At 42.3% G+C, this 134,919-nt stretch overlaps 3 protein-coding genes across 5 annotated transcripts; all 3 read left to right on the top strand.

The window, feature by feature from the left end:
• Positions 1-27,291: 27,291 nt before the first annotated feature.
• Positions 27,292-27,861, top strand: LOC118623298 (60S ribosomal protein L17-like). Its single transcript, XM_036250802.1, has one exon. It carries the CDS (start codon positions 27,292-27,294, stop codon positions 27,859-27,861), a length of 570 nt encoding a protein of 189 aa, XP_036106695.1.
• A 29,516-nt stretch (positions 27,862-57,377) lies between these two features.
• TXNRD1 (thioredoxin reductase 1) lies at positions 57,378-132,986 on the top strand. 3 transcript variants are annotated; one of them, XM_036250743.1, is made up of 15 exons: positions 57,378-57,433; positions 79,468-79,577; positions 98,721-98,843; positions 101,019-101,091; positions 102,887-103,006; positions 108,079-108,221; positions 108,635-108,750; positions 110,356-110,581; positions 112,845-112,937; positions 113,535-113,611; positions 115,003-115,159; positions 118,889-118,996; positions 119,149-119,244; positions 121,465-121,599; positions 131,167-132,986. In XM_036250743.1, exons 1-15 carry the CDS (start codon positions 57,394-57,396, stop codon positions 131,227-131,229), a joined length of 1,680 nt encoding a protein of 559 aa, XP_036106636.1. In that variant the 5' UTR covers positions 57,378-57,393; the 3' UTR covers positions 131,230-132,986. The 3 variants fall into 3 exon arrangements, with proteins under 3 accessions (XP_036106636.1, XP_036106638.1, XP_036106637.1); XM_036250745.1 differs by lacking the exon at positions 57,378-57,433 and adding an exon at positions 77,885-77,998; XM_036250744.1 differs by lacking the exon at positions 57,378-57,433 and adding an exon at positions 77,896-78,082.
• EID3 (EP300 interacting inhibitor of differentiation 3) lies at positions 89,343-90,684 on the top strand. Its single transcript, XM_036250746.1, has one exon. It carries the CDS (start codon positions 89,415-89,417, stop codon positions 90,540-90,542), a length of 1,128 nt encoding a protein of 375 aa, XP_036106639.1. The 5' UTR covers positions 89,343-89,414; the 3' UTR covers positions 90,543-90,684.
• Positions 132,987-134,919: the final 1,933 nt, after the last annotated feature.

Raw genomic sequence — 134,919 nt, 5'->3', positions numbered from 1 at the left:
GCGTCAACCTGGAGATAGCGCCAGATCCCACAGGTTAAGGGTTCAGTCCTACAAGACTGCCCCCCTCCCTTCGAAACAGTCCAAGTCCAGTTTGCCACCTGTGCTTCTGACAATGAGCTGTAAATCAGTTTTTCACTACTCCCTCCTTGGGTTCAATTTGCTAGAGCGGCTCACAGAGCTCAGAGAAATGTTTACTTACATGTACTCATGTGTTATAAAGGATATTATAATGGAAACGGATGAACAGCCAGATGGAAGAGATACATAGGGCAAGATATATGGGAAGGGGTGCAGAGCTTCCATGACCTCTCCAAGGGTGCCACTCTCCCCAAACCTCCAAGTGTTCGGCTCTCTGAACCCTGTCCTTTGGGGTTGTTATGAAGGCTTCATTACATAGCATGCTTGATGAAATCATTGGCCACTGGAGATTGAATTCAGTCTCCAGCTCATCCCCTGTCTCTGGAGGGTGTGGGGTCCGGAACTGAGAGTTCCAACCTGCTAATCACCTGGCTGGTTCCCTGGCAACCAGGGGCTTTCCTTAGGAGATTCCTCACAGTCACCTCATTGTGGCTGAAACTCAAGCGTGGTTGAAAGGGGTTTATTATGAATATCTAAACACTCTGAGCCTCTTATTACTTAGGAAGTTCTAAGGGTTTTAGGAAGACCAAATATGTATTTCTTATTATAAATCACAATAGCACAAAAACCAACTGGTTCTTTGCCACACACAGCTCGACTCTGGCCAAGAGAATTCTCCCCACCCCCTCCCAGCTGACTTCACTGTGCCTGGAGTGGTGTGTAGCCTGGCATGCTAATTCCGTCACACAGCCTTAGGTTGTATTGTAATCATCTGCTTAGCTCTCTGTCTTCTGATCTTGACCATGCATTCTTGGAAGGCTAGAGGATTTTTTGGTATCTCTAGTGTGCTCAGAAAGCTTTACCTAGCACACTCTGGACTACTTCACCTCACAACAACTGTAGAAAACTTCATTTCTCTACCTACCCTCATCAGTCATTACATGCTTAGACACAGTACGGCTCCATCCGTCTCCAGTTTACTTTCTCAGTGAAATCAGGCTATGTTTCTGGCTCCGAGTCTTATTTGTCTTGGGCCGGTTTCCTAAGTGACATAGGATCAAACAGGCCAACTCAAATTCTAAAGGCCTCCAAGGACACAGAGGGACAGTGCAGGGACCAGTAGAAGGAATTCAACAGGTGGCCCTTTATTTACTTACTAAGGAAGGATGGAGCCAACACCAGACCTCAGCCTTTGGAGTTGGCTATGTGCTTGCCTCTGAGACCACAACACCGAAACCCTTCAAGCTTTCTGCCAATAAACATTTGTAAACATACATTTTGGAGGAAAAATTGATTTGGTAGTTCAACGTTCTTCTGCCCTTTTGATCTTTGAGTCAGTCTGTGCTTATCTTTTTATTTATTGGTCTATTATAGAACTCTTAGTAAATCATGCTTGGAATTCATGCTTATCCTGTGTTCCGAGTTATCTTTAGGGAGGGTTCGAGGCTAGTAGCTCTCCCTAGCAGGTGAGGGGCCCAGGGCAAGTTACACTCTGTCCCTTCCTCCCAGCTCAAAATGTTTAGGACAGATGAAGTGATACTAAAATTAATGCCAAGAAGAGCCTCAAGTGGAAAATTAGACACACAACAAGGTGTCTGAGGAGAAATTTAGGGCTGACTCTGTGTAGGTTTATTTTTTACTTTTTCTTTTGCCCACTAGGTAAGCTATTGCCATACCCAGGAAGTCACTACACAGAAGCTGGGTCAGAAATAGCACTAAATAGAACCTTTCCGAGTCCTGAGGCATAAACTAAACTGATAAAGTATCGACTGAGAAGAAAGTTGAAGGTGAGAAGTGTCCTGCCCATTTCACGGCATGTCTCTGGGTCAGATCCTGTGAATTCTGACCATAGAGGGAGCACCTTTGATCTGGGGGAACAGAGAAAGCCAAAACTCATTCTCTAGGGGCAAAGTAACACTCGCTGGTCAAAACAGAATGAAGAATCAAGGTGGACTGGGGCCCACTCAAGATGATGAGCTGTGGATACACTAAAGGAGGTTGATCGAAACCATTGGGACAGATATCAAAACTTGATAAAAGCGCCTTGGCCAGTTGTTCAGTGGTTAGAGCGTCAGCAGGAGGACTGAAGGGTCGAGGGTTCAATTCCTGGTCAAGGACCCGGATAGGGCTGTGCGGGAGGCAACCGGTCAATGTGTCTCTCTCACATAGATTTTTCTCTCTCTCTCTCCCTCTCTCCCTCCCTTCCACTCTATCTAAAAATCAATGGAAAAATATCCTTAGGTGAGGATTAACAAAACAAAACAAAAAATGGACAAAACCTGGGGTGGGGAGCTAAAGGATGAGAGGATCAGGTTTAAGCAACACCTGAGAATTCATCAGTTTTCAGCCCCGGGTCTCACAGGCTACGAGGGCTATGAAAATATCTGGGACCTTGGAAAAAAGTGTTGCTCTGAAATACAGAGACAAAATCTCAAAATGTAAGTTAATAAACGTTAAGTAAATATGTATGGAACATTACATTATGTCAACTTCATTAATTGTTCAGTCTAATAGTCATAAAAATCTCCTTATATCGGAAAATAATTTGTAGATTTACATAGGGGTTAGGAGCATAAACGGTGTACAGATTCTGGCTCTTGCGCTTCTACGTGATTTCCAGCAAGTTCTCTGAACTTCAGTGTCCTCATCCTCTGTAATCCCATGTAGAAAATGGGGATCATTATGCCACTAATCTCATAGATTATACAAGAGGATTAAATGAGTAGAACACTTAGAACAGTGTTTGGCACATTCTAAGAACTAGATGTGTATTCATTGTTGTTATTATTGCTTTCATGCTTGGAAAGAATTCCAAATTGTGAACCGATTTCTAAGAAATCATAGTCCTGTTAAATGAGTCACTCGCACTTAAGTCATTTCAAAAGTGAGAGTATAAAAACTCTCTCCACAGCCCTGGCTGGTGTGGCTCAGTTGGTTGAGCATCACCTGTGCACTGAAAGGTGACTCGTTGGATTCTGTCAGGGCACATGCTCGGGTTTCAGGCTCAGTCGCTAGTAGGTGGTGTGCAGGAGGCAGCTGATCAACGTCTCACGTCTATGTTTCTGTTTCTCTCCCCCCTCCTCTCTCTAAAAATCAATTAAAAATAAATAAAAACCTATTTTGAAAAAGGTCTTTGCAAAGAATTTCCTAAAATATTTTATCAATAACATATTTAAGCAAATACAAATATAAAGAAAACAGTAGAATGAACCCCATGTACCCTTCACTCCGCCTCAACCATGATCACCTCACTGCTACTCCTGTTTTCTCTGTCTCTCTACCCATTCCTCGGCCCCCCAACCCAGGATTGGTTTGAAAAAAGAAAACCCAGACATCCTTTTATTTCATTTTTAGATATTTCATTTATTTCTAAAAGATGAGGACTCTTTAAAAACATAACCACAAAAATACAATGAAAATAATACAATTTTAATACCATTAAATATCTACACAGTGTTCAAAACTTTTTGCTTATTTATAGAACTGATTTTTTTCATGGTTTGTTTAAATCAGGATCCAAATAAAATCCACTCATTGTAGATGAATGATATCTCTCTCTCTTTTTTTTTAATCCTCACCTGAGGACATTTTTCCATTTTTTGTTCAGATAGAGTGGGGAGGGAGAGAGAGAAAGAAACATCGACGTGAAAGGGACACATCGAGTGGCTGCCACCCACACAACCCAACCAGGGCCGGGGACAAACTGCAACCGAGGTCCGTGCCCTTATGGGAACCGAAACTGGGTCTCTCCAGACCGCAGGACAATGCTCTAACCGCTGAGCCAAACCGGCCAGGGCTGAATGATATCTCTTAAATGCCTTTTAATCTATAGGTTTTCACTCCATCTCTCTTTTTTTAAATCCTCACCTGAGGATGTGTTGACTGACTTTAGAGACAGGAGGAAGAGAGGGGAAGGGGGGGGAGAGAAACATCGATCAGTTGCCAGACCAGGGATGAACCCTGCAACCTAGGTAAGTGTCCCAACTGGGAACCAAACCTGAAACCATTCAGTGTACAGGATAACACTCCAACCAACTGAGCTATACCGGCCGGGGCTCTCTTGCTCTTTTCATTTACAACTTTTCTTTTGTTTGTTCTGTAGACTTTATAGCAGGCTGGATTTTGCTACTTTGCACTTCATACTGTCATTTTACATATCCTTCTTTCGTATTTCCTGTGAGTTGGCAATCAGATGTAATTATTTGATTAGATTCAGATGCAGTTTTTATTTTATTTTTTTATCCTCACCCGAGGACATTTTTCCATTTTTTGTTCAGATAGAGTGGGAGGGAGAGAGGGGAAGAGAGAGAGAGACAGAAACATTGACGTGAAAGGGACACATTGAGTGGTTGCCACCGGCACGACCAACCAGGGCCGGGGATAAACTGCAACCAAGGTACATGCCCTTAGCGGGAACCGAACCCGGGTCTCTCTGTACCGCAGGCCGACCCTCCAACCGCTGAGCCAAACCAGCCAGGGCCAGATGCAGTTTTTAAATTTTATTTTTAATTACAGTTAACATATAATATTGGTTTCAGGGGTATAACATAATTATTCAACATTTATATCCCTTACAAAGTGATCACCACAGTAAGTCTAGTAACCATCAGTCACTGTACATAGTTATTACAAGACAGGAGTGGGCAAAAGTAGGTTTGCAGTTGTAATGCAAATAAATAATACAATAATTAATAAATAATACAGGGATACATTGTGTTTTGCATACTCACAACTGTAAACCTGCTTTTGCCCACCGCACCCGTTTATTCTCCACACTGCATGTTATATCTCCGAGACTTACTTTATAAATGGAAGTCTGTACTTCTTAGTCCCCTTACCCTTTCAACCCATCCCCCACCCCGCTCCCCTCTGATCTGCTTGATTAGATTCAGATGCAGTTTTTTTTTTTTGGAAGCTTCCTTCAGAGGTTACCTCCATCATGGGGCACACAGCGTCTGATGTGTTTCTTTGTGAAATATTTGCAACCATAGATGATCATTGCCTAGATTCATTAACTCACTAAAAGTTGTTAAATGATCATAGTCTAAGTTTACTATTTCTTCTTTTAATAGTTGAAATACTATTTTTTTAAAAAGTGCCCTCTTTCATTATTTGGTTATCCTGAAATACAGTTTGTATAGAAAAGGCAAGATCAAACTTATTTCCTTTCATTTACTAGTTTTCAAAATAATGAGTAGGTTCTCCAGTATCCTCCAGTGGTGCCCAAAGAATGTTGTTATTTCGGTCTTAGTTCTTCACAATGTGATTATGCTGACAATTGGATACACAGTTAACTTCTTTTTTCTTTTGCTTTCACTACTAAATATTGCTTTTTGTCTTTTTATTTTTTATAATGACATAAAATAATACATGGTTCCTTCAATCTACAGAACAAGTAGATCCTTCTATATTCAAAGGAACTTACTTAAAAAAATTTTTTTTTTCTTTTCTTTATTGATTTTAGTGACAAAGGAAGGGAGAGAGAGAGAGAGATAGAAACATCGATGAGAGAGAGCTTTGACTGGCCACTTCTAGCTTGTCCCCCACTGGGGATTTGGCCCACAATCTGGGCATGTGCCCTGATGGGGTATAGAACCAGCGACCCCTTGGTGCATGGATTGATGCTCAACCACTGAGCCACGCCAGCAAGGCCAAAGTAGCCTAGCTTTCATGTCTGTTCTTTCCAATCAGTTTCTCCCCTTCCCCTATTCTTTTTAATGTTATATTCTTCCACTCTACTTTACTCTGCTAAATAAGTAAATATACATATATATTTGTATCTCCCTCTTTTAATATAAACTTTCAAATAGTATACTCACTTTTTTCCATCTTGTTCAAATAACATTTACAGCCAACACCCATAAAGTACATTTAATGTGTTGTGTGGCCGGGTGCTATTTTAACGTTTGCTATAATAGGTAGGCTGGCCTACAACCACTCAGAAAAAGCCAACCGGTGTTTCTCTTCCCACCGGGACCAAATCCGTCTGTAAGCGGGCGCGTGTGAGGTCCACAGGGGATTGCATCCAGCTGCCGACCGTGGGAAGCGCCCGGACGGGCGAGGATCTGCGGGTCTTGCCAGAAGCAGCTCCTGGCACAGGAGGGAGGAACAGGGCAGAGTTAAATCTTCCACATCATACCTTTGACGTGGGCTTAGCATTTGAGGACTCCATCTCTCAGAAGGTCAAGTGGAGGATCTCGCGAGGTGAACCACACTGATGTTTGGCTCTAACCTCAATGGCGCTTTAGAAAGAATGAACACTTCCCGTTCTGTTGTTTTGTTTTTGCTCACAGACTTAAAAGAGCCCCGCGCAGAGGGAGGTAGACGGCCAAGGCCAAAGGTCGGTGATCCAGGCCGGAGAGGGTGGGTGGACACGGAGACCCGGCAGGTGGAGTGGAGAGCCAGGAGGTGGGTGGGGCTGGGGCCTGGGGGCGGGCCTGGGAGGATCGGCCCCTGGAAATAGAGGGGGGAGATTTGTGATTTAAAAAAAGAAAAAAGATTTTTAAAAAAATCCTCACCCGAGGATATTTTTGCATTTCTTTTCAGATAGAGTAGCGGGGGTGGGAGTGGGTGACATCCACGTCAGAGAGACACATTGCCTCCCACACAACCCCAACCAGGGCTGGGGTAGACCTGCAACCAGTTACATGCCCTTGACCAGAATCCTACCTGCGACTCTTTGGTCCGCCGGCCAACGCTCTAACCTCTGAACCAAACCAGCCAGGGCAAGAAAAAAAAATTTTTAATTGATTTTTAGAGAGAGAGGAGAGCAGAGGGAGAGAGAAACATCAATGGGGCCTGCAACCCAGGAATGTGTCCTGGCCGGGAATCGAACCAAGCAACCTTCTGGTTCACTGGAGATGCCCAACCAACAGAGCTCCCCAGCCAGGGCTGCTGGATGATTCTTACCGCTAAGCCAATGCCCTCCCCACCTTCCTCGCTGCCCCAGAACCTGGTACACCAGAAGTTCCAGAAGGAGGCTAGGGGCGAGTAGAGGAAGGGAAGAGGAAGGACAAGAGGAGGTGCACGTGCTAGAATAGTCTGGAATACATCCCCTCAAAGCGCACACAGTCTCAGGCAGCTCTTTCTACCAAACCTCTGCCCTCTCTTGCTCCTAAGTCTGATTTATTTGCTCAGACTGCCTTTAGTGCGTATTTCCCCGCATTAAAAGTGGCCCCAGTTCTGGGATGGAAAGGAGAACATAGGAATTTATTCTCTAGGAGTTTAGTCTCTGATGTGGCTCTCTCCTCGTGTGTTTTAGGCAGGAAGAGGGCAGAACATAAGTGATGGTGAATAGAAGCACACTGGTTAGGGCGCATCCCGTATAGAATTCCATGTAGCCACGAGAGAGGCCGAGTTCGAGCTCCATGTACTGCTATGGGAGGATGTACATAATATATTGATGACTTCAAAATAAGTTGCAAAATGATACATATGTTTGTAAATGTTTTGGCAAAGTTCACAGTAATCTGTTATCAGAAGTTTCTCTGGGAAGTGAGATTGGAGAGGAATTGTATCAGTGACAATGCTTTCTGTTGCAAGTAAGAAAAACCCCAACCCAGAGGTTCACACAATAGGAAATTGATTACCTTATTTATTTTTTTTTAATTATTTTGTTTTTAGATAGAGCAGGAGGGAGAGAGTGGGGAAGAGAGAGAGAGAAACATCAATGTGAGAGAGACACATCGACGGGTTGCCACCCACATGACCCCAACCAGGGCCAGGGACAAACTGCAATCAAGGTACGTGCCCCTAGCGGGAACTGAACCAGGACTCTCTGGTCCACAGGCCGACGCTCTAACCGTTGAACCAAACCAGGCAGGACAGAAATTGATTATACTATATAACAAGAAGTCCATGGGGAGAGGGAGTCTAGGGTTAACTCAGCAACTCAGTACATCATTGGGGACCCAGGTTCTTTCCGTCTTTCCACTCTGCCATTCTCAGAGAGAGGGCTTTGTGGTCAGGCAGCCCTCTCAGGGGGGATCATTTTAGGAGAAATATCCCAACTTAATCACCCTAGCAGAGAAGACCAAAGTCACCTAGCCAAAGTCACCTGTCAGAAAGGAATCTTAGTGTCTTAGCCACTCACTGTCACTAGCATCTGTAGCCCCTGTGATTCATGGCCTCAGACACTGTAACAGCCACCAGTCAGCTATGCTTCCTGCAGCTGAGCTCCGAGGGGACATTCTCGTGACACACAAGCATTCTCTCTTTAAGAACAAATGCACCAGCTGACTTCCCCTATGTGTCACATGTCTTTGTCTAAACCACTGTGATTGACTTAAAGATAGGCCAGTCAGGACCACGCCTGCAGGTTCAGCTAGTGTCCACCTCCCCAGAAGCATGTGGCTATGGGGGGAGGGAGGAGACTATAAAAAGTCCAAGTTCTGTGAGGAATTAAAACGTGGGGAATGGATGTCAGGTAAATAACCTGACTTTGTAGCCTGCAACAGGGAGGGAGGGAGAGCTTTATAATTTGTATATTTCTGTATAGTTTGGATTTTATGAGCATGTATTACTTGTTTAATAGCTATTGTTGTAGTTAGGCCAGTTAAGAGAATGGGACTTGGCATCAAAAAGTAGTTTTTACTCCATCTCTATGATTTATAATCCGTACCTTTGGACAAGTAACTTAACATTTTCAAGTCTTCATTTATTTTTTTATATGTTTTCATTGATTTGAGAGGGAGAGGGAGAGGGAGAGAGAGATAGAAACTTCGATGGATCCACTGCCTTCTGCAAGCCCCTTACTGGGGATCAAGCCTGCAACCCAGGCATGTGCCCTGACTGAGACTCTAACCAGTGACCTCTTGGTGCATGGGACAAGTCAGTCAACTGTGCCACACGGGCTGGACCAAGTCTTCATTATTAAAAAGTTGAAAGTGATACTCAAAAAAAAAAAAAAAAAAGTATAGAAAACATTAAAGGGATGTGAGTTTCTCTTATGTCCTGGGGAACAAATTATCCTCTATCTATAAAGACTCAGAAACATATGTGTTATATTATACTACTTTAAGTTTAGTTATTGTGTTCATATTTCAAAGAACTGGAAAAATACAGTTCTTCCATAAGCACAATGAAATGAAAAAGAAAGTCACAATGACTTCTTTGTAACAAATTAAGTAAAACATTCTTGTATTGCCTCTGAACTATTTCTTGTTTGGAATAATAGAACCATATACTTCCCAGAAAGTTATGAGGTTTGTTTATGAATTTATGTGGTTATTTTGAAAATGATCAGTCTACCTGGCCAGTGTTGCTCAGTGGTTAAGTGTCGAACCATGCACCAGGAAGTTGCTGGTTCAATTCCCAGCCAGGCACATGCCCAGGTTGTGAGCCCAGTCTCCAGTGGGGGGCATGCAGGAGGTGGCTGACCAATGTTCTCTCTCATCGATGTTTCTATCTCTCTCCCTCTCCCTTCCTCTCTCTCTAAAATCAAAAAAGAAAAAAATATTTAGCCCTGGCCAGTTTGGCTTAGCGGTTGGAGCGTCGGCCTGCGGTCCAGAGAGACCCAGGTTCAGTTCCCGCTGGGGGCACGTACCTCGGTTGCAGTTTGTCCCCGGCCCTGGTTGGTCGTGCGGGTGGCAGCCACTTGATGTGTCCCTTTCACGTCGATGTTTCTCTCTCTCTCTCTTCCTCTCTCTCCCTCCCACTCTATCTGAGCAAAAAATGGAAAAATGTCCTTGGGTGAGGATTAAAAAATATATATTTAAAAAGAAAAAATGATCAGTCGAGTCCTATTTATTTATACAATTATATATAATCTTGGTTCTTAACTATTTAAAATGGAGTCGAAGCCCATTATCTTAATATCACTTTAAGATGCGTGCTAAGAAAACTAGAAAGTTGGGGAACTATGATAAATTAGAGGATTTAGTTTGGGTATTTCTAAGAAATATTGGAAGTTGCAGAGATGAAGTGGCCTTTAGAGTCTGGGATATAAAGTAAGAATTCAGATCTACCCCCACACCATGGGGAGATCTTAAATGTGTCATTTATCTTTGCTGTCTTTTTTTTTTTTTAATCCTCACCCGAGGACATTTCTTCCATATTTTGTTCAGATAGAGTGGAAGGGAGAGAGAGAGAGAGAAACATTGATGTGAAAGGGACACATCGAGTGGTTGCCACCCGCACGACCCAACCAGGGCCGGGGACAAACTGCAACCGAGGTACGTGCCCTTAGCGGAACTGAACCCCGGTCTCTCCAGACCGCAGGCCGACGCTCTAACCGCTGAGCAAAACCGGCCAGGGCTATCTTTGCTGTCTTTAAGTTTCCTTGTTACGAAGCAAACAATAATTAGGTTGTTTGAAGATTATACCATATCAGTTATCTTTTGCCACATAAAAAATACTCTAAAATGTAATGGTTTAAAACAACAATCCTTTACCCTAGTCAGTTTGGCTCAGCGGTCAGAGCATTGGCCCGAGGACCAAAGAGTCGTGGGTTCGATTCTAGTCAAGGGCACATACCTGGGTTGCGGTTTGTCCCCGGCCCTGGTCGGGTTGTGCAGGAGGCAGCGAGTTGATGTGTACTTTCTTGTTGATGTTTCTCTCTCTCTCTCCCTCATTCTCTCTCCCTCCTTCCCACTGTATTTGAAGATAAACAGAAAAAATACCCTCAGCTGAGGATTAAAAAAACAACAACAATCCTTTAATTTGCTCAAAATTTCTTTGGGATCGTATTTTGGCTGAGCACAGCAAGATGGATTTTCTGAGGGTTTTGTCTAGGGTCACTCACCTGGTGACAGTCAGCTTGTAGATTGGCTGAGAGCTGATTAATCTAGGGGTCCTCAGCTGGGATACTCATCTGTTCCTTACCCTCCACTAGGCTAGCTCAGGCTTCCCCACATGGCACTCTCTGGAGGAAGGGAAGGCAAGCCCAGTGTTCAAGCACTTCTAAGTTCTCTGCTTATATCATGTCTTCTAATGTCCCATTGGTCAGAGCAAGTCACATGGCCTCACCAAACACCAGAGTGGGAGGGGTCTACACAAGAGGTGGGACCTAGGAAAGCCTGATTGAGGGGGGCCATTGTTGTAACAATCTACTCGGGGGACATCACAAAAATCAATCAGCAAATGTGAAGACTCGTACTGGAAAATTTAAAATACCAAATGAGTTACAGTCATCAAGCTTTGAGGTTAAGTAAAGCCAGTGTTATTGCTCAGAGTGCGTTTAAAACCGCAAGATACTTGAGAAAAAGAGTCATTTGTGAAGTCAAAGTGAAGTTTATCACCATAGCAAAATTTGCATTATTTGAACACATGGATGGCTAGAAAACACGCCCCCTCAGGGAGAGATGTGGAGTCCCACTGGGAGCCCAGCCTCATCTTGGCCACCCATCTTGGGAGGTTCTCTGCTCCCTATCCCTTTTTTTCTTTTCATTGCACCCAGAATTGATTACCTTCATACACTCAACACTGTCTTTACATTTTAATTATCTATATATCTGTTTGTTGTCCTTCTCCCCTGACACAGCACACAGAGATCCATGATGATCAGAATCACGTCTGTTTCACTTTCCAGTCTCCACCCAGCATCTAGCACAGGGCCTGGCACATAATAGGAGCCTAATAAATATTTGTTAGGCAGCACATGAAATGAAAAGCTACACTTATGCAACAAGTACCTCCTGACGTGGTTTCCCAGCACCAGGCATCTTCTGTTCTAAGAATACAGTGAACTTTCCTGTCCCCTAACGGATGATTCATTGTGTCAATAATTTGCCAGGGGAGGGCAGTAGTTCCTTGCTTTGAACTCTTGTTTCCATAAACATATTCTACTAATCGGTTCTTCCCTGAACTGTGGCAAAACCACATCCCCTGGATTCTACCTGAGCTCTACCTCTGGAATCCCATCCTTCCTTCTACTACTGCCTTGGGGGGTCATTGTCACGTCTTGCTAGGACTCCCACCTTAGCCTCCTAACTGGGCTCCTTGCCAGCAGACTTGCCCAGTCTCCTTCCCCTCAGCTGTCAGAGATATCATCATAAAAAATATTTGAAAAGTTAATGCGGGGCTTCAAGACTTCACCTGCTCCCCAAAACCTAAGGATAAGATTAAAGTCCAAAGCTTTTGGCATGAAGTTCAAGGCATTTCACAATCTGCCCCGAGGTCCCGCTCTGCTTCTCTCTCATCTCCAGCCCCCTTCCTTGCATGCAGACTCTGTCCCGGCTGCAGAGAACGTGCCTGTGTTGAGTGAAGTGTGCCTACCCTGCCAGAACGCCATCATTCGGTGCCAGCTATCCCCTTTACCTGGGCTGTCTTCACCTCTCCGCCTGACCCGGCAGCCCCGCCTGCTCATGGCTCAGACCCCCCGAAATTACCTTCTCAGCAAGCCGGGCCAGCCTTCGAGGTTCCTCTCTGTCACAGTCCTCATCTGGTGTATTGCAAGTCTACAGTCCCAGCTCCTGCTGCTGCTGTGTCCAGCAAGAAGATTTGTCCGAAGAGATGAATGAAGGAAAGAAGAAAGGAAGACATTAAAAATGAAAAATAATAATAAAATAAAGTGTGTCCCACCATTGGTGCCTTATTCCTGACTTCTTACTTCCTGCTGCCTCTCTGTTCCACTAAGTTATTCTGGAAGGTTTATTTTCTTTTTAAATATGTTTTTTGTTTTGTTTTGTTTTGTTTAATCCTCACCCGAGGACATTTTTCCATTTTTTGTTTAGGTAGAGTGGGAGGGAGAGAGAGGAACAGAGAGAGAGAGAGAAACATCGATGTGAAAGGGACACATCGAGTGGCTGCCACCCGCACGACCGACCAGGGCCGGGGACAAACTGCAACCGAGGTACGTGCCCTTAGCGGGAACTGAACCCGGGTCTCTCTGGACCGCAGGCCGATGCTCTAACCGCTGAGCCAAACCGGCCAGGGCTTTAAATATGTTTTTATTGACGTTTTAGGGAGAGAGGAAGGGAGAGAGAGAGAGAAACATCAATGTGAGAGAGACCCATCGACTGGCTGCCTCCTGCACGCCCCCTACTGGGGATCGAGCCCACAACCTGGGCATTCGCCCTGGCCAGGAATCAGACTGGGACCTCTCAGTCCATGGGATGATGCTCAATCCACCAGCCACACCGGCTGGGCTCTGAAAGGTGTTTTGTAGGGAATAACTGTTGTGTTTGTCGGCCCAACATCCCTTCCTTCTTCTGGAAACAGCATTCTTCTTCCCTGTGGGAAAACCTGCTCTGTGTAGTTTGGGTGGGTTTGATCATATCCACTTCCCAAAGGATTTCACTCCCTTGGACATAATGAGTGGTTCAGGATTGGACACGTGACCCATCTGAGACCATTCAAAATCCTCCTTGAGACTTTTCTGCCAAAGAGATTGGGAAGGTGCTCTCCTTCCTGGGGATGCTAAACTGGTAAAATGAAAGTCTAGGCTGCCAGTCATCAGTATAATCCCCATTAGAAAAGACCTGGCTAAGAAAAAGGGAGTGTGCCTTAATGACATTTGAGCTCCTGGATTAAGCTGTGCCTGAAGCCAACATACTTTAGGTGAGCCGATACATTGTCTTTTCATTTATTCTAGTTATTTGGGGAGGTTTGCCAGTTACACGTGAAAGAGTCTTCCACAAATGTACTTGAAAAACAAAAAATGCTTTGTTATTATCTCAGCTTTACCCACAAAAAGGTGTGGTTAGATATGAAACGTAAGACCCTGCTCTCACAGCATGGGGTAGGTAATACAACTCGAAGCAAAATCTCTGGGTGAGAAAACCATGGGTCTCTAGCCCTTCCTGAGTCAGTTTCTCAGAAAGCAGCTTCATTCTTGTCTACAGATGTGGCAAGAAAATGACCAGAAATCAGGCAAACCCATTTCCAAATCTAAATACCAAAACGTACATTCCTTTGCCCAGGATAGGTTTTTCTGGCTTAGTTCTTTTTTAGATTATTATTACCTGTATTATTATGGATGCTATCTGTGTAGCCCCTGTAAAAGTGCTGGATGAAGAAACCTGGTGCTCATTTTCCAAGTACTAAAGCCAAGGTCAAGTCTAACTTTTTGTTTTTATTTTTGCTCCCAATGGTTTCAATGAACCATCGAGTCCATCTTTATTAATACTCAGAAAAACCTAAAATGAACACTTTCTCATAGACCCACTGTTAAAGCCCATCTCAAGCACAAAAGTTGTTTCTTGGTTACTGAATAGAAATAATACGGAACTTGAGAAAGGCCTCACACATTTTGGGGGTGTTTAAGGAAGAGAAAAAGAGATAAGTTTAAGAAAAGATGGCACTTTAAGATTTCTCTAGATCTAGAACTTCAAAATACCTTTTTTTTAAGTGGAGAGAATTCCTCTATTTAGAGGTTTTTATAGGAAAGAAAATGTATGGGCCACTTTTGGAAAGAGAAACTGTATAAGACGAAGGATCGACAAGAACTAACTAGTACCAAAAACTCTGCTTTTAAGCCATTGTTGGCAGTTCAAGAAAGGCCAGTGAACCCCTGGGGCAAAGTTGAAAAAGGAGAACAGGCAAAATGTCTGCAAGAATAAAATCAGAAGAACCCTCTCATTTTAGGACAACTTAACTGAAGGGGTCCATGGGAAGCTGTCATTGGAAAGGTATGTCCAAGAGGCCTGGCGGAAGAACAAGCTTTATGCTGCCTCCTTATTGACCTCTTCTCGTTTTTCTTATATATATATTTTTTCCCTTTATTGATTTTAGAGAGAGAGGAAGGGAGAGAGACAGAGAGACAGAAACATCGATGAGAGAGGACACTGATTGGTCACCTCCTGCATGCCCCTCACTGGGGATTTGGCCCACAACCTGGGCATGTGCCCTGACAGGGAATCGAACCAGCAACCTCTCGGTGCATGGTTGAACTCTTTTCTTTTGCTCGGTAGCACCTTGAGATCATTGCCAAGTCCAAGTAAATAGAATATTTCTTTTTTCTTTCATTTACTTACTCATTTGAGAAGTGTTTACTGAGCAGCTATTATGGGCCGGGCACTGATGAGCAGTCTGTGTGCCTCAAGAGGGAGCAGAAGGAGCCAGATTGTAGGACTCCTATGCCCACTCTTCACTTCTCACCAGCTCTAGCCTGGACAATTCAACAGATATTTACAGCAAAGGCATATTTTGTGCCAGATACTGGGCTACCATAGAACCAGTCATTCCCCCTTATAGTAATAGTGACAGTTAGAAAAGCTTTGGTTCCTAAAGAAACCTCATGGAACTCCAAATGCCAATGTTGCAGAAAAGGCTAAAATAAAGCAAGAGCATTAAAGTGAAGTTATGCGGAGGAGCCAAAATCTGCATCACAACAAAGGGTTCGAGCAGGCCAGCTGTGGGCACCAAGCGTCCCCTTTCTGCAGAGCTGAATGGACATACCTCTGTTTTTAGATCAGAAACCACCCCCTATGCACTGAACGCCTTGGAACCACAAGGCCAAAATGCAGCATAGGCCGGGCCTCTTACACCCTGCCGATCACACAGGATATTCTTGCTATGTAACTAACCCAACGGGCGGGCGGAGCCCCCTAGGGGGTCTCATTGAGACAGGGTGCAAATCATCAACCTCACAGTTATCAACAAGAATGTTGACAAGCTGATACAAACTGCCTTGGGTCCCTGATTACAAAGCAACAGCTATTAGTGCAAACATTTCCCATCTTGGCCGAGGTCCGGTGCTGTGCAGATTCATCCCTCACAGGAGTTAACCCCTGAGCCCCTCCAGACTATTCATCATACTGCAACCAGTGAGTTTAAATCAATCAATAAATCAATAAAACAAAACTTAGTGTGAAGAAACAAAAAATAATAAGTGTTGTGAACATGTGAAGAAATCCTTGTGCACTGTTGAGAAGGTAAAATGGTGCAGTTACTATGGAAAACAGTAGGAAAGTTCCTCAAAAAATTAAGACTAGATCTGCCTTATGATCGGCAATGCCTCTTCTGAGATACATCTGAAAGATTATTCGCAATAGCCAAGAGGTGGAAGAAAGCCAAATGTCCATTGACAACTAAAGGGATAAACCAAATATGCTATATCCTATATGCTATATGCTATACGCTATACACACAAAATGAAATATCCTTCAGCTTTAAAAAGAAAGGAAATAGAGAACGAAAACACAGACCTGCCCCTAGATTTTTCTGAGTCTATACATTCCTTTTTTTGCTTAACCCAGTTTGAGTTTCGATGGCTTGTATCCAAAAGATTCCTGACCAACGCAGAACTGTAAGTGCATTGCAGCCCTATTAGGTAATTTTTTCTTGTTGTATTTTTAATTGAGGTAAATGTGAAAACACACAGATCAATACAATTGTCCAGTTCAATTGGCCTATGAGGTCATGTTTTACTTGGAACATTTTGAGTTGCAAATCACAGAAACCTATTTGAAGGGAAGAAAGGACTAGAGGACATTTTTAGAACAGTACAGACACGTCTCGTGGAACTTGAGGTCTCTGCTGCTGTATAGCAAACCACCACAAACTCAGCAGATTGTAACAACACGGTTTATTATCTCCCAGCTTCAGACTAAAAATCAGGTATCAGCCAGGCTGAGTTCCCACCTGGAAGATCTATGGGAAAATCTGCTTCCCAACTCGTTTGTGTTGTTGGCAAAGTCAGGTCCTTGCTGTGGTAGGTCTGAGGTCCCATTTCCTTTCCACTGTGTGACTTCTGGAGGTCATCTACAGCTTCTGGCCACGTGGCGCCGTTGGCAGTTCAGAACTGTAGTTCTCAGTGGGAAGGGACGTGCTTTGCCTCCCGGGGAACATTTGGCAATGTCTAGAGTGATTTGGGGTTGTTATCACTGGGGGCCAGGGATGCTGCTGAACATCCTACAATGCAAGGGACAGCCCCCACAACAAAGCATTGCCCAGGCTCAAATGTCAATAGGGCCACGGTGGAGAAACCTTGATGTACACTAACAAAGGAGATGCTAAGGAAACAGAGAGCTCCAACCAGGAGAAGGGGGCCTATATGTTTGCAAAACCCACAGATTCCACAGCAAGTACAGCGCCTGGCCCAAAATAGGTTTTCTATCATTTTTATCTTCTTCGTTTTTGTTCTGCCCTTGACTTACCTTCCCTGTCTACTCTTTACTCCAATGTTTTCACACACATCATCTTAGATATTAGTTTTTCTGTCCAGCCAGTGTGGCTCAGTGGATTGAGCATCGTCCCATGGACTGAGAGGTCCTGGTTCGATTCCCGGTCAGGGCACAAGCCCAGGTTTCAGGCTTGATCCCTAGTGGGGGGCATGCAGAAGGCAGCTATTCAATGTTTCTCTCTCACATCGTTGTTTCCATCTCTCTCTCCCTTCCTCCCACTCTAAAATATCAATAAAAACATATTAAACAAACAAACAAACAAACAAAAAGAAATTAGCCTACCTCCACCTGGTCCATGAAGACAAGTTACCACCTCTCTTGGAATCCCATGTGCCCCATGATGTCTTAAATACTGAGGGGCTGCTTTCTTTCCTGACTCCAAGACACACTCACCTGCCATTCCGAACACATCACAAATACAAGAAGGCATGTGACATAAATGGACAGTGTGTCTGTTGAATTGGCACCCTGCAGCCCTACACACCCACATGACCACATATATTCTTTTTTGGCCCAACTTCCCCTCCAGATATCAACAATAATACCAAATTCACGCACAGCTGCTTTCTTTCTCCTATTTCTGTCTCCTCTCACCATGGCTTTACCCTGGCTACAACATTTTTTGTTTCTTCTTAAAAAAAGAAAGATTTGCATTCATATGTTTCAAAATTCAAAAGGTACCAGAAGATATATGCAGTGAAAGTTATCCGATCTCTGTTTCCAGTTCCCTAATCCTTCACCAGACACACTTACTGTCGCTCATTTGTTTGAAAATCCTTGCGGAGATACTGTTTACAAGCAAGCACATATATAGATGCTTCCTTGTTTTCTTCTTTAAGATAAAAGGCACAAATGTTAGTACAGATGATAGCATACTATGCACACGGCTTTGCATCTTACTCCGGCTTATTTAAAAATTATTTGGAGATATGGCTTTTAGGAGGTAATTAAGGTAATTAAGATTACGTGAAGCCATAGAAGTAGGGTCCTAATATAATAGGGTTGGTGGATTTAGAAGAGAAAGTGACCTCGAGAGTATTATGCTAAGCGAAATAAGCCAGTCAGAGAAAGACAAATACCACATGATCTCACTTATCTGTGGAATATAATGAACAAAATAAGCTGATGAAGAAAATAGACCCAGAGACATAAAAAGGAGTACAGTTCAGACTACAAACCTCAGAGGAGGGGGGGCAGGGAGCATGGATAAGATAAACCAAAGAACTTATATGCATGTATGTGTAACCAATAGACATAGACAACAATGTTGGGGATGGGGTGAGGGGGCAGGATGAGGAGAAGGGTGTCTAGGGAAGAAAAAGGAGAAACATCTGTAACAAAATATAAATCAATAAAAGTTAAAAATAATAAAATAAAATCCAGGTGTCAAAAAAAAAGAAGAGGAAGTGAGAGAGATCTTTCTCTCTTTGGGTACACATGGAGGAAAGACCACAGGAGGACCCGGCAGGAAGAGAGTCGTCTGCAGGCCAGGAGCAGGGTCTTCGCCAGAACCAACCCTGCTGACACCCTGATCTCAGACTTCCAGCCTCCAGAACTGTGAGAAAATAAATTCTGTCCTGAAACCACCCAGTCTGTGGCCTTTCTGTGGCAGCCCCAGCAGATTAATAACGCCTCCTATATCCTGTTCTAAGTGTCTTACATGAAGTAACTTATTTTGTCCTCATAAACATCCTAGGAAGTCAGTACTATTATTATTACCCCCATTCTTCAGATGAAAAAAATCAAAGTACAGGGATACTAAGCAATTCGCCTAAAATCAGCACAGTGGATCCGGGCTGGCTCAGGCTGAAGTGAGGCAGGTTGGCACCAGTCCCTGCTTACCACTCGCTGAGCCCTGACTGTATGTACTTTGCTGGCCCCCTAAAACTCTATGACTTGGGGGGAATCTGTAACAAAAATTAACCAATCAATCAAAAACAAAACAAAGAAAGAAAGAAACAAACAAAAACTCTATGACTTGGGTATGACAGTTACTCCCATTTTCCAGTTGAGGAAACTGAGATTCAGAGACGTTAAGAAATTGGCCAAGTCGACCTAGCTAGAAAGGGTGAGGCTGGCTTCAAACAGTTTAACACCAGAGCTGCTCTTAGACACAAAGTAAATTCCAGAGGAATTTTTTTGCATTCTGTCTTCTCCCCATGGCCACCATAGAGACATGGGTATGATTGAAGAAACTTCTTTGCTACCTTTAACTTTACAGCGAAGCACTCCACTCTTACCCGTAAACTCCTTTGCAACATATTTCATAGTCCTAGTGTTTCTGCAAATAGTTGTTATTGGAAAAATAATGCAAATGGGGATCCGATAACTTCAAATGATCCAGCAGAATGGGGAGACAATATCACAGAAAAAAGAGGAGCCCTCTCCTCAGTTTCCCAGTGTTGAATGTTTGCTCAAATGTCACTGTTTCGGTGAGGCCTGCTCTAACAATGTACTTAAAATGTACCCTTCATCACCCGTACATGCCCTGAACTGCTCTCAGACCTCCCTCGTGTTGCTCAGTTCTTTTCCTTTAGCGCTCTTATCACCTTCTAACTTATTGTATGTTTTACCTGTTTATTATTATGGGTTATTTTCTTTACTATCTTCCTTGCTAGAATTTGTTTCTAGAGGGCAGGGACTTCCTTTTTTAAAATCATTTCCCCCCACTGTTGTGTCCTCCAGCATTAGTAAGCCTGGTACCAAATAGGTGCTCAGTAAATATTTCTTGAATGTTTTTCTTCAAGGACTTATTTGTTTTATTGTAAGTTAAAAATTTTGCCCTGGCCGGTTTGGCTCAGTGGTTAGAGTGTCGGCCTGCGGTCCAGAGACACCCGGGTTCGGTTCCCGCTAAGGGCACGTACCTCGGTTGCAGTTTGTCCCCGGCCCTGGTTGGGTCGTGCGGGTGGCAGCCACTTGATGTGTCCCTTTCACGTCAATGTTTCTCTCTCTCTCTCTCTCTCTCTCTCTCTCTCTCTCTCTCTCTCCCTCCCTCCCACTCTATTTGAACAAAAAATGGAAAAAGGTCCTCCGGTGAGGATAAAAAAAAAAAGAAGAAGGAATTGAATGTATTAAATGATGAGTTATTCAGAAATGTGATCATGTGTGAACAATCAGTATGCACAATTAATAACCTTGTGTTCAGGTTGTTTCTTCCCGCAGCCTTGAGCACGCGAAGCACCATATCGCGCTGCCATTTCAGTCACCATGGTGATGTGCCACAGGGGGCTGGTCTGGGTTTCCTTGAACTTCATGGTCCGGGTTCCTCCATCAGAAAGAACGGTTGTTTCCAGAAGGAAGGGAGGAGGTGCGAGGCGGTCACCTGTGCCCAGATGTCCTCTGCACACATCATTCCCGTTTCAGCAGTGTCACGACGGGCACCCTCCAGCAGAGTCGGTCCTTTCCTCCCTCCCTGTGTCCTGAGTCAGTGTTAGAGGAATCTCAGCACTTTTCCTTTTTAATTTTTAAAAATTGTGGTAAAACACACATAAAGCTTACCATTTTAACCATTTTTAAGGGTACAGTTCAGTGGCATTAAGTACCTTCACATTGATGTGCAACCACCACCACCATCTGGTTACACAGAACTCTTCATCGTCCCAAACTGAAAGTCTGTGCCCTTGAACAGTAGCTCTCTAGTTCTCCCTCCCCAGTGCCCCTGCGAACCACTATTCTACTCTGTCTCTGTGAATGTGGCTGCTTTGGATACTTCATATAAGTGGAATCACACTATTTGTGTGACTTATTTCATTTAGCATAATGTCTTCAAGGTTCATCCATGTTATAACATGTCTCAGAATTTTCTTCCTGTTCAAGGCTGAAAGATAATCTATTGTATGTAGGTACCACATTTGTCTATTCATTCGTCCGTTCCTGCACACTTGGGTCGCCACCACCATTTAGCTATTGCAAACAATGCTGCTGTGAACACAGGTGTAGAGACTCAGCGTTTATCAGTAGTTCACCTGCAGCAATTGAAGACTTCATCATAGACTTCAGATCCTAGGCTGAAAAAGTTGCAGCCCTGTCAGAAGAAAAGTGCATTGAATGTGCAGGCAGCAGACGCGGCCATGATTACCTACATGACCGTGGGTGAGTCTCTTCATCTCTCTGAACCTTGTAGCGGTCTGGGAGACTCAAATGAAATAATAATAATGGAATGGCTGAAAAGACAGATAAAGAGGGGATCAGAAATAACAACGGAGTAGTTGCTTAACTCCTTTTTCCTGCTCCTGGCACGAGGGAAGCCCAGAACATCTAAGTGCTCAATAAATAGCTGAGAAATAAATTTTATAACCCCTTGGTATACTTGATTCATTATTTAAGCCTCCTTTGTGAGAACATCAATAACTTGTGATAATTCCTAGGTTCCCTCTTTCTCCTTTTGTTACTCTGTATGTCAAGATTCCCTCAGACAGTATTTTTAGACAGCACACACTATGCTTTAAAATACAGAATCTCGTTGCAAGAGCACCTTTCCCTGGGGCACCTGGGTCCAGAAGCTCAGAACTGAAAGCTCTGTTCGCAAACTGTTTGGCCTTTGACCACTTTTTTTGGTTAATCCTTACCCAAGGATATTTTTCCATTGATTTTTATTTATTTATTTATTTCTTATCCTCATCCGAGAACATTTTTTCCCATTTTTTGTTCAGATAGAGTGGGAGGGAGAGAGAGAACCATCGATGTGAAAGGGACACATTGAGTGGCTGCCACCTGCACGACCAACCAGGGCCGGGGACAAACTGCAACAGGTACGCGCCCTTGGCGGGAACCGAACCTGGGTCTCTCTGGACCGCAGGCCAACACTCTAACTGCTGAGCCAAACCGGCCAGGGCTTCATTGACTTTTAGATAGAGTGGAAGGGAGACAGAGATAGAGAGAGAAACATCCATATGAGAGAGACACATGGTTGCCTCCTGCATGACACCGACGGGGGTGGGGGGTGGGGGAGGACTGGGGATCAAACTTGCAACCCAGGCATGTGCCCTTGACAGGGAATAGAACCCAACCACACTCTAACCGCTGAGCCAAACTGATCAGGGCTTTTTAATCATCCTTAATCCTCAATATTTATTCAGGCTAATCTGATACCCCCCCCACACACACACTCCTGTGTCCTCCAGAAGTTGACTGATTTGTGGTATCATTGACACTAATTCCTCATTTGCATGATACAGGAAAAGGGCTCAATTCCCACCTTAAAGCTGTGCCCTCATTGTAAATGCAAAGATTCTTTCTGGAAGGAAAACCTAACTAGTTGTCTCTAGGCAGGGAGACTCGGTGCTTGGGGTAAGGTGGGTAAGAGCCTTAGTTTTTAGTGTAAACTCTTTTGTATTTTACGGGGGAAAACAATTATATGTTGTGCATGTTTTACTCTAAAAATATAAACACTATTCTTGAAGCAAGAATAAGTACTAACCATGTGTTCAGCCAACTGTGAATCACTGGGGAAAATAAAGACTAAAATGGCAGAGGAAACAGTTCTTGAATCAGAAGACACAGCCACCCCAGTATAGACCCGATGAAGCTGCTTTAAAGGAATAGTGTGTAGGATCTGTCACCAACGTGGGAGCCAGAAAAATGGGAGCAAATTCTAGTTTGGCCACTATTTTTGCAGAGGAACCTATTTTAACAACTTTAATTCTCAGTTTCCTCATTTGCAAAACGGGAATAATAATGTCCATCTGTTATTACTAATGTTAGAGCATTTGGAGTTTTTCTCAGAGGACCTTGAAGAACACAGCTCCCAAGCGGAGGCCGAAATCATCCATTAGTTGTGTGTATTATGTGCCAATGATGTTGAGTGTTTACTTTTATTTTGTCTTTTTTTCTTAATCCTCAACTGAGGATATTTTTCCATTGATTTTTAGATAGAGTGGAAGGGAGGGAGGGAGGGAGAGAGAGAGGGAGAGAAACATCAGTGTTAGAGAGGCACATCGATTGGTTGCCTCCCACATTGACTCCAACCAGGGTTGGGGATTGAACCTGCAACCCGGGTATGTGCCCTTGACCAGGAATCGAACCCGAGACACTTTGGGCTGCAGGCTGATGCTCCAACCACTGAGCCAAACCAGCCAGGGCCTTTTATTTAGTCTTCATAGCTATCATGTCGTGTAGATACTTAAATAGTTCTTGTTTTATAGAGAAGGTGGAAGCTCAGAGAAGTTCAGCAACTTGCTCAAAATCACACAGGTAATGAGTGCCAGAAGCAGGATTCGAATTCAGGTGCCTGATGACGATGCTTGGTTCTCTGCTCTACTCACCTGGGATGTCAGTTGCCAGGAGGGGCGCTGTGGGAGCTTTCTGAGGCAGGAGGCAATCCTGACTGACGGCCTCAGCAGGTGCATCTCCCAGCCCCCTGCCATCCATAGCAAAACTGTTCATTTTATTTTCATCTTGCCTGACATACTTAGTTCATTGTGTTGGATGAACAGATCACAGATAGTTCCCACAAACAGGTGACCCAGTGTTATAATCACCTTTATTTTTTTATTTTATTTTTTATCCTCACCCAAGGACATTTTTCCATTTTTTGTTCAGATAGAGTGGGAGGGAGAGAGAGAGAGAGAAACATTCACGCGAAAGGGACACGTGTGGGTCGCCACCCACACGACCCAACCAGGGCCGGGGACAAACTGCAACCGAGGCACGTGCCGTCAGCGAGAACCGAACCGGGTCTCTCCAGACAGCAGGCTGACGCTCTAACCGCCGAGCCAAACCAGCTAGGGCTATAATCACCTTTAAAACGGAACATGGAGTTTGTGTGTGACTCAAGCAAAAAAAATTCTAATAATGAAGAAATTAGAATTAGAGACATTGCTTTAAAATCAGACTCCTAGGGTAAATTCAAACAAGCAGAAAACTCAAATAACTGGAATGTTTTTTTCAGTGTATAATTGATGATTGGTGTTATGTGATAGGCTGTTCACATTCATCCTTTTAGGCACTGAGCCAGATGCTGGGGACACAAAGGGGAATTAAACACAGACCTGCCTTTATAAGGGGGGAGCATGTCGTTGGTGTCAAAGGGTAGCTTGGGGGACTTGACTTCTTTGCTCCTTCCAGCCTCCCAGCCCCCTTCAGCCTTCGACAGGAGCGGTCAGCGTTTTCTCAAGCTTAGGATGAGGCCGTGCAAACCCAGCTTCAGGAGCATTTCCTACACCATCTCTGCCCCTTGGAGCGCCGGTAAGAGACCTTCTGGAGCTGCGCTGAGGGGGTCCCAACAGGGCAGCCCGAGTGCAATGATTAGGGAAGGATTAGGTCCAGTGAGCCCAGCCCTGAAAGATGAGCAGAGGTAAATCAGCCAAACAAGGGTGGTGGCGGGGAGCTGAGCCAGCTGCCTAATCTCAGGGCCCCAAGGTGACCCGGCTTCGCCGTGCAGTTTGCTCTGCGGAGAGCAGTGAGGGACGCAGGTTACTCAAGGGCCTCCTCCGAGGTGTGCTGAGGAATTTGTCTCCTCTTCCAAATCCCTGTACATTTCAGTGGTGGCAGGAAGTTTCGTTTTATTTTTTTTCTGAAGTCCTAGCTCCCATCACAGTGACTGGTTGGCCTGTCGCTGGTGTCAAATGTGTGTGCTGTATGGAGGCAGGTTTTTGGCAGCCACAAGGGGCCAAGACGCCACAGACCTCTCTGGCTGCCACAGAGAAGCAGGGTGAGGGGCACAAGACCGAAGGTGGAGACCTAGAGCCTAGAGCCACAACTGGGGTGGGGGTGGGGGATTTGAGGATCAGACTGTGTTACCCTGGGCAACTAATTAGTTACCCTGGGCAACTAATTTACCGAGGGTCAGGATTTTCATCTGTAAAATAGAAACAATAACAATAATAATAGTCCCTAACACAGGGCTCGTGGGTAGATAACATGAAATGATGTGAATAAATCTCTAAGGATGCCTGGCTCATTTTAAGTGCCTCAAAAACTGTTGGTATATGTTGGATGACTCAGGTAAGCACATGACTCTCAGCTACTTTTGCCTAGGTATTAAAAAAATAGAAAAGCCGTCATTTTAGTTAAATGTGTGCTTTAAATAGAGAAAAAGAAAAGACAACCCCAGCTGGAATTTTGCTGACAAAATAGTGATTTTAGCACAAGTTGAACAGCATGTTCTTAAAATATTCTTTGAAGCTATCATTCCAACCGAACAAAGAAAATGTGGACCTGGCTCACAGAGGGAAGGAAATTTTCTTGGCCTTTAAAAGGTCCTGGCTTAGTTATATTAGTTACTATGATAGATTGCAAACACTTGGATGAAGGTTGTTATTAAGATTCACTTTGGCTTTGAGCAGCGTCAGTTTTTTAAAAGGCTCTGGTTCAGTTTTTGTTTTCAGTATTTAAGCAAATGAACACCCAGTGTTTTCCAAGAGCATTTGACTCTGGTTTGCTCCCAAGAAAAGCAGGAAATGAGCTTGCCCACAGACCCCAGAGAAAAACAAAGGGCCTGCACCACTACCACACATCTGGTGACCAGACAAGTTCACTAAATCTCAGCTGGGATGGGAGTTCCTCAAGAGCAGGAAACTTGTGTGGGTACCCTGTAACCCTAGAACAAACCAGAGCTGGGTTGGATGCTTAACATATGTTGCTTCATTGAAAGAAGAAGGAAAAAAGCACTGCATTGGTAGAGAACAGTGACCCCACCTGATGTGGCACAATGTGGTCTTGGTGTTAAAATCATTCTAGGGTGGTATTTTCATTCATTATCACTGGGAGTACAGATAGGGACCACTATTCTGGAAAAGCCATTTGGCAATGTATAAGGATAGGCTGAAAGCTCTAAACACAATGATGTTCACTGCAACCTTATTCACAGCATTTTAAAATAAGAAAAAAAAACTAAATGTCTAACAAGGAGGACCAGGTAAGCGTAGTACTGTAGCTCTACTGGAAGGACTATCACATTGATGGTTTTTATTTATTTATTTATTTATTTTTTAATCCTCACCTGAGGACATTTTTCCATTTTTTGTTCAGATCGAGTGGGGGAGAGAGGGGGGGGGAAGGGGGAGAGAGAGAGAAACATCGACGTGAAAGGGCCACATTGAGTGGCTTCCACCCGCACGACCAACCAGGGCCGGGGACAAACTGCAACCAAGGTACATGCCCTTAGCGGGAACCGAACCCGGGTCTCTCTGGACCGCAGGCCGACGCTCTAACCGCTGAGCCAAACTAGCCAGGGCACATTGATGGTTTTTAAAGATAATGTTTCCTCCCTTCTTTCTTTCTTTCCTTCAATATTGAATTCCTACAATGTCCCAGGCACTGTTCTAGGCTTTTGGGACATATCAAAGTGAAGGGGGGGAGCAAAGGTGCTATTCTGGAGGGGTTCATGTTCTGGGAAGAGGGAGAGGGAGCAGGAGACAGAGAATACAGAGCAAGTTAGAAGGCTGTCAGTGCTCTATAAGGTAAGAGGTGGGTGTTCAGGTGAGGATGGGATAGCAGGCTTCTGTTTAAAATAGGATGGTCTTGCAGTGGGTGTGGCTCAGTGGACCTCCCATGGTCTGAGAGGTCCCTGTTTGATTCCCTGTCAGGGCACATGCGCTGGTTGCAGGCTGGATCCCCAGTAGGGGGCGTGCAGGAGGCAGCTCATGGATGTTTCTCTCTCACATAGATGTTTCTATCTCTCCCTTCCTCTCTAAAATCAACAACAGAAAAAGAAAACAAATAAAATAAAATAGGATGATCTGTGTAAGTCTCACTCATTGTCAAAGCCTGAGATGAGGGTGGAGCCAAGCAGTTATCTGGCTGGAAAGATGCTAGTAGAGCACCTCCCCACCATCCCAAAGCAGAGCGCATTCCTACGGAATGTTTTGTAAGCCATTATCATTGATTGATAAGGAAAAAATTGGGAGCATTCCTAGACCCCCTCCCAAAATAACCTAAAAGAACACTAACATAAGAGTAAAAGCAGGAATGCACACAACAAGTGGAGATAAAGCACAGATACTCACCAACAGTGCAAAGCTGTGGAGATTTGATGCTGAGTGTGGTTCTCAGGGAAGGAGCTTGGCAGGGCCACTTTCGGATACTCGGGGTGTGCACTGCCTCTATAATGCTCACAGTAAAACAAACACCAAACATTATTTTTCCTTCTTTTTCATAAAAGTGAACCCTCACCCCCTTTCCTGAAAGCGGCCAGAGGTGACCTCTGAAAATGGTTCGCTATTCACTTGACCCAGAAAACTCCACAAAATCATGCAAACCAAGAGGTTCAAATCTTTGTGTTTACTTTAAGAACACTTGGGAAACTTCCCAGGCCATCAAAAGTATGCACATTCGAAAAGCCACCAAATATCTGAAGGATGTCACTTTACAGAAGCAATGTGTGCCTTTCCGTCGTTACAATGGTGGGGTTGGCAGGTGTGCCCAGGCGAAACAGTGGAGCTGGGCACAGGGTCGATGGCCCCAAAAGAGTGCTGAGTTTTTGCTGCACATGCTTAAAAATGCAGAGAGCAATGCTGAACTTAAGGGCTTAGATGTAGAGTCTCTGGTCATGGAGCACATCCAGATAAACAAAGCTCCCAAGATGCGCCGTAGAATTTACAGAGCTCATGGGCAGATTAACCCATACATGAGCTCTCCCTGCCACATTGAGATGATCCTCACTGAGAAAGAGCAGGTTGTTCCTAAACCAGGAGAGGAGGTTGCACAGAAAAAGATATCCCAGAAGAAACTGAAGAAACAAAAAAATGCATGGCCTGGGAGTAGATTCAGCATAAAATAGAGAGTAATAAAAGTAAAAAATAAAATAAAATAAAAAAGTGAGAACCCTCTTTGGATTTCTTCAGTTAGTGAAGACATGCATTAAGGTAGATCTTTGGTAAAAGCGAAGTGGCTGAAAAATGAACTTTCGAAAAGTGGGGGATACCTGTGTTAAATGAAAACCTGAGTGTAAACTATTCTTGGAAAAACTGGAAAAAACAGTAAACACAGCAACAGTAGTTTGCAGGATAAAATTTTAGATGATGCTTTTAATTTTCTTCTTTCCACCATGCATTTTCTTACTTATCTTAGTGAGAATGTTTTAATGTTTAAAAAACACACAAGCTTCAAGGAAAAGAGGTAGACACACTGCTCGCCAGCCCTGCCCCATCGCCAGCTGGTGGCAAGAGCATACAGTGGAGTAAAGACAGCCTCTTTAATAAATGGTGTTGGGAAAATTGGACAGCTACATGCAAAAAAATGAAACTAGACCATCAACTTACACCATACACAAGAATAAACTCAAAATGGATAAAAGACTTAAATGTGACTCATGAATCCGTAAAAATCCTAGAAGAAACTGTAGGCAACAAAATTGCAGACATATACAGCAGACTTTTCACTAATACATCACCTAAGGCAGCAGAAACAAAGGAAAAAATGAACACATGGGACTACATCAAACTCCAAAGCTTCTGCACAGCAAAAGAAACTACCATCAAAATGGAAAGGCAACCCACTCTATGGGACAGCATAACTGCCAACGATACATCAGATAAGGGGTTAATTTTCAAAATATATAGAGTGCTCATACAATTCAACAAAAGGAAGACAAAGAACCCAGTTAAAAAATGTGCAGAGGAACTAAATAGACACCTGTCCAAACAGGACATACAAATGGCCAAGAGACATATGAAGACATGCTCAACATCACTAATCATCAGAGAGATGCAAATTAAAACAACAATGAGGTATCACCTCACACTTGTCAGAATGGCCACCATCAACAAATCATCAAACAAGTGTTGGTGAGGGTGTGGAGAAAAGGGGACTCTAGTACACTGCTGGTGGGAATGCAGACTGGTGCAGCCACTATGGAAAACAATATGGTGTTTCCTCAAAAAAATTAAAAATTGAACTGCCATTTGACCCAGTGATCCCACTTCTAGGAATATACCCTAAGAAGCCTGAAACACCAATCAGAAAGAATATATGTACCCCCATGTTCATAGCAGCACTATTTACAATAGCTAAGATCTGGAAACAGCCCAAGTGTCCACCAGTAGACGAATGGATAAAAAAGCAGTGGTACATATACACAATGGAGTACTATGCAGCTGTGAGAAAGAAAGATCTCTTATCCTTTGAGATGACATGGAGGGATCTGGAAAGTATTATCCTAAGCAAAACAAGCCAAACAGAGAAAGACAAATATCACATGATGTCACTTATTTGTGGAACATAATGAACATAACAGTCTGAGGAATAGGGTAGACCCAGAGATGTGGAAGTGGGGTACAGACTGACAATCCCCAGAACTTATTTGCATGTATGCATGAACAATGGACATGGACAACAAAGCTGAGGGCAGGGCAGGGAGGGAAAGAGAGGGGGTAATCAATGAGGGGAAATGGAAAAACATCTGTAACAAAAATAAATAAATTAATTAAACACACACACACACACACACAAACACAAGCTTCAAGGAAAAGAGGCAGACCCACCGCTCGCCAGCCCCGCCCCATCGCCGGCCCCACCCCATCGCCCCGCCCCGCCCCACCGTCGGCGGCCAGCAGGGGGCGCGCGGCCTCTGCTCAGAGTCCTCCAGCCCGGAGTCCTCAGGCCTGGGGCCTCGCACACCATGGGATGCGGGAAGAGCTCGGAGGTGAGGGCGGCCGCGCAGCCTGAGCCGGAGGCCAAAGGCCAGAGAGGCCCGGGCGGCGGCTCGTCAGGTACGACCGAGGGGCAGGCGCGGCGCTAGGCTCGGGTCCCGGCGGGCCTCGGGCGCCCTCCTGCCCGCCGCGCCGACCCGCCGGGGTGGGCAGCGCCCGGAGCCCTCGGCCTCGCTGCTCCTGGCCGTCGGGCGGCCGACGTGCGCCTGCCCCGGGGGCCCCGCTGGCGGAGAGAAGCGACCTGCCTCAGTTTACCCCAAGAAACGGAGGCCGGCGCTGCCGTCGGGCGGCCCGGGGGCGCTCGGAGAGGGAGGAGGTGGCAGGAGGAGCGTCGGAAACAAAGCCGGGGGGTCCCTAGTCCGTCAGCCCACCGGCTGCGCAACCTCGTCGCAGGCACCATGTTTCAAAGGAACATTCGAGGGAGGGACCACACCTGAGTCCGCGGGGAGCTCACCTTCTCCTCTCGAAAAGCCAGGACTCCGAGCCGAGGGCCACAGAACCCCAAGTGTCAGGAGCTCCAGTGCCCGAGGGGACCTGAGCCTGCCGAGCGGGAGCGCTGACCGGGTAGGCCTGGGTGTGCCCGCTGCCTGCACACACCCTCCTGCGCCCCGATGTTATCAGACACCCTTGCGCCACCCCCTTGAAGCTTAGGCCTGTTTCCTACACCACCATCCCGCTTGATCCTGTCAGTTAACCTCGAAATGAGAAGGGGACTTATGTTTTCTCCACTTTGCAGAGGGCAGTAACGGCCAACAGTTACTCAACACTGTTTTAAGCACTTTACACGGATAACATTTCATCTTACCAGCAACACCATGAGAGGTTCATCATAACCCCATTTTACAGCTGGAGAAACAGGCACAAAGAGGTTATGAAACCTGTCCCAAGTCCCACAATTAGGAAGTGGCAGAGCTGGGATGTGAGCTGAGCCAGTCTGACTCCAAAGCCCAGATCATAACCATTAACTGTCCTCAACACCCCCCGCCTGATTTTATAGGTGTGAGAAGTGAAACCCACACACGTAACTTGCCCGAACTGTGGAACTGTTCAGTGCTGTAGACCTGTCTCCCAGAGGCTTACAGTTCAGCCACAAGGCAGCATATGGTGAAGGGCTAAGAGAAGTAGGGGAAACAGCCAAGTGGGGAGAGCAGCTCCCTTGGAAGAGTTAGGATTTGCAGGGGTGTCTGAAGGGGAAGCAGACACCCCTTGCTGTGGGAGCAGTTTATGAAACCCTCCTGGAGAGAGAGGGTCTATCCTGCTGGAGTTGAGGACTTGAGTTGGGAGGAGGGGAGAACAGGAGAGAGGTCTGGATGGGAGCAGTTTCGCTCTCGGTCAAGCAGCTGATTTGTGGCCATCACCTATGCTTCTTCTGTGAAACACAGCCCCAGGCCTAAAGTGCTGCTGGCCCATGGTACTGATGGCGGTGAAACGGCAGCTGTTAGACCAGTGGAGTCAGATTGGACCTCAGTTCAGTAACCTCTGTACTTGGGTTCTGGCTAAGAAACAATTCAGAGTCAAGACTCCAACTATAAGAGAAAGTTTATTTAGAAAGTCACAGAGGTAGAAGAAGTGAGCTGTAGAAGAAATGGGCTCAGGAAACAAGTTACAGAAGCAAACGAAAGGCCCTTGAAGCTTAGGAGAGAGAGACAGGCAGGGAAAACACTCTTGGAGGAAGGGAGCACCCTGGGTCCTCCAGCTTGAGGGTATTTATCTGGAGGTCTGAGAGGAGGATCCCAATAGGATATTCATCAGCTTTCCAGGTGTGTCCTTTCTGGGCCCTAGTCTCTACTGATAGGTTGGTGCCAGGACAGGGGGTGGTTGGCCAGTGTAGCTGGTCCTTATTTCAGCCAGGGCATCATCGCTTGTCTGGTTTTGCTGCTTTTCTGGAGCTGAAACACAACTGTGGCCTAGATGTGTTTGATGCGGGTCAGAACCTCATTGTCCTGGGGGCTTGATGCTTAAGAACCATTCTCCAGCCTCTTTGTTCACTCCCTCTATAAGGGGGTCTAACCACATGACTAACAACATACCAAGGGAGAACAGGTCAGAGGAGGGTCTGGACCTCATGACCAGTGGTATGAAAGGTCAGGGGGTCTAAACCTGGGGAACAGGATCTACTAGGGGAAGAAAGGTTACCCTGGCAATGAGGTCTTTGTTTTGCTTGTTGCTAGGCACCCAGGGCTTTCCACCCGGTGACCTTCTGGATCTGGCCTGTTGTCCTTGCTCTGTCTAACTGCATACCACAATACCAAACCTGATTTAATATGTGATCTGATTGCAGTTTCAACCTCGTCCAGAAACATAATCAACCAGTCTGGTATTTTCTAGCCAAGCACCAATAAAATAATCTGTCATGTGGGTCCTATCCCCTACCCAACCCCTAGAAAGAGGCAATCTGCCTGATAAAAACCTTATCTCATTCGTTTCTCCTCCCAAAAATTTGTCCTGGACCAAAAACAATTCTACTCTTTCCATAAAAACTCCCTTGCCCCACCCTGCTTCCTGTAAAACCTTCCCAAAAACACTCTCTGCCTTTCCCTAAGGGAAGGTAACCTTGCCCTGAAATAATCTCCTCTTTTAACTTCATAGTCCTCCCCCTTTCTGCCTATAAAAACCTTCCATTTTGTACAACTCCTTGAAGTGACTTTCTAGCCGCTAGATAGGATGTTGCCTAATTCATGAATCACTTAATTAAAGCCAATTATATCTTCAAATTTACCCAGTTGAATTTTGTCTTTTAACACTTCTCATCTTTTTCAGCAGAGATTGAGTTGATGTGTATAAAATTTGCCTTTCATGTACCATCTTCAGGGTTTTTCCAATGTCCATATACTACCATTTACTTACTATTTTCTTTACATCCACCTCTTAACATACTTTTTATTTTTAATTAAAAACAAATTTTAATTACAGGTTATGTTAAGGTTTGGCTGGTGACCTGGGCTTGTGAAAGAATTTACAACAGAGAGAAGAGGGGGAAAATGAGAGGAAGTTTATTTTACTTTCCCCATAGTAGGAATAAGACCCTTGCATTGACTGGCAATACAAAGGCAGGGAAGAAAGAGATGGTTCTTTTATTGGGAGCTTTAGGGAGCAAAGGGCAATTAGGACTGGGAAGGGGATTGTGTTGAAGTGAGCAGATGCCAGGGGTTGTCTTGAATACAGTTTGTTTGCTTTCCAGGAGACAGTCTGGCAGATGCATTGTCTTTATCAGCATCTTCTCTAGCCTATAAAATATGCTTTGGAGCAAAGGAAGTTACAGAGAGTGTGAAAAGGGGGAGTCTCATCTGAAGGGGTTACAAAGAGTTCAAAAAAGGGGAGGGGAAGGGGAACTTTCTATTTATCAGAGACTCTTCAGTGTGAATGATCCCAGAGTTGTTAAAACGGGGGGGGGGGGGGGGGGGGGGGGGGGGGCAGCCCTTGTCTGTTTACTGTTTGAGTAGAAAGGAGGTTTGAATTTAGAGATGCCAGCAATCCCTACGTTTAATTACCACGTGCTCCTCATAAATTGTGGGAAAATCATAACAAAAAAAAAAGAAAGGCCTGTTTTCTGCCCTTACAGTTTCATTCAATATTATTTTATATTCATTTCAGTTGTACAGCCTAGTAGTTAGCCAATCATATACTTTACAAAATGTTCCTCTTGATATTTCTAGTACCCATCTGGCACCATACATAGTTATTACTTTTAATTGAAGTATACTCTATGTACCGAAAGATGCAATTATCATAATAAGCTTGCTAAAATTTAACAAACTGAACATCCGTATATAGCCAGCACCCAGCTAAAGAAACAACATTTTCAGTATCCTGGAAGCCCCCACCCCCACCCACCCCACATCTCTTACTCCCTACTCCCCTACCAAGGGTCACCACTACTATAATTTCTAATAGCGTAAAAGTTTCACCTGTTGTACATTTACTTTCTGAAATTTTAGCATTGTTTTACGTATTAACCTATGAAAGAACTGCTTTGTTCTAAGCATTTTTCTCTACACATACATAGGTCCCATTGAAATTTAAAATGTTCTTTCATAGGTGCCCCGTTAGCGCAGCAGGTAGCACGTCAGTCTCATAAAATGTTCTTTCATGCATCATCTATAAACATTCTAGAACCTATCTTCCTTGAGTACCACCAGTGATCCACACATCAAATTTAGTGAAAGTCTGTACCACGTGAGCTCTAAGTTCCCTCCCAATGTAAAATTATGGTCTTGACTGAATGACTCTTCAACCAAGCACTCATTACTTATTAGGCACTGGAGATTCAGGAGCAAACAAGGCACGGACTGACAGTCCAGTAGAGAGGGACGGTGTGGAAGATCATCAAGGTGGATGGTGGATGGGTACAGGATAGGAAGAACGACAGATGGAGCTAGCTTCTGAGTGCTTCGAGTTTAATTTGTATTTCTTTCATGACACAGATGCCATTCTATTTTAATTCACTTGGAAACACTTATTTTCCTTGCTGGATTTTTTGAGGATCAGGAATGTGTCTTGTTCATTATTGTATCTCCACAGCCTTTGGCACACTGCCTTACAGATCACTGGGACTCAGTAAATGTATCCATTCGGTTCACGTGGCAAGGCAAACGGCAATGTCTTATACCTGAGGAATTTTCCAAAAGCGGATGTTATTGATGACGACGGGCTTCTCCAGTGAGGCGAGGAGGCAGGGTGGTCCTGAGATAACTGACAAGAGAATGAATTACACAAAGGATGGAGATGTGTAGGTTAAAAAGCTCATTCTCGTGGTCTCCACTCCTGACCCGGTAATTCAGTTGTAAGGTACTGGGCCAGAAATTGCCACTTTTGGTACTCTAGGTGATTCTGTGGCAACCAACGTCTGAGAAATCGGCAGTTAGGTGCTTGGGTCAGAGTCAAACCACCTTTTCCTGGGCAGACTCCTGTCCTCAGCAGTGGGGTGAGGCCCGGGTGGAGGTAAGCCACTGCAGATCACTGAGGCTGTTCAGGTGAGTCAGGTGTAATAAAAAAAAAATTGAGAGTGGTGGTGTAGAACCAAAGATTATCCTGACTGGCACGCTAGGAATTTGCAATCAGAAGTTACTATTACAAGATTTACTAGATGATTCAAGAGAAAACTTGCCTTTAGCCCTTATTAGCCAGGTAATTTAAATAAAAGTCTTTGCCCAGTTGTTGGATCGTCACACTTGAAGGTTCACTTTTTTTGTATTAATGTATACCGAGTATTTAAACTTTTTAAATTATTTAGTCTTTTTAAAAAAAATAATCTTTCTTTATTGATTTTAGAGAGAGAGAACGAAACATCGATGAGAGAGAACATCGACTGGCCGCCTCTTGCATGCCCCTCACTGGGGATCAGGCCCACAACCTGGGCATGTGCCCTGACCGGGAATTGAATTGGGGACCTCTTGGTGCATGGGTCAACGCTCAACCACTGAGCCATACCGGCCAGGATATTTAGTCTTTTTAAAAATGTGTCTTGGCCCTGGCTGTTTTGGCTCAGTAGTTAGAGTGTAGGCTGAGAACCCAAGGGTTGTGGATTTAGTGCCTAGTCAAGGGTATGTACCTGGGTTGCAGGTTTGATCCATGACCAGCCACCAGCCCTGGTCAGGGTCTCAGGAGGATTGCCTCCCACATGATGTTTCTCTACCACATGATGTTTCTCTCTCTCTCTCACCCTCCCTCCCTTCTACTCTATCTAAAAATTAATGGAAAAATATCCTCAGGTGAGGATTAACAACAACAAAAAAAAGTGTATTTTGGATTTACAGTTGGATCAAGTCTGTGAAAGAAGGGATTATTCTGTATGCCTTTTTGTTAGCATTCATACAACATCACAAAGTATTTCAGGAATGTTCCTTATATCCTGGTTCTTAGCTCTGAGCTTTACTTTGCTGGTAGAAATTACTCTATGTGTGTATAGATCACTATTTGATGTTAAAAACAAACTACGTTCCCTGGCCGGTTTAGAGCGTGACCTGCGGTCCAGAGAGAGACCCGGGTTTGGTTCCCGCTAAGGGCCTGTACCGCGGTTGCAGTTTGTCCCCAGCCCCGGTTGGTCATGTGGGTGGCAGCCACTTGATGTGTCCCTTTCAATGTCGATGTTTCTCTCTCTCTCTCTCTCTTCCTCTCTCTCTTCCTCTCTCTCCCTCCCACTCTATCTGAACAAAAATTGGAAAAATGTCCTTGGGTTAGGATTAAAAAACAAAAACAAAACAACTACGTACTTGTTACCTATCAGATTAAGCCAGTGATTTTCAACCTTTTTCATCTCATGACACATACAAACTGACCTGGCCCCGAGGCTGAGGCGACTAGATTCCATTCTCATGTAGGTCCCTTGGCTAAAGGGACTAAATGACTCCATTGTTATCATCAATGGACCTTCCTAGATATTTTTCCAATAATAGGTTAATTACCCCTAGAAGTAAAGGAATTTTGCCTAAGATTATAGTTGCCCCACGTGTTGGGAGGCGTTTGCAGGCACTTGTGAGCCCAGTGAATAATGCTAATTCTGACTTCTGTAATCACTGTCACACCCACGATTGTACCAGTCCCCTGGGGGGGGAGGGGGAGGGGGCTTCTGTCTTTAAAATCAGACTAGCAAGAAGAATCGCTGCTGAGGATGTATCGGAGTACAATTTAGCTGTGCATCTCTGGTTATCTCGCTGACATGTTACAATAAAACTACTAAAATTCTGCAACACACCAAAAATATGTATTTTTGGCCGATCTGACAAAAAAATAAGTATAATTTTGATTCATTCATACCGCATAGCTACTATCTTGGCTGTCGTCATTTTTTTTTTTTTTTATCCTCACCCGAGGATATTTTTCCATTTTTTGTACAGATAGAGTGGGAGGGAGAGAAAGGAAGGGAGAGAGAGACAGAAACATCGACGTGAAGGGACACATCCAGTGGCTGCCACCCGCACGACCAACCAGGGCTGGGGACAAACTGCAACCGAAGTACGTGCCCTTAGCGGGAACCGAACCCGGGTCTCTCCGGACCGCAGGCCGACGCTCTAACCGCTGAGCCAAACCGGCCAGGGCTGTCGTCATGTTTTTATTTGACAATCTAAGGGAAAAGAGGTCAGGCCCCTGACTAAATAGCCAGGTACTGCATGTTTTAAAGATTCTTGTGGCACACCAGTGTGCCTGCCGCAGCTCACTGGTTGAAAATTGCTGGATTAAGCAATAGTGTAGTGGTTTTCAGCTTTCAACTTTCAGGTGTGCTGAGAATGCCATATAAGTGTGTTACCAACTTTGGATCAATATGTAAAAGTTATTATTTTGCCACAATCGAGTGCGTGTGCCTGTGTGTAAGTAAGATGTGTATATCCATGCTCAAAGACACACTTCAAATGTCAGCATCTGTTAGATGAGAAACTGAGCTGAGCTGGTGGTGAGACATGGTATGGACTGAGAAATAATTTGCTATGAAGAGAACTATGAGGCCATAGTTGAGGGTTGAAAACTCATGTATCTATAGGGACAGCCAGGGAAGCAGACAGCTGGTAAACAATAGGGAGAGGTGGAGACTGGGGTGAGGAGAGACTGCTCTGAGAGGGGCAGCCTCTGCTTAGGTCCCCTCCCGCTGGGTGGGAAGATGAGTCTAGTGTTGCCAGACCTTCTAATTTTTCAAGAGAAACTAGAAATCCATATTTATTATTTTTGTGACTTCTTTCAGTTTGTGAATGTAAGCAATAATTCAATTAAATAAAATAAATAGTAAGGGCCAAATAAGATGATTGTAGGTAGTTATGGCCTGTGAATGTGTAGCATAATATTAAGCTGGCACACATTAAAAGGAAAAAAAAAAGACGGTGCCTTTTCAGTGTATAGGAGAAGTGGCTAGCCAAGGCAGAAAACAGTTTTTCTTTGCCAGCAACACAATGCAGAGAAATGAAATGACTGAATGAACAGGGTAATGACTGCTGTCAAAGTATGGTTTTCAAAAAGTTGAAAGTAAGACTTCTGTACAAAAATAAAATGAACATGTATAAAAATGTATTAAATGAAGGACTCAATAGGGAAGTACAGCTGATTTACTCAAGGAATAGAGCCTTACACAATCAGTCAAAGAAATGCTGAATTGAGTTTGCTAATCGTTACAAAGCTGGTTAATATCCTACAGGACAATAAAACTGTAACCTTTGATGTTATTGGACATAAATGTACACGTTAACATGAAACTTCAGTGTCTGGACTCTGATAAAATAGAGATAGCAAAGTCAAGCACAGGTACATTCTCTTAATGTTAAATTGATGTTAAACAATGCTCCTCTTCCTTTATTTCCAAGTTCTGTATACCTTTTCTTAAAATGGTGGCTATTATACCATAGTTATGATTACCTTGGAATTATTACTCACTTCTTTAGTGATATTTTAAGCTGCTTATTACCCTAAAATGCACTGCCCAAATTTGACTGCGTTTTCAAGTATGTGCAGCAGCCTGCAAAAGGCTTAAAGCCACTGTGAGCACATTGAGGGCTTGCTACCTTTTCCATCCAGCTAATGATTGTTTCACTTAGTGCTTTATCACAAAGGTTTATTTGGAAGTGGGCACAGTGTCCTTGGTCATCACACTTGTTTTAGGTTTAAGGAAGTAATCTTACCTATTGAAGAAAGAGCTAGGTGTTTTTTTTTTTTTAATGTATGCAATAAGATCAAGGAAGAATGGGGAGTAGAAGGAACTAAACTCAGTAAACAGCTCCCACCCCCAAGTCAAGTTTCAGAAACATAATATTGGGTTAAACAATCCTTGTGTTGCGAGAGCAGGAAGCGCAGTTTCCTTGTACCCTTTTGCCAAAGTTTCTATGGTATCTTTCTGGACGTAATTTGATCAGCCGGCTGGTAATACAGTCCTCAGGATTGGTCAGGCTGATCCAGCTGGGCGAGGGTGGTTTCCAGGCATAAACAGAATGGAAGGAAAGCTGAACTGACATTTGGCCCTCAGTCAAGCACAGGGAACAAGCAGTAAAAGCTGTCTGGTGTCACTGAGACACAGCTGAAGGTAGGGACTGGACAGGAAGGAGGAGGGAAGCGTGAGCCAGTGTGTGTCTGGCAGCTAATTTTAGCAGAGGAGCAGGCTTGCTAAGGAGTATTAATTGTATTTATTAAAACAATAACAACAAAACAGATCTAAAGGGTGTGGGAAGAGTAGTGTGGGGGGCAGGGGTAGATTTAAAGGGATTGTATGTAAGATTTTTTTTCTTTTTGCATAGACACAGAGTAATAATCATTCATACTAGATGAGATCAATGCCACAACTCCTGGTGAACTTTCTTTTAAGAATAAAGGACCTTTGACAAATTTAGGCCTCTTTTTAAGCCCTTTTTTTTTTGTATTTGTTGCATTTTTTTCTCATGTAGCTACATGTACTCATTCAACACTTACTAACCATCTTCTAGGTGTTAGGCATTGTAAGTGTTGGGGATAAAGTAAACATGCCCTTCTGAGTTGTTTTCTAGAGTAATGTATAACTTCTGGGTCTTTTTATGAAAAAGGGTAGTATTTATTGAATGCTCATTATGATCCAGGCACTGTGCTGAGTACTTTACATGTATTAACTCACTTAATCATTGCAACAACCAAGTGAGGAAACTGAGGCACAGAGAAGTAAAGGGCAAATAACTAGTAAGCAGTGGTGTCAGAACTCTCACCCAGAAAGCTGATGCTCTTAACCACTATGCATACCGCTTCACTTAATAGCTTGATTAGCCATTTCCAAACTAATGAGAATCGGTATCCTTCCATCACCTCATGAGACTTGAAAGTATAAAGCATTGTGTTCCCATGAAAACAGTTGAATTAAAGGATTTTTGAGGATTGCCTGTGCCTGGAAACAAGGGGAAAAGGAGCATATTTAAGACAGTTTAACCTTGTATTTAGGGACAAGTAGACTAAAAAAGGCATAGAAATCCTCAGTGTAGCTAAAAATGCCCAGCTTAGATGGTGAATGCTGAATGCTGAATGCTGTGGGCTACTGACCCTGCTTATAAAACAGAGCAGAGTCCTTTTAGTACTTCATGTCTACAAGTTGAGTCATGTCCCTGGAACATTCCTTGAACTGGAAGAGCCTGATATAAAGCAACTTAGATTCTAAGGTCGATCCCCAATAAAGGACCATCATTATAAAGAGTGCTTACTATGTTTGAGGGCTACTTGTTCAGATTATGGCTTTATAAGTAACTTGGCAGGGAGTGGAAAGATAATTAGGGTCAAGAGAGGAGAATTCTAGTTCCTGTTGTGCCATCAACTAGCTTTGTGATTTTTTTGTTTGTTAATCTTCACCTGAGGATTTTTTTCCCATCAAATTTTAAGGAGAGTAGAAGGGAGGAAGGGACAGAGAAGGAGAGGGAGAGAGACACTTATGTGAGAGAGACACATCAGTTGGTTGCCTCCCGCATGAAACCTGCAACCCAGGTACATGCCCTTGACTGGAGTCAAACCCAAGACCCTTTAGTCCAAAGGCCGACCCTCTAACCGCTGAGCCAAACAGGCTCAGGCTAGCTGTGTGACCTTAAACAAGTTCCATACACTTTTGGGCCTTGGTTTCCTCATTTGCGAAATAAAGTAAATGGAATAACATTAAGTCCTTGACAGCTTTGAAATTCTGTGGATCAGTCTCCCAAAAAAATTCAACATCAAGTCCCTAAATGCATAGAAAATGTAATAATCCCAAAGAAAAATAGCTAGCATTTTATAGGATTCCACAATATACAGGATAATTTTACATGTACTAAGACATGTGTTTTTCCAGTCTTGGCTTCTGGGACAAATGCCTGAATAACTACCAAGATTTTAACTCATTCGCTTAATTTTATACAGGCAAGTCAGCAACACCTGGATAACAAGAAAGAACTTGCTTTAAAGTAATAAGTATATTGAGATCCAAAATAATGCCTTCATTGCATTTGAGAAAGATTTGAGTAGAGGAATTTGCATAAATCCAGTACATTTCTGGAACCAGTTCACTGAAAGGAATGATCCTTAAATTCATACCTCTCTTCTGTGTATAAGATCTCCAGTGCAGTGTTGTTTTTATTTTACAGCACTACAAAGGAGATCAGTGTATCTTTTGGGATATATTTTTTTTTTTTATCCTCATCCGAGGACATTTTTCCATTTTTTGTACAGACAGAGTGGGAGGGAGAGAGAGGAAGAGAGAGAGAGAGAGGGAAACATCGATGTGAAAGGGACACATCGAGTGGCTGCCACCCGCACGACCGACCAGGGCCGGGGACAAACTGCAACCGAGGTACGTGCCCTCAGCGGGAACCGAACCCGGGTCTCTCCGGACCGCAGGCGGACGCTCTAACCACTGAGCAAAACTGGCCAGGGCTTTTGGGATATTTTTTTTAATTTTGTTTTTTAAATTAACATACAGGTAAAATGGACATTTTTGGTGTTTCATGAATTTTAACACATTTATACATAACGAGTATACATAACAGTTTCATTATTCCAAAAACCTGATATAAAACAGCTTGTCATCTCTCTCTCTCTTCTTAAGATTTTGTATTTTTTTAGAGAAAGAGGAAGGGAGAGGGAGAGAGAAACATCGCTGTGAGAGTGAAACTTCGAAGTGACCTTTCGTTGCACAGGATGACACCCCACCAACTGAGCCACGTTGGCCAGGGCCTTCATGCTGTCTCTTTGTGGTCACCACTCCTAACTTCCGGTAACCACTCATGTGTTCTCTACCCATATAGTTTTGTCCTTTCAGAAATGCCATGTAAATGGAATCACACAATCTCTAACTTTTTGGAATTGGTTTCTTTCATATAGCACAATGCTTTTGAGAGTCATCCAATTTGTTGAGTGTATTTGTAGTTTATTCCATTTTATTATATTTATTACATTGTGTGAATATACCATAATTTATTTACCTTTCACTTATTGAAGGATATTGGGATTGCTTCCATTTTTTGCTGATTATTAATAGAGGTACTATAAACATTTTTGTACGGGTTTTAAAAAATTGAGATATAACCCTGGCAAGTGTGGCTAAGTTGGTTGGAGAGTCGTCCCATATACCAAAATGTAGTGGGTTCCATTTCCCATCAGGACACACACCAAATTGTGGGTTCCATCCCAGTTGGGATATGTACAGAAGGCAGCAGATCGATGTTCTCTTTCACATCGATGTTTCTTTCTTTCTCTTTCTCTCCCTTCCCCTCTCTCTAAAATTAACAAGTGTGTCCTTGGGTGAGGATTAAAAATAATAATAATGCGCCTGGTTGATGTTCAATCGATGTTCTCTCTCAGCTGCCTCCTGTACGCCCCCCACCTCCACCCCCCCGGGATCAAGCCCACAACCTGGGCATATGCCCTGACTGGAAATCAAACAGGCAACCTTTTGGTGCATGGGATGATGCTCAACCAACTGAGCCACACTGGCCAGGGCTAGTTAACTCTTGTGTTATTTAGTAGATATGTGTGTTTAGATCAGTTTAGTCATTTTCCACATATTCCTTTTATATTTTAATGACTATAATTCAAGTTTTTGTTTTTTTTTTTATCCTCACCCAAGGACATTTTTCCATTTTTTGTTCAGATAGAGTGGGAGGGAGAGAGAGGAAGAGAGAGAGAGAGAAACATCGACGTGAAGGGACACATCGAGTGGCTGCCACCCGCACGACCAACCAGGGCCGGGGACAAACTGCAACCTAGGTACATGCCCTTAGCGGGAACCGAACCCGGGTCTCTCAGGACTGCAGGTCGACGCTCCAACCGCTGAGCCAAACCGGCCAGGGCTCAGGTTTTTTTTAAAATTTATTATTTAGCCCTGGCCAGTTTGGCTCAGCGGTTAAAGCGTCGGCCTGCGGTCCGGAGAGACCCGGGTTCGGTTCCCGCTAAGGGCACGTACTTCGGTTGCAGTTTGTCCCCGGCCCTGGTTGGTCGTGCGGGTGGCAGCCACTCGATGTGTCCCTTCACGTCGATGTTTCTCTCTCTCTCTCTCTTCCTCTCTCTCCCTCCCACTCTATCCGTACAAAAAATGGAAAAATATCCTCGGGTGAGGATAAAAAAAATAAAATAAAATAAAATAAAAAATAAAATAAAATTTATTATTTAATTCTCACCTGAAGATATGCTTATTGATTTTAGAGAGAGGAAGGGAGTGAGAGAGAGAAGAGAAACATTGATGTGGATATGGGAAACACCACCAATGGGTTGCCTTTTGTAGTGACTTCAACTTGAGAACAAACCCACAGCCTAGGTATGTATCTTGACCAGGAATCAAACCTATGACCTTTCAGCATACAGGATGATGCTCCAACCAACTGAGCCACTTCAGCCAGGGCAGACTGTAATTCAGGTTTTATAGTGGGTATATTATACAATCAAAAGTAGCACCTACATTTTCTTCATGTATATGCCAGAAAAGACATATTTGCAGAAATTTTACATATATCTAGACCAACTCTTATATCACAGATGAAGAAATTGAAGTCCAGAGAGCATTATTATTATTATTATTGTTATTATTATTGGTTAATCCTCACCCAAGGATATTTTTCCATTGATTTTTTTTTTTAGAGAAAGTGGAAGAGAGGGAGGGAGAGAGAGAAAGAGAAACATCAGTATGAGAGGGACACACTGATTGGCTGCTCCCTGCATGACCCCTACTGGGGCTGGATATCGAACCTGCAATCCAGATAGTATCCTTGACCATAATCCAACCCAAGGCCCTTTGTTCCATGGGCCGATGCTCTAACTGCTGAGCCAAACCAGCTAGGGCCCAGAGGGCATTATTAAGCCAAGGATGTATTTCTAATAAATAAGAAAAACCTGATTTCTTAAGTCATTTTTAGAAGGTGATATAATAGGAAAACATTAAAATTGTATTCTTTCATATAAAATTTGTTATATTTTTATACTTGTTTTTAAAAAGTTCTGTAGTATTGCCTTTAAAATGATTTTCTGCCCTGGCCGGATTGGCTCAGCAGTTAGAGCGTCGGCCTGCAGTCCCGAGAGACCCTGGTTCGGTTCCCGCTAAGGGCGCGTACCTCGGTTGCAGTTTGTTGCTGGCCCTGGTTGGGTTGTGCGGGTGGCAGCCACTTGGTGTGTCCCTTTCACGTCGATGTTTCTCTCTCTTCCTCTCTCTTCCTCCCACTCTATCTGAACAACAACAACAACAACAACAAAATGGAAAAATGTCCTCGGGTGAGGATAAAAAAAAATAAAATGATTTTCTTATCTTAGTAACAGCATCGATATAAAATTTAACTGCTAGGCAAAAGGAAATCGGATTTTTTTCTTTATCCATTTGGGGCTTCAGTAATCCTTCCAAGGTCCCTGTGGTAGACCCTAACCGTGACAGAATACTCTTTGGGTTGAGTGGTTCAGTAAACTAAGACTAACCCACCCTGCCCCATCCCCACGCAAATAGTTTCCAGGGACAGTACACTTGAACTCTGGCATGATTTCTCCTGTTATAAATCATTCTGTAAACCAGTTCTTGGGGGAGGAGATGGATCCTTTCAAATGTGTATTCTTAGGCTCATATAGCCATTGAATCCTGTAGATGGCAAAAAGTCATATTAGAATATAGCTGTGGAGTAAGGCAAGTAGGGAATTCCTTCTAAACTATGACCTGCAACACAATCCAGGTTTAATTTTAACGTAATAAGACTCCTTTAAAGGAGACAAAAGATGAAGAGCTATAACCATGCCGTTGTAGGCCTTTTTGTAGCAACTTGTTTTGAACATCATAAGTACTTCATATGACAAGTTCTTTGTAAGAACTAAAAACCCCTTTTAAGGCTAAAAAACCACCCTAGTGTTTTATTTCAATTTGGTAAATAAATAGTACTAAAAACCAAGATGTATTCATTATGTTCAGCGTTAGAGTCATGATCACGTCCTTTAAGGAGCCTTTAGTCTTCCTTGTGTTTCTACAAATACTTCTGTTTTATTTTCTAGCATGTCTCATACCCTGCAGACTTTAAAAAGTACATATAATTATCTTGTCTTCTTCACCTTATAATTCACATCATGCTTCCCCATTTAAGCTTCCCCACTCTTAGTTTTTTTATGGAATAACTTCTCATTTGATGGAGTCTTGTTAGGCACAAGTATAGTAGTGTTCTGTGTGTTTTGTGCATTGAATAAAATACTATTAAAATTATTAATTTCTTAAAAGAAATCTGATATGGCAATGTGTTTGCAAAACTCTTTGCACCTGAGCTGAAAAGAAATGTTGTTAAGAGCTATAGGATCTGCAGAAATTCTTGATTTCTTCAGACATCTTGCAGTCCAGATGCTTTTAGCCCAAGGCAGCAGAGTAAAAACATGCACGTGACAAACCTACAAACCCGAAGGTGACGAAAACAGGCAGAGTGGAGTGTTGTAAAATGTTTAGCATCACATGTGAAGTGATCATGTAGCTTATTAAAGGCAAGGACTCAAGTTCCAGCAAGTAGCAGTTTCAGTGTGTGTTTAGCTTTACCATTTTGCTTTCCCTTGTTTCTCTGCTTTGAAGTTCACAAGTTACTTCTCTCATCCTTTGAGAACCTTGACCTGGTCCTCTCAAAAGTCTGATCAATCAGCTGTAATAATGATCTGTTGGCTTTTTGTTAGTTCTCATGACCACAATATAGAAACACAGGCCTTTGTAGCCTCATACAATGTGGAAGGATCAAGAACGCTGATGAATGTATTCCTTAGTAGGAGTCAAGCTACATCATCATCTTTTTTTTTCTTTTTGTTACATTTTGTTTTAAGTGGCATGGAATTAGAACTCATAACAGCAACAATAACAATAACAAAACTATTTTTTTTTCTTTTTAAGAGAGGCCTAGACTGAAAAACTGCTCTGTTCCAGTTAGTTTTGGGGCTTTGAAAGAGAAGCCAACTTGTGTTCACTTCATTTAGTTTTAAGAGAATTTGGGGGCAAAGGGAATACTAGTTAAAAATTTTTGCTCCTATGGAAACCCTATTTTTCACATATTCTTTCTTTAGAACTTTTCAAAATGTCAAGGGTGGTGGTTTTCAAACTTTTGTTCTCAGAACCCCTTGACTCTTAAACATTATTAAGAACCCCAAGAGTGAAAAAGGCAAAGAACATCTTGAAAATGGTTTTGACCTTAGGGACCTTCAGAGGTGTGCCTACTACATTTTGAGGGCCACTGGTCTAGGAAACTAAGATGTTTCTATTGCATCAGAGACATCTTTGGGATTCTGCCTGGACAAAGGAAATCTAGAAATCAGCCCAATAGGTTCCTTATTAGCTACAGATGGAAGTATCCAGATTTGGCTGATTTACAACTTCCTGAGTTTTTCAAACACAAATCAGCCTCCATGCAGGAACATGACTGACGGTGATGGAATAAAGAAGAATAAACCAAACTTTCTTCACAAATCTGAATAGAAATATACTATAATGGGCTCAGTACAAAAGTTTTGAAAGCTGCAACCTCAGCAATTTAACAATTCACCCAGTCAACAGAAAAGTTGAAAGAATAATATGATGAATAACCATAATCTCTTCACAAGATTCACATTTTGCTACATTTGTTTTATTTTCCTCTCTCTCTCTCTTTCTCTCCATCCTTTTCCCTCTCCCAATCCCCCACCATTCACACACATTTTACTGAATCATTTGAAATAAATTGCAGACATCATGACTTTTACCCATAAATATTTCAGCATGTTTTCCAAGAACAAGTATTCTACAGAAACCCAATGGACAATGTTGATACAATAGTATTATCCAATACAAGTCCATATTAAAATGTACTCAGTTGTTGTCTTCTTAATTTTTTTGGCTCCAAGATCTAAGTTAGGATCATATGTTGCAATTTATGGCCAGTTATAATGTTTTGCAGTGAAAAAAGTTTGAGAAATACAAGAAAGGAGAAACTCTGATGATTTTGATTAGTTGGGCAATCTCTCATTTATCTATCTATCTATCTATCTATCTATCTATCTATCTATCTATCTATCCATCTATCTGTTCCTTTGTTTATTATCTTTTTTTGGTAAACAGTCTCTTCCTAGTCAGATTGCAGCTCTTTTTATTTTTATTTTTGGTACATGCCCTTAGCCGGAACCGAACCGGGGCTCTCTGGTCCACAGGCCGATGTTCCAACTGCTGAGCCAAACTGGCCAGGGCTGCAGCTCTTTTTAATCACAGATTTTGCTTTCCTTGTAATGGGCCTCAGTACTGTATTCTGCCTATTGGCAAATACCTGAGCCTAATAGGTGGGTGGTGCCCTAAGCGTAGAGTTATTTAAGGAATTGTCACCTGCTTTTAGAGTTAGTCATCAGGTGAAGTCAAAGGAGTCAGTAAGGCATAATGAAATCAGGAGACTTGTGTGGCAGCCCTGACTCCAACACCAATTAATTACCTATCTGGACCTCAGTTTTCTCACCAGTAGAATGAATAGTTTGGCCTGGTAGCTACAAGTATCTTTTCCATGCTGATGTTCTGTGATTCTCTTTCCATGAGATGTCGCGACAAAGAATCCCGATTTCCACATTGCCTCTAAAACTCAAAGGCAAGGGAAGTAAAAGCAAAAACAAACGAATGGGACTATATCAACTAAAAAACTTCTGCACAGCAAAAGAAACCATCAACAAAACAAAAAGGCAACCAACTGAGTAGAAGAAGATATTTGCAAACTACTCTGATAAGGAGTTAATATCCAAAATCTATAAAGAACTCAGACGACTCAACAACAACAAAACAAACAATCCAATTAAAAATTGGGTAGAAGACCTGAACATACAAATGAATGGTCAGCAGTTATATGAAAAAAATGCCCAACTTCACTAGCTATTAGGGAAATGTAAGTCAAAACCACAATGAGATACCACCTCATGCCTGTTAGAATGACTGTTATCGACAAGACTAGTGTTAACGTGTTGGAGAGGTTGTGGAGAAAAGGATCACTCACACACTGCTGGTGGAAGTGTAAATTGGTATAGCCACTATACAAACAGTATGGAGGTTTCACAAAAAAATTACGAATAGAGTTACCATATTACCCAGCAACCCCTCTTTTGGGTATCTACCCCTCCTCCAAATGGAAAGTATCCTTTGATAGATGATTGGGTAAAGAAGATGTGGTACATATATACAATGGAATACTACTCAGCCATAAGAAAAGATGAAATTCTGCCATTTGTGACAATATGGATGAATCTCGAGAATATCATGCTAGCCCGGCTGGAGTGGCTCAGTGGTTGAGCATCAACCCATGCTCCAGGAGGTCCCTGGTTCGATTCCTGGTCAGGGCACATGCCCAGGTTGTGGGCCCCATCCTCACTGGGGGGCATGCAGGAGGTGGCCAATCGATGTTCTCTCTCATCGATGTTTCTATCTCTGTCTGTCTCCCTTCCTCTCTCTCTAAAAATCAATAATGAAAAAAAAAAAGAATATCATGCTAAGCGAAATAACTCAGATGAAAAAAGTCAAGAACCATATGATTTCACTCATATGTGGGATATAAAACTGAAAGCAACAAATGAGCAAACAAGAAACAAACAGCCCTGCTGATATGCTCAGTGAATTGAGCGTCATTCCATGGACTGAGAGGTCCCAGTTTGATTTCCAGTCAGGGCACATGCCAGTAGGGGTGTGTGCAGGAGGCAGCTGATTGATGTTTCTCTCTTACATCGATGTTTCTCTCTCTCTCTTCTTTCCTCTCTCTAAAAAAATCAATAAAAACTTACTTAAAACAAACAAACAAAAACTCATAGACACAAACAATAGTATGATGGTTACCAGAGGGAAAAGGATGATAGATAAATAAAATGTGGTAAAAAGATATGATGGAATATTATTTGGCAATAAAAATAAATAAAGCACTGGATATATGCTGTAGCATTGGTGAACTTTGAAAATATTATACTAAGTGAAAGAAGCCAGTGACAAAAGACTACATATTGCATGATTCCAGAAAATAGACTAGTGGTTGCCTTGATGTGGGAGAGGTGGGGATTGCTGGGGGGAAATGGGGAGTGACTTCTAATGAGTACAGGGTTTCTTTGGGGCGTAATGAAAATGTTCTGTAGTTGGTTATGATGACAATGCACAACTCTGTGAATATACTAAACCCATTGGATTGTATACTTTCAATTGCTAAATTCTATAGTATGTGAATTATACGTCAATAAAGCTGTGTAAGAAAAGTATATGTTCTAGAGAATTATCACCTATATTTGAATCCTAGCTCCATTACTTACTGTAAGCTGTATAGCCTTGGGGGAATTTACTAAACTTCTCTGATTCTGTTTCGTTATTTGTAAAACAGGTATGATGGTAGCAGTACCTATCTAATGATATCCTTGTAAGGATTAAATGAGATGATGCATACAAATATAAATTCCCTCTCTTGTTCTGGGTAAATATGAATATCAACTGTGAAGATAATGAGGAGACTGAAGAAGAATGGGTAGCACTTAGATGAGCAGAAATAAGAGGAAATAACTTACGAAGCAAGTCATAAGGGTAGGATTGAGCTTGGTTTGTTTGTGGGCCCTGAAGTAGATAGCTAGTTTAAAACGTTTACAAGCCCGAGGTAGCAATTTCTCTGTGGCTTTGGCTGGTGGAGATGCCCAGGATGACAGTGCTGTCATGTGGGGATGGCATGCTACCAGGCTGGATCATGTTTGTTCTGGTGCCTGATTAGACTGCAGCAAAATCTTGGGGAGAAAACAGAGAATTGGAAGAAAGTATGTTTTTGAAAGCTTGCTGTGTCTGTGGTCTGAAGGGCCCACAGATTTGTCTGCTTATCCGGGAGTTAGCTGGATAGTAAGTCTTGGTTTGGGTTGTGTACACCTGTGTCTGCGAGCAGGATTGTGTGAGAAGGGGGCCTGACGGCTGAGCATCGCCCTTTCTGCATTTAAACCATGGAGGGGAGTGGTGGAGGGGTAAAATGTGGCCCTGATGTTCAGAACCTCTTACTTATTCTCCTGCTTCCAAGGATGTTCAGATTCTTGCTTTCATTCGTGTGTGACAAAATGAGTTGGAAATAGTGAGTGAGTTGCTCAGCCTCCGGTCAGATGACAGAACTAAATGTATAATCCATGTTAGAGTCCCTCAGATTGCTTATTTTGGCCCTTGGAGCTAAACTTGCAAGGCTTTTAGAGTGAGCCTAATATTAGAAAATGCATCATCCTGTTTTCCTCATGATAATTACCATCTTTGCTTCCATTACTTCTAGCTAAGGATCATCTCTCTAGGCAAACTTTGCCAGGAAACGCAGCCACCGGTGTGAGTGGCCCCACAGGACCCACCGGCACAGCCATCACAGACCCCAGAGCCCGTCTGCAGGACTATATAGACAGCCACCCTGTGGTCATCTTCAGCAAGTCCACATGCAAACGCTGTGCTGAGGTAAGGCTTTAACCCCAAGGGGTGGTAACACGTTTTTGAATTATAGAAATCGCACAGACTTTGGAGCTCAGGTGTAAACAACTGGATTTCACCTTGTACAGGGTGTGTGCAGGTGTAACTTGCTTCAGAGTACTTGGGGAGTGTCGATTTGGGAACAAAATATTGCTTGAGTCATCATTTTCTGAGCTTGTGCAAAGTACTAGATGTTTTCAAGCAGTCAGGGTACGTTAGGGTGGGGGAGTTACCAAGCCAAGTGATTGGCTGCTCATTTTTGTTGTTGTTCATCCTCACCCGAGAATATTTTTTCCACTGATTTTTAGAGAGTAGAAGGGAGGGTGGGGGAGAGAGAAAGAGAGTGAGAAACATCGATATATCTCTCTCACAACAATTGGTTGCCTCCTGAATGGGCCCCAGCTGGGGCCGGGGATGGAACTTGCCACCCAGGTATGTGCCCTTGACCCGGAATTGAATACTCAACCCTTTGGTGCCTGACCATCCACTGAGCCACATCTGCCAGTGCAAGATTTGCTGCTCTTTTAGGCCTGTCAAAAGGGACTATTTCTCAAGGAGCTGAAATTTTGATAAATATCTCTTCATGCTCTGGTTTATTATGGAGAATCTGATTTCAGAAAGAATAAACTGTGCTTCCTACTTGGTCCTGAACCTTAGAGTATCAGAAAGAAAAGCTCAGTGATTACTCTGATTTAACCTTAGAATGAAGGTGAGAGCTGAAAGACAGACCTGTTCTGGTGCTTTATAGGAAGGTTGAGGGAGTTTAAATGTCACTGAAGTTTAGCTTTAAATAATACTCAGGGTAGCTCTAGGATTAGACACAATGGACTCATAAATAGCGTAACTGGCCATCCAGGTTCACCTGTACAGTAATTTATTAAGTTCAGTTTCCTCTCAGTTTGTTTGTCTCTTGACTTACTTTCTAGCATTCAGGGAGGTTTAATTCAGAAGCTTTTTTATTCTGGAAGCCTTACGTAGAGACAGGCTTTTTGATTCTCTGTGGTGTGTGTGTGTGTGTGTGTGTGTGTGTTATTTTTCCAAAAAGGAAAAAGGGAAGGTGGGCAAGCGGTGGAAACAGTTAAAGGTAGGCAGAATATGTCCTCTCGTTTCTCATTGAACATACTTGTGTCATCGCCACCCGAGGCTTCATCCCTCCTGACGTCATCGTGAAGCCTTCTGTGTAGGACATCGTGTTAGGGGTAGAGTTGCAAAGTGATAAGAGACCCAGCTGCCATCACTAGGGGATTTTGTCAAACTGAGAAGGCAGAACAGAGGCGTAAAAAGAAAAAGGACCTAAGATAACCCATGCTAAATCCTAAATGATAGATAACTTAGAAGAGGGCCAGGTACTAGAAATCTGGGGTATAATTCCTGGCCTCTGGGGCCTAATTATCAAGCTCTGGTGATCTTGTCCACTCTTGAGACTCCTCTCCCTTGCTTGTTAATCCTTAAATGAGGGGCTTAGACTAGCTGATTACTGAGATTTCTTTTAGCTCAAAAACTATGTGGTGGTTCAATTTTTCCAAAAATGGTTAAGAGCTGGGACTCTGAAATCTGAGTTTAGATCTATGGCTCATATTAGCCATATGATCTTGATTAAGTTATTTATCTGCTGTGCCTCAGTTTCCTCACCTGTAAAATGTGCATAGTAATAGTATCTATCTCATAAGTCTGTTGAGGAGATTAAATTTTTTAGTATTTCTAAAAGCCATACAACATACCTGGCACATAGTAAATGCTATATATAAGTGTTTGTGAAATAAAAAGAACTCCTTGTGCTGCGGCTGCTGGATCCCCAGGCAGTTCCTCTTAAAGGGCCCGTGCATGGACTTACTCGGACTTCCTCCCTCTAAGCTCGGAGGGGAGGCAGCTTGAGGGGTACCAGAGACATACAGGGAAGAACTGCGGTTTCCAAAGGCTTTACCATAGAATTGGCCTGTCTTGGATCCTGCTCCAGAGTTTCCTAAAATCTCTCAAACAAGCAGCATCTGGTCTCAGTGAACCCCATACCTCTTGTCAAATGGCCCCAGGCCCGGCACTACAAGCAACCAGCCTGGGTTCACAGCTTGGCTTTTCCTAGGCACCTCCAAGCCCAGCACAAGAAGCGACCATTGGCAGATTACTTTGTACCTTATTCTGGGTGACTCTGGATAGAACACAGGCAGTGGTTGACCTTGCCCCAAAGCCAGCACACCCAGTAGACAGATTCAGAAAACATCGAAGCACCACCACCCAACCACCTCCACAAGTGACACACTCAATGAGTGGGCTCAGTGAGTACCAGAGCCCTGCTGAAGTAAGTCTTGCTCTGTGGGCCCCTACACAGCTGATCCTTCAAGGTAGTTAGAGGCCAGTGGTCAGTGGGCACAGTCATTCCTTACAGCTGATCAGCCTGAGTAAATCCCTCCCATTGATGTGCCAATAGCAATAAAGACTCAGTTACAATAGAAGAGTGGACAGTCCACACAAGGAGTACACCTCAAGGGCACAGGTGGGGTGATCAGGGAGGCTGTGCCACTGGACCCTACAGGATACCTACAACAATAGGCCACCCTACAAAGTCGAGACATAGCAACTCTACCTAATACATAGAAACAATCACAAGGCAGTAGCCAAAATGAGGAGACAAAGAAACATGTCCCAACTGAAAGAAAAGAACAAAACTCCAGGAAAATGGAGATATGCAATCAACCAGAGTTCAAAACACTGGTTATAAGGTTGCTCAAGGAACTTGGTGAGACATTCAAGGAACTTAGTGAGACCTTCGAGGAACTTAAGGAGACCTCCAAGGAACTTAGTGAGAACATCAACAACATAAAAAAGGACCAGTCAGAAATGAAGGATGCATTAACTGAAATAAAGAATAATTTACAGGGAATCAATAGTAGAGTAGGTAAAACCAAGAAGTTAATCATTGATTTGGAATATAAGAAACAAAAACACCCAATCAGAACAGCAAAAAAAAAAAAAAAAGAATTCAAAAAATTAAGGATAGTGTAAGGAGCCTCTGGGACAACTTCAAGCATGCCAATATTCACATCATAGGGGTGCCAGAAGGAGAAGAGAGCAAACAAGAAATTGAAAACCTATTTGAAATAATAATGACAGAAAACTTCCCTAACTTGGTGAAGGAAACAGACATACAAGTCCAGGAAGCACAAGTCCAGGCAGTGGTTGACCTTGCCCCAGAGCCAGCACACCCAGTAGACAGATTCAGAAAACACTGAAACACCACCACCCAACCACCTCCACAAGTGACACACTCAATGAGAGTCCCAAACAAGATGAACCCAAAGAGGTCCACATCAAGACACATCATCATCAAAATGCCAAAGGTTAAAGACAAAGAGAGAATCTTAAAAGCAGCAGGAGAAAAGCAGTTCATTATCTACAAAGGAGCTCCCATAAGACTGTCAGCTGATTTCTCAAAACAAACTTTGCAGGCCAGAATGGAGTGGCAAGAGATATTCAAAGTGATGAAAAGCAATGACCTACCACCAAGATTATTCTGCAAAGCTATCATTTACAATCAATGGACATATCAAGAGTTTCCCAGACAAGAAAAAGCTAAAGGAGTTCATCACCACCAAACCAGTCTTATATGAAATGTTGATGGGTCTTCTTGAAGGAGAAGAAGATAAAAAAAATGAACAATAAATGGCAATTAATACATATCTATCAACAATTGAATCTACAAACAAAATGAGCAAGCAGAACAGAAACAGACTCATAGATACTGAGAATTTTTTGTTGCTTGCCAGATAAGTGGGCGCTGGGGGACTAGGTGAAAAAGATGAAGGAATTAAGAAGTACAAATTGGTTGTTGGACTGATGAACCTCAAAGGGAAGGGGGGAGGGAGGGCAGGATAAGATAAACCAACGAACTTCTATGCATATATGCATAATCAATGAATACTGACAAAAGTGTGGGGAAGGCAGGAGGGGGGTAGGATTGGAGAGGAGGGAGTCAATGGGGAAAAAAAGGGGGGACATCTATAATACATTCAACAATAAAGATGAGTTAAAAAAAGAACCCCTTGTTTTTCCTGTTGTTTTTTTTTTTTTTTTTTTATCAGAACCTAAAATCTTGGATGATGACCTTCCTTCCATCAATACAGAGGCGTGGGTAGAGGGCAATCAACAAATATCAACCTCTATTCCAAGTACAATTAGTCCTATTAAAGAGGGGTTACTTTTTCTATGCTAGCCTCTCCCTTCAGAGCTCCATGCTTGTGGTGGATGGTAGAAGGAACACGTGGAGTTACAAGAGCTCAGTTCTCATTTTATAAATCTCAGTTTTCTCAACAACAAAATAAGGATGAAAATGCCATCTTATCTATTGCTTGTTAAACATATAGCTTTATTATGAGGCTCAAATGATTTCAAATCTATGTGAAAGCACTTGGGAGCGTTTGGTACACACTTATGTTAATAATAGCTACCATTTTTGTGTCTACTATGTGCCACACATGTTTTAGTCACTTTAGTTATATTTGAAACACTTTTAAAGAATTCGACAATTCCAGCCTGGCTGGTGTGGCTCAGTGGTTGAGCATTGACCCATGTACTAAGAGGTTGCTGGTTTGATTCCCAGTCAGGACACATGCCCAGATTATGGGCCTAATCCCCAGTGGGGGGCATGCAGGAGGCGGCCAATGGTTGTTCTTTCTCATCGATGTTTCTATCTCTCTCTCCCTCTTCCTTCCTCTTTTAAATCAATAAAGAAAAAAATGTAAAGAAAGAAAAAAAGAATTGGACAATTCCAATTTTGACCCTCCTCTAGTTCAATGAAGGGTTTACTAGTGTGATCAGGACTGCTACTAGTGATAAGCAGTTAGGTTTCCTGTTTCCTGCAGATCTCTTCTATGGGTAATAACTCTTATCCCTACTATCTTATCCCTGAACTTTACTAACTTCTTCATTGTCTAGCTCTCATTGTCTTTGAAAAGGCAAAGCCTTTTTCTTTTTTTGTTTTACTTAATTAAATGTACTCTGGGAATGATAAGCTTTTCCTAAAAAAATCTGTGTCAGATATTTGCATACTTACTTCACTAAAAGAATAGTTATTCTGGCAACTTTATTTACTGTCATTATCTGAAAAATTCCTGGATATGCCGAGTCTTCTGAATGAACATTGTCAGGTGTTACCTTGATAAATAGCACTTCCTTAGTTTTTCCAAATATATAATATAAAAACTATTTTCAGATTTTTGCCAATTGATATGGAAATTAATTTTCAATATTTTTGGCTATGAAGGAGGGTTAAGTGTCTCTTCTGGTAAAATTTTGATTTTTCTTCTTTGGGGATACAACTTATATACTTGACTATTCACATTCATTAAAAAAAATTACCATTAAGTAGAATTTTCCCAGGTTATTTCCTTCAGGTTTGATTTTATCATCTCATTTAACAATTGTGATGTGAGTAAATGAGAACAGAGCAAGTTAATTTATAATCGCTCTGATTAATTTGCATTTCTCTCTGGGATCAGTAATATAATTTGCATTAATTCAAGTTGGGAAATGCCCACAAAAAAATTAACTTCTACATAAGGTTAGTTTCCTGCTTGTTGCATAACACATTACCATGTGTGCTTTGAATGCATCCTACTGCAAAGAGGAGGTTTTAAAGTACAAAGATAAACCCTCCTTGCTCTTCCAGAAAACGCGGTATTTGTTTTTTACAGATATTTCTGTGGGAAGGAGGATATGCAGTTGGAATTAGCAGGTGATGTCTCATTGTACCTTAACTATTGCTTGATATGCAAGTCCACTTCCACTTCTCAAAGTATTTCACGGGCAGTTTCCATCCTCTCCTTTTCTCAGTAAGGACACTCTAGAAGCTGGCACTTCTGATATTCCAGACAGATTTTGAATCTTGGTCTGGGGAACAGTGCTCAAGTTCAATCAGAGTTAAAATAACCTACAGAAAAGTTTCTTGAAATGGGGTCATATTTCCTCTGGAATCTAAAGAGTATATTTTCTACAGTCACATATTATATTTTGAGAATCACTTTTATGAGCTGCTTTTAGGGCTTACTCTCTAAGTCTGGAAAACTTGTTTGTTTTTGTAACAAACTGCAAATGGTTTATGTCTAAGCCTAAGTGGCTAAGAAATCTAATGAGCTCATGATTTCATATATTTATGAACTTATTTTTAGTCTTAGAAAATGAGCATTGTAATATGAGTGATTCTTTTTTTCTTTTATTCAGTACATGCCCTTAGCGGGAACCAAACCCGGGACTCTCTGGTCTGCAGCCAACGCTCCAACCGCTGAGCCAAACCTGCCAGGGCAGAGCATTGTAATATGAATTGACTTTTATGCAGGGGGTTTCCCAGCTATAGCTTTCCTGTCCTATCCTCAAAGTCTTTCTTTACTTCCCCATCACTGTTCAAAAGGAGTCCTACTCTTTTCCGTGTACCTGGCTGGGGGGGGGGGGGGGAGGCCGAATTCAGACTAGGGCGTGGATGCTGTCCAAAGCCGTGCAAGAGGAAGAGCCTGAGGTTGTGTGAATGAACTCGTCTTCTCATTTTATCAAAATGTTGTGCTTGGTCCTGTACCGACTCAAGAAGCCTTCCAGTGTGGGAAGCCTACTGTTTTAGTAGTTAAATTAGAACGGGACAAGAATACATTCCTTTGATGATTTCTGTGAACTACAGGCTACTCTGGCCTTTTTCATTTTACTGTATAAGCTGAAGAAATGTGGTTCTAAGCTTTCTTATTATGTGTAAACATTACTTTAAAGTATCTCTTATCAGTAATGTAAATGTTATTTTAGTGATATAAAGTTGGCAAAACTAACTCTTATCCTTCAGGTAATCTTGTTTTTTTAATTTTTACCAGTTTAATTTGTATAATCTTGAGCATAACTGACTTGTCATTTGAAGGTTACTGGGCCAAACCATAAATAATAGTTTGTGTTTTTTTCTCAGGGTTACAACATGTTTTGGAAACATTAAGCATTCCAGTAGCTTTTTAAACATGGTTAATATTAAACCCATTTTATAGTGCGGTTGACTGAGTCAATAAATATGTAAAATATATTTTATGAAGCCATACAGGTGAATTAATGGAAAGAGAATAGAATCAAGAGACTTCAAATACCCTTTTAAATAGCATTACTGTCAGCAGGAAGATTCTTGTGGTTTATGTAAAAATGAACTGGAAAGTTCCCAAAGGAAAAGGCCAGTTGAGGAGGAAAGTAACAAAACTGGATAAGAGAATCTTCTGTTGGTTATTACTTTTTTTTTTTTTTTTTTAACATTCTCTCTTTGTTTTTCAAATTCTTCCAGGTAAAGAAGTTATTTAAATCAATGTGTGTCCCTTATTTTTTGCTCCAACTTGATCAGGCAGGTAAGATTCTGTTTAATATGTAAATTATACCTACTGACTGTATACTTTATGCAATGTACTCTGGATTTTATTTTTCTATCTTGAGGATTTTATTGTTTAGTGAGCTCTTACCGCTTGATTTCTCTCTTTTTACCACTTAGATGGGGTATTTCCCTGGGACAAATCATATTTACCTTTAGTGTTTTTACCTAGTTTATAGCCTCGGTAGGAGTTTCCTGTTGTTGAAATCATTCTTCCTATTAACTTTGGGTCTAGTTACAGACATAGTATTTGCTAGTTTTATGGTAACTTTATTATTTTTGCAAATTTATCCTCTTTCTGGCAAACCATACCAAATAGTATTTGAATTAAATACAAATTGGGGTGCAGTCAGAAATCGTGGCAAGGACATATAAAGACCAATAGGCAGAGAGATCCACAAAAGGAGCCATTACGAAGTAGTTGCACGTGGCTGGAAATCCCAGGGAAAGAAAGGTTGGGGGCGTGAAACAGAAAGCCTCTTCCTAGAACACGGTACTCGTGTGTTTTGATCATGGGTCAGAAAATCCCAAAGACTTATCAAACGGTATTAAGAATCTGATCAAGTGGCCGGCATCAATTTTCTGTAGGAAAAGTGGGCCCCTCCATATCAAGAAGCATAGGTCATCTTCATGCCTGGTAGCTTGGGGAAGCAGAGTCTTGGGCATTTATAGTCTCAGCCCAGTCTCCAAAGGAATAAAACAACAAAAAGAGACTCAGTTAGAGAGAGTCATGGTAATTGGGATTGAAAGCTCATTTCTAGGGTCAGGAGGAAGGGCAGACAACTATAATTTGATGTTTCTAAAGACAGATTTTCTAACACAGAGAGAATCAGATAACTGCCATGTATTGAATGCCTGCTGTTCCATAGGGGCTATGCTGGGTTTATATACATGGCATTAATCCTCACAAGAACTCTGCAAAAAAATATTACCCATATTTTACAGATAAGGAAACTGAGTCCCAGAGAAGTCAAATAACTCCCCTAAAGTCATATAAGTCGTGGATCTGTGATTTGGACATACGCCTGTCTAATTCAAAGTCTGTATTTTTTCCATAATGCCATGTTGTCTGTCTTATCTAGCCTTTTAAAAAAATGTAAGTTTTCTGGGAGAGTTAAGTCACTTGCATCTTGGTATGAATTAGAAAAAAGCCACAAGATGCCTAAACTAACAAGATAAAGCAAATGAACATGTCTATTAAGGATGGGGAAAATAAGGGAGGTAACATTGGAAGAGGATGGGCAGGAAGGAGGTACCAAGGGCTTCCAGAGCATGAATCCTGAAGCAGGTTTGTTGGCAAAGGTGCCAAAAGGTTAATTGGAGGTCAGTAAAGGCCAATGTCAACTACTTTTAAATGTTAAATTCTGGCAACAGTAACCAGGCAGGAAACCCCCTTCTTTTACTGTGGAAGTGGCCACAGTTCTTTAGATCACAGCTGGGAGCTCCCACTCACCGCTGGCTGGAGTCCTGCCTAAGAAAACCTGAAGTATGTGAGTTGGGATAGGATTGATTAGAGCCAGCTCCTGTAGTTGAAGCCTCTTTTGTAGATGGGAGCCGCTTGCTGCATGAGGAGCTGATGATCCTCTGTGTCCTCACTCTCTGCTTCACCACACATGAGAAACTATCATCCTTCTCACGCTCACTTACAGTCTGGAACTTGGGCAGCTTGCAGGGACAGATTAGGATTTGTAAAGTAAGGCAGCCATTCTCAAAATGTGGTCTGCAGACTCCTGGAGGTGCCTAAGACCCTTTAATTGATAGTGTAAAAGCAACGTGGATAAAACTGCTGATGTCTTAGCATGAATCTAAGTGGAGGCATCAAACTATACTCGTTTATATTATAGTCTTCACTCCCACACAATCACAGTAAAAGGAAATGTCAATTTTATGTAAGACTATTCTCATTAAAGTAGTACAAATTAACTTTATGAAACTTCAACCCTTTGAATATACATTTTTTTTTTTTTTTTTATCCTCACCAGAGGACATTTTTTCATTTTTTGTTCAGGTAGAGTGGGAGGGAGGGAGAGGAACAGAGAGAGAGGAGAGAAACATCGATGTGAAGGGACACATCGAGTGGCTGCCACCCGCACGACCAACCAGGGCCGGGGACAAACTGCAACCGAGGTACGTGCCCTTAGCGGGAACCGAACCCGGGTCCCTCCGGACCGCAGGCCGACGCTCTAACCACTGAGCCAAACCGGCCAGGGCTGAATATACATTTTTTAAAATCTTTACCCAAGGTTATATAGAGTGGGTGGGAGGAAGGACGAGGTGGGGGGAGAGAGAGAGAGAGAGAGAGAGAGAGAGAGAGAGAGAGAGAAAGAGAAACATCGATGTTAGAGGCACATTGATTGGTTGCCTCTCACATGACCCCGTCTGGGGTCAGGGATCAAACCTGCAAACCAGGTATGTGCCCTTTGTCAGGAATTGAACCTGAAACTCTTTGGTCTGCAGGCTGAAGCTCTAACCGCTAAGCAAAACCGGCCAGGGCTGAGTATACATATTTTTAATATCTGTGTGATAAAGGAAGTATGCGTAAAGTGTTTTTGCTGTATGAAGTGTGATGGTGTTTCAAGGAAAAGCACTTGTGCAATTAATAGTTTCAATTGCAAACTGAACAGGCTGTTTTTTCATGGAACACATAATACTTACAGAAATGACTGAGTCAAATTCTAGTTATTCAGACTTGGGTATTTGGCAGACATTTTCTCCAAAAGATACGAAATGAATCTATCACTTCAAGGGAAACAACTGACAGTATTTGCTGCCAATGATAAAGCTTGCAGGTAAAAATTAGAATTTTGAAAGTTATATCTGCCATACAACTGAATTTGATAGCTTACTTAAAAGACCTTTCTGATAAGGTTGGTGGTAATATTTATGAATATAATTTTTTTATATTGTATACTGAAATATGTCAATACTTGGAAGATCTGCATAACTCAGTGAATGGATATTTTCTGAATGATCAATGTATGATCTTACAAAGTCATTCATTGGTAAAAGAGCCATTGGATTTTAATATGATAGAGTGTGAAAAGCTCATCCACATGGTTTCAGAGTCCACGTTGCAGCTAACCCTTAATCAACTACTAGTTGTTGAGTTTTGGTGTCGTATCAAAGAAGAATATCCACAGTCATCTGAAAAATCTATGAAATGTTTCTTCTTTTCTCCAACTATTTGTCTTTGTGCCTCAGGGCTTTCTTCATCTACTTCTACCAAAACGACATATATCACAATAAATTAATTGAAGAAGCAAAGATGAGAATCTAGCTGTCTTTTATTAAATCAGACACCAGCCCTGGCCGGTTTGGCTCAGCGGTTAGAGCATCGGCCTGCGGTCGGGAGAGACCCGGGTTCGGTTCCCGCTAAGGGCACGTACTTCGGTTGCCGTTTGTCCCCGGCCCTGGTCGGTCGTGCGGTGGCAGCCACTCGATGTGTCCCTTTCACATCGATGTTTCTCTCTCTCTGTCTCTTCCTCTCTCTCCCTCTATCTGTACAAAAAAATGGAAAAATGTCCTCGGGTGAGGATAAAAAAAAATAAAAAATAAAAAAATAAATCAGACACCAAAAAAAAAAAAACTTATAAAAATGTAAAGTAATGCCAACCTTCTCACTATATATATATATGTTTTTATCCTCAACCGAGGACATTTTTCCATTTTTTGTTCAGATAGAGTGGGAGGGAGGGAGAGAGAGAAATATCAATGTGAAAGGGACACATCGAGCAGCTGTCACCTTCACGACCAACCAGGGCCGAGGACAAACTGCAACTAAGGTACAGGCCCTTAGCGGGAACTGAACCTGGGTCTCTCTGGACCACAGGCCGATGCTCTAACCTCTGAGCCAAACCGGCCAGGGCTCACGATATATTTTTGAAAATATAGTTATTTTTAATTAAATTATGTTATGTTGACATGTAATGGGTTTATTATTGTTAATTTTAAGAAAGTTAATAAATGTTTTTAGTCCTGGCCGGTTTGGCTCAGCGGTTAGAGCATCGGCCTGCGGTCCAGAGAGACCCGGGTTTGGTTCCCGCTAAGGGCACATACCTCGGTTGCAGTTTGTCCCTGGCCCTGGTTGGTCGTACAGGTGGCGGCCACTCGATGTGTTCCTTTCACATCAATGTTTCTCTCTCTCTCTCTGTTCCTCTCTCTCCCTCCCACTCTACCTGAACAACAAATGGAAAAATGTCCTCGGGTGAGGATAAAACATAAATAAATAAATAAATAAATAAATAAATAAATAAATAAATATTTTTAAATGTTTCAGTTTTAATTTCTAATATGATTAATATTAATAGCTATAACCCATATAAACCATATTCTTTGGGGGTCTTCAATAATTAAAGGGTTACTAACACCAAAAGTTTGACATCTCATGTTCTAGGGTGGGTAGGAGGTGTGTGTTATTCATCCAAGCATTTGGGATTCTGTGAGATTAATTGTCCCAGCATAGGAGGAACAGTGTCCAACATGTGCAGGGCCTCACACAGGAGAGATGTATGATCTGGTCCAGGTCCTCTAGAAGCTTTTAATTTGGGGACTGGAATTGCTGATGTGGTCTCTAAATGCTGGTTTCATGAATGAACAGCTTCTCATCTGTTTCATCTTGGCTCCATGAAGAACCCTCCACAGGTATGATTTTCACACCAGCCTTGGCTACCTAATCTCCCTCAGTGCCTAGATCGTAGTAGATTCTCAAAGAGCCAGATGGCCGTTGGTAGGGGTATGTGGTACAGAATCAGGAGGATGCATTTCTTCATCCAGCATGTTTACTGAGTGCTTGCTGTGTTCTGGGCTCTACTGAGCACTGGAAATAGAGTAGGGAACTAGAAACATGTGCTTCCTACTCTTAAGGAATTAGACTTGCTTTCTTTTTACCCCAGGGAATCCCCTTTATTTTCCTTTTGAGTTGGGGGGTGCTGTGGCAGTCAGTGCAGCGTTAGGGCCTAACTAGATGGGTAATGGAGTGACCATGCAGTCATCCCTGTGTTTGCAATCGTATCACCTCTCAAAGAAAACCAAGAAGGGAAACTGTGCTACCTGGACCCTCCCCCATCACCCTGACATTTTCCTCTTTCTTCTTTTGGGCTGTATTTTGGACCAGTCTATAGAAATTAAGGTTGTTATTTGAGAACAACTGTCAAGATCAACTCAGATCTACTGAGTTTGCTATTGGAGAGAGGAGCTCAGCACCTGGAAGACAAGCGGCATTAGCATGTGTGTGTGGGCAGTGGCAATAGTCATAAATGCTGTCTTCCCTGTGCCTGAGGCTCATGCATGTTCTCATACTCAATCTTCAAAGTACCATCAGTGAGGTAGGTAGTGATACACCTTCTTATGATGAGGAAGCAAAGTATAGCAAAGTATTAATATGGAGAATAGTTGGCTTGCTAGTAAATTCATTGGTAATTTTTGGTCCCTCCCTGTGCTTCTTCCGACTACTGCCTCAGAACCTTTCATGCCTCACCCCACCTATCTTATGGATGATGTTCATGGTATTGATACTATGACAGGTGTTCCTGGATGTGACGGCGGCTGTTGTCACCGGAGGTTGTGCAACCTGCTACCATGCCAGCTGCACTGTAACTATCCCTGTGGATGAACTGCTACTCACAGGGCTTGTTGATATATGAAGCCTTGTATCTTGGCCTCAGGTATCTGCCCAGTGGCTTTGATCCGAGTACCAGACATCAGTGTAATCATCTTAATTTGGTTTGGCAGCTGCTGCCATTTTTCAGCTGTCAATATGGAAAACAGTATAAAGTTTGAGAGGACTTGTGTGACAGTTTGCCAAAGTGTATATCTGGATGCCATATGTCATTAGCTTGGGTTCTGATGTGTATCTTCTTTGTTCCCTGGCTGCTTATAGATATCATGGCTTTAATGCCTTCAGCAAGAGAAGAGAATCTAATATTTGAATCCCCTCTTTTATGCCAGCGTTTCACATCTCTCACTTAATCTTTACAGTGACCTTGTGATTTGCTGGATTTAATTCTGTTTTACAAGTAAGGAAGCAGATGCTCAGCATTTTTGTAACTTGCTCAGTGTGGCTGTGTCAAGCTCAGGCCTGTCTGGTTGTCAGTACCCTTCCCTTAAACAAATAAAAGCCCCTTACATGCAGAGGTATCCCAGGCTAGCTCAGATTCTACCACTTTGATATTGATGCTTATTCATTCAAGAGATGTGTCTATGGCACCTCTTTATATGCCAAGCCCTGGCAAAAGGAAAAAGACGAATAAGGCACAGTCTCATTCCTTAAGGGCATTCTGCTTGTTTGCATCTGCCTCCTTCTCATTTCAGTGAGATCAGGTATCTGGAAAGGCTGTCCAATCACAGAGTAGCTGTGATAGGACACTGGATAGGTGTTTTCCTGGTGGAAAACACAAGGAATTCATGGCTGTAACAAAACACATTAGGAAACGTCACTGCTTGTTCACGTAGTGAATCTGGTAAGGAGTGTGTGGCAGAGAGAATGACGAGAGAGAAAAGTGGGCAAGTAAAGAGGCTTTTCCTACAGGAAGTGGAAATCCATGGGAGGTCATTCTGTTTATTTTATGAATTAGGCTTAAAATATTCCTTAAGCATTTTGGTTTTGTCTGTAAAACTGTAGTGTTTAGAAAATTTGGAGACTGCAGTACAATAAAATACAAAAATCACATATAGTTACATTCAGAGATAACCACTGTTAATATTTTTGCATATCTTGTATATAGCCTGCATTCTGATTTATTAATAAAGATTTTGCATGTTATTAAAGTTCTTAATAATTTACTCAGTTGCTATAAAATATTCCATATATTTACTTGGCCAATTCACTATGGTTGAACAAATAATGTGTTGCCAATTTTTTGCTATTATAGAATAGCAGGTTAGAAATATTTTTCTTTATACATTAAGTTTTTGCTGTATTTACAATTTTTTCTTAGAATAGATTACTGGAATGAATTTCTGGGTTAGAGTATGAACATGTCTCAAGTTCTAGGGCCTTTTAAGTGATGTGTACTAATTGATTATCCTACTCAGTGAAGTTTTAAGAAATAATAATTCGTTTTCAAAAATTATTGTTTGCCAATTTGAGGGATAAAAAAAACCCTTTATTTTAATTTGTATGTTTTATTACTAATGAGGCAAGAGTTTTTCTATATATTTTATTACCTGAATTGTATTTTATTTATTGTATTTCATTATCTGAATTGTCTGTTCATGTTCCTCACTGGATAATAATGATGGCAGGAAGCACTGATAATGGTAATTGCTATGAGCCACTGCTCTAAGCACTTCAGATGCTAATTTAATCATATGTTTTGTGAGAGTATATTCACAGATGAGGAAATGAGGGACAAGGTTAGATAGCTTGCTCAATGTCATACAACCAATAAGTGACAGAGCTGGAACTTGAAACTAGGGCATCTGGCTCCTAGGGCCAGGCCTTTCTTTAACTCATCTTTATTGCTGAATATATTACAGATGTCCCCACTTTTCCATCCATTTACCCCTTCCTCCCCAACTCTGTCCCCCCCACCCCCGCCTTCTCCACACTGTTGTCGGTGTCCATTGGTTATACATATATGCATAGAAGTTCTTTGGTTTATCTCATCCTGCCCTCCCTCTCCGCTTCCCTTTGAGGTTCATCGGTCTAACAACCAATTTGTATTTCTTTTTTTTTTTTTTTATCCTCACGCGAGGACATTTTTCCATTTTTTGTTCAGGTAGAGTGGGAGGGAGAGAGAGGAACAGAGAGAGAGAGAAACATCGATGTGAAAGGAACACATCGAGTGGCTGCCACCCGCACAACCGACCAGGGCCGGGGACAAACTGCAACCGAGGTACGTGCCCTTAGCGGGAACCGAACCCGGGTCTCTCAGGACCACAGGCCGACGCTCCAACCGCTGAACCAAACCGGCCAGGGCCCAATTTGTATTTCTTAATTCCTTCATCTTTTTCACCCATCCCTCCAACCCCTGCCCATCTGGCACACAACAAAAAGTTCTCTGTATCTATGAGTCTGTTTCTGTTCTACTTGCTCATTTTGTTTGTAGATTCAATTGTTGATAGATATGTATTAATTGCCATTTTATTGTTTTTTGTTTTTTGTTTTGCAATTATTTTTTTATCCTCACCTGAGGACCTTTTTCCATTTTTTTTTGTTCAGATAGAGTGGGAGGGAGGGAGGGGGAGAGAGAGAGAGAGAGAGAGAGAGAGAGAGAGAGAGAGAGAAACATCGATGTGAAAGGGACACATCGAGTGGCTGCCACCCACACGACCCAACCAGGGCTGGGGAAAAACTGCAGCCGAGATACATGTCCTTAGCAGGAACTGAACCCGGGTCTCTTGGGACCACAGGGCAACACTCTAACCACTGAGCCAAACCGGCCAGGGCAATTCATATTTTTTTATCTTCTCCTTCAAGAAGACCCTTCAACATTTCATATAATACTCGTTTGGTAGTGATGAATTCTTTTAGCTTTTTCTTGTCTGGGAAACTCTTGATATGTCCATTGATTGTAAATGATAGCTTTGCAGGATAATCTTGGTGGTAGGTCATTGCTTTTCATCACTTTGAATATCTCTTGCCACTCCATTCTGGCCTGCAAAGTTTGTTTTGAGAAATCAGCTGACAGTCTTATGGGAGTTACTTTGTAGGTAATGAACTGCTTTTCTCCTGCTGCTTTTAAGATTCTCTCTTTGTCTTTAACCTTTGGCATTTTGATGATGATGTGTCTTGGTGTGGGCCTCTTTGGGTTCATCTTGTTTGGGACTTCCTGTGTTTCCTGGACTTGTATGTCTGTTTCCTTCACCAAGTTAGGGAAGTTTTCTGTCATTATTATTTCAAATAGGTTTTCAATTTCTTGTTTGCTCTCTTCTCCTTCTGGTACCCCTATGATACAAATGTTGTCACGCTTGAAGTTGTCCCAGCAGCTCCTTACACTATCCTCAATGTTTTAAATTCTTTTTTGCTGTTCTGATTGGGTGTTTTTTGCTTCTTATATTCCAAATCGATGGTTAACTTCTTGGTTTTACCTACTCTACTATTGATTCCCTGTAAATTATTCTTTATTTCAGTTAGTGCAAACTTCATATCTGACTGGTCCTTTTTTATGTTGTTGATATACTCACTAAGTTCCTTGGAAGTCTCCTTAAGTTCCTTGAAGGTCTCACTAAGTTCCTTGAAGGTCTCACTAAGTTCCTTGAATGTCTCACTAAGTTCTTTGAGCATTCTTATAACCAGTGTTTTGAACTCTGCATCTGATTGATTGCATATCTCCATTTTATTTAGATCATTTCCTGGACTTTTTTTCTTTTCTTTCATTTGGGACATCTTTATTTGTCTCTTCATTTTGACTAATTCCCTGTGGTTATTTCTATGTATTAAGTGGAGTTGCTATGTCTCCTAGGCTTTGTAGGGTGGCCTGTTGTTGTAGATATCCTGTAGGGTCCAGTGGCACAGCCTCCCTGATCACTCCAGCTGGGCTCTTGAGGTGCACCCCTCATGTGGACTGTCCACTCTTCTGTTGTAATTGAGTCTTGATTGCTGTTGACACATCAATGGGAGGGATTTACTGAGGCTGATCAGCTGCAAGGACTGTCTGTGCCCACTGACCACTGGCCTCTCACTCCCTTGGAGGTTTACCTGTGTAGGGTCCCAACACACACAGCAAGACTGACTTCATCAGGGGTCTAGTACCTACTGAGTCTACTCATTGAGTGTGTCACTTATAGAGGTGGTTGGGTGGTGGTGTTTCAATGTGGTCTGAAGCTGTCCACTGGGTGTGTTGGCTCTGGGCACGGTCAGCCACTGCCTGTGTTTTACCCGGGGCCACCCACCATAACTTACAAAGTGATCTGCTGATGGCTGCTTCTTGTGGTGGGCTTGGAGGTGCCCAGGAAAAGCCAAGTTATAAACCAAGACTGGCTGCTTCTAGTGCCAGGCCTGGGGCCACTTAATGAGAAGTAAGACCGGATGCTGCTTGTTTGAGAGATTTTAGGAAACTCTGAAGGAGGATCCAAGATAGGCCAATACATGTACTATGGTAAAGCCTTTGGAAACAGCTTGGGTGGGCCTGAAAACTGGGTGGGGCAGGGCCTCAGGGAATCACCAGGGAGGAGCAAACAGTGTGAGCCAGGTTGCTGGAGTCCCAATACGGCGGCTGTCTAGCCGCCGCCCCAAGGAAGGGCTCACCAAAGGAACAAAGGCCTCCACCAGCACCTCTGTCTGATAGAAAGCAGCCTCTCCAGCCCTCATCCTGAGGCCAGACATCTCAGTTCTTCCCTGTATGTCTCTGGTGCCTTTCAAGCTGCCTCCCCTTAGAATTTAGAGGGAGCAAGTTCAAGTAAGTCCATGCGCAGGCCCTTTAAGAGGAGCTGCCTGGGGCTCCAGAAGCCTCAGCCTCCCTCAGCCTCAGTTCCCACTGGTTTTACAGCCAGAAGTTATGGGGACTTTTCTTCCTGGCTCTCGAACCCTGAGCTGGGCACTTGGTATGGGACGGGGACCCCCTCACTCCTCAGGGAGGACCTCCCCAGCTGAGGTGTCCCTCTTGATTTTTATCCGCCACACGTGGGTGTGGGACCAGCCCATCTGCGCTTCTGCCCCTCCTACCAGTCTCGGTGTGGCTGCTTCTTTAATTTTGTAATTGTAGGACTTCCATTCTGCTGGATGTCAGGTGGTTCTGAATGATGGCTGTGCTGTAGTTTAGTTGTATTTTTTTTTATGTGGTTGTGGGAGGAGGCGAGACCGCATTTACCTATGCCGCCCTCTTGACTGGAAGTCTAGGCCAGGCCCTTAATGCTAAATTGTTCTCTGATCTAACCTGTGCTTATGATCTTGTTGGTTAATGTGCTCCCCTCTAAGTTCTATACACAGACATACACAAACCCCACCAGGTTGCTTTTTATACCTGTATTAGTGCTATTTATGGAAATAACCACTGCACCGATTGGTCCCCTAATGTGTGCTCTGCTCTTATATAAATAGATCAAGAGGATGGAGACCAGTGGTTAGGTAGCATTTACATAAGGATCTATACATATCTCCCACTATAGGTAAATGTCTGTTTTAGAACGAATGCATGGAGGACAGGGAAGTTGATTATTCATTTAAGAAAACAACTCACACATTTTATAAAGGTATTTCTCTTAAATAGAAAGTAGAAAGTATGTTTTTGTACCATGCAGACCTGTGTTCAAATCCATACCAGGTAAGATACGGTTACCCCTTCTCTTCAAGTTGTTAGGATTAAATAAGATGATGTTTGTAACTCATGTAACATAGTGTTTAATTAATGTTCGTTTCTCACTGTACTTAGATATAAAAAGGATAGGTTTAGATTAAGCTTTTTATAAGGCAAAATAAATCTCTGTTTAATTGCTAGGTAAAAATTCTGGTAAATTGTTGATTCTTTTCATTATTTCAACAAATATTGGAAGACCTGTTCTTATACATAGACAATGAGAGTCTTGCCTTCATTAGTTGTGGTCACCACAACTAGAGAGCCCTTTGCTCCTCTGGGCCCCTGTTTCCTCATCTATATAGTGGGAATCTAATGAGGATGTAAAGTGCCTGGTACTGTTCCTGATACATTGCCAGTGCTCAGTAGTAGCTACTAACTCATGTAATATTATGCTGCCATTAAAAATGATTCACATATAATTTTTAACAGCATGGGGACATTTTCTATAATAATGTTTAATTAAAAAGACAAAGAGCTTATCAAATAAAAATAAAAACACAATATCTCAGCCCTGGCCGGTTTGGCTCAGCGGTTGGCGCGTCGGCCTGCGGTACAGAGAGACCCGGGTTCGGTTCCCGCTAAGGGCACGTACCTCGGTTGCGGTTTGTCCCCGGCCCTGGTTGGTCGTGCGGGTGACAACCACTCGATGTGTCCCTTCACGTCGATGTTTCTCTCTCTCTCTCTTCCTCTCTTTCCCTCCCGCTCTGTCTGAACAAAAAATGCAAAAATGTCCTCGGGTGAGGATAAAAAATAATAATAATAAAAAAAATAAAATAAAAAGCATAGGAAAAGGACTATAAAGAAATACATGAATATGAATAATCACTCAGATATTTATGCATCTGTCTTGCTAGTACAGTAAGTCCTGAGGAAATACAGGTGAATAAGATCTGGTTCTTCCTTAGAGGAAAGTTTTAATGCAGAGACAGAGGATGACAACCCGTGTAGGATGAAGTAGAGGAAGAAGTCAAGCATGCTGCTTTGATTTCCACCATGGAGAAAGGAGGAGGGTGGTATCATTCACTGAGAGAGGAGGCAGGATTTAGACTGGGGAAGATGATGAATGTGGTTTGGACATGTTCTGATTGTCCAGTGTGGCTCTATATTGGGTATGTAGGTCTGGATGAGTGGGAAGGTTCAATCTATAGGTGGGGTTTGAAGCTGTGGGAATGAATGAGCATTTAGGGCAAGTCTGTGAAGTGCAGCAAGCGTGTTAGATTTTGGTTGCACCCAGATGGTGAGATTCTGAATGGCTCTTTTTCTTCCTTTACTTTATTTCTTTATTTATAATTTCCTATAATGTAGACATAAGTCTTTCCTATAACATAATATAAAGTGTTTTCATTAGGATTAGGTTTGACCACTCATGACAGCAAACCCAAAGTAACAGTGGCTTAAACTGGATGTAAACTTATTTCTCTCTCACGTAAAAGAAGTCCAGAGAGAGGTAGTCTGTCCAGGGCTTTCACTATCCTCTTAAGTGTTAGAGCCAATGTTGAGTCCTCCTGTTTTCATGATCCACAGTCCTCAATATTTGTCTTTCACCTTATGTTGCAAGATGGGTACCCAAACTCCAGCCATCGTTGGGAAGGATTGAAGGGGAGCATGTCCTTTCCATTTCAAACATTCTCTGGAAGTGCACACGACAGTTGGCTTGCATCCTACTGGGCAGAATTTAGTTATTTAGACATATAAATGCTGAAAGGAATCTGGAAAATGAAATCTTTATTTTGGGAAGTCATATGCACACTAAAAATAAGAGTTTAGTTAATGATGCTAATAACATCTTGGTTTGCCTGTGGAATAGCTGAGGTTGGTTCATCTAAAGGGATTGGTACAATAATTTCCATATAAACCATACATTTATTCCCTATAAATTATAAATAAGACCCCATACTATGGTCATTATATAATGGTAGTGAGGTAGAAAATAGTTTGTCTACTTAGTAAGGCCAATGACTAAACACTGAACTAGAGGCCTAATAAACCCCCTTAATGGTTAACATTGAACCCTATCAAGGAGAGTAGGAAATAGTCCAGCCTCCTTCGTTGCAAGACAGTTTCAAAAGAGTTCTTGATACTATTGAAAGAGTAAATAAGCACTTTAATCTGTAGATAAAGGAGTTCAAAAATATTTTGGTGGGGAACTACAATGTTCCGATCTCTGTCTTTAGGGTGGAAAATTTGGTCTTAATATATCTAAGGTTATAAATAAGACATATGTCACTCTTAGTTCAAATGAGGGTCTGGATTGTTAGTCGCCAGCCAGAAAGATCCAAAGCTACTTCACCTCAGCTCTATGAGATGACTATAGCCCCCCTCCAATGACTGGTAGTCATCAACTTCCTTGGGATTCTGGAATTTTGGCTCTTGGAGAAATTAGAGGGATGTTCCTCTCTCTCTCTCTTTTTTTTTTTGGTACGTGCCCCTAGCGGGAACCAAACCTGGGACTCTCGGGTCCACAGGCCGACACTTCAACCGCTGAGCCAAACTGGCCAGGGCAGGGATGTTCCTTTCAATACAACTACTCTCAAATAGGGTTTAATAATTTAGAGGTTAATAATAATAAGCTATGTGCCACTTCTTTCATCTGGTTACTACTATTAATTAATACTCACACATCCTCTTGGTTGGTCATGAGTGACTGATCTCATTTTATAAGATGAAACATCTGAGAGTTTACTGCAATAGAGCCTGTACCTCCTGAAGCTCTGCTGGCCAAAGGTTTTCTACATTACAAATGTTTTCTTTCCTCTAGAACTGAAATCTTGAGTGAGTGCCTACTATGGGAAACGCACGGTGCCAGGTACTGGGGATACAAAGACCAGCCCCTCAGGTGAAAACTAGTGTGGTGGAGAAAGAAAAGTATGAGGACGTAAATCCCAGACTAGCTGTCACACCTTGTTTACTCACCTGTAAACGGAGATGGTAATACATGTCCCAAAGGCTTATTGAGATGATTCATGAGAAAGTGTAAAGTTCCTGGCACACAGGTGCTCAGTAAGTGGCAGTTCTAAGGTTGGCAGATGTGGAAACAGACAGCATTACTGCAGCTTGATGCAAGAAATAAAAGAGTGACTAGTTATATGTTTGCTCATCCACTTCACAGAAATCATGGTCCCCCAGCAGGATATTAAAGTTTTCAGGGTGGATGTTTCATGGATGAAGTCTGCCCTGGTTCTTGTCAAAAAGTTAATGCTTCTTTTCTGTCCTTAAAACATGTTGTTTTTACTTCTTTTTAGCCTGAACCTCACTACATATACTTTTGAATTGTAAGACAAACTGTGGATTTAGAGGTAGACACGCCTAGATTTATGTTGCAAATCTCACCTTTGTGACCTTTGGCAAGATTCTTCACTTCCTGGAATTTCAGTTTGTAATTTTATCACATGAGTATAATATTTGGATGATTTTATAGCCAGATCCCTAGCTGACATATGAACCCCAAACTGAATCTAACATATCGTCCCTTACGCTGCTGTATCCCATGCGGTAACACACAGTATCTTTCCTATTGCTGTGTCTTTGTACATATTTCTCCCTGGAAAAAAGTCTGTTCAAGTGGTAGAACAGCACTGTGGTGAGAGCCAAGGGCTGGGTGTCAGTCTCAGCTCTGTCAATCATTAGCTAGGTGAACATGGGCAGGATAATTATCCTCTCTATCCCCCAGCTTTTTTTTTTTTCAGCTGTAAAATAGGAAAAATAATAGTATCTCACTAAATATTGTTGTGAGGATTAAATGAGTCATGGAAAGACCCAGATTTATGCCTGGCACATAAAAAGCAGTGAAAAATTCTTAGGCATTACTTCTGTTCCCATTACTACTACCTTCATTATTTCTCAAGATATGGGTCTCTTATAGATATCACTTGCTTTTTGAAGACCTAACCCAATTTTCCCACACCTTTATTTGCTTCCCCTCTGTGAAATTGATGGGCCACCACATCTGAGCACCTACTATGTTCCAGGCATGCTCATAGGCATATTACAGATATTATTTTACTCAGACCACCCAGTATATTCTCATTTATTATCCCAGCTACCCGCTGGGATAGAGCAAGTTCTTAAAAATCAAATTCACCTTTACAGGAGGACTGAGAACTTCTGACAGTTGCCATATAAAGTCTTGTTTGCCCTTTCCTCTTTGGAAAAAGATGGGATCCACAAATTAACTAATAATATTCCATTTTGTAGATGGAATCTTTTAACAAATAATTATTGAGCAATTACTATATGTGGGCCCTGTATTAAGTTCTGGGAACACCATAGTGAGCATAAATAATCCTGGTCCCTGCCCACATGTGGCTATTTATATTTAAATTAAGTAAACAAATAACATAAAAACTTCAGGTCTGCACTTGCACTAGCCATATTTTAAGTGCTCAATAGTCACGTGGTTGATGGCTATTGGGTTAGATAGTGTTGACATAGAACATTTCTATTATCACAGAAAGTTCTGTTGAACTGTGCTGTTCTAGAAATGGAGGCTGACATTGATCAAATAGTCATAAATAGACACAATTGCAATTGTGGCATGTATTAAGCAGAAAGAATACATGGTAACTGGGGAGCATTCCATAAGAGGATTTGACCTATGTAACGGCTTCCTCAAGGAAGGCAGTTTGAATTAAGATTTGATGAGGAGAGTTAGCAAAGCCCTGTGGTTTGGTAATTTTAAGAGATTTAAAAAGGGCTAAGGGCTGGGGCATAGAGATACAAAGAGGTTTGGATGAGATAAAGGGGTAGAAGGTCCACAGAGGGGCTTGTAGAAAGAGGATGAGGAAGCTGAGAGGCTAAGTAACCTGATACCTTGATTCTCTAATCAGTGACAGAATCTAGATTTGACTTCAAAGTCTGTGTTGCATATTAGATGTACATTCAAAGGACTTTTCTTCTGTAATGATCTTCTCTTCCTCCTTTCCTCTTTGGAAATTGCCAAATTTCCCTTTACTGGATTATTCCTTCAGCATAAAAACATGCTATAATAATTTCCTTCTTAGACAAAACAAAAACAACAAAAAAACCTTCCTCGATCCTACATCCTTCTTCAGCTATTTTCCCACTTACCTGTGTTTATAGTAAAACTTCTTGAAAGAGTTGGCTGTGCGTACTACAGTCGGCCCTCCTTTATTGCAGTTAGTTAGTTCCGGACTCTACCGCGATAAATGAGTTTCCCTCGCTGTAGACCAAGAGACAGACCAGACTCAGACTCCGAACTGGGTTCAAATTGGAGAGCTCTATTAGCCGCGCGGGACTGTCCCATCCTACTCAGAGGAGAGAGCAGCCCCGAGCTCAGGGGGTGGGTTGCTTATATAGTTGTCTTAGCCCCTGTTAAGGAATTTGGGTTAAGGGTATGCGAGCAAGCAAGCACGCACAGAAGCAGATATTTGCAGTTAGCTGTCGTGCCTGAGGGAACAATCAGTTTCTGTGTACACAGAGCAATGGTTATCTATACAATGCAGTGGTTACCTATTAGCAGATAGTTCTTGCCATTCCCTCAAACACCAGGGGGCAAGGTCATGTGTTTGTCCTTTACACCCTAAAGTAGGATTCTTTATTTATATACAGTCGTCCTCGATGCTTCGCGCTTACTTTCTACTTTCGCGGCTTCACTCTATCGCAGTTTTTTCAAATACTGTATAGAAAAAAACCCGGGATAGAGTGAAGCCGCGAAAGTCGAAGCACGAAGTGGCGAGGAACGACTGTACCTCTACCTTCTTATTTTTTGTTTCCTGTTGAATCTCATCTAATTAGGCTTTCATCCCCCCTACTATTTTCATAACATCAGCAATGGCTTCCATGGCTCAGTCCTTATCTTGCAGGGTTTCTTGGCAGCACTGAATAGAGTTGATCTTCCTCCTTTTTGGAGCACTTCTTCATTGGCTTATGAGATTCCATGTTCTCTTGTTTTCTGTTTTGTTTGTTTTTCCTACCTCCCTTCAGCTCCTTCTCAGGCTCCTTTGCTGGACTTTTTTCCTTTGCACTTTACCAGTGCTCAGTCCTGGACTGTCTTTATTTTTTAAAATATATTAATTCCCTGGTTAATTTAATCTAGTCCCATGATGGGATGGTTAATTTTATATGTCATTGTGGTACCAAGTTTTTGGTCAAACACTAGTCTAGATATTGCTATGAAGGTTTTAGTGATGTGATTAACATTGAAATCAGTAGACTTGAAATAAAGCAGATTCCCTTCCATAACGTGAATGGGCTTGATCCAATCAGTTGTAGAACTTATGGATGAAAAAGGGGCCACACTGGAATACTATGGTGCTGTAAGAAAGAAAGATCTCTTATCATTTGAGATGACATGGAGGGACCTGGAGAGTATAATGCTAAGCGGAACAAGCCACACAGAGAAAGACAAATATCACATGATCTCACTTATTTGTGGAATATAGTGAACTAAACAAACTGATGAATGAAATTGACCCAGAGACATAGAGGTAGGGTACAGACTGACAAGTCTCAGAAGAGGGAGTGTTGGGGTGGAAGAGATAAACCACAGAACTTATATGCATGTGTGCATGAACAATGGACATAGACAACAAAGCTGGGGATGGGGTGGGAGGGATTGGGAAGAGGGTGTCAATGGGGGAAAAAGGAGAAACATCTGTGACAAAAACAAATTAATAAAAAAATAATTAAAAAAAAAAAAAGAAATGAAAAACGGGCCACACACTCAACCTGACAAGCTCAGGAAAGGCCTGCATGGCAGACTTTACAAACTCAGAGACTGAAAAGAACCACATAGGATGGTCTGAACATAAAAATTCCCTACAAAAGGTGAGTCATGGCGGGTAGTCATGTCCTAGACCAGTAGCTTCCTTGACAAAAGTCCATTTATTTATTTTTATCCTCACCTGAGGACATTTTTTTGCATTTATCTTCAGACAGAGCTGGAGGGAGAGTGGGAGGAAGAGAGAGAGAGAAACATCAATGTGAGAGAGACACATCGAGTGGCTGCCACCCACATGACCAAACTGCAACCGAGGCACGTTCCCTTAGTGGGAACCGAACCCGGGTCTCTCTGGTCTGTTGGTCGACGCTCTAACCACTGAGCAAAACTGGCCAGGGCAATGAAAGTCCATTAAAAAAAAAAAATGAAGCTGCCTATTATCATTTTGCATCTAAGGTACTCTGAATACCTTTGGAATGTCAGGTAATCTTTACTTTTCCAGACCCCTCAGGGCACAATTTCCCACCAGAGCATGAGACCACAGAACCCCGCATTGTTATGTGGTTGCCCAACATTTATTTTATTTTATTTTTTGTTAAGCCTCAGCTGAGGATATTTTTCCACTGATTTTTTTAGATGGAATGGAAGGGAGGGAGGGAGAGAGAAAAAAACAACAACATCTGATTGGTTTCCTCCCACATGACCCTGTCTGGGCAGGGAAGAACCTGCAACCCAGGTATGTGCTCTTGACCTGAAATCGAACCTGAGACCGACACTCTAACCACTGAGCAAAACAGGGCAGGGCTCATTTATCTATTTATTCAGCAAATATTCATTGCTAGCTACTAGTGCAATATGACTAAGAGCAGGGAAGTATGAGAGATGTCAGCGTAAGGAACATTTAAACCTGTAAAGAATTTTTGTGAGTTTATTGGAGCCAAACTGTTGACACTTGCCAGGAAGGAAAATCTCAAGGGACTGAGAAAATGCTCCGAATGGCAGTTTTGCACCTTATTTTATACATTACATTCAAAAGAGAAGGCCTTGGCCGGCTTGGCTCAGCAGTTGGAGTGTGGGGCAGGGGAGAGAAGACATAAGTGGGTTACATGAAATTCATTGATGATTAAGGAGGTAGGAGAAAGCAAAGAGGCACGGAAGTACCTCTGGGATTGGATAAAAAGTAAAATGATAATCGTGTATGTTTTAAGGAAACATAGGTGGGTACAGGATATAGTTAATACTCAACAATTAACATGATATAAATAACAATGAGAGGATTTGTAGTCTCTGTTCTGGTGCATTGGTTGTACCCTGAGGGGTCTGGAAAAAGGGAAATTACCCTGACATTCCAAAAGTATGTTATAGTAGATGCAAAAGACAATGGTAAAGATTGACTTTTGTCAGGGAAGATCTAGCCTAGGACATGAGTACCTGCCATAAACAGCTTTTAGTTAAAAAGTTTTCATTTTAGCCTTGGCCGGTTTGCCTCAGTGGTTAGAGCGTTGGCCCATGGACCAGAGAGTCCCGGGTTTGGTTCCCGCTAAGGGCATGAACCTCGGTTGCGGTTTGTCCCAGACCCCCGTTGGGGTCGTGCAGATGACAACCAGTCGATGTGTTCTCTCCTCAGTGTTTCTCTCTCATCGATGTTTCTCTCTCTCTCTTTCTCCTTCTCTCCCTCCCACACTATCTGAAGATAAATGCAAAAATGTCCTTGGGTGAGGATAAAAAAAATGTTTTAATTTTAGACCATCTTTTGTGGTTATTTTAGGTCTCTGAGTTTGCAAGGCTGCCACTCAGGCCTTCCCTGAGCTTGTCAGGTGAACATGTGGCTCTTCTTAGTCCACAGAGGGCATGGCTCCTTGGGCAGCTGCAGGTGGTTTGGCATGGCTGGCGTTGCATGCTTTCAGTTTTCCTTAAAACATACATGACAAACCAAAACCTGAGTGGGAGAAGGAGGAAGAACTATAAGGGGAAGTTTTGTGTTGGTGAGAATTTGTCATTTCTATTCAGAATTAGTCAGGGTGGACAAATAACTTCCTTTAGGGAATTGCCAGGCTGACTAATCTATTACCTGAGGGCATTGGGTCCCCAATTTTGCTGTTCATTAGAATACCAGAGAATTAAAAAATACTCAGATGCCCAGGTTGCACCCCATACCCATTACATTATAATATCTGGGGGTGGGAACCAGGCACCAGCATTTTTAAAGAACCAGCGGTGATTACACGGGCAGCAAAGTTCTGGAGTCACTTATGGCATAGTACAGTTTTGTTCATTTAAAACCCACTCTTATTTTGGACTCTGGTTCTAAACATTCCTTAAACAGTTTTTGCACTTTTCTTGTGCTGGGGGCGCTATGCGCAGGAAGAGGATGTGGCGTCACCCAACTAGGGGATCCTAGTTAGCTATGGGCGTGTTGGTTGCCAGGGCTGCACGAGGAGTGGATTTTTGCTTTGTCATTCTGACTCTGGCTCTCCGCCCACCCGCTCCGCTCAGAGAAGGGAGTGGCTTCTTGTAGCCACTAGGAACCAGCAGCCCGTTCCCCTGTTTGCTTCAGTCCCGCATTGCATCGGAGCGGAAGGTGTGGGACACCTGAAGAAGGGCCTGAACCCCTAGAGCTCCTGTTCATGTAAGCCCTGGGTTGACTGACAGCCACAAAGCTCCGAGCGTTCAGGCTGTGAGCACGCTGGAGACGTGAACATCCGCCTGCTGGGTGCGTGATGAATGCAGGGAAGGGGAGATGTTTAAGGCATGTCTGAGTAGGGGTGAGGCTTTTCTGAGCCAAGTGAGCTTTTAGGTGGCCTTCGTTGTTTCGCTCGGGTCAGTGACAGCTTAGCCTGTGGTAGGTGTCACTGGCCCCCTGGTGGTTTCCTTCCTCCAGTTCTTCTTTGTAGAGACAGTTTGCTTGCAGAATATATGAGAAAATGGGTTTTTGTATCGTTTCTTAATGCACGAGTCTTGAAATGTAGATAATCATGTGATGAATGGATTGATAGATCCTCAACAGCATTAGGAGAGTGTTACAATTTCAGGATATCTTTCAAGGATTTTCATATTTGAATCCTCAAAAATCCTGAGAGGTTGCAAATTATACATATTTACATGTTTAAGGCTCAGAATCATTTGACTTGCCCCAGGCTATTAAACCAGACAGTTAAGAGTGGAACCGGTGCTTTTATCTGACTATATCAGCCAATACAGGGTAATATATAAAAGGGTTCACTACACTGCCTGAGTGTGAATCCTGGATCTGCTGTTGACCAGCTGCGTGACCTTGGGCAAGTTAGCTTTTCTGTGCCTCAGTTCCTCTGTGTGTGAAATGGACCTGATAGGCCTCACTTCAAAAAGGTAGTTGTGAAGACTGTGTTCATATATGCAAAGCACTACAGAAGTGTTAGCTATCATTATTGTTATCAAACAACTATACTTTAGACTGTTGGTGTGGTTTTTGTCTCATGAATGGGCTGAAGTCAGTGTAACGGGAGTCTTTTTAATTCTATCACTGACTCATTCTCTGAGTTCACCTGTAAAATTGGACCATTAGGTCCCATCTGTCATATAGGGTGTTGCTGTATTGTTTCAAGGTTCTTAAACCAGCCTAAGTGGACAGAGTTTTCATAATTCTGCCCTGTGGAATCAAATTTCAAAGAAACGTTGTAAGTTGGATTTTGACATTCTGTTTAGATGCAGTTTAAAGGAAGATTAAGTTGGGAGGTGTTTTATAAAAGCTGAGATAAATTGTGCCATCATCTTCCTTTTTAAGGCTTTCCTGAATTCCGGACTTACTGGGAAAGTAGGACGTGTAAGTTTAGGGAGACTTGCCACGATTCGAGTCTGACCATAAGGCTGGAGTCTGTAGCTGGCCTCAGGCTGTGTGCCAGCGTCCCTGCAGGTGTACTATGTCCAGGATCGAGCCCCTCGCCGGCCTGGGTCGTTGTCTGGGCTGGGGCAGGTGGCGCTGTTGCACAGGGAGGCGGCGGTGCCGGTCGCCTGGGGGCTCGGACGAGGGGACGCGGAAGCCCCGCCCCCGCCGCGCACTTCCCGCCGCGACCCGGGCAGAAAGCCTGACCCGCTCCCCTCTCTGCTTGTGTGCCACAGAGGACGGGCCCGGCCTCGAGGGAGCGCTGGCCGAGCTGACCGCCGAGACCGACGTACCCGTTGTGTTTGTGAAACGGAGAAAGCTAGGCGGCCATGGTCCAACTCTGAAGGTAGGTAGGAGGCACCAACGTTTCTGCCGCCCGCCTGAGCTGGGAATGAGCCCATCGTGGTCGCAGACTCCTTTCAGAGCTGGGTGGCTGTGAACGAACCTCCAAAAGGAGCTCATCCTTAGAAATGACAAAGAAACACACACGGGCGAGCCCACGTGTTCATCGAAGTTGATGAAACGTTGAGTTAACCTCTGAACTGGTAAAGGGAATATGTAACTTTTTTCATCTTTTAAAATGCGTTTTTAAAGGTGTCTTTTTTCTCCTATTGTCCCTTCTTTCCCTCCCAGTAAATCCAAATGACTTAAAAACTTTTAGAGGAAGTGTAAACTTGTTTGTTTGAGGAAGTATTGAGAAAAGGGGATCAGGAAATGCTTATCTTTTTTGGTCTCAATCTTCCTACATGTGTACTTCTCTGGGAGGGAAACCCAGAAACCCCAGGTGCAGGGGAGAGCAACCCGGAAGCTCCGTAAGTGGGTTTATTTCTCTTTTGATGTCCCTTTTCCAGCCCAGAGTTAACAGTTGGGTGGAGGGAAAAGAAATCTTTCCTTTGGCTGGTGGCAGGCATGGTGGCACTCCTGCCTCAGCACCATCCCCTGGCAAAATGCCTGGAGGCTGGCTGCGTGATTAGGGGGATCTGTAACATGGAAGATCTGCAGCAGGTGTGGTTGGTTACCAGGTCAGCAAGTCTATAATCCAGTCACTTGATGCATCTGGTTTAATTTCTGCTAATTATCTTTGTCCTTGTCTGTTTGTACCTAAGTAATTTTTAAGAAATGGAACATTGCCTTCTGAGAAAGTAAACCTGAGGTCCCTGTGTGCCTTTAGGAAGGATATTAACAATTAATTTGCATTTTTACTTATTACCTTTTCTTCTAAAATAATTTTATTTATGTTTTTGAGAATGGGTATAGGAAATGGAGATAGACTTCAAACACAAATAGCAAATTCATGGGGAAAAAATACAGAAAAAGGCTTTTGGCTTGATTTAAAATATATTGTGTTACTCAGACCTTTGGTTTGCAGGGAAAATGAGACAAAAGTCTATTACTATTCCTGTCTGATTGTTCTCTTTGTTCCACCTGTGTCATAAAATTGCCCTTAAAAAGTTATATAGGCGTTTGATCTTTATATAAATTGTACAGATGATCCTGGTTTTAACATCAATAGGAAGTAAAAAAAAGAATCACTGTTTTTATAAGCTTTGGCCCATTTTATTGATATGATCTGTCTGATGTTTTCAATTCCATATGATCATAGGTCATTTCAGACATTTAGGGAATGCAATGACATGAATGAAAAGCATAGCACCAAGTCACCAATTAATCATTCAGCACATCTCTTTTAAGTAAACTTACCACTTAACTTTGAATCATTTGATTTATTTTTTTGTTTTTTAAATGAGTACTGAGTAATGGAGGAAGGGACACAACAAGGTAAGGGCCACTGGTTTGAAATGTTTGTGAATTTCTAGTCAATTATTGCTTACATTGTGGGTTTTGAAAATCCTTAAGGAGCATTGGGTTTGAGTGGAGAAAGACATTTATTTAGTGGAGAATTGAGTGCTTATAGGATTAGTGTTAAAGTCCTAAAGTCCACACTTTAAAAAAGGTTAAGATTTCATACTCTACAACATAAATAATGGATAGTGTTTACAAATGTCTGCTTCTCCTTTCTCCTCTTGATAGTTTCTTCATCTCCTTTACCCCCCAATAAATAACAGCAGCAACAGCAGAACTCGCCTTGCTTTCAATGTACTTACTATAGAAGACAAGGGAGTGAGACTCCTATTGGAAAGAACTCTTAAGCTTAGATGAGGAAGAAGGTTTTTTTTTTTGTTAGAGCAAACTTTCTTTTTTATTTTATTTAATTAATTAATTTATTTTTGGTATGTGCCCCTAGCGGGAACCGAACCCAGGACTCTCTGGTCCACAGGCCGATGCTCCAACTGCTGAGCCAAACCGGCCAGGGCAGGAAGAAGGTTTTAAAGAAGTTTAAAAAACTAGTCTGCGGACCACCTGCACAGAATTTTCTGGAGTGCTTATTAAACATGCATGTCTGGGCTTTACCTGAGGTCTTGCTAAATAAGCCCTCTGGACGGGGCTAGGATTTGCCTTTATTTTATTTTTTTAAATAAGTCCTTTCAGGTAATTCTTATGATAAATACCAAATTTGGGACTTAATTTTATTGTATAAGGTAGTTTGGTCAGGATAAGTTGCTAAATAATTAGAAGTGGGGAAAACGGAGGACTACTCTTTAATACTCAGAATATAATAGAAGATGGCAAATGGTAATTCAGTAGGTGAGTAACAGTTTATACCTGAATAGAAAAATAGGGAAATACGCGTCTGTGGCTAGGACTTGTGTGTCCATTTGTAAAACTAGAACTAGAGAGCTATTAAATTCTGAGAACTATAAATAGTGCCTATTGCTCAAAGACATCTGGCTTTCATGAACATTTTAGTTCTTAAGGGCAAGAATGCAAGTATTCTTTATAGGGAACTTTCTATGTAATTCAGTATCTCCAAGATTCCAGAGCATTGAAACCACTGGTATAAAATGCCTGTTGGTGATCTTGAGAGGAAAAGCAAAGTGAATGAAAAAGTGCTTATTGGAATACTAAGTGCTGGACATACTTAACACTTTAGTAGTTTGAGGTAGTAGTTTTGGGAAATAAGACTAAAACTGGCAACATGGGACTTAATTTCTTCAAAGCAGTAATAGGATAGATGACTGACACAAATCAGTGCATGATTACCAATCCAGGTGAATTACGGAAACAGTTGTGGGAGGAGCTCAGATGTGATCATGTAGTGGTCGGTCCGGTAGCCCCATCTTCCAGCCATGAAGAGGGGTAGACACTGAAACAAAGGCAGGTCTCTCTTTCAAGCCGAACTTCTAGAGTTAGCAGAATTAAGACTCTCAGCTGAATAGACACCAGGAGATGAGTGGTAATTTAGTACTGTCCAACCATTCCCTTCCTCTTAATATTTTACCAAAATTGGCAGAAAACTTTATTTCCTTTGATCCTTTCCTCTGACACAACGCCATCTGGGGGGATGAGCAGTGTGCCTGCCTTTGGCCTAGTTAAGATTGAAGCCTGAGAATTCAAGGACTGTTTTGAAGATGAGAGAAGTGAACAGGCTCTGGTTTACTTAAGAATAAGGAAAGAGGTAAGGACTAACAAGATTTTTTAGGGGCATAGATTGTTAAGACTGCAAATAAATTTATCTGGTCCTGATTATATAGTAAAATTTTTACTAATTGTGAATCCATGTTAAGACCCAGTGCCGCCTCCTCCCACTTCACACAACACAAACCTTTCTTTTTGCTGTGTGGCTGTTCCTTTATGGTATGTGTCACTATTCTGGTGTTCCAGGGTTCAGATTTCCTCTTCGCCTTTCCTGTCTGTTCGGTACTGGGGCCTGACTGCTTCCTAAGTATGTGCCTACTACCTCTATTCTAATAACTTTGGCCAGGCTATTTGGGGTACTCATTTCCTCTTGCCCAAAGCATTTCACCAGTCTCTAACTTGCCTTCCACTCTGATCCCCCTGTGTCCAGTCAGAGTCATCTTTCTGATTGCTTCTTTGATGCCCCCAGATCTGCATCTGTGATAACATGCACATTCCGTTCTTAGGTGTTTTGTGTCCTCAAGGCCCTGGGCCCCACCTGCTTTTCTGGTTATTTTCTGCTGTGCTCCCTCACCTACAGAAAGCTCCTGGGAAACTGTTACAGCTATGGTTCCCCAAATGTCCCTTTTTTGTTCTCTTCTTTATTTGTTCTGTATTTTATTTTATTTTTAATGTTCTTATTGATGTGTTTTAGAGAGAAAAGGAGAGAGAGAAACATCAGTCAGCTATCTCCTGCACCCCCCCCCCCCCCATCAACCCTGCAACCCGGCATGGACTAGGAAACAAACCAGGACCTCTCAGTCCATGGGACGATGCTCAATCCACTGAGCCACACTGGCCGGGCTGTTCTTTATTTCAATTCCTGACTTCCTTCTCAAACCCACTTTTCCAACCGCCTGTTTTGTAGGTGCAAGGCCAGATTTGCCTATTCTTTCCCCCCATGTGCTCCCACAGCACTCCCACAAATCCTTCTCATTGAAAAAGGAGGAACCTACCAATGACTTTTTTTTTTTACCTCCATATCAAAAGTAGAGAGTTAGTCTTATTCTCTGTGCCTGTGCTCCCAGGTCTATATTAGATAGAGCACAGCAAATATTTAAGACATACTTATTAATGATAGTAGCTACCATTTTATTGAATGTCTGCCATGTGCTTGACTCTAAATGCTGTAATACCTAGTTGGTTAAATCCTCACATTAGTCCTATGAATGAGGTGGATGGTCATCTAGTTTTACATATGAGAAAATGGAGGCCCAGATTTCACAGCTAGTTAAGTGGCAGAGCCAGGAATGGAACCCAGGCCTATCTATAAAGTTCACTTTGGTGTACTCACACTTCTGGCACTTGGTTTTGTGTTATTGCTATTGGGATACATGCCTGATCTCCCTGGTGTGATGGTGTGCTCATGTTTCAGGGCTGAGCTCATGCAAATCTTGGTATTCCTAGCATAGCTCTGGCAAATTGGAATTCATTCATTAGGCGCTTGCTGAGTGGAACAGCATTCCTCTGTGCCTACTAAATTGCAGCTTCCTTTAGGATGAAAATGATTTATTTTTATACCTTCTCTGTGTTTTAACACCTAGTGTGCATTCAGTAAATATTTGTTGAATGAATGGATGATGGTAGGGCTAGAGGAGACTCACCTAAGTGAGATGTTTAGCTACAGGGTGTCTGATTTTGTGAAGGTGGACCCTCTTTATGAGAGACTAAGCCGTAAGAGGTTCAGGAGAGAGTCTAGGAAACATATAAAGCAGTTCAGGATTTTAAAGAGCTGTGTGATAGCAGTGTTGTCCACGTTCATCAGTCTATGCAGGTGTGTCCAGGTCAATTGAGAAGAAAGTCACAGTAAGTCTATTTATTTAGCTACTATTTATTGAGCACCTGTGGTTTTGACATTGAGCTAGGCACTGTTATCTCCAACAAGTCTTTAGGGCAGTGTATGTACTTTAAAATTGTCAACAAAAATTTGTATATGACTTTTTACCGAGAGTCACAACCACTTTGTGACAGAGAAGACATTCACTAGACTCATTTTACAGATGAGGAAATGCAAACTCTGGAGAAAATAAGTGGAAACTAATAAAGCACTAGCTTTGATTTGAACCCAGGCCTACAGAGCAGAATTCTACATACCCATTGCTTTCCTACCGTAGTCTGTCAAAACAGTGTTCTTGGTCATTGCTGACTACTGAGATGTCCCAAGAGAATTGATAATTGCTCTTATAACCTGAAAGGTTCTGTTGTCCTAATGTCACACCCTTGTTTACATTAGTTGTTGAGGCTTGGCAAGTCAGTTGGCACTGGGTTTTTTGAAATAGTTAAGTGTATGCCTGTTACCATAGAGTAAGGGTGGAAGTTAAAAAATTTTTTTTTTCTTTTTTGATATTAGAGAGAGAGGAAGTTCGAGGGAGGGAGAAAGAGAGAGAGAGAGAAAGAGAAACATCAATGAGAGAGAACAGCGATTGGTTGCCTCCTGCATGCCCCTCCTGAGGATCAGGCCCACAACCTGGGCATGTGCCCAGACTGGGAGTTGAACCAGTGACCTCTTGGTGCATGGGTTGATACTCAACCACTAAGCCACACTGGCCAGGCAAGGGTGGAGGTACTCTGAAATATTTCAGTGAATAGCTCCAAATTATTTTGTGGGACTTGACTGTCATTTTATCTTTTATTTCACTGATACTAAAGCAGTATTATATGAATATAGAATAGTTATTCAAAGCTTCTTTTTCATACTGTGTTTTTAAAAGAATCTACTGAAATCCAAGGAGCCATTCATGAGAAAAATATACATAAATAATTTTGCGTATAGTCTCTTTGTGGACCTGCTTCCGAAGATCTAGTAGAAAGGTTTACCTGTCAAAGTACTGTACGCATTTCCATTAGTTGAAGCCTTAGGTTAAAACTTTATTATATGTAAATTTCTTTTCACTGGTATTTATTATAGTGGGATATTCTTTGTATTCCTTCTTATAGATTTAACCTTTAAAATATTTTTCTGGTCCTAAAATGGCATCAAGGAGTAAAACTACTGGTTTGTGTATATATATTTTTCTATTTGATGTCTAATGTTTACTAAACATTTCCTATCTTTGGGATAATTTAAGATTTATTAAGTACCTACAGTTGAAATACTGTCAAATATGTCACATAATTTTCATTCAAAACATGCAGTAACTTTATGATGTAAGTACTAGTAGTCCCTTCTTACAGATGAAGAAACTGGAATCTGAGAGGTTAAGCAAACTGCCTTAGATAACACTAATAGCTAATAGATCAGGATTGGAACCCAGGTTTGCCTCCTTCACTCACTGTTCATGGTCTTTTTAGAAATTCATTTAAAAAACACATAGATATCTGCCTTGGTCATAGCAAAGTTTACCTTTAATACTAAAGAACCAAACAAAGCAAAAATATATACTCGGAAACATAACTTTAAAGAAAATGAAGAAGAAAAAGAAACTATACCTAGCATCCTGCAACTCTGACAATCAAGCTAGGACTTTTACCACATCTTTTCAGTGCTCAATATTAGATACCATGGCAAGATGAGGGGAGAAAAACTGCTCTGAAAGAAGGGAGGTAGGGAGGTAGGGAGATAGCTAGATGAAGGATAGGTCTTATTTGTTAGAGTGCAGGACTCAAACTCTTAAACATCTGTTTGTATAGATTAATACTGAAATAAAATCCCACTGGAAAAGATAGTGGACCCTATGTGAGTTTTTTTATTTGGCCAGAGAGAGACCTATAATCTATGACATATATCTTATCATGTTTGTATTGAGTGCTGGGGGTTGTGGGACAGAGTTTAAGAATGTTTGGAGTGAATGAATCAGAACTACTAGCAAAGGGACTGAAGAATAAGGCAGGAAGATAAACTGAAGAAAGGAAGAAAAGAAATGGAGGACCATATTGAGCCCTTGGCAGCAAGTCCTGGGAGGAGAGGAGCTAAATTATATTGGAGGCCAAGCTGTGCCATTGGTTGTCTGAATTAATACCAGTACATTTTTGCTTTCTGTTACAAATCACAGAGAAGTTTACCAGTATAATGAAATAGTGTGTTGCTGTTCCTTCTTTTTAAGTGGCATTTATATAATTATTACCAGTAATTTGACCTTAGGTTAGAAAGTCACTGTTTAGTGATTTAAGGGTTCACAAGTATAGAATTTCCCACTTTGTGTGAAATTTTTACTTTGAGGCTACATCTGAACCTTGTGCTCTAAAGGCAGATTAAGAAGGTAGAATATAATGTAATTATGGCTTTTTGATGATGATTTAAGTTACAAGTTACTAACGTTTCTTAGGCACAGGGATCTGGCATAGAATGAATTCAGCACTGGAAATCACAACTTAATAATATGATGCTGGTCTTAAAGTGTTCTGTTGCTTCAAGTAAATTGTGTGGGCTGTTTATCTCCTGAGAAATCCCTATAAATAGTATTAGTAATACTTTATAAGTAGGTTAGGAAAAATAATTTACTTTTCTAAAGCATTTTGAGATTCTTAGATGAAAGGCTCTGTATGAAGCAAATTGGTATCAGCCTGTTTTCCCTTCTCTGAGCCAGAAGAAAATAGGCACCTTAGGATGGGAAGGTTGGCTTATCTTTTGGAGTTCTTTTATTGAATTGGAAGTGGGTATCAGAAACTCCCAAGACTATGGTTAACTATAAAAGCAAACATTTTTGGATTTGGGACTTGGAATTAGCTGTATATTTTCATCTAAGATTTAAAACAGGTTTAAATATTAGTTTGTAATTGGTCAGACTTGGCGAAATATGGCCCTTTGTTGATCCTGGGTCCCAACTTTATTTTTCTCTTCCTTTTTTTTTTTTATTTTAGAGAAGGGATAAGGCTGACTTTCTGAAAAGCAGTCAACTTTTATTTTCAATTTGTAGAATCTATCTCTCAAACTAATCTTTGAAATTAAATCTCTTGCTGCTAAGTAACTTGCAATAGGTCCCAGAACAACATTTTTCATCTACATTCATTTATACATTCAAATGTGCATACTCAAAATACATCAATGTGAAAACAGCTTTGCTTGGAAGATTTAATACCAGATTCTTGCTTTAGAGAAGCTAACACCATAGGACAGACTAACCATAATGCATGGTGTTTTTGAAAAAATGCATGCTTCTTCCTGAATTACCTTTACTTAAAGAAATAATGGTGAATGCTAGTAATACAAATCTTTTGGAGTAATAATGCTGTTCATACATTTGCAAGAAACTTTCTGCTAATGTCAAAAGAAAAATGAACAATTACAACATGTATCCCAGTTTGGGAATCTGAACAGTCTTTATAGTCTTCCACTTCCCAATTGTATTAAAAGCTCCCACTTCCCAAACAGTAAAGGTAAATTCTGCAATGGAAAGAAAGAGGAAGGGAAGGAAGGAAGGAAGGAAGGAAGGAAGGAAGGAAGGAAGGAAGGAAGGAAGGAAGGTTGGTTTAGATGTAAAGGAAGGAAGGTAGGGCTAATTTACTTCCTGGTGCCTTGAAACCAGAGCTGATAGGTGAAGTGTGGTGTGTTCTCTCTCTCCCTTCTTTCTCTCTCCTCCACTCCCTCTTGCCTTTGAAAGGAGCACCTGTTGCAGTGATCAAAAGCTTTTGATCTTGTGGGTTGAGGGCATATTATCTTCAAAAACAAAATTATTCTTTTCCAATGTTATGTATACTTTGCTGCTTGTGTGACAGCTGGGCCGAGCCCTTTCTCCAGCTGTACTAGAATTCCCAGTGAACTAGTAGGTGAATTTTCCAATTTAGTCACACGATATACAGCATTTGCTTGCATATCCTTATGACAGATTGTGTTTAAAATCTTCATAGCTTTGCTCACCTTTTAGGGTTCAGATTTTCTCTCCATTCAGTCTTTCAAATATCTCTTGCAGAGACTGCACCTCATTTATTCTTCCACCCTTAGATGTGAACCAAACCAAGGTGGCAGGTTGCTTGAGTAATAACCCCCCTCTCTATCTTCCAGCTTCCTCTAGCCCTAAATTGAGGTAGGTTGGAGGGGGTTGGGCTTTGGAGGGCTTAAGAGGGATACAAAGGTAATTGACTCAATTTACATTTGTATAATAAAGAATTGGGTTACAAACAACCATCTTGCAAAATGAACCCTGACAGTTCAGCCTATTTGTAATATTTATAATAGAGGTTCTACAGTCATGCACCTTGGCCTTAAGGGCAGTTTATAACCTAGCCAGATTTAGTTCAATAAATAAATAAATAAATAAATAAACAAACCCCTTTTCATCTTAGTAACAATGAAAAACGAAGGTCAACCTAACTGAAGTATGTGACAGCAAATGTTTTAAAGTGCAGGACCTTAAATTTCCCCCCACTTTTGTCCTAGATCTTCCAGCTGTTACTTGGAAAGCTAGATGGCAGTGTCAGTAAACGCTAGACAGTACGGGTGTTCTTTCCGTGTGCAGTTGGGACCCATTGTTGCGTGCGTTCTGTGTGCACGTGCGCCCACGGCTCTTTTGTAAAGCGCTGCGCCTGGGCTCCACTGGCCGGGGCTGTCTGGAGGCGGGACTGTCTGGAGGCGGGGCAGGCTGGGGGCGGGGCGTCCTGGCTCTGCCACCACTGCGCATGGGCAGACATCTTCCTCCGCTCTGACTGACCCCTTTAATTGCCGCGTTGTCCGTCCGAAACGCCGCCAAAGCTGTGAGCGGAGCACCGCCTGAGCTCCCCCGTCACCGACATGTCTGAGGAAAAGGATTCCCTGAGGGGAGGCGAAGAGAAAGGACAGGAGCCGGGGGTGCGTACCTTCACCTTCACCAGGGGCGTGCACTCTGTGAAGCAGGCCGACCAGGAGGGACCCGTGAAGCTGGAAGTGGTGGGGGCCGACGAGCGCTCGGACAGCTGCCCTGCGGGCCTCGGCTGCGGGGAGGCCCCCAGGGCCGCGACCCTCCTCGGGCTGGTGGCCGACGAGGGGGCATGCCGGAGCATCCGCAGGCAGTACCGGCAGCTCATCCACAGCGTCCAGCAGAACCGGGAGGACATCGTGAACACGGCGAGCGACTCGCTGACCGAGGCTCTCGAGGAAGCCAATGTCCTGTTCGACGCCGTGAGTCGGACGCGAGAAGCGGCTCTGGATGCCCAGTTTCTTGTTTTGGCTTCTGATTTGGGTAAAGAAAAAGCAAAGCAGCTAAACTCTGATATGAGCTTTTTTAATCAAGTAGCATTTTGTGACTTTCTGTTTGTATTTGTGGGTCTGAACTGGATGGAAGCTGGTGAACATGAGTTGAGTGGTTGTGATGACAACATAGCTCTTTCCTTCTGGGAGACAGTACACAAGGAAGCAACCTCCTGGACAGTGCAAGCTGAAACCTTCCACTTCATTTTTGGATCCTTCAAGTCAGAGTCTTCTGCGCGAAAGCGGCGATCTGGACGCCGTAAGAAAGCTCACAAACTGGAAGAAACGGGGGCTATGCCTACAAAGCTGAGGAAGCTGGACCTGGGTAGCAATCAAGAAGCGACAGAAAAAGAAGTAGAAAGAATCTTGGGATTGTTGCAGACGTACTTTCGAAAGTATCCAGACACTCCTGTTTCCTATTTTGAGTTTGTGATTGATCCAAATTCTTTTTCTCGTACTGTGGAGAATATATTTTATGTTTCTTTCATTATAAGGGATGGTTTTGCAAGAATAAGTCTTGACCAAGACAGGCTGCCAATATTAGAGCCAATTAATATTAACCAAGTGGGTGAGGGAAATGATTCCAGTGCCCATGGCAGGAAACAAGGAGTTATATCTTTGAGTTTACAGGACTGGAAAAATATTGTGGCGACTTTTGAAATTTCAGAGGCTATGATCACAAACTCCTACTAAATATATTTGTTCTTGGTATAAGGTGTAATTTGTTGCTTTTCTAAAATATCTCAAAATACAGTGTAAAATCCAAACAGAAGCACATATTGTATCTCTTACAAAGTGGGAAAATATTTTCAAGAACATCAGAAATTGTCTTGTTGTGCAGTGTATTTTTCTTGATAGTTTATAAAGTTACCTGTTATTTAAAAAAATCACTGACGTTTTCATGGAAAATTTTTTTGAATACCCTTTAAGACTTTATTAATAAAAATCAGTTCCAAATTTCATAAATTAAAAGGTATTTGATGATTTATTTATTTTTTATCCTCACCCAAGGACATTTTTTGCATTTATCTTCAGATATAACAGCAGAGAGAGAGAAACATCCACGTGAAAGAGACATATCGAGTGGTTGCCACCCACACGACCCCAACCCTGCTGGGAACAAACTGCAACCAAGGTACATGCCCTTAGCGGGAACAGAACCCAGGACTCTGGTTTGTGGGCTGACGCTCTAACCACACTGATCCAAACCGGCCAGGGTGGGTATTTGAGAATTTAAAAAATTCAGTTATGATGCTCTGATATTGTGTTCCTCTGTTACAGGGAACCAGGTTGGGGAAGAGTGGGTGAAAAAAATGGTAAAGAAAGATCATCTTTAGGGCAGTGGATATACACTGTAAAACAAAACAAAGTAACACAGGTCCTTGCTTCGTTGCTAGGAGTGCTCAGTAAGATTAATTAGTGGGTATCCATGTGCTAAATAATTCTGTGATTAGACTCAAAAGAAATAGAGTACTGTAGTAGGTGAGGCATCAACTAAGTGCTGAAAGGTGAGTAGGAATTGTCACAGATAGGAAGGGTATACTAGGCACAGGACATGGAAGCTAAATATATGGAATTGTGAGAAGTTATGGCACCAGAGAACCGTAAGATCTTTTTGAAAACAATTTGAGGTGAATTTTAAACTGGGAAAAAATTGAATTACCATGTCTGTTTCTATCCTTAGATGTAGAAGATGTTTTTGTCAGATTATTTGAAACAAAATCTTTTTAACATCTAGTTCTAGTCTTTATCTACTTAGTTAATTTCTTCTCTGGCCCCTAGTTTCTCTTTGTAATTTCTACTAGTACACAGTTTGTCCTTCAGAAATCAGTGATGTTTCATTATGTAATAGCCTTGAACATTTGTTCCCAATTCAGTTTTGCATTTTTTAATAGGGCTTTAAATGCCTGGAAAACTGTTTCTATTTAAACTGAAATAATTGATTAATTTATTCATAAAGCCATAAATGCTGTTTTCTTTTTATTACTTTCAATTGTTTTAAAAATATAAATTAATGCCTTATTTGGAAGTTACAAAAATTTAGGTCTTTAAATAAATAATTTTTAAGGTGCTGTGAGCATGTCTATAACCTTCTTTTTTTGATCCTTATAAGAATTTAATCTTTGGTATTGGTGGATTTTGCCATTAAACATTATTTGGCAAGTGGATGAGTATTTTGCATAGCAATGATACATTTTCCTACTAAGTCTAGTGTGGTATGGGGAGGGGAAATCCAAAGACTAAATGAATGACATCAAGATTGAGAGGAGAGCCCTGGCCAGTTTGGCTCAGCGGTTAGAGCGTCGGCCTGCGGTCTGGAGAGACCTGGGTTCAGTTCCCGCTAAGGGCATGTACTTCGGTTGCAGTTTATCCCCGGCCCTGGTTGGTCGTGCGGGTGGCAGCCACTCGATGTGTCCCTTCATGTCGATGTTTCTCTCTCTCTCTCCCTTCCTCTTTCTCCCTCCCACTCTATCTGTACAAAAAATGGAAAAGTATCCTCGGGTGAGGATTAAAAAAAAAAAAAAGATTGAGAGGAGAGATCCTATATGAGTGGGGGAAGGTTCTTTACTAATAATAGTGAAGGGTTTTTTGTTGTTGTTGTTAGCAGAAATAGAAATTTCTCTTGAAACTTGGCCATTTATTTTCCTAGAAAACGAACTCTTTGGTAGTGGAGATTCTGCATGTCACGATTCTTGGCCTTCCCCACAGTTCATAATATAGACAGGTTCTCACAAAAATTTGAAGGAATGCTGTGACTCTTCCCGGTGTCTACCACCCTTTTAAAAAGTTAGCAGTTGGGAAAGCATCTTTTGGTCTTGCTGATCCTAACTTTAGTGTGTTTCTACCAACTGAGTTCCTTGGTTTCCAGAGATTTGCTGTTTGAGGAAAAGATACTCTTAAAATGATAAAATAATCTTGCCTCAGTTCTTTTTTTTTTTTTTCAATCCTCACCTGAGGACATTTTTCCATTTTTTGTTCAGATAGAGTGGGAGGGAGAGAGAGGAAGAGAGAGAGAGAGAAATATCGACGTGAAAGGGACACATCGAGTGGCTGCCACCCACACAACCAACCAGGGCCGTGGACAAACTGCAACCAAGGCACGCGCCCTTATCAGGAACCGAACCCGGGTCTCTCCGAACCGCAGGCCGACACTCTAACCGCTGAGCCAAACTGGCCAGGGCTTGCCTCAGTTCTTTATTTGCTACCAGATTGCTCTGTTAAATGCTTAGTATCTTTACGAAGAGTATTTGAGACTTAGTGATGACTAAAAGCATTAACAGAGAAAGTGAAGGTTTGGGTCTTCTCTACAGTTATAGCTGTTAAAATATGAATCATATTGATCACTTATTTTTGTTTTTATTGGTTGTCACAATACCTGGGTTGCCTCATTACTTTGAAATTAAAATGACTACTTGCTTAACTTGAAGAAAAAGGTGAATTGACCAATAGATAATTTAATTATAGAGATTAGGTATCAACCAAGCCACCAATATAGTTAGATTAGCTTAAATTTCAGAGGTTCAGTAAAATCAACTGAACTTGAGGATATTATGGGAAAAAATTTTTTTTACTAGAATTTTATTATGTAACAATCACTTTCAAGGAACCTGGATCAGATCCTGACCCTCTAACATTCTAGTAGAGACTTTGGGCAAATTATTGAAACTGTAAATCTTAGGTTTTGGGAATAGTACCCATCTCAAGTTTACAGTAAGGATAAAACTAGAGCATGTGTCTGACAAGTACTTTAAAATATGAATAACGGTATGGTGTAGTGAGAAAAGCAAGAGATTTGTAATCATACAGACTTGGGTTCCATTCTTGACTCATAGGCAAGGTTCTTAATCTCTAAGGGCTTCTATATTGTCATTTCTGAAATGGGAAAGACTTCTGCTTGGAAGACTTGTGAGGATTAAATGGGAATCTATCTATCTGGCTCATTGTGTACATTCATACTAGTGCCTCACTCTCTAGATCAGGGTTAGAAAATCCATGCTGCCACCTCCTTCCGTGGTGCTATCTCTGTCATGGTTTGTTTATTTCTCTTAAGTCTAGCCATGACTTTCTTTGTTCTGGGAAATCCATTGCCAAGCTAATTGGAACTGGTGCTTTGTGAATTCACTCAACAACTACTTGAGTGCCCACTGTGTCAGGCACTGCTTTAGGGGAAAAAGTGTATAGAATATGACCCAACTCTCATGGAATTTATATTTTAGTGGGTGTATTAGTTTCCAATGGAAACAAATGGGCATGGCTGTTTTCCAACAAAACTTTATGGATACTGATATTTGAGTTTCATTTAATTTTCATTTATCATGAAATATCACTCTTAAGTTTTTTATCTTATCATTAAAAATGTTAATAACTGTTTTTAGCTCAGGGGCTGTACAAAGAAAAAAAAATGGCATATTAGATTTGCCCCACGGGCTGTAGTTTGCCAACTTGTGTCATAAGTCTAGGGCCCAGTCTCTTCTAGAAGGTCTGTAGCATTTAAACCACTATTTAGTGTTATTTCTTCCTGGCCTACAATCCTCTAAAACACAAAGAGGCTTGAGGTGCAGTGGATGCTGTAGCATGTCAGCAACACAGCAGTCAGATTTCAAAGGAAACAAGCAAGCACCTGGTGGGTTATAGAATCTCTGCAAACAAGGAACCCAGGCAGGAGAATTTGAGGAACTGGCCTAAGATCACACATAACTGCAGAGTCAGGTTCAGATGTGAACTACTAAATCCAGGCTCTGATCCCACTTTGCTGTACCCTTTATACTTCAGTATTTTTCCACACTTTTATAACCCAGCCTCTCAGCATACATAGGAGAGTAGGAACTAGCACCCAGGTCTTTTGTTCTAAAAATATTTTTGACTGTCATGTCCATGCAAAGTTGGCACTGGTAATGCAGAGACGAGAGACAAGATGCCTGTCCTTGCAGAGTTAATGGGGCTGTGATGCCAGTGGGATCCCAGGGGAGGACCCAACTTAGACACTGTCCGGTAAAGGCTTTCAGCAACTGTGCTAATGTGTATTATCTCATTTAAACTCTGCAGTCTGGTGAGCTACAGGAGTATGTTAACTTCACTCTACAAAGGAAAAGACAGGAGACTCCTAAGAACTAGGCAATTAGTCCAAGTCACCTAGTGTAGAGAGCAGTACAGCAAGTGTTTTATTTAACCCAAGTCAGTTCAACACCAGAACTCCTGTATAATGGTAAGAAAACCCAGTATAAATCTGTGTCTAAAGAGAGAAATTATGTTGGGGGGGAGAGTGCAGATAAAGATTGCTTATTCTTGCCCTGGCCAGTTTGGCTCAGCGGTTAGAGCGTCGGCCTGCGGTCTGGAGAGACCCGGGTTCGGTTCCCGCTAAGGGCACGCACTTCGGTTACAGTTTGTCCCCAGCCCTGGTTGGTCGTGCGGGTGGCAGCCACTCGATGTGTCCCTTCACGTCGATGTTTCTCTCTCTCTCTCCCTCCCACTCTATCTGTACAAAAAATGGAAAAATATCCTCGGGTGAGGATAAAAAAAAAAAAGATTGCTTATTCTAATTTTCAAGAAATCCAGTAGTACACTTGAATTGCTTTTGGTATTTTTTTTGCACACACGTATTGCTTGCAGTATTTTTGCACACTTGAATTGTTTTGGCCTTTTTAAGGGGAATCTGTAGTAGTTTTTACTGGGATGAGGGAAAGCACTGCTGAGAGGCAGGTGGAAGAGAGGAAGAGTAGCCAGTGTGTAAGCCGGGCAAACACCTGCAGGTGAGGTGTTGCCTATTTACACTGTGTCCTATAGCAGTGGTTCTCAGTGTGGTCTGGATTCCTCTAGGGCAGCGGTTCTCAACCGGGGGTTGCCTAAGACATAACAGTAGCAAAATTACAGTTATGAAATAGCATCGAAAATACTTTTATGGTTGGGGGTCAGCACAACATGAGGAGCTGTATTACAGGGTCGTGGCATTAGGAGGGTTGAGAACCACTGCTCTAGGGGCTTCTGAGGCCCCTTCAGGAAGTCCTTGAGGTCAAAAATATCTTCAGAATACTAAGATGCTGTTTGCCCTTTTTACTCTAATTCTCTTGCAAGTCTACCGTGAAGTTTTTCAGAGGCTACATACATGACAAATGATGTTGCCACAGAGTGAACACAGAAAAGATACAAGCTGCCTTTTATTAAGACAAACATTAAAGAGAATTACAAAGATATAAAATAATGCCACTCTTCTTGCTAATTAAAAATGTTTTAAGTAAATTGACAACTTTAATATTTTAATAACTTAAATATTTTTCTTAGTTTTAATAATGCTAAATATTATAAATAAACCCCATTAACCATAGCTCTTTGGGGTCCTAAATAATTTAAGGTTGTAAAGGGATCCTGAGACTAAAAAGTTTGAGAACTCTTTGGTATCAGCTACTCTGATCAGCAGCCACTATTTCTAGCAGTAGTAATTAGAGAAAGTGGGAAGCATTTTTCTGTCTCCTTATCCCACCTATATGCTCCTCTCTTATATTGCCTGGGGGAGCTGTCTTCTGTCTATCTTATTTATATTTCAGATGGGAAACCACTTGCCTGGAGCTGAAGGACAGCAATTTCACTTTAAGTTAGATTAAAATGTAAAGACATCAAGTTTAGTTCTGGGATCAGCCGAATGTTTCAGTTGCCTTTGTCTTACTTACTGAGTTTACACAGTTAAAAATGTTCAGGCTCGCCCTGGTTGGTTTGGCTCAGCGGTTAGAGCATCGACCTGCGGACCAGAGAGTCCCGGGATCGGTTCCAGCAAAGGGCACGTACCTCGGTTGCAGTTTGTCCCCGGCCCCAGTTGGGGTCATGTGAGTGGTGACTGTCTCTCTCACACTGATGTTTCTTTCTCTCTTTTCCTCCCTCTCTCCCTCCCGCTCTATCTGAAGATAAATGCAAAAATGTCCTGGGGTAAGGATTAAAAAAAAATGTTCAGGGTCACTCAGAACTTTCTGTGTAAAGTCTGTTTACTAGTTGATATAATTTGACTTTTACCTTGGACCATAAGAACCCAGGTCTGATACAGAATTTCAGTACAGAACAGATTATAAACATTGTTGGAGAGATTAAGTGGCATGGCAGTGTTTTTTTCCTTTTTTTCTAGTAGATAAGTTGGGGGAGGTGGTCACCAGAATGGGTGGTTTTCTTTTAGGCAGCCAATGATTGTGTTCTGGCACCATCTGTGTTAAGCAGATAAAATGAGGCTGAGATGAAAAATGGTTAATTTCCAGAAGAACATCTAGCTGCGTTTATTAATTCATTCAGACCAGCAAGTCAGCTTTATGCTCTTTGATACCAACTAGTAACAGTTGTTATCTGAAGATTACATTGATCCTTTGATCTGAATGGCTGTTATTATCAAATTGTTTTTCCCCCCACAGTGCCTTGTGTAGAAGGAGGAGCCTCTGCCATAATGCCAGTTGATGAATACTGGCTGTGTTTACCAGCCTCTCATGTTAGACCTTTTGTACAGATGGTCAGGGTGATGCCATCTTGCCCCCACTGTTGCTGGTTTCCAGGGGTTCTGCCTTCCGTCCCTGGGCCATCTTATGTACCTGCCATGCTGCCAAGGGGCAGCCACAGTGCCGCGATTCCTCCTCCTCTCCCTCCTCCTCCTCTTCCACAACCACCACTGCGAACTTCCTCCACTACACCCCCTTCCACATCCCAAGCATCCTGTTCCACTGACCCCAAGTCCTGCCTTTCACCCCCTACATCTGATAGTAAGCAGGAGAAAAATATACAGTCTAGGCTGGTAAGTTTGGTGGCTTTTTTGTATTAAGGTTAAAACTTGATTTCTAAAAATCATTTTTTGATGCTTGTTAATTTTTTCAGTCATTATCTCATGTTAGCACAGATTTTTGTTTTAATAAAAGATAATATTAAATATATCACCAAAACAGTGTTCAAAGCTAATATGAAATGGTAAGTAATATGTATATTTAGGGGAATGAAATATTTTAAAATGAAAAGTCTAACAGTTGTATTACAAAGCCTGTTACATGCCAAGTACATGGAAACTAAATACTAAATATATTATGGGAAGCTTTGTGTATAGGTAGGTTAAATGAGCTTTATAAAGTCATGTGTATTTATTTATTTATCTCCTCCCTCCTTTTTTGTTTATTTAAAATGCCCTGCAAAAGCAGGGACTTTTACATTTAACTTTTTTTTTTTAATCCTCACCCGAGGATATGCTTCCACTGATTTTAGAGGGCAGGAGTGGGGCGGGCGAGAGAAACATTAATCGGTTGCTGCCTGTGTGCGCCCCAACCTTTTAGTGTGTGGACGATGCTCCAGCCAACTGAGCCACCCTGCCAGGGCTTACATTTAACTTTTAATGTAGGGGTGTGTCAATTAATGATTTAGTTCTGAATTTTTAGATTTTATGCTTTACCTAAACAATGTAGAAAAGTTTTAAGTATTTGGCTAATCTGTTTCAGTTTCTATTTATGAGGCCACTAGTGTCATCTAAGACCTTAGCCCACTCATTATTCTACTGTTGACTAGAAAGTAAAGATGATGGACAGATTATATTGATGATTCTATTAAAAGCATAGAGTACAAATGTTTTAAAAACCTAATTTAAAAATTCTAGGATAAAAGGGCTGATCACACTTAATTTAGGCCCTAAATTGATTTTGTTGGGCCTTCAGAACCTTACTTATGTGACACTTCAAAGTGGCTATCTATGATGTGAGAGGTTGAATGTTTCCATTTGTATGCTGTAATATAAATCAAACAACATTTTTTCCTTTGAAAATGCTTTTGCTTTTCTTTGAAGAGCGGTTTTCTCACAAAACTTTGCAGACATTGCTACTTTTAAGTTAAATTATTTTCCCTTTCATTGTTTTTCTTCTTTAGGCTTATCAAGAAGGCAGACTTCAAAAACTACTAAAAATGAATGGCTCTGAGGATATTCCTGAGTCCTATGACTATGACCTCATCATCATTGGAGGGGGCTCAGGAGGACTGGCAGCTGCTAAGGCAAGGCTCCTTGTGTTTAGTCTGGGTCACGGCAGTTCAGATTCTCTGTAGAATTTGTTCGAGCCACTCTTGTGATATTTTGCACATTAACCTGGGGGTAGGACATGTTAGGGGGACCACTTTATAAATCATTTTTCCAGCTTGAACTATATGTTCTTTACATAAAAGTACAGGGCCCAGTAAGTTTGGGATTCATTTTCATTCAATGTTTAGTTGAGTTTTCAAAGATAATAAAGGTTTTGTATGGAAATGGTTTGAAATTAAATATATTATTCTTAATAAATATTAATATTTTTTTCACTTTGATTTTCCTATGCACAACTTCTCCTTCCCAATAGAAAGATGGAAAGCAGTTGGATTTCTTAAACTCAGTAAAAATGATTTGCCTCTTGTGTATAATATGAGCTAAGAGAATAGCCACTAACTGTGGTCTGGGGGTGATGGATAGAGGTCGTACAAATACGGGAGGTAGGAGTGAGGCTTCTGGCCCTGAAATGAGATGCATTTTTCATATATGAAGGGGCCCTTGGAACTGTCATTCTTGCTGAAGAGGTTCTTATTTATTTATTTATTTATTTGTGGTACGTGCCCCTAGCAGAAACCGAACCCAGGACTTTCTGGTCCGCAGGCCGACGCTCAACTGCTGAGCCAAACTGGCCAGGGCTGAAGGGGTTCTTTTAAAAGATGAGGTATTTATACTCCTTATAGCTTGTGGGGAATCAGTAAAGGTAGAGTCAAATGAAGCTACCCAAATTAGGAGCAGGCCAATATCGGGTATCAAGCAGTGCTTTTCTATAAATGACTAAGGAGTAGTACTGGAGATGTGTATATATATATTTTGTTGTTGTTTGTTTTTAATCTTCACCAATCGATGTTTTTCCATTTGTTTTCAGAAAGAGTTGGGTGGGGGTGAGGGAGCGGAGAGAGAGAGAAACATCAATGTGAGAGAGACACATTGATTGGTTGCCTCCCACATGACCCTGACCAGGGCCAGGCACCCAACCATAACCGAGGTACATTGACTGGAATCGAACCCGCGATTCTTTGTTCCATGGGTGGATGCTCTAACCGCTGAGCCAAACTGGCCAGGACAAGGGCATATATATTTTACAGAAGAGATGGTGGTTTTAGAAGACATACAGACTCAGTCCTTTCAAATACCCTTGGAGGTCTAGTTGCCAATACGCAAAGCATATTCCCTGAGAAAGATAAGGAATACTCTTCAAATTAAACTTTTGACTCTCATCATTCCCTAAAATAGATTTGGAAACCTTACAGATATCATCAACATTTTCATTGGCTCCTCCACATGTGAAAATTTTAGTAGACCTGACAATTTCAAAAGAAAAACTTCTCTAGTATTCTGTCTGGAAACATAAAACTTAAAAGTACTTTATAAAATATTGTAGGGTACAGGTTGATTCCAGGGTTATAAACTATCAGTAAATCTGCTTTACTGGCTACTTCCTACTTGCTTAGAAATGGTCATATGTATATATATTTTAAATATGTTTTAATTGATTTTTGGGAGAGACAGGAAGGGAGAGAGAGGTAGAAATATCAATGTGATAGAGAAACATCAATCGGCTGCCTCCTGCACACCCCTTACTGGGCATTGAGCCCAAAACTCAGGCATGTGCCCTGACCAGGAATTAAAACGGGACCTCTTAGTCCATGGGCTGATGCTCAACCCACTGAATCACACTGGCCCAGCAGAAATGGTCATATGTTTTTCATATTATTGTTTAATTCATTTTTTTTAGTGGAATTATAATAGGGGGTGCCACCCGAAAATGTATATAGGGTGTCTAGATTCTGTTACATTTTGAAAATGAAATGTATTTTAATAAACACTGGCTTCATAATTACACTTTTTTTAGTGTATACATTTTTTTTTGAATGTCCTATATAAGAGGATGCTAGGGTGTCCAGATGATGGACAATTTTATAACTGTAACCTGCATTTTCTTAAAGCCACCCTTAGGATTATCTAAGTGTTGCTTTATTTTTTTCTTAAAGTAGCACTAATCATCTTGGTATATGAAATACCCAGGTTTAATAACTGGTTATGCTTTAGACATTACAGCCTAATAAAAATAGCATGGATTTTTAACATCTCCTTTCCAGTCTGTCATGGTAACCTTTTCAGATCATTTTAATAATTTTATTTTCCAGGAGGCAGCCAAATTTAACAAGAAGGTGATGGTCCTGGATTTTGTCACTCCAACTCCTATTGGAACTACATGGGGTAAGCTTTTAAAATATTTTAGAAGTGAGTTCGGCCGGTGTGGCTCGGTGGTTGAGCATTGACCTGTGCACCAAGAGGTCGCTGGTTTGATTCCTGGTTAAGACACGTGCCCAGCTTGTGGGCCAAATCCCCAGTGGGGTTGCATGCAGGAGGCAGCCATTCGATGTTCTCTCTCATCCATGTTTCTATCTCTCTCTTCCTTTCCCTTACCCTCTCTCTCAAATCAATAAAGAAAAAAAAATTTTAGAAGTGAATTTGCAGGAGCAGGTTTTTTTCTTCGTATTGGTTTAAATGGCTCCTAAAACCCAATTATAAAATTAAAACAAAAACAAAAACCCCAGCCCTGGCTGGTGTGGCTCAGTTGGTTTGAATGTTGTTCTTCCCGTACACCAAAAGGTGGCGGGTTTGATCCCCTGCTGGGGCATGTGCTACAGGCAACTGATTAATGTTTCTTTCTCTTTCTCTCTTGTCTCCCTTTCTCCCTCTTTAAAATCAATAATAATAATAATAAAACACTGAAACATATACCTCTTTTACTTACGCTAAGTTAAAATGGACTCCAGTTAAATGTTGAAAATTTAGGTTCTTTGAAATAGTCAGGATAATACAAAACCTTATTCACAGCTGTTATGATGATTTTTAAAAAACATATTTTATTGATTTTTTTTAGAGACAGTGGGAGAGAGAGAGAGAGAAACCTCGATGTGGGAGAGACATCAGTCAGCTGTTTCCTGCACGCCCCCCACTGGGGATCGAGCCCGAAACCTGGGCATGTGCCCTGACTGGGAATCGAACCGGGACCTCTCAGTCCATGGTACACTGCTCAGTCCATTGAACCACACTGGGTGGGCAGTTGGGATGATTTGAAGCTAGCTACATCATACCATTTTGTCCATTTCCCCACCTGCCTACATTTTACTCTCATGGAGACAGCTAGCGCCATCTTTTAAGCTCAGGCATGCTAAATTTTTTTTTTTAATGGATTATTTTGTGAGAATCAGCGAAAGCTGAAGACCACACCATCACCTTTAAAAAATGCTCATATATTGAGGCCTGCGCAGATCCCAACCTGTCCGTGGTTGAGAGTTGCTATCTGCCTCATAAAGCAACGTAGAGGGTTTGTCTTCTGGGAGGACTGAGTCGTCTTCTCCTCTGAAAAGCCTTCCTACATAGTTGCTTTTGGTATCTTTCAATACTAGGAGGGCAAGGATCGAGGCCTCATGAGTCTGGGTTTTCATTTGAGGTAGAGAGAGAAGATAGTGTTTAGAATCCGAAAGTCCAGAGTAGGGTGTAGTTACCTCCAGGACACATCACTGTTAACCCAGCCTGGGCTTCATGACAGTCATAGAGGTAGATTCCTTAATAATAAAATAGTAACAAAATACAGTTTATAAAATGCTCATATACATCAAATTTTCTATGTAGCGCCAGACCCACTGCAGTTCAATTATGCTCAGTTTCACAACCCCTTTATCAGGTAGTTCTGCTCATAGATTCAATGGCAGTATGGGGTTGTACACAAAGTAAAATTTCAATTTCTGGCATCTTTATCAGCAGTCAGTTAATTTTGAATCTTTGAAGTATGTGGAAATCTGTTTTCGCATGTCTCTGTTTAGTATATAAGGCTGTCTGAACTTAGAAATATCACAAGACTTAGGGATAAAGTTGTATAAAACAGCTGGCCGCATTAAGCAAATAAATTATGTATGGCTCATAGAATAGTAATAATTATGGACCCTTTTCTTTGAAGGATTGTAAAGCAGGCTACGAACTGATTTCTCAAATGTTGCTGCAGGTCTCGGAGGAACATGTGTGAATGTGGGTTGCATACCGAAGAAGCTGATGCACCAGGCAGCTCTGTTAGGACAAGCCCTGCGAGACTCTCGCAACTACGGGTGGAATGTCCAGGAGACAGGTATGGTGGGAAAGCTGTTGTTCTGTGTGAGCTTGGGGGTTTGAGCTGTGCTCTTGGCGGTGCATCATCTATTTTATAAGAGACTAGCAGTAACCTGGAAGTTGTTTTTATTGTTCACATTTTTAATGGATAAAATCATTGCAATTATCTTGTGTCAGGTGGCTACAGAGCTTTTATGGTGAGAACAGATATTGCATGTGAGTATCTTTATTAGAAAACCAGAATTCTTTCAAATAAATTCTCATAATTATAGCTAGTTTCACAGAGTACAAATTACACTTACTTTCCTTTGAAGCTGTTGCATTTTTCTTAATTCAAAGGAGTCTTTTTCATGAGCTGGTATTTTGGGGGTGGAGAGATGGCTGTTTGTTGAGAAGCGGATGGTTAGTTTCTGTTGGATTAAAAATATTTAGAGTACCCCAGAAAAGTTGAAGAGGAATTTGTTGACTCGAGAAAGTAGATCATATTATCTGATAGGAGAATATCATGAGGCCTGGCACATCTTCAGACTATTTAGTGACCTAGGTCACCATGTCCTTGGAGAGGGAACTCCAGCCCCTGTCTGATTTTAGTTTTGAGATCTATGGATTATGAGAAATCTTCTGATCAGTAGCTATGGTATATTTTTTGTGGCTTTTTTTGAGTTTAAGTTTATTACTTTTTTTAAAAAGGTATACATACTTGCTTTGAAAAATTTTGCTTTCACTCACACTAGTCATGCTTCCTTTATTGATGTCTTTCTTTCTCATTTAAAATCAACACTACTTTTTTTTTTTTCCAAGTCTGGAATCTTAGAAAATCAGTTACTTTAAAAGTTTTCCTGAGGGCTGCTTTCTGGGTCTGTAGAATCTTAAAAAGATAAGTATAGGCCTCTGCTGAATGTGGATTTTATTAATAGGGCCAACTGAGTATTATTCTAATAGGTTCTGTTGACTCTAGTAGATGGGTGGTAAAATATAACTTGGTAAATCTGATGTCTTCTTTCCAGCAAAGGAATATTTCTGTCACTGTTATGTAATAATAATAAGCACTGGCTATTTTTTAAATGTTGACTTTATTTCTAAATTATACAAGAAGGAACTAACGGATGCTCTGCAGTGGGGCTGATAAAGAGCCCCACTACAAGCATAGTCCACTTCTGTGCGTTAAAACAACAAAACCTCCCTGAGTTTCGTGGGGCTTTACAACTTAAATCAAAGTTGTCTTATTTGTCTATCCTTACAAAAATTATTTATCCAATCAGTTTAACAGTTTTACCTCTTTTGTGTTTCTTCCCCCATTCCAGATTTTAAGGTAGAAATAGATAGTTTTCTATTTTTGTGCCTTACACCCTTTGTATTTGTCAGCAGCAGAAATAATCCCCAAGTCTTTGAGAGCTGAAGAGCTGTGTCCTCTGGTTAAATCCCTTCACTCTCCCAGATCGGAGCCTGGTGGCTTATTGTCCTGTTCTGTTTCTCTCATTAGGCCTTGGGCCCTCTGGAGCCAGCTGTGGCCTAGCTGTGAGCACCAGATCTGGGCCTGGGAGGAGTGGCCGGCCAGGATCCCCCACTGAGGGAGCAGGAATGACCTCCCTCCTTTTCTGTGCTTGAAATGATTGTGGTGAAGAATCAGTGGATTTAGACAAATGTTTATGTCATTAGATCTTAGAGGAAGAAGGACACTTGGCGGTGTCTTTTTCAAATGAGAAACCCCCAGCGGCTGCTGATGCATGTTCCCAACAGATAAAGCGTGAAGGCTTATTTTACATTTCTCCAGTAGAAACACATCTAATCTCCTGTCCTTGAACAAAGAATAGTGCTCCAGTTTTCGGGAAACACTGTCTTCTCTGACAGTGCAAATAGCTCCGAGCATGTTGAGTGAAGACAGGGACCCGGGCCAGGTGGCGCAGCTGAACCTGCCTTTGGACAGGGGAGTGACGTGCCTGGGACTCAGCCTTTGATCTGCCCTCTCCCTGAAGCTACAAATGGAGGGTGTACAGAGAAAGTCTGAGGCCTCCGAAAAAATTACTTTAGCTGAGTCATATAAACTGGATGAATTGGTCCTTTCTAGAAGATTTATGGGCTTTATATTTTTCAGATTTCTCTATTTGAATTCTATGTGCAAGAATTAAATATACCTTTAAAATATTAAGTATTTGGGAAGTTTTATAATCCCATTGTCAATACAAAGAAAGCAAGCTCATTGGTTTGCAGTCAGGGGATTACAGTTTGGGGATATACACTCCTCCCACACACCTGAAGTTTCACATACAGTGTGTCTGTGTCTGCCACCGGGTTAGTGTATGGCCTTGGCAGGCCATCCATCCTTCATTTCCCTGTGTATCTCTAATGGAAGTAATTCGTGCCCCTTCAGGTGCTTTGAAGTTCACATAGAAGATGTGCTGAAGATATTAAGTAGTTCTGCTAGTCTGATTACTGTTGTCGAATCTGAGGGTGTGACCTGGCTCTCTGTAGTGGGCTGGAGACGGGTGAGGAACAACAGAGTTGGCTTAAGACTCAGTTGCTGTAGTGGGCATAAGAGCACACCCAGGTGAAACATAAGTCCTGCCTGGCCAGCTAGAGTCTGCGTTCCAGAGCCTTAGCACTGGGTCACGGCCGGTGGACCAGGCCAGTGGAATCAGGAGGCCTGGCAGAAGTACTGGGGCTGTGCCAGTGCATGGGCGAGTGTGGGGATGTGGAGTGCAGGTAATATTTGGGAATGCAGGAAGGTGGTGGATTTGGGGCGTCATCAGACGACAGAGCAGTCCTAGAGAACTGGGATTCCAGGCATGTTACTACCCATACTTCAGTAAGGATCCAGTTTCCACCACTAGTGTGTAAAGTAGGGATTTGAATTTTACAAGACCAGAAGCTCAGTTCCCGACTGGAATGCAAGCAAGGCCAGGACCATAGGAACAGCTAGAGTGCCTTGATGTGGAATCCCAAACTGGTGGTAGAACTTCTAAAGTTTTTCTGCCTGGGCATAATCACACTGGAGATTGGGTATGGATGGTGGTGGCTGCCCACTTATCAGAGGATGAAGGAACTCTGGTAGAAAAGGGGGTTTGAGGAGTTTGGGAATTGGGGACCTGACAGCCACAGAGGAGGGCTTTAACGGAATTGGGGTTGAATTAGGTCTAATCATTGAATTAGAATTTCTGTCATTGAAATAATTGAATTTGTTGGTGCTATTATTTAATCCCAACTGTGTGTTCTTTTAGAATATGGTATCTCCTGTAGTATTAGCAGAGTGGAGTCTACTTAATAGTTCTACAGCTGTAAAATGTCAGAAGTGAATCCTCCCTTTGATCTAGTTCATTGTTTCTTCATGGGGTGTAATGGCGTGTTGGGCCAGGCAGCTCCTAGTTCACTATAGGAACTGCAGTGAAGGATATTTAGCATTACTGGCCCTTGGATATCCCTAAGCCACTATAACTAAACCAAAACCACCACCATGAAATGATGATTAGGGTTTGTTTAAATATTCTGGTTTAAAAACAGGTATATGAAATGAGGTTGGTAAAACGGTGGTAATTGTAGTTAGATGATTGGCACACGGGGGTGAGTTAACACTATTCTATTCCATTCCTGGTGGAGAAACAGTGAGTCCTGCTTCTTCTTTTTATAGCGGTGGTAAGTGGATGCCAGACCCATGGGCTGGTCCCTGCAGTACCCCCACCTGGTGCTAGTACCCAGTACCTAGTCCTCTTGGCATCATAACCACAGTGGTCTCTGTAGTCACTTTTTTAATCTTCACCCGAGGACATTTTTGCATTTATCTTCAGATAGAGGGAGAGGAGGAGGAAGAGAGAGAGAGAAACATCAATGTGGAGAGACACATTGAGTGGCTGCCTCCCATGCAACCCCAACCGGGGCCAGGGACAAACTGCAATCGAGCTACGTGCCCTTAACGGGAACCGAACCCAGGACTCTGGTCCGTAGGCTGACGCTCTAGCTGCTGAGCCAAACTGGCCAGGGCTGTAGTCACTTTAAAAAAAAAATTGAACTGATCTCTCAAGGTTTGCTTCAGTGCAAACATTTTATGGATTCTGTGATTGAAGTGTCTAATGTATGGACATCTCCAGGTTGCCACAGTCAACTTTTGTGCTGTTGTTCCCCCTTCCAGAGGTCTGTCCATCGCTTCTCATGGCTTGGTGTGGCCGAGCTCCTTCACCCTGAATCTGAGACTCAGACCCCTCATTTCCATGATAGGGCTTTTCATATATGTTGATTCTCTCGTTTTTCTTCCTTCTTCCTACCACCAGAGTGTATTTTATCTCTGTCCTGTTTTTTCCTAGTCATTGATAAGTTACTAATTACTGAATGACAGAGGATTGAATTTTACCTGTTGAAATATTAGTGCCTTGATTCAAAAGATAAATTTTATGATAGAATTTAAAACTCTACCTGTCTTTGGTGAGATGAGGATTTGGGGGCGGGGGGGTAAGTAATGAGACAGACTCTTAAAATTCTCTGTCTAGACCAGGGGTCAGCATGGTAGATATTTTAGGCTTCGTGGGCCATGTGGTCTCTGTCACAATTACTCACCCCTGTCATTGTAGCATGAAAAGCAGCTCTAAATAACATGTACATAAATGATCATGGTTATATTTCAGTAAAACTTTATTTACAGCAAGGCGATGGGCTGGATTTGGCTCATGGGGCTTTAGTTTGCAGACCCTGGTCTAGCTACTATTACCAGTTTAGTAACACCAAACCTGGTTACATCAGGGTCCCTTAGAGATTATTACGCATGGATTCCCAAGCCTTACCGAGACTCCTTGTTAACCCAGCAGTCAGTATTTACAATCCAAAGTGAGATTCCATTCATTTCTAGATAAGGAAGAAAAAAATTGACAATGGTTATTTTAGTCTTAAGAGTTGTCAGGAAGCTTTTGCATTATTTAGTATTGTGGTAGTTTTCTAAAAAGAAAAGAGTATTTGAAGATGAAAAGGTGGTTATGTGCTTGAAATGAAGGACTTGCCCTTTTGACTGTAAGCTTCTGCTCTTTGTAGTCATGTGAATAGTTACCGAGAAATGATCTTTGCTACGCAGTTGAAGAGCTAAATGTTTTGTCTTGTTTTCTTGTGCAGTTGAACACGACTGGGGGAAAATGACCGAAGCTGTCCAGAATCACATCGGCTCTCTGAACTGGGGCTACCGGGTGGCTCTGCGGGAGAAGAAAGTCACCTATGAGAATGCATATGGGCAGTTTATTGGTCCTCACAGGATTAAGGTAATTATGTGACAGCCTGTGGAGTTTTTTTTTTTGTGTTAAGCTTTGTTTGGAGGTAGGGGAGGAAAAGAGAAGGGGATTATCCTAGTGAAAGTAATAGCTGTGGTGACCCAGAGTGTCCAGTGTGGTGATTTTGTCATCACATCTTCTTATGGGGCTTTCTTCTGTGATGTACTAGAGGGTAAGAGAACTAGATTCAGGGCCAGACTGCCTGGATTGGAGTCTTGGCTGCCACTTACTAGCATTGTGACCTTGAACATGTCTCTTAATTACTCAGAGCCTTAATATCTTATGTATTACCAACTTTTTATGAAGGTCACTGGACAATGTGGTGAATGGCCTTTGTTAACTATAAAGTTTATAATTCTACTGTATGAGAACTGTTAAAAGCTGACATATTGGTTCCTTTGTAGACAACGAACAACAAAGGCAAAGAAAAAATTTATTCAGCAGAGAGATTTCTCATTGCTACTGGTGAAAGACCACGTTACTTGGGCATCCCTGGTGACAAAGAATACTGCATCAGCAGGTAAGGAAAAATTCTAGGAGAAAAGAAAAACCCATTGTGGATTTATGCTTTTGCTTTTTTCCTTCAAACCCATTTTGTCCATTTCCTGGAACTTAGCAGATATTTTTGCCCAAAAGGGCAAAGGATTGGGAAAAAGAGAAAGGAAAGATTATTTTAGACAAGAGAGTATTTAAAAAATTCAAAACTATAAACATTGATCATCTTACCACCCAGAGTTTACATCATGGCTAACATATAGATATATGCTAATATTGAACTTTATGTTTGTGTGAGTATATTTTATAAATGCATTTTATAAAACCAGATGGATAGTCACAAACATTTTGTGAAATAACACATGTATACACATAGGATTGTCTTTTACCCTTTAACACTTGCAATGTGGACACTAAAAGAATCAGAGGATGACAACAGACCATTCAGATTTATCAAACCCTAGTCCCTCTTCATTGTTGTTTGAATGGTTGCAGTGTCAGTGTAGACGGGCCTTCTGAAATAAGTGAGTCAAGCAAGGTTTTGCCAAGTGATTCATTATTGCCCATCAAATGATAATACTGGTGACATTGTTTTTCAGATGTTTTAAATTATGAAGACATTAAGACAGATTGTTGCTAAATATGTCCTCTTGAATGCTTTTTTTCCCAGGAGTCTGGTTGTGTTATAAATTAACTTTTTCAGACCTTTTTTGGGGGTGGGGAGATATGATTTATTTCCTTTGTACTTCATATAAGGGTGGCTCAGGTGGCATCCATTGTCTTGAATAGGTTTCCTTTTCATATTTAAAAAAAAATTCATTCTCTTTTTTTTTTTTCAGTATGTGAACAGTTTTTATTTATTTATTTTAAATATGTCTTTATTGATTTTTTTTAGAAAGAAGGGAAAGGAGACAGAGAGGAACATTGATGTGTGAGAGAAACATCTGTTGGCTGCCTCCTGCACGTCCCCTACTGGGGATGGAGCCTGCAACCCAGGCATGTGCCCTGACTTGGAATCAAACCTGGACCTGTCAGTCCATAGGACTATGCTCAATCCACTGAGCCACACTAGCCAGGCAAAAAATTAATTTTCTAGTGGTGCTTATGTAGTATCATGTCTTCTATATTCTTCACTCGACTAGAAGATTTGGTCAGGTTTTTTTATAGTGGGCTTTTTATATTACAAAAACAGTATGTTGAGTTTTCTCCATCCTTCTCCCCACTCTTGATAATTGGTATTCCAGATAAGAAGTAGCAGACTTTCCATCTTGGAGAGCTGAGTGGTGGGATGAGGCTTAAGTTTTCAAATGTAGGATACTAAGCACATTAGTGGGGAATTGTTCCAGACGGTTCAGAGTCAGTGTGTTTGACTGTGAATTGGACTGCTGTCAGAAGTTACATGGTTGGCCGTGCTTGGCCACGGTAGCTTGAGCTACTCCCCAAGCAACTGGGTGGCAAGAAAGAGAGAGTCTATGACCTTATAAAAAAGTCTCATATATTACGTGTGTAGCTAATTAAATGCTTTAAGCCTTAAAAATGTCTCGTTCATAAGAAATAAAAATATTTACTTTGGGTCATTATTCACATATGAACATTTTTCTATTTCTTTTTTATAAAAATTTCTTTTCAGTGATGATCTTTTCTCCTTACCTTATTGCCCGGGTAAGACCCTGGTGGTCGGAGCATCCTATGTTGCTTTGGAATGTGCTGGATTTCTTGCTGGCGTTGGTTTAGATGTCACCGTTATGGTACGGTCCATTCTCCTTAGAGGATTTGACCAGGACATGGCCAACAAAATTGGTGAACATATGGAAGAACATGGTATCAAGTTCATAAAACAATTTGTACCAATCAAAGTAAGTGGAGTTGCCTGTAAGTGTGTTGATTCTATACGCATGTGAACAGTTGGGAGAGAGTTGGGTGGGTGATAGAAGCATGCTTTCAGCCTTATAAACCATTAGGAATGCTGGAATCCCTCAACTGTGTGATATTGGCATATAAATGTGTACCTGCCAACTATACCATCTAAATAGCTTTGTTCTTGTTTGCAGAATAATTTCTTCATTTCCTTCTCTACTTTCTTACCTTTGGTTCTCTTCTGTTTAACACTTCCCTTTATGCATTCTTTTATTATCTTTGGTCTCTTTGTTTATACTTTGTTTCTTCATACATACCAATGATTTAAATAAGAGGTCAAGACTAGGCTGATTTAAAAATGTTTCCCATAAGACATTTCTCATGGTGTACAGTGTAGTCAGTAAATAGATGCACTGTATTATTCTGGCTTCCCTGAAAACAATTATCTACTTTTGTTATGTGGGTTGGCCTTTTTTGCTCATTTAATCTTCTTTTGAAAAAGCTGGATAATAGGCCAAGTTATATTGGGACTTGTTAACATTGCCACAGATGTTTGATACATATGAGTGACTGAGTCAAACAGTTTGTGTATCTCAAATTAATAGTTTCCTTTAGTGCAGATAAGGATGGGACTGTTCAAGTTAAGAAATTTAGTTCATTTTAAAAATTGCTCAGTGGGTTAACATAGTGTCATCGTGTGACCATGAAACTCTTAGTGTTGATAGTACATGGAGCATTTGGGTCAGAATGACCTAGATTTAATACTGTTCTGTCAGTTTCTTGCCATATGACTTTGGGGGAATTACTCAACCTCTCTGTGCTTCAGTTTCCTCTATAAAATTGGGATGCTAAAAGCACCTATCTCAGTTTTTGTGAAAATAGCATTAGCTTACAGTTAGAAAGCCAGTTCCTGGCTCAAAGTAAGTCTAAGATGAATCTGTCTCAAAATATTGTTGTGAGGACTAAGTAGCAAATTTTTTGTAAATTATCAGTACTTGATTGCTGTAGCTGTTTTTAGGGAGTAAAAATATATATCTACATTAGGACTATGATTATAAAACAACGACTGTATGTTATTTGCTACACTGATAGAAAAATAGTATCTTTCTTTATAACATCTTAACACTTGGGGAATTGTAGGCCCTTTGAGAACCGGGTGGACTATCCCTGGTGAAATAAACCTGTGTCTGCACAAACATTTTGTACACTTTGGACAAAGAATATAGTATGAGCAAAAATGTTATGGGGAATACAACTGTTCTAAACGCAGAAATTGTCCTGCATACAGAAAAGGCCTGACTGGAACAAAAAAGTGAATAAGGCAGGATGGAATTAGAGGTGGAATGAGGCCCTTACCATTTCTAAGGAAATCTAAGCCATGGACCAACTCAACTTAATTGAGTTAGATTAGAATATTGTACCTGAAATTAAATAGGAAAGACATATTCAGTGTGTTCAACGGGACTTAACTGCGTGAGAAAGGAGGGGAGCTCAAGAAGGAAATCTACTGTCTGTTAATATTGACAGTTTTCCCATACAGGGCGGTTGTATTTTAAAGGTAGGGTAGAAATTGCAGGTTACTTTTATGGATTTCTCCCAGTAAATATTTTATAGAAACTCATGATTTGGCTGTCATTAGGGACATCAGAAGTTCACTACATACTGTAGAAGCCTCAGGTTATAGGGTTTCTCAGTCATTGCTACCCAGCCTGTAAGTTACCATTGACGTCTGTGTGTCAAAGCCTAGTATGTTCATTCTCATCACAGCACAAGTACCAGGGCTGCTCCTTTCCTCCCTACATCCTTAACAACTGAAGACAACCCCTAGTGATGGTGAGCATGTACACCTCCTCGCCCACTGTGGTTTTTAGGGCTTTCTAGATGTTAGAGAACTCTGAATTTGAGCAGTAGTGGCTCTCCAGGGCATTAGAGGTTCTGGGTGACTTACACAGCCATTGGTTTGATTTTAGGGATTGTAGTCTGCTTTCTCTGGCTTTCCCTTTCATTTTCTCTCTGACTTCTGCATAAGAACTATATAAAAGAGAGTCCCTCTAGCAAACATTAAGCATCGAGAGAAGGGGATTAATAAGACAATCACATCATCCTCATGATGTTAAGGTGAGGGAGATGGGACATGAAAGACCTCTCAAACCAGATTTTGTGTTTTAACTTTGGGTTAACCAGACAGAAAGGGAGGGTGTACTTCTCCACCTTTATACATTTCTTTACTGTGGAGTAAAACCTTATTTATCACTTTTATAGATTGAACAAATTGAAGCAGGGACACCAGGCCAACTCAGAGTGGTAGCTAAGTCCACCAACAGTGACGAAATCATCAAAGGAGTGTACAATACGGTAAGGAATGACCAAGATCAATACTTCATTAGAAAGCAAATAGTGTGCCCCTGGATATTTGCTGGGAACTTAAAATGTCTGTTTGCTGTTTCCACGACCCTTGGTTCGTTCTATTCCCATTCGGAGATGTCTTAATTACTTGTGATAGGATAACTTCAGATTTCTCCATTGTAACTTAAAATATTGTTTGGGAAATGACTGTAAAAAGGCATCAGCATTTTTAAAGGAGTTGGAATTTTTCTATCCTGTGTTCTTCCCTTTCAACTCCCCAGCCCACCACTTTTAATTTTTTTAAAATAACTGAATTCAGGCATAGACTATGCTGTATTTGTCTTTGATCTTGTCTTAGGGTTATTAAGGAATTGTTAACTCCCTTTTTCTTAATAAGAAATGGATGAGGATTTCTGCTGTGTCATGTTTAAAGTGTTTTTTTTTTTTTAAAGATTGTAATTTGTTTAAACTCTTGTATTATTTTCCTAGTGAAATATTTCTTTCCAGGTCTGGATGAATCAGTTTGGCTGAATAAGCAAAAAAAAAAAAATAGATTAACTCATGCAAAGCCTTTCTGTTAATAGTCACTTTATATTAATTTTTCAGGTATTGCTGGCAATCGGAAGAGATGCTTGCACAAGAAAAATTGGCTTAGAAACCGTGGGGGTAAAGATAAATGAAAAGTAAGAAAAAAAATCTTTATTATGTCTTATTGAATACTGTTTCAGATACTTATAGTATTGATTAATACTGGAGTTTTAGATAAAGCTAATTTTTATTCTAGTTGGAGAGTTCCCTTTTAAAGCTCAGAAATAAAGTCTTCCAGTGCCACTCACAGTACTTTTTGTTTGTTTTATTTAAAAAAGGTTTTTTTTCTTTTCAAAAACTAAATGAGAGCTTTTTGTTTCCTGAATGTATATGTGTACAGAAAAGATCCCCTGTTAATCGTAGGAGTGCGTGATAGCTGCGCTCGGTATGGAGGTTTGAACCATGTCTAAAGCTACCAGGTTTTAGGACCACTAGAGGAGTCACTACATTTCTAGTGACAGCTGCAAGTACGACAACTTTTATTTCTTTGAAGGTTTTAAAAGTTAAAGTTAAAATCCTTAGGACTGTACCCCTGCACCGGATAATTGAGACTCTGGTATTGCTTAGGGGAGTGGCAGGGGTATTTCCCAACATGGCCTTTCTTACATCCAAGTAAAAGCGTGTGCTGTGAATGGCCAGCTCGCTTGGAGCAATGGCACACTGTTAATCCTTGCAGGACTCACATTTATTCAGAAGAGATTTCTGATCTTACTGTGAGGATTATTTTTCTTTGTTTTTTTTTTCTCATAACCTGCTAGCCTGTTTCCAATTGGGTCTAAGGTTTAGTTTTCATATAATGTTGATAGCTAACACTGATTCTGTGCTTACTGTGAGCCATGGACTATTGTGCTGAATGTTTTATTTGAATTCTCACTCAGTTTTCACAACCCCTTATGGTAGGTGTTCTTCTTCTTACTGTTATTCCCATTATCATTATTTCCATTTATAGGGGAAATGAGGCTTAGAGATGGTAAATAGCTCCCCTAAGATCACAGAGGTAATAACTAACAGACCTGGTTATTACAATTTAGAATACTCTTTAACCACTATATTCTAGTTTTCCCATTGCAGTGTTTCTTAATCGTTTTCTTATTTCTTTACTTTTCAAAATAGCAGCGAGAATGGTCTCTAAGCTTTTATTTCCTCTTGAGTTGTTTTGTTTGGTAATACATTAGAACACTCAGCTGGAGTCACAATTTTGGGCTTCTTTGGGATAAAGGGGATTTTGTTCTACATACTTAATGATGTTTTTTTAAAAAAAAAATTTTAATGGAATTTTTAGAGAGAGAGGAAAGGAAAGGGGGAGAGAGAGAAACATCAATTGGCTGCCTCCTTCATGCCCCTCACTGGGGATCAAGCCCGAAACCCACGCATGTGCCCTGACTGGGAATTGAACCGGTGACCACTTGGTGCATGGGTTGGCTCAGTTCACTGAGTCACACCGGCCGGTCAATTAATGATGATTTTTAACTGACTGAATTTGCAGGACTGGAAAAATACATGTCACGGATGAAGAGCAGACCAACGTGCCTTACATTTATGCCATTGGCGATATACTGGAGGGGAAGCCGGAGCTCACCCCAGTAGCCATCCAGGCGGGAAGATTGCTGGCTCAGAGGCTGTATGCTGGCTCCACTGTCAAGGTGAGTGTCACGCTGTCATCCACTGAGACACTGATTTCATAAAACGCCCAGTTCTCTGTTGGGACAGTTGGGAAGTTCCCGAGGTCTTAAATAATTTAGTTATTTTGATGATGGCATCCTGGATGTGCTTTATTAGGTGAATTCCAAATAACATTGTTAAGAATGCTGTACCTTTGTGACTTTATTAAGAAAACTGTCACTCTTGGAATCACACTAAGAAAATGAGCTTAATAAGTCAAATTTCAGCACTATTATGATCTGTATACTCATAATAGTTGCATTTTATATCAATTTTATCATTACCACCTTAAGAAATCTTGGTATGTCACCTGGCTAGGCTATGTACAAGGATTTGGGCATCTGGGTAATAATGTCAGTGTGCAGAGCTGCTTAAACCAGTCTTCAGGCTTTATTTTCCTGTCCTTTCTAAAAACATGTCTTCTTCTGAGCTTGGAATATTGACTGTGTTCTGTTAATATTTTAATGTGGTTTTTAAAAGTCACTGTAGGAGTCCTGGCCGGTTTGGCTCAGCAGGTAGAATGTCAGCCCGCGGCCCAGAGAGGCCAGGGTTCAGTTCCCGCTAAGGGCACGTGCCTCCGCTGCAGTTTGTCTCTGGTCCTGGTTGGGGTTGTGCGGTAGGCAGCCACTTGATGTGTCTCTTTCACATCGATGTTTCTCTCTCTCCGCCCCCTATCTCCCTCCCACTCTATCTGAACAAAAATGGGAAAATGTCCTCTGGTGAGGATTAAAAAAAAAGTCATTGTAGGAAATTGAAACTCAGATATGGTTTGTGGGACCAGTTATTGAGTGTTTGCTCATGGTGATTTTCTTGGCTTTTGTTTTTCTCTTTTAAAATAGTTTATTTTAGTTGAGGTGTGGGTGAAGGTGGGGAATGGGAGGAACACTGATGATACAGTTTCTTTTTCAGGTGATGAAATTTTCTGGGTTAGATTGTGGTAATAGTTGCATAACTTTGTGACTATACTAAAACCCACTGAATTGTAAACCCTGAAAAGGTGAATTTCATGGTATGTGAGTCATATCTCAAATGTTAAAAAGGAAGAGGGGGAGGGAAAGAAGAAGGGAGGAAGAAAACCCTAGGACTAAGAGAGCCTACCTAAGGAAAAAACACACTTGGAATGGGGTAGGGGGAGAGGGCTCCCCAAGGCTAAAAAAAAAGTTTATTTTGCCTTAATTTTTAGAAGATATTTTTAGAGTTCTAGAATATAGAGTTCTAGATTTACAGTGTTTCTTTTTTTCAATCCTTACCAGAGGACGGCTTCATTGATCTTTTAGAGAGAGGGGGGAGGGGAGAGAGAGAAAGAAACATTGATATGAGAGAGACGTGCCCCCTACCAGGTGAGGATCAAACCCACAGCTGAGGTATGTGCCCTGGCCAGGAATCGAGCCTGTGACCCTTGTATGGGACAATGCCTCCACGAACCGAGCTACACTGATCAGGTCTACAGTGTTTCTTTAGAGATTTTAATGATTTTCCCATTGTCTTGGGGTTGCAGAGATTGTAATGAGAAGTGCACGATCATTTTTATCTTTATTCCTCTTAAGATTTTCTTACCAGTTTTTTAGCAGTTTGATTATTGCATGCCTTGGCATGCTTTTCTTTATAATTATTCTGCTTGTGGTCTGTCCTTAGACCACAGTTCTTGGATTTATCTATTTATATAGTTTTCATCAAATTTAGAAAATTTTCAGCCATTCCATTATTTTTTTGTTTTCCCCTTTTTTGTTTTCCCTTAGCCTCCAGTTAATGAATGTTGGTTCACTTGAGATTTTTTCATTGTTCTCTGATGCTCTGCTCCTGTGTCCATTTGCCCCCACCCTGCCCCATGTCAGTGCTTCATTTTCTTAGAGAACCTATTGCCATGTCTTCAAGTTCAGATTTTTTCTTCAGCACTCTCTTGGGCTGTTAATCCCATTCTGTGTGGTTTGCACTTAAATAGTCTTTTTCATCTCTACAAGTTTTATTTACTTAAATTTTTCACCTCAGCAAGTTGATGTTTTCCTTCACCTTGTTGAATAGACAAAACATATTTATAATAGCTCCTTTAACGTCCTCTGCTAATTGCAGCATCTTTCTTTCAGGATCTGTTTCTGTTGGCTGATTTTTCTCCTGGTGTGGGTTCCCAGGTTCCTGCTCCTTTGCACGTCTGGGTCCTGCTGGGTGGATGCAAATGTTGTGCATTTCACATTGAGCGGTGCTGGATTTTGTTGAGTTCCTTTATGCAGTGTTGGACTTTGTTCTGACAGCCTGTTAAGTTACATTGGATTCATTTTGTCCCATGGTAACTTGTTTTTAAACTTTTTTAGGGACAAGCAGCAGCAGCCCTTCATCTAGGGCTGATTTAGTTTCACCACTAAGTTGATGCCCTTCATCCTCTTACATGATGAATTCTTTTCACTCTGGCTGTGGGAACGGGAACTGTTTCCAGCCCCGTTAGAACTCTGGTGGTTTGGGGCCCGCTGCTCGCCAGTGGCTCTTTCCTCACCCTTTCCTCTGACACATTTGCAGATCAGTGCTCAGCCCAGACTGAGGAGGACCCTCTGCAGATCTCGCTCGAGTCCTCCTTGGGCAGCTCCACCCTCTACAGGATTCTGCCCTGGAGCTGTCATCCAGTGTCTAAAAAGCGTTGCTTTGTATTTGCCTGCTTTTAGTTGTTCAAGGCAGGCGGGTAGATCTGGTCCCAGCACACCACGTGGCTGTTAAGTGGATGTCTGCCTTTACTTTTGAATCAGAGTTCCAAAGGCTTATGTTCTTTTTAGAGGAAAAGGATTATATTTATTATTTTTACAGGGAGGCACATTTTAAAGATTTCAGTCTGCTATTTTAGAGGGTGAGAATTCAATTTCTCATCATTTTAATGCAGAATGGCTCACCTCTGTGGGTAAATGTGACTGGGTAGGTAGGTTTTTACCAAATAGCATTTACATATATATTTTGCATTTACATAATAACAGATTTCACAATTCACATTAGCATATTAAAGGCTCTAAGAAATGTGGTAGTTGAGAAACTTATTTGCTTAACACAGCATTTTACAACTTTGACTTCAGAATCCTTTTGTCATCTATGACTATTAACATAAAATACGCTTTGGAAATAGAATTGTTAACTTTTTTGGTTTCTATGGTTTTCATTTCATTTTAATGATTGCATAATATTACATTGAGTGTATGTACTATAGAACCATGTCCTTATTTGCATTTAAAGCTACTCCACTATTGAGGATAACCACAGCATTGTTCAGTTAATGCATGCAGCTTTTTCTCTGTGTTATTACTACAGATGTCGAAGAGTGGGGTTATTGGGCCCAAAGGTATAAAATATTTTTTGACTCTTAATATGTATTACCTAATTAATTTTCCATAGAAGTCTATTAGTTTCTGTCACCGATAACGAGACAATCAGATTTGGGTATGCTCATATTGATTTTGGCTGCTTTATTAAAGGAGAGAAAGCATATTTTTGTGTTAACATCACATGAATTACTTACTCATGACTAGTAGTATTGCCCGGCTCCAAACCTCTGCCGGGGCTGCATCGTGTCAGCTCACAGTTCTCTTGCAGTAGGGTTACAGCTGGGCTGTGACTTCCCATGCTTTTGGTAGACATTTATTGGTCTGCTTTCCTCCCCTAATTTTGAGCTTCTTTCAAGCATACCCTTTTTTCAGTTATAATCTCTCTTGTCATAATTCTCCTTTTTGAAACAGTGTGACTATGAAAATGTTCCAACGACTGTATTTACTCCTTTGGAATATGGTGCTTGTGGGCTTTCTGAGGAGAGAGCTGTGGAGAAATTTGGGGAAGAAAATATTGAGGTAAGTTCTACTCTCTACTCTTATGTTTCTGTATGAATTTTATTGTTTAGTGAAAGTCTAATTACTAAAGAGCTCCCACTGTCTACCACAGCTGGTGTCTCACACACATGCTTCTTCAGGTGATAGGTCTAACTGTGTTTGTATCTTCTTAGGTTTACCATAGTTACTTTTGGCCATTGGAGTGGACGGTTCCATCAAGAGACAGCAACAAATGCTACGCAAAAATAGTCTGTAATATGAAAGACAATGTAAGTGCAGTTCTCATTTAATCCTTTCCACTAATTTCACTTAGTTTTTAAGATGTTGCTCTATTGTGATCACATGGTACACAGTGCATTCCTTTACGGTTTTACCTGTCGTCTCCCCAGCTGCATAGACATCCGAGGGCAGGGACCATGGTGGCAGCTTGCTCCCCCCTCAGCCTCTCTGGCACAGAGCCCTACACACAGCAGGCAGGCAGGGATAACTTGCAAACTCTGTCTGTGTGAAAGAGAACCAATTAAGTCATCGGTTATCTAATAATAATGACAAAACGAGAAAGAACAGAAGTGATGCAAGTTTCTGTACTAAGCAGCTGGCAAGAATGGGAAAGCGGTAATGGGAAGAGCTCTTAATTGGGTTCTGATTTAAGATTTCATTGCTGCTGCTACATGTAACAATCGGTAATGAAGGCCTGTGGGGAAACTCGACCTCACAGTTTGTTTCCATACTCACAAAGTAACTGAATAAATCATTAGTTTTCAAACTTTCTGATGCTGCCCCATTTTATATTGTAACTTAGGACACGTCCATCCGTACATGTACTCTGTAAGTGGTATGAATTAAATCTTATGAGAACTGGTATTTTTAACTTAGCTGGAATCTTACTTTAAGAAAAAATGTCCTCAGTGAAAGTATAAATGATGCTAAAAAATCCATTTGTTAAAAACCTAATGGAGCCCTGGTCGGTTTGGCTCAGCGTTGGCCTGCGGACCAGAGAGTCCCGGGTTCAGTTCCCACTAGGCTCTAGCAGCAAGGGGCATGTATCCCCCCCCCGCCCCCCCCAAAAGAAACCTAACGGACTCATGCTCTTCTTATCTGGAATTTGAATGTAATTGAGCTATACCTCTGGTTTAGAAGTTACTGCTCTAGACAGTAGGACCGTTGCAGGTTGCTTTTTGCAGAACCCAGGGTTCTAGGAATACCTGGATCCTCTGCAAAAACAGGTCGTCACAGATACCTTTAATAAGTGAGTGTACCAGTGTAACCCATAATGAGCTATACACACTTGACATAAAGAACAATTTTAGGTAGAATTTTTTTCTTTTCAGACAAGTTTTATTAAAGATTTATTCATGTGAGCATACATTAGATAGAATTTACGTGCTTATACTAGTTAATGGCAGGGCTGGAATTCATGTTGATTTCCTGTTAACCATTATCCCCTGCCCATGTAGCCTTTTGTATTTTTTTCTTTATCCTGTGCCCCTCATTTCTTCCCTACTGTACAGGCAGCAGTCTTGAAGTTGGAGTGTCTCACCTGTTCATATTTTTATGTTTGCCACCTATGATGTATCCATAAACATAATACATTGTAGTTTAATTCATTGGTGTCCTCAGCTAGATAGAGACCTACAGCTTGTTTTTTATCTCATTTTTGAGATCTGTCCATATTATTAAATGTACTTCTAGTATATTTTAAGACCTAGTATATTTTGTGCTTTGTTTATCTATATACTCAACCCTAGATTGTCAGGATAAATTGTGTAAGTCCAACATGGAATATATTATAGTACTTTGGCAACAGAATGGCTTTCTTGATTGCTTTCCGTAGAGTGATTGAGCCTTATGCTCTGCACCCTGCAGCCTGAGGCGCCTCGTCTGTTACGAGGAGATTGGACTAGACAGTCTCCTCTGGCAGAGTTGGCTCTGAGAGTCTGCTCTGGGCAGAGTTTCTCCCAAGTTTGGGATTTGGAATCTATCTGAAATAATTCCCACACAGGTATTTCAGTTGCCAAACATGTTTCTTTTGTTTTCAGATTGGAAGGGACTTAAGTCTAATTGTGTTATCAGTCCCCAAATTAAAATGATTTTTAATTTGTATGAATATCTTAAATATTCCAGCTATCACAGTTTATCTGGAGCTCTGAGACACCCAACCCAGATAGAGGAGATGACACAACTGCCCTTTGGAACATTTTCCAGAACATTCTGAACTCTGGAGTTGCAGGCAGTTTTGCTCTTAATGTTTTCCCTTGTCATCACTTGTGGCCAGCTCTGGTCTCTTCCTTCTTGCTTAATGTGACCCCACAGGATGTATGGGTCCATGTTGGAGTTATCTTCTGCCTAAACAGCTTTTAGCAGCAAGCATTAATTGTGTCTTTGGCTGTTTCTGAGTGGGGTTTTTAGAATGGACTGGGGAAATACTCCAGGTTGTTAAGGAGGAAAAAGAAATCAGTGTAATTGTATTACTTGATTTTATATTTTAGGAACGTGTTGTGGGCTTCCACGTACTGGGTCCCAATGCTGGAGAAGTTACACAAGGCTTTGCAGCTGCGCTCAAGTGTGGACTGACCAAACAGCAGCTGGACAGCACCATCGGGATCCACCCCGTCTGTGCAGAGGTGGGTCACCTGTACTTACATAGCTCTGTTCAAACATGCACACCACCACCACCCGGCCTATAAGTGGCACATCTAGGACTCTGAAGCTAGTGTTCTTCCTGATGTACCCGAGCTGCTCTGAGCCCCCTGACAGCTCGTTAGTGAATGAGAAGAACTCAAAAGGACACCTTGTCCCTAGAACGCACCTTTTCCTCATTCCCACATTGTTCTTTGTGCCTGGTGTGAACTGGATAGTACTGTCATGCTATTAAATGGTAAAAGCCATGAGAGTGATTTATAGAGATGTGCCTTAAATCTTTTATTTATCATGTCTTCTAAATTATTTTCATGGCAGTCAGTTAATAATGCCATTCACACCCAGAAAGAGCTTCAGTACTCATTATCTCAGAGCCAAATGACATGTGTGCCTACTTAGCTTTTGGATCAGAGAATGAGATTTGAAAGTGTTGCTGTTAAAAGATGAGGCACATGACAATAGAATTGGAAATTGACCACTCTGGGCCTCTGGGTGTCAGTGTTTCTTCGTGTTTGTCAGTGATTATTCTGGAGTTGAATATTGTGATGCTTTATTATTAACTTCGGGAATGTAAACCCAAAATGTGTCTATGTTGGAGAGCTTGATGAAGATTGGGAAGAGGGATCTCATATTAGCTTAAGTATGGAGTTGAAATTACAGCTGTTGTCTGGCCACCTTAGTCAGTGGTTTCCACAGTGTACCTTGTGCTTGCACACACACACATGCAGACACGTGTACACACACACGCACACTCCTGCCAGATTTCATTCAGCTGCCTGCTAACTGTTGGTCTCTGTTCTTGATTGCACTTGTGCTGAACTCTTTGCTGAGTGTGAAATGTCAGCTGTAAGACCTGGGCAAAGATTTTGGTTCTTTGCTATATTAGGGATAGTGTCCTCCTCTAAATATTATGCACCTGGTTGGGATGGTAGCATAAAATATTAACATGTTCTGTGACTAGGGCATTATTCATAGAAAACTACTGTCTTGTGAAGTAAAACTAAGCTTCACAAAATATAACATAAAAATGGAAAAGAGTCTAGATTAATGCTTTTAAACAGTGTGCTATGATGATATCTTTTATTCAGTGTAATGACTAAGACCGTCAGTGTCTGTCTAGGGAAGGAGCAAATTAACTTCTTTTTTTTTCCAGAAACACTTTTAGTGAGTGTGTTAATTTCCTGGGGCCGCCGTAACAAACTACCACAAACTGTGTGTCTTAAAACAACACATTTATTCCCTCGCAGCTCTGGAGGCTCGAAGTCTGAAGTCAAGGTGTCAGCAGGGCCACACCTCCCTCCTGATGCTTTCGAGAAGAGTCCTTCTCGCCTCTCCTAGCTTTTCGTGGTTGCTGGCGATCCTTGGTGCTCCTTTACTTATAGATGCATCACTCCAGTTTCTGCCTCCGTCCTCACATGGCCTTTCCTCCCTTGTGTCTGTCCAGGTTTCCCTGTTATTATAAGGGCATCAGTCATTGGATTAAGGCCCACACTAACCCATAATGACTTCATCTTAACTTGGTTACATCTGCAAAAGACCCTGTTTCCAAGTAAGGTCATATTTATAGGTACTGGGGCTTCAAACTTGAACATGTCCTTCTGGGGAACTTAATTCAGCCCACAGCAGTGAGAATATTTAAAAATCTTGATGCCGGTCCAAGATACTTAAAAGCTACCACAGTCATCTTCAATATGGATGAAAAGATAACTCCTCAATGTACATATGTGTATCAGATTTTTTAATCTGAATTCAGCTTTCATTGGGCTGGTTAGAAGGAAGACTGCCGAGGGCTTGGCTCCTGCCTCCCTCGTGGTGGTGTTTGCTGTGCTGGGGTTCAGCAGTGGTGAGCCCCGCAGCATGGCTGCAGCTGGGCAGAGATGCCTGAAGAGGCAGGATGTCCTCCTGAAGTGCCCGCCTGCAGGGAGGCCAGCCAGAGGCCTGCTCTCCTCGGAATACCTGGTGCATCTGAGAGCCCCTTTGCCAGCGCGCATCTCCATCTGTCGGTCCCGTGACGCTGACGCTCAGGAGCTCATTTCCACCGCTTTGATGGGGCGCTTTCCTCTTTTTTCTCAAGCTGGTGGCTGATCAGTGAGATAAAAACTTGGGTGTTGTGTCACTGCACACATTTGTTGTGAGCCTGGTGCACAGCTCTGTGCTGGGCACTTGGGGATGCAGCAGGGATTGAAGACACAGTAAGAGCAGGAAGCAGATGAGTGAAGTGCCAGTCACTGTTCAGTGTCGAGCCCTAGGACAGGGTAGTGTCAGGCGGTGTTTGGAGTAGGGGTACTGGGGCAGGGTGGCTGAGGAGGGAGTCTTGCCTCTGGCTGGAAGAATGTGTTGTGTTAGTCGGTCAGAAGGAACGCCAAATAAGAGGCCGTTCTGGGAGCGAGCACGGCTCACTCGGGGAACTGAAAGACCCTCAATACTGTTGTCGCTTGAAGAGCTTAGAGAGAGGTTTTTAAAGGATGTATATATGTATACACACACTTATTCATATAAACACACTCTCAGTGGAGAAATAAGTGGAAGGTCAAGGCCTTGTAATTCAAGGTGACTTTGTTTTGGGGCATTGGGATTCAGCTGAGAGAAGCTTAAAGCAGGAGAATAGCCCTGGCTGTTTTTGCTCAGTGGTTAGAGCATTGACCCGGACCAGAGACCCGGGTTTGGTTCCTGCTAAGGGCATGTACCTCGGCTGCAATTTGTCCCTAGCCCCGGTTGGAGTCGTGTGGGTGGCAGCCAGTCAGTGTGTCTCTCTCGCATCGACGTTTCTCTCTCTCTCCCTCCCCCTCTATCTGAAGATAAATGCAAAAATGTCCTCAGGCGAGGATTAAAAAAAGCAGAATAGTATGACCAGCTACATTGTTGAGAGACGTCATTCTTGCTACTCTGAAAAGTGGAGCCAAGGAGGCAGGTCTAGAGGCAAGAGTGGTAGCCTGAAGGAGGGTGGTGGTGGTGGTGGGAACTGAGAGGACCCTGAGCCATTGAAATAGGAAGGAGCATTGATAGTACTGCCCAGCTGGTGGGAGATGGGAACAGGGAGGGACTGAGAAAGGTTCACATTCATTTGTGCCTGAGTGGGAAGCGCTGGTAGAGAGCAGGTTCGAGGGGGGAACCCTGGCGGGAGCACTGGTGTTTGTGAGGGTTCCCGTGAGTGTCCAACACGCTGCTCTGTGTGTGTCGACTTCCTTAGTCCTTCCGAGAAGCCCGTGAGGTAGGTGGCAGTGTCTCCATTGGACAGACAGGACAGAGAGGTTGAGTACCTTGCCCACCGTTACCGGCTTGGAGGTAGCAGAACTGGGATTCACACCTAAGCCACCAGGCTCCCGAGGCACCACACTGTTCAGACCGTACTCCATGTCCACAGACCTTTCTGCATATTTGACATAGAATTTTATTTATTTATTTATTTTGTCCTCACCCGAGGACGTTTTTGCATGTATCTTCAGATAGAGTGGGAGGGAAAGAGGGAGGAAGAGAGAGAGAAACATAGATGTGACAGACACATCAACTGGCTGCCACCCACACGACCCCAACTGGGGCCGGGGACCCTCGCTCTAACCGCTGAGCCAAACTGGCTAGAGCTTGGCATAGAATTTTAAAAATGAAAATGATTTATTGGTGGCGATGAGCATAATAGAGACACACAGACCTGGGTGTAATGTCACTCAGCACATTCTTCTCAGTGAACCTGACACGTCGCCCTGCTTTTCAGGAGCTTAGTTTCTGCAGTAAATAAAAGAGAGAATATCTCATTCATAGGGTCGGTGAGCAGCGCCACGTGGAAAGTGGAGTGTCTCGGACAGTTCCTGGCATATGATAGATACTGAGTGACTGCCGGCATCTGTGAGCTGGGTTTCCCCAGGGTATTGCATCTGGATGTGCTTGACTAAATGTCATCATTACATTGTTTTCAAGGGGATCGGGGTGGGGAGGGGTGTGTATATTGGAAAAGCTCCTCTGGATCTTTTTAAAACCCCTGGTTATGAACTACTTGCTTAGAAATTAGATTGTTGTGCCTTAGCAAGTTTCGCTCAGTGGTTAGAGCGTTGGCCTGTGGACCAAAGAGTCGCGGGTTCGATTTCGGCCAAGGGCACATACCTCGGTTGCAGTTCGTCTTTGGCCCTGGTCGAGTCGTGCGGGAGGCAACCAGTCGCTGTGTCCCTTTCACGTTGATGTTTCTCTCTCTCTCTCTGTCTTTCCCTCCCTGTCACTCTATCTGAAGATAATTAGAAAAATATCCTCGGGTGAGGATTTAAAAAAAAAAATTAAGTTTTGAAAAACCAAAGGCTTCTAACCTCTGACAATGGAAATCTTTTTTAAAGCTGCTTGATCAAGGAAAGTGAAATTTGATTGGTAGTGGATTTTAGGGACTCTAGTCTGTGCTAAATGCTGGGTTCTGACTGCACTTGCTCCGGGACCACTGTGTCCCCGTCAAGCCGTGCACTGCAGGGGCTGGGTGCTGCTCAGGGGCTGGCCACAGCCTTCGTTACCAGCCCTTAAGGAGAAGGGTGGCGATGAAGACAGGTCACAACCTGAAGAGTACTTTGACAGTATTGGATCTAATAATTAAAAATTATATGGCTTTTAAAAATTAATTTTCCTAATATGTTTTATTTAATTTCACAAATGTCAGTCCCTTGGATGGATTAGAAATAATAACTTAAAAGCTGGTCCTGAGCACTGCTTTGGAGTGTTCCGAACCAGTCAGCTCCCAGGCCGCTGTGTGTGGTCGGCAGAGTGCATTGACGTCCTCATACCACACTGACATAGTAACCCGGTCTATCGAGCAGCCTTTGGGTTGGGAGTAATTACTTAGAAAAGTTGACAAATCCCTCAGTTGAGACTCTGCTCTTTGGAGCAAAACCGTTTCTAAAGGGTTTCCTTCTGCAATTGCTCAAAGGAGGGGGTGCTGCTCTTGTGTTAACGGAAAGCCCGCTGGTGTCAGGAGCACCAGCAGTACATGGCACGTTCATCGTGAGGCAGTGTGCTGCTGATTTATTCTGGACGTCTGAGCAGCAGTAATTGGATGGGAAACTATGTCATTCAGAGTAGTAATTTCAACTAATCCAGTTTATTTGTAGGGGAAATATAATAGTTCAGGAGGAAAGAACATTAGAAAAGACCCCTGTGAAGTGTCTTTAAATGAATTTCAGTGCCCAACATCAAATGTTTTTTTTAATAGTCAACATAATCACAGTCAGGGTGAGGGGTTCTCATGCGGCTGGGAGGTGCAGCTGCAGCAGCGCTGGGCCCGGTGAGTGTTCCTTGTGCTGGACAGAAAAGCATGAAGAGGCAGCCCCAACGCTGGGTTTTTATTTCATCTTTAAAAAATCTTTTTTTTTAATTGATTTTTAGAGGGAGAGGGAGAGATAGAAACATCGACGACAGAGACCATCGATTGGCCCCCTCCTGCATGTCCCCCACTGGGGATTTGGCCCACAACCTGGGCATGTGCCCTGACCGGGAATTGAACCAGCAACCTCTTGGTCAGCATTCAATCACTGAGCCACACCAGCCGGGCACAATGCTCATTTTTTCAAATTGTGTTTTTATGAAGATTCTAAAGCAGCTATATGCAAATAAAATCTTTGTAAAAATTGACCCCATCAGATTTTTCATGTACACTAATCAATAGTGGCAGACTGTTGGCTTCCCCCATCTTTTTAATATGAGTATGTTATCAGTATGAGAAAAATAGATAAGAGCTCTTTTTTATCTGCTTGCATGTTTGATGGGTTTCATTTTCTTTTCCAAATCTCCTACTAGTTCTATTTCTGAATTAATTCCTGAGAAAGAAAACAAGCTGGCAAATTCATAAACCTAAATTTGTTTGAATGCATTCCCTGGCCCTTTATGGTTCTCCCTTTATAAAAATTGAAAAGAGAGCATGTTTGATGGCATTTTCAATTGCCCATGATATTGTCATTCTAACGCCGCTATTTCCATTATTGAATATTGTCTTTCTGTCCTCTTCCACAGTCACACATTTTTTAAACAAAGGAACTTTATTGCTTTTCCAAAGAGTCATACTAGCTTACAATGTCATTAGCATTTAATTTAAGAGTGCTACTGCAAATGTTGCAAAAATTTAGTGTAGAAACTTCTACATTAAGTATAAAAGGTGAGGGGATAGCTTATTTCAAGGATTTTCACATATCTTTGCTAACAAGGACGAACTATTTTCTCATCGTTATTTTTTTGGATATGAATTGTTCATGGTTTCTTCTGGCTTCATATTTTAAATATTTTCAGATACTGGCCATTATTACTTGGGTCTGAATTTTTTGAGGCACTGATGACATATTGATATATATATGGAAGGATATGGTTTTGTCACTGGTTTAAGGCTGAAACAGACCAAGGGTTTTTCTTAGTATTGTTCCTCCTTTACACAGTAGGGTTTCCCTTTTTATTCAAAAGTGCTTTGGATGCTGATACCTGTTGTTTTGATCTATATAAGTCAAAGAGGCCTTGATATTTTTGTGTCCTTTGCTTTTTGTAGTAAAAACCAGGAAACCAGTTGTTTTCTCAGGAATCAAAGGGGCAGCTGACTAACAAATATATCCAGGTGCCCAGGTGTGCCAACAAGGATGCAGGCACTCAGTGAGCCACGCAAGACGCTCCCAAATAAGCCTTGGCACCAGTCTCAGTAGGACACGTAATGGCTTCAGGAGGTTGGTCCTCACAGGGTAGGACTGATGGGCTCGACCGAATCTTAGCAATGTTACCTCCCAGCTTACTTAGTGCGGTCAGAATGGTTTGGATTAAAGTTTCAGGAGTACTCAGAGATGAGATATGTTTCTAAATTTAATTTATTGAACACAAGCCCTTTTAGTTAATTGAACAACTTAATTTATTGTTTTCATGCCTGGGCTGTGTAGGTGGACAGTTGGCTGTTGTTTTGGTTTTGGTTTGTTTTGCCTATAAAAGCAGAGGTTTGTTCCTTGCTCGTGCTCTCTGGTCATCACGGATAAGCTGCAGCTCAGCTTTGGTGCCTCTTCACCCCCGAAACAGGCTGATGGAGCCTCCTCTCCCTAGGGCATTGCCGGCTACATGGTGGAGGGGAAAGGAGGTAGGAAAGCATACTTGGTGTTTAAGAAGTAATGCATTCCGCTTCCACACGTGTCTTTGGCCAGAGAAGCCCGCCCCCGGGTCTGTGTCCTAATAGGGTGGAAATGTACAATGTGTGGTCCACACGAAAGGTCATCACAGGGAGGTGAAAACACTATGTTTTGGAAACTAATGAAAATCTCACAGTAGTTCAGTCGGTTGTAAAGACCTGATCTGTTAGTGTTAACACAAAGAGAGATCAGATTTCACAGATAAGAAGCAAAATGTTTGACTTGTAGGGAAAGGTGTCATCCCTAGTTACCATTTCCCTCAGCTGGAGGAACTTTCTTGAATGTTTTTTGGTAGTGTTGGCCTATAGGTAACAAAGTTACCCAGTTTTCGTTTTTCTGGAACAGTTTATTTTGTTTTCTTCGTGGAAGTATATTTTTGTTGAGTATGGAATTCTAGGTTGACAGGGTTTTGCCCCCAGCACCTTGAATCTGTACTGGGTACCTGGATTTTGTTGTCCTCCTTTAAAGAGTGCCAAGTTTCCTTGTGGTGGACCATTAACGTCCTTGTGGCTCATTGGATCTTTTTGAGGTTTGTTATAAGCTTTTTGAGGGTGGTCTAGGGTATTTCTTACTCCAGGGCTAGTAATAGTTAACCCTGTTCCTAGGTGTAGCCTTCCGGGGTCTCCACTGATTGCCCCAGGGGCTCAGGGAAGCCACTGGGCTCCAGCGCTTGAGAACTGGGACTTCCCCCAACCCCGAAGGGGCTCTGGTGATTGTTTAGCTGACAGCTGTCCGGCTGTGGTTTCTTTCCTGGCCTCGTGCGGTGTCCTGCCCCCTAGACCTGCACAGCTTGGTATTCAGCCAGAGATGAGGGATCTGCATGCAGATTTCTGGAGCTCTTGATTTGGGTAGTTCCCTCCTCTAGGGAGTTCTGCCCCACAAATCCAGCCACCTCAGCTTCCCTAGTCTCCACTCTTGTCACTTCAAGTCACCAGGATGTCTGCTCTCGTCGGGCTCCTGCGCCTGCATCTCGTAGATGCCACAGGCAGACAGGCCTGTTGAAGGCTCACCTTATTTCTCCTCACATGGGGCTCACAGTCCACTGCTTGTTGTTCGGTATCTAAAGTGACTTTCATATATTTTGTCCAGGTTTTTGTTGTTTAAACAGAGAGAACTGGTTTGGCACCAATTACTCCATTAGGCCAGAAATGAAAATCTTTCTAGATGTAGAAATAGTATGTTTTTGAAATCTTGACTGTGTATTTCCTATTTGGTAAAACTACACGATAAGCAGCTGGTGGTTAGGTCACCTTGAGGTTGACTTCTAGTTGGGAGTGTGACCCCGGTGTTCCACCAGGAATTCTCCTACATGGCTCCAGACAACTGCGTTACAACCCATCACTTGGGACTCTTGCTGAAAGTGGGATTCCTGAGCCCTACCCTAGGTCTGCCAGATTCAGATCTGTGATTTCTGTGTGTTTCAATCTGAGTGAGCAGGCTGTGCTCACTGAGGTGGAGAAGCAGTGTTTTATGTATAGGCCATCTTGCGCGGTACACGTTAAAGCTGCCTGAAGATGCTAGTTAAGGCTCTAAATGTCTGCAAGGATGTGAAACGAGAACGCGTCGGTCACTGCAGATGAGAGTATCGGGCACCTTGGAATTCAGTCAAATCGAAGCTGCAGGTCCCCTCCAACCCAGCAATTGTACCTCTAGCTCTGGGTGCGAGGAGACTCCTGGAGGTCACAGAGCTTGTTGCAAATGGCATATTGGCAATAGCTTGGCTGGCCAGCCAAAGCAGCCTGGATGTGTAATCGTAATAGATCTGCCACTTGAATGATTGGATACTGTAGTATACACCATATATAGTATACTGCAGTAATTGGATACTCTTCAGTGAAAAGTGGAAGAATCAGAGCTCTGTGTGTCCACATGGGGGAATAACAGAAATGTAGCGTTGAGCCCAGAAAGCAGGTAGCAGAAGAGGAAATACACCATCTTGCCATTTTCATGTAAAATTTTTGAAGCCTACAACAGAGAGCAGGAAGAAATTTGTAGGAATGGTCAGCACTGATTGAGGGAGAAGTGGGGGGACCGTGACCAGAGAGGGACACACGTGGACTCAACCACATTCCTATGACGTGAAGAGCTGGGCGGGCACATGGGTGTTTGTGATGATACGCTGTATACTTTTCTACACGTCCCAAATATTTCATGATGCATTTTTTTTAAGAGAATAGACAAGCAACTTGGGTATCTTGTTTTAATCACCCTCGTGCTAATAAAGTTCGTCATTAGATATAACCTAAGTATTTTTCTCTTTTGCCTTGGTTTTAAAATGTTTTCCCCTTTTTATCCTCTGGAGAAGTTGAGGATATCTGTGTTCATATTACTTGTCCATTTCTAACTCCATCATACATGTGGTGTGATCTGAATTACCCTGTTAACTCATCTGCTCGGGTGTCTGAGAGTCTCATGCTGTCTCCCCCGCAGGTATTCACAACTCTGTCGGTGACCAAGCGCTCTGGGGGGAACATCCTGCAGGCTGGCTGCTGAGGTTAAGCCCCAGTGTGGATGCTGCTGCCAAGACTCCAACCACTGATGCGTTTCCTTGTCCAACTCCAAGGCGAAGTTTTCAGCAAGGTTCTTGGGCTTTGACACCTGTGTGTCTTGTGCCTCCACCACCTGAGACCCTTGGATCTAATGGGCAGGAGGTGGTGAATGGAAGGCAGGCAGCATCGCACTGGGGTCACCATGATGGACTCGAAACTGACCTTCGGCAGTGCATCGGCGGATGCGTCCATGAAGTCACCGGCCTCAAGCCCATGCGGTGGGCGGTGATGGAACAGCTGGCGAAGCAGTTTTAGCACGACTTCTTCTGTGGGTTTTCTTATCCTCTTTTCAAGCTTCTAATGCTGATGATTGTTTTCTGTTTTCTCCAAGGTGTTAATGATACTAGAGATGAAAAATATTATCACTCAATTTTTGCCCAACGCAAGTCATGGCTCGAGTGTGCACATCAGGTGCCTTGTTGCTTGGGAGGCGTGGTCTGGCTCACTTGGAGGCTGACAGGCTTGTCCGATGACCGAGAGCTACCCTGGGGCTCAGTGCTCTGTTCTCCTTGGCCGCCCTGCTCACTGAATGTGTGATGACTCCGGCCAAGTTTGCCCCTCTGTGCTCCATCACTGTAGGAAAGAAAATGGCCACTTGGCCAGCATATTCCACTGAGGTGATAGTCCACTGCCTGTCCTTAGCAGTCTAGTGTGGTCACCATCGTTAATTTGTCATGGAGGCAGACACGCACCTTAAATGGGGAAAAACAATAATCGTCTTTATTTAGCTTATTGCGTAACGGTCTAAGCAAGCTGAATCACTTAACCCTTGTTTAAAACTTTAAGCTAAAAACAAAGTGTCACGGCTTTATTTTTCATGTATATTATGTCTCTGTCCCTTCCTAAGAACTACATTGATAGGAAAATAGGTCTTTCCACACTTACAATTTAATTCTTTTGTGGCAATTGCTTTATTAAGGAAGCTGTTAATATCATAAGTTATTATTATTATTTTTGAACACAGGTGGATGTGAAGGATTTTTGTTGAAAAACCAAATGGTTTTGATGTCTTCTGTTGAATGACTGTCCCTGGTGGGATTTCGGCAGAAGTGGCGGTGCTTCTTAGCATTCCAAGCCGGGCTCTCCGGAGCTAGCAGCTCCGCAGTTCAGACCCTGCCAGGGCGCTGCCGGGCTGTCCTCAGGCCGTCTTCTCACTGTGCGGTGGATTTCAAACGTGTGCTGTGGACATCACACCTCCCACCAGAGTTCTTGCAGCCCCTTTGCCATTCCCTCCCCTCTGCTTGTATTTCTCCGCCACAGCGCCGGGCAGTTGATTCAAGGACATTTCTCAGTCACCTCAGGGAACCCCGCGCCTGGCTGGCATGCCGTCAGCAGGGCACTGAGCCTCCCCGCAGGGCTCTGCCTCGCCCTCATCCCACCCGGTCCAGGGCGAAAACGAGAAGAAACACGAGAGGGGAACTGAGGCAGTTGACTGTGTTGAGTTTTATTTATTTTTAAAATTTGTTTTACCTCCAAGTCTGCCAACCTCAAACCAGACCAGCAGGTAGTGCGGGACGACCGCGCTGATCCGCGTGGTTCTCGGTGAGAGGATGGAAGTTCTGCCCCCATGAGAAGGAGCATACTGTACCGACTTGTCTTGTTCAGGTTCTGTGATTGCCCACTGTATCGAAACATATTACGTTCCATGTATTTTTGTTATAACTCTTCTGGAAAAAAATGTGAACCATTAAAAGGTGTTGCTACCCACCACGTGTGACTTCTCACTGAATGAGGTCTTGGGGTTCTTTGGGCGAGCTGTTGTGTCCACGACCCCGAGGACCAGCGGCCGAGTAGGCAGCAGTGAGGGGCTCTCGGCCTGGCCGCTGCTGATGTTTACATTGTAGTGGTGTCGGCTTTCCACGTTCCACTTTCCAGCTCGTCCTGATTCGACCTGTGAGGCTTGGTCTTCAAGGTGTCAGAACCTCCCCACCCGCCCCACCCCAGGTCACCCTGCTCCCAGCACTTCATGCGTCCATTGCTGCCCCTCCCTGTGACGGAGCGAGGGGCAGGGTAGGAACCTACGGAGTGCTCACATCCATGGTGCTGTATGTACCAAGTGGATGAACACGGCGGGTGAATGTGTGTCAGCTTGGCTGGATCGTGAGCTGCCCCGATACCCGGCTGGGCGAGGTGGGGAGAGAGGCATGCACACACAGGATTGGCTTTGTGTCCCCGACTGAGCTTAGCGCTTGAAGCAGCTTGCCCTCCCCAGTGTGGGTGGCATCGTCCGGCCACTGAGCTCTCACCAGAAGGAAGAAGTCAGCTCTTCCTGCCTGACTGAGCCGCGACACCATCTCTGCCCCGATGCTCCTGGTTCTCCGACCTCTGGACTCAGACTGAGCCACCTCCAGCTTCCCGCCGGCTCTCCTGGGCCTCCAGCTTGCAGACGGCGGGTCGTGGGACTTCTCAGCCTTCATAAATCCTCTGACAGAACGTCAGTTAATACAGAGCGTTAAATGGTGGTGAGTGCCTCCATCATGGGAGGGCCGGCACCCTGGGGAGCCACTGGAGGTCTCTGGGCAGGGAGGTGTGACCCAGATTATCCAGAGCACTGCTGTCAGGGCTGCGGCAGCGGAGGCTTCGGGCAGGATGGAGGCGACGGGAGCCCAGGGGAGAGACGACGGCCCGGGTCAAGGTGCCAGCAGAGGGTGTGATGGGTGCGTCCAGTCCGACATGAGCTGAGGGTAGAACCGGGAGGGTCCAGCATGGGACTGGGTGTGTGACGGGAGCTTCAGTGACTGGAAGGACTGGGACCCTGGGAGGAGGGCCGGGTTTGAGGAGACTGGAAGCTTGAGGTTGGGTCCCGAGTTTGAGACGCTGTTAGACATCAGGGTGGAGGTGGCGAGTCGACGGTTGGACATGTGAGTCTGGAGTTGCAGAAGGAAGCTCGGGACAGAGTTCAATGTGAGGTCAGCCCAGCGAGGATGTGTCAGGTCCCCAGGACGAGGCCCTCGGCATGAGTGCAGCTGGAAATGAGGAAATCTCTGCTCCACACGGGAGCTGCCCCGAAGGAGACCAGGGCCAGAGGACCTTACAGCTTCTTTCTTTGATGAAGAATGGCAGGTTCTAGACCCGTAGACCCGGGCGGGGAAAGGGCGTTCCAGGCAGATCCCCAGATGAGATGGAAACAGAAAATAAAAGATGGAGAGGTGAGTGGTAAGCAGCCCGTGGAAGGCCCCACACAGCAGGCCAGCGCTTTGGGACGTCATTCTGGGCGCTGGGGAGCCGGGAGGGCGCTGGGCTGCCGGGGGGGGGGGGGGGGATGGTGGGGGTGGGGTGGGGAGCGAGGCATGCACACACAGGATTGCCCTTGCACAGCTCCGAAATTCCGCGCCCTCAGCCCGCCCTCCCCCACCCTGATCCCGGCCGGCATACCTGACGGACCTCTGGGTTGGGAGCAGATTAGCGTCCCGCCCATTCCAGACCGAGGCAACAGGCTTACATCACAGCTTTGCCACCTCTTGGCCAGGTTAGCCATGCTTAACCTCACTCTGCCTCAGTTTCCTCATCTGTAAAACAGGAATATTCATTGCACTTTCCCAGGGTGTCTGGGAGGGTTACACGAGTTGAAACGGGGAAAGCGCTTAGAACATGACCTTGCTCTGCAGAGAGTTAGCATATGGTGAAGTTGGAC

Source organism: Molossus molossus, unplaced genomic scaffold, assembly GCF_014108415.1.
Source record: "Molossus molossus isolate mMolMol1 unplaced genomic scaffold, mMolMol1.p scaffold_m16_p_10, whole genome shotgun sequence".
In the NCBI taxonomy this organism is placed as follows: domain Eukaryota; kingdom Metazoa; phylum Chordata; class Mammalia; order Chiroptera; family Molossidae; genus Molossus; species Molossus molossus.
This window is presented reverse-complemented; position numbering and strand designations above follow the sequence as displayed.

Coding starts and splice junctions, on each gene's coding strand:
- LOC118623298 (XM_036250802.1), top strand. CDS start 27,292: ATGGTTCGCTATTCACTTGACCCAGAAAACTCCACAAAATCATGCAAA.
- TXNRD1 (XM_036250743.1), top strand. CDS start 57,394: ATGTGTGTCCCTTATTTTTTGCTCCAACTTGATCAGGCAG. Junction 103,007..108,078: donor GTGGAATGTCCAGGAGACAG/GTATGGTGGGAA, acceptor TTTCTTGTGCAG/TTGAACACGACTGGGGGAAA. Junction 113,612..115,002: donor GGGGTAAAGATAAATGAAAA/GTAAGAAAAAAA, acceptor CTGAATTTGCAG/GACTGGAAAAATACATGTCA.
- EID3 (XM_036250746.1), top strand. CDS start 89,415: ATGTCTGAGGAAAAGGATTCCCTGAGGGGAGGCGAAGAGAAAGGACAG.